General features: G+C 44.4%; 10 long non-coding RNA genes and 6 pseudogenes across 18 annotated transcripts; 9 read left to right on the top strand and 7 right to left on the bottom strand.

Moving 5' to 3' along the window:
- Positions 1-23,327: 23,327 nt before the first annotated feature.
- On the bottom strand, positions 23,328-24,016 carry LOC309865905. Its single transcript, XR_014312313.1, has 3 exons — positions 23,948-24,016; positions 23,655-23,746; positions 23,328-23,413 (listed from the first exon to the last, which is right to left on the bottom strand). It is a non-coding gene; the product is annotated as an uncharacterized lncRNA (long non-coding RNA).
- A 2,264-nt stretch (positions 24,017-26,280) lies between these two features.
- On the top strand, positions 26,281-102,288 carry LOC309865906. Its single transcript, XR_014312314.1, has 2 exons — positions 26,281-26,695; positions 101,981-102,288. It is a non-coding gene; the product is annotated as an uncharacterized lncRNA (long non-coding RNA).
- Positions 26,840-27,485, bottom strand: LOC309865883 (BCL2/adenovirus E1B 19 kDa protein-interacting protein 3-like pseudogene; annotated as a pseudogene). Its single transcript has one exon. The product of its transcript is annotated as a BCL2/adenovirus E1B 19 kDa protein-interacting protein 3-like pseudogene (transcript).
- Positions 28,221-29,251, bottom strand: LOC309865164 (twinfilin-1 pseudogene; annotated as a pseudogene). The gene has a single exon. The product of its transcript is annotated as a twinfilin-1 pseudogene (transcript).
- Positions 32,571-37,048, bottom strand: LOC309865898. Its single transcript, XR_014312305.1, has 3 exons — positions 36,841-37,048; positions 33,460-34,638; positions 32,571-33,228 (listed from the first exon to the last, which is right to left on the bottom strand). It is a non-coding gene; the product is annotated as an uncharacterized lncRNA (long non-coding RNA).
- Positions 37,883-41,394, bottom strand: LOC309865889 (DLA class I histocompatibility antigen, A9/A9 alpha chain-like; annotated as a pseudogene). Its single transcript, XR_014316691.1, has 8 exons — positions 41,220-41,394; positions 40,683-40,952; positions 40,207-40,483; positions 39,330-39,604; positions 39,103-39,210; positions 38,608-38,640; positions 38,427-38,474; positions 37,883-38,299 (listed from the first exon to the last, which is right to left on the bottom strand). The product of XR_014316691.1 is annotated as a DLA class I histocompatibility antigen, A9/A9 alpha chain-like (transcript).
- LOC309865895 lies at positions 41,301-49,139 on the top strand. 2 transcript variants are annotated; one of them, XR_014312300.1, is made up of 3 exons: positions 41,301-41,433; positions 47,836-48,050; positions 49,018-49,139. It is a non-coding gene; the product is annotated as an uncharacterized lncRNA (long non-coding RNA). The 2 variants fall into 2 exon arrangements; XR_014312301.1 differs by lacking the exon at positions 41,301-41,433 and adding an exon at positions 46,905-47,418.
- Positions 49,147-50,783, top strand: LOC309865901. Its single transcript, XR_014312308.1, has 2 exons — positions 49,147-49,814; positions 50,519-50,783. It is a non-coding gene; the product is annotated as an uncharacterized lncRNA (long non-coding RNA).
- LOC309865904 lies at positions 52,471-60,036 on the top strand. Its single transcript, XR_014312312.1, has 3 exons — positions 52,471-52,889; positions 57,378-57,427; positions 59,851-60,036. It is a non-coding gene; the product is annotated as an uncharacterized lncRNA (long non-coding RNA).
- Positions 70,979-72,615, bottom strand: LOC309865900. Its single transcript, XR_014312307.1, has 2 exons — positions 71,948-72,615; positions 70,979-71,243 (listed from the first exon to the last, which is right to left on the bottom strand). It is a non-coding gene; the product is annotated as an uncharacterized lncRNA (long non-coding RNA).
- Positions 72,623-80,461, bottom strand: LOC309865896. Of its 2 annotated transcripts, none has more exons than XR_014312302.1 (3): positions 80,329-80,461; positions 73,712-73,926; positions 72,623-72,744 (listed from the first exon to the last, which is right to left on the bottom strand). It is a non-coding gene; the product is annotated as an uncharacterized lncRNA (long non-coding RNA). The 2 variants fall into 2 exon arrangements; XR_014312303.1 differs by lacking the exon at positions 80,329-80,461 and adding an exon at positions 74,344-74,857.
- Positions 80,368-83,879, top strand: LOC309865888 (DLA class I histocompatibility antigen, A9/A9 alpha chain-like; annotated as a pseudogene). Its single transcript, XR_014316690.1, has 8 exons — positions 80,368-80,542; positions 80,810-81,079; positions 81,279-81,555; positions 82,158-82,432; positions 82,552-82,659; positions 83,122-83,154; positions 83,288-83,335; positions 83,463-83,879. The product of XR_014316690.1 is annotated as a DLA class I histocompatibility antigen, A9/A9 alpha chain-like (transcript).
- LOC309865903 lies at positions 84,714-87,843 on the top strand. The gene is made up of 2 exons (XR_014312311.1): positions 84,714-84,921; positions 87,122-87,843. It is a non-coding gene; the product is annotated as an uncharacterized lncRNA (long non-coding RNA).
- Positions 101,063-101,807, top strand: LOC309865887 (BCL2/adenovirus E1B 19 kDa protein-interacting protein 3-like pseudogene; annotated as a pseudogene). Its single transcript has one exon. The product of its transcript is annotated as a BCL2/adenovirus E1B 19 kDa protein-interacting protein 3-like pseudogene (transcript).
- Positions 102,289-113,413: 11,125 nt separating the features above from the next.
- Positions 113,414-123,908, top strand: LOC309865897. The gene is made up of 3 exons (XR_014312304.1): positions 113,414-113,624; positions 122,097-122,188; positions 123,460-123,908. It is a non-coding gene; the product is annotated as an uncharacterized lncRNA (long non-coding RNA).
- A 1,121-nt stretch (positions 123,909-125,029) lies between these two features.
- On the top strand, positions 125,030-130,341 carry LOC309865163 (twinfilin-1 pseudogene; annotated as a pseudogene). The gene is made up of 3 exons: positions 125,030-125,033; positions 129,013-129,796; positions 130,218-130,341. The product of its transcript is annotated as a twinfilin-1 pseudogene (transcript).
- Positions 130,342-137,996: the final 7,655 nt, after the last annotated feature.

Below are 137,996 nucleotides of genomic sequence, written 5' to 3'. Positions count from 1 at the left end.
TTGATCCCAGGACCCTGAGATCATAACCTGAGCTGAAGGCAGAGGCCTAACCCACTGAGCCACCCAGGTGCCCCTCTAACTTTTTTTTTTTAAGATTTTATTTATTTATTTGAGAGAGAATGAGTGAGAGAGAGCATGAGAGAGGAGAAGGTCAGAGGGAGAAGCAGACTCCCCAAGGAGCTGGGAGCCCGATTCAGGACTTGATCCCGGAAGTCTGGGATCATGACCTGAGCCGAAGGCAGCCGCTCAACCAACTGAGCTACCCAGGTGCCCTCTATTTTTTTTTTAAAGGAACTTTTTTTTTTCTTCTTTATTTGACAGAGAGAGAGATCACAAGTAGTCAGAGAGGCAGGCAGGGAGGGGTGGGAAGTAGGCTCCCTGCTGAGCAGAGAGCCCAATGCGGGGCTTGATCCCAGGACCCTGAGATCATGATCTGAGCTGAAGGCAGAAGCTTTAACCTAGTATGCCACCAAGGTGCCCCTGGGGTAGCTCTATTTTTTTTAAAGATTTTATTTATTTATTTGACAGACAGAGATCACAAGTAGGCAGAGAGGCAGGCAGAGAGAGAGGAAGGGAAGCAGGTGTCCTCCCAAGCAGAGAGAGAGCCTGATGCAGGGCTCAATCCCAGAACCCTGGGATCATGACCTGAGCCGAAGGCAGAGACTTTACCACTTAGCCACCCAGGTGCCCTGGTAGCTCTATTTTTAATGCAAATTCTTTTAGTTTCTGTTTGTCCTGGAAGCTTTTTATCTTTCATTCTTTTTTCAATGACAGCCTACCTTCATATAGTATTCTTGGCTGCATATTTTTCTCATTTAGTACCCTTAATATATTATGCCTGTCCTTTCTGGCCTTCCAGGTCTCTATGGATTGGTCTGCTGCCAATAATGTTTCTATAGTTGTAGTTTACAGACCTCTTGTCCTGAGGTGCTCTCAGGGTTTTCTCTTTGCTCTGAGATTTATAAGTTTTCCTATTAGATTTTGGGGTGTTACCTATTTTTATTGATTTTGAGGGGTTCTCTGTGCCTTCTGGATTTTGATTTCTGTTTCCTTCCCCAAATTAGGGAAGTTCTCTGGTATAATTTGCTCCAATATACCTTCTACACACCCCTCTCTTTCTTCTTCTGGGGTCCCAATTATTTCTAATATTGTTTCACTCAATGGTATCACTTATCTCTCAAATTCTCCCCTTCATCATCCAATAGTTGTTTATCTCTCTTTTTCTCAGTTTATTTATTTGGTCTTCTATATCACTAATTCTCTCTTTGGCCTCATTCATCCTAGCAGTTAGAGCCTCCATTTTTTATTACACTTCATTAATAGCCTATTTGATTTTGACTTGGTTAGATTTTGTTTCTCCAGAAAGAGATTCTCTAGTGTCTTCTATGCTTTTTTCAAGGCCAGCTGGTATCTTTATAATAATTGTGCTGAACTCTAGTTTTGACGTCTTACTAATGTCCATGTTAATTACATGCCTGGCAGTCACTACTGCCTCTTTTTTTTTTTTCTTTTTTCTTTTTTTCCTGAGGTGAGATTTTTCACCTTGTCATTTTGTCCAGAAAAGAATGGATGAGTGAGAGAACAAAATGCTAAAAGGACAGCAAAAACGCCAGAGAAATATATAGTAAACAAATCAGAAGAGACCTAAAAATGGCAGGGGGAGGAGGGAAAAAAAAAAAAGAATGTGATCAGGCTCGTGAATAGAACACTAGATTTTGTGTATTTTGGTCTGTTAAAAGAAACTGCCTCCCAACATTTTAAAGAAAGAAAAACATGTATGTACAAAAGTAAGTTTAAATACAATTAAGAGATAGAATATGAATATAGAAATAAATATTAAAATTTTTTAAAGGAATTGGTAAAGGAGTTGGTTGAAAAAATAAAGAAGAACATTTAAAAGAGAGAGAGAGAGAGAGAGAATGTGACAGGTTGGGGAATAGAACAGAGTCATATACTAGACTTGGAGTATATTTTGGTCTGTTAGAAGAAACTGTATCCCAAAATTGTAAAGAAAGAAAAACTCTGTTTAGGTTAAATACAATGAAGGGATGTAATATGACTGTAAAAAAGGAAATTAAAAAAGATTTAAAAAAGGAACTGATAAGAAGTTGGTTGAAAAGGGAAAGAAAAAAAACCTGAAAAAATGAAAAAGAAAAAAAAATAAAGAAAAATTTAAAAATTAACTTTGAAAGAATAAAGAACCATGGGAAGAAAGCCATGAGTTCTATGTGCTGTATTGCCCTACTGCTGGAGTTTTGCAGTTCTCATTTATCAGTAAACTTGGTTTTGGTTGATTGTTCTTGCTGATCTTCTGAGGGAGGGACCTGTTGCACTCATTCTCAAATGTCTTTATCTGAGGCTGAATTGCACCACCCTTGCTAGGGGGCATGGCTAAGTAATTGGTTCCAGTTTGCTCGATGTGGCTTTTGTTCCCAGAAGACATTATGTGCAGCTTTGGAGGATGAAAATCAAAAGGGCAGCCTTCTAATCTCTGGCCCCAGATGAGCCAGCATCTTGGGGCCCCACTCCTTAGTGGACGCTCAGAGAAAAGTAGTCAATCACTCCTCCCTCCCTTGTCTCTGTCTACGAACTGTCTGTACAAACTAGGGACAGTTTGTATCTGAAGGCACCAAACAGAGACATAACTGACTTTGATTTTGGGAGCCACCAGCTTCATTTGATTTGTGACCACCAGCTTCACATCCCAAATATAAATCTAATGTTGTCTGTAAGAGAAATCATATTGGTCATTTCATTTTACATGTGTCTAATGCATCTGACTCAAGGACCACAAAGCATGAAGCACAGTACCATCCAAAGCAACACACTGTGTGGAAGGAAGTGTCCTATATACACTCTGTCCAGTATGGTGGCCACAAGATGCATGTGGCTCCTGAGATACAGGTGGCACTTGAAATGGGGCTGGTGTGCTGAGCAGTTTCATTTCTTATTGTTTTAAATGAATAGGGATTTAAGTAGTATAAGTGGCTCAAAACTACTATTCAGACAGTATATATCTAGAATGTTTTCAGTGTTCAGAATTCTCCTTAAAGAAGATGCTGTGTGACTCATATTAAATTTATCTTCAAATGGAAGACATGGATTATCTATGTAGGTCTGAGAAATATCCTTAAAATGAAACATGAAAGTTTAATTACCATGCATTATAACAACTCAAGTATACAGACATGAACCAAAACATATTTATCACATCTAGGTCATAAGCATTCAGAAATGCCCATCCCTGGACTCATTGTTGTCTCTATTACTTTGGATGTTTTGATATTGGTTATGTTTACCTGGTAAACATAAGGAGGCTCATAAGTCTTCACTGAGCCCAGGTTAGAGGGTATATTGACTAAAACATGTACCTTGTAGGCTTTGTACGTACTTGAAAATGTCATAAAGAAGAAGATGGACATCTTGGAGCCCAATTATTTATTATCTTTTACCTCTTGCTCCTCCCTATACTTTTTCCCAAGTTCAGACAATTCTCTGTATTTCCCTTCACCTTTGAAACCCTCTGCTCCTCATTTCTACTAAGTTGAAAATATACATGAAATGTTTACAACTGTGGGATGAAGAAATTCTCTAAGCATGGCCTGGTGATGAAAACCCATAAAGAACAAGAAATTTCAGCATGTGATCCACATACTCACAAAGATACAAACACATGTCTATGATCAAAGTAAAAACAATTTTCACAGACAAAAGGGTAGCATGGTTCAATGTTCTTTAGTCCAAAACAACCAGGAGCACCTGTGAGCTTTCAATTTGGATCTATTACCAGTTGCAGTGAGAGAGAACGCATCCCTTTGGGGGCCACGGGGCATCTTAATATGAAGGTGTTGGAACCTATAGGGATCTGCAATTTGGATGGGAGTTTTGGAGAGGAACCATGGGACCTGGGGCCTACTCCCAACTGCGTGTTGTCAGGATGTGTGGGTGATTCTATGGTTGAGCATCTCAGTGAGTCCCCTCTCCAGGCAGGCCAGACCAGAGTGAGGAGAGAGCAGTCATGGTGAAGAAGCAGTTGATTGCTCACGTTGGCTGACACAGGGAGATGCGTGTTATTCTGTGGGTTGTTCAGTGCCTTGTTTTGTCTGTAATGACACAGAGTGATGTCGTGGTTTCAGAGTGTTCTTGTCTGATGTTGATGTTCTGTGAGGTGACTAACTCACATCCCACAGGAGAAGAATATGGTCAAGGGGTAAATATTTGCCAGCTTCTGACCATACTGAGTCCAGCTGTCAGTGTCAGACCACCTCCTGATGTTGGGGGAAACTGTCTTTTTCCCTATTAAATTTTGTATTTTAAAATAACTGCACCCCATTCAAAATATAATCATAGAATTGGTGTTCCATATTTTTAGGGCAAATACCCAGGAGTGGAATTGTTGGATTACATGGGGATTCACTATGTTGTATACCTTAAGGGAGGGTGACATTGTGTATCAAAAGCACTCAAATAATAAAAACAGAAAAAGAAAGAAAAAAAGAATTTAAAATGCTAGAAAACAATTTGGAAAGGAGGAAATTAAATGTCAAATTTGTATAAACAAATTTGTAAACAAATTTATAAAAACAAGTTGTATTTGTAATAAGTAAACATAAACAAATATAGGAGAATGTAGAAAAAGTAATGTGAATAAAGCCTAGGATCTATGAACTTTGCAAAGATGAAAGTAAGGGATGAGAGTGTCCATCAGAGGGTCGGAAAAACACACCATCAGAAAAGTTGATGGGAGTGAACACTGGGAAGCAATTTTTTAAGGGGCTTTGAAAACTGTCTCTACAAATGAAATGTACTTATGTTGTGACACAGACATTTTCTTTGAGGAGTTTATCCTGAGGAGATAATCACATATATTATCAAAAGTATATTTTCAAAGATGTTTCTTGACTTGTGGTTTATAGAATAAAGAAGGGAAATTATGTAAGCTCTATAAACAGTATGATGTTTGTAAGTATAAAAAGTAGAACACTAACATGTCTCAAGGATTATTACCATGAGATTTACACAGAGGGTCACAGTTCATCATGAAGGCAAACCCAGGAGGCATCCCATAGGGGATCCCTTTGTACATAGAGGGAAAGGGAGAAGGTTTGTTCTCAGAGGACTTGTTGTCTTGTCTGTCATTGTTCCCTGACTTGTCTGTCATTGTTCCCTGACTATCAGGAGGTGGTTGTGACTGTGCACTACAAGCAAGTGAGCTGTTATAATGTTCCAGAATGTTCTGAGATGGGAGGTTGCTGGGCTCAGAGCCTAGGAGGACATTAAGGAGCAACGTGACTCAGCTGCTCAAATCACACTAAAGTCTATCATCAGTGGGCATCTTGAGGCCTCCAGGGACTCAGGATCAGCTGGCCTCTGGAGCTACAACAGAGAGCAAGGGTGACACCCTGGTGACAGGACACTAGCACTCTCATGTGAGAGATGGGCATGGGACAGAAATGACAGAGGGAAACATAAATCACTCTTGAGATGAGTGCTGTGTGGAGAAAGGTCATGATATCACAGAAGCAGAAACCAGAAGACCTAGAAGGTCCCCTGATATGTCCCCCAATAATGGGTCTGTGATCCAAGGAGAGAGACTGATACAAAGCGAAGGTCAAGCAAAGCTTTATTTCATGCCAAGCATCGAGAATCAAACCAACCAGTTGGGGCCGTCTCTTACAAAGAGAAGAACCCTCCCAGCCTCACAGACTAACTTTTATAGAGCAAAGACCATGTGGTTGAGAGAAAACTGCACAGTCATGCTAGGTCACACATTGGTGGCCAATTGAATTTCAATTTACCCTAGTAGATATTTGAACTAGCCTATCACCTTGGTCAGAATTGGCACCCAAAAGGAGGGGCCCACTCTCCTTGGTAGCTAGGGAGACAGTATGTGTGCCTCACTGATTGGATGTCTCCACCTGACCTGACTCACCCTTGTATCTGGGCTTTGGTACCTGGGACTGGTTTCCCAGACTTGCTTTTAAATAAGTTCCTCTGGGAGGGGCAGGGTCAATCTAAGTTTACTGCATAAACAACAAAATGGCTCCCTCTGGCTAAGTAGGCCCTTACATCTCCTACCACTAGGATCAGTCACATTTACAGGATACAACAGGCCTATGGATGTGAAGCAAAAACACAACTGCACACAGTGCTGTACAATCATAGAACAGGAAAGATCTCTGGGGAAATTAACAATATGATGATAGAGATGAGTAATTGAGTGAATACAGTAGATAATTACAGTTGTCCATCCCAGAAGTCATGCAATCAGGATGGTGATGACAGCAGGAGAATTTGTTTCTTCCACTTGTTTGTTTCACCCACATGGTGGGAGTTCTGCAGAGGCCATAGAGATGGGGCAGGAGTTGGAGGAATCATGAGATCAAGTATTGGATTTATGGGATGATTTTGTTTTTGTTTTTAAATTTATTTATTTTCAGCATAACAGTATCATTATTTTTTTCACCACACCCAGTGCTCCATGCAATCCGTGCCCTCTATAATACCCACCACCTGGTACCCCAAGCTCCCACCCCCCCCACCACTTCAAATCCCTCAGATTGTTTTTCAGAGTCCATAGTCTCTCATGATTCACCTCCCCTTCCAATTTACCCCAACCCCCTTCTCTCTAACTCCCCATGTCCTCCATGCTTTTTGTTATGCTCCACAAACAAGTGGGATGATTTTGTTTTGGTTTATTTAGTTTTGCTTCTCGTTGTTGAATGGCAGTCATTCCTGTATGCTTGTAGAAGGAATGGCTGAACCAGGAGAGAAAGGGAATTGTATGATACAGGTGAGTGAGGGGCCATGTGTGCCCACATGGAGGGGCAGCCTGAGACAGGAGGGCCCCTCCCCCATCATTGCTTAGAAGCTGCGGACACAGGTGTAGAGGTGAGGGGAGCAAATGGGGGAATTGTGCAGTTCTCACCTGAGTCCTTTCCTGGGTGAAGAAAAAACGAGCCTATCACCTCAGAGAGGGGAGCAAGGAATGAGTGAAGGAGCCTGAGAAAGGAGAAGGAAGTGAGAGGAAGCCTCTCAGGAGGATGACAGGGAGCTGAGTGGGGAAATGGCATCTGGAGAGAGCAAGGCTGAGGCTCCTGAGCTCTGTGTTCATCATCTTAGAGAGAGAGAGAGACTTCTAGCAGCAGGAGGATAGATAAGAGACTAGAAGCAAATGCAACAAAACAGCTCAGGGATGAGGATTACATCTTTTTACTTTGTCTTTTATTTTATGTTATTATTTTTAACATCTTTTACTTTGTCTTTTATTGTTTTTCTCATTTTATAATTTTTATGCAGTGAACAGACATGACATCATATATATTATACATTATATATAAACATCACAATCAGAATGTAAACACTTTATTTATGCTTGAAAAGGGCAGGAGATGCTGGGAGAGTCAGCAGCTCAGGGCACAGAGCTGGAAGGACTGGGCCCACCTGTCTGCGCTCAGGGCAGGGAACACACAGAGCCTTTGCTCCATGTCTCAGGACCCTGCTCCCTGGGGGGCCAAGCAGAGTCTTTCCCTTCTTTTAAGCTGTGCTCATTGTTTCATTTATTACTAACTTGTCAATTTTAATGATTTTAAGACATGGATTTTCTATGTTACATGACATTTAAAGGTATTTTACTGTGAGAATTCCTCCATATAATCTATGCCACCTGCTTCAGAAATTGAAATAAAAAGGCAAAATAATTCAGTGAAAAGATGATTGGTCGTAAAGTAGATGATCAGAACCTGAGTTGTCATTCATGGTCTGAGGATGATCTTATCAGGTATAGGGATATTAAAGCAATTTATTTTTGAAAACTTTGTACAGGCACTTATAAAATAATTCAATAGATACTCAAAAATGTTTAAAAATACTTGAATGGTTATAACCCCTCATCCCCTAGTCACCCAAGTTCTCTACCCAAAATCCATCATAGTCAGTCATTTCTCATGTCTTGAAAAATACACATGTCCCCTAATGTCTACTGTTATATCAGGAAACAAGTCTGACCACAGACTGGTCGAAAATATTTGCAAATCACATAAGTGATAAAAGCCTTCTTTTAGAATAGTCATAAAATCCTTAAAAAGGAACAATAAGAAATTTTAAAAATGAGCAAAACTCTGAGCAGACACATCACCAAGAAGATATACTCATGGGTAATAAGCACATGAAAAGATATTCAGCAGCAGGTGTCATCAGAGAAATGCAAGTACAACGGCAGTGATCTGCCATCACACACCTGTTAGATGGTGGGAATCCAAACACTGATAATGTCACCTGATGACCAGGACAGGGAGCCACAGAAAGCCTCAGTCACTAATGGCAGGAAGACAAAATAGCACAGCCTCTGTGGGAGACGGTCAGTGGGTTCTTATAAAGTCAGACGCAGACTAAGCACACAAGCAGCTGATCCCTCTGTAAGGTATTTACCCAAATCATTTAAGAACTCATGTTTGCACAACAGCCTGCATGCAAGTTGTCCCAGTAGAATAGCCCTCACCTGTGGGCTGCACATCCTGACTTCCTTCCAAAGACTACTTTATGGAAAGGGACAAAGCCAAAGAAGGAACTTCACAGGGAGCATCTGGGTTAGACGACCTTAGCCAGTGGGTGAAGGTGAACTTCATCTGTGATGAGTGAGCGATCACGGTATATTCTGGCTATGTTGTGTGGTGAACGGCCCGCCTAGGTGTGGTGTTCCCGAACCCCACAGCCTCAGCCAGCCTGGCTCACGATGAAAGACAGTCTACAAAGTACCCATACCATCTCCTCCAGCATGTCAAGGTCATGAAAAACAGGGACAGTCTGAGACATGGTCACAGCCAGAGGATCCTGAAGGAGCTATGATGGGACTCAATGAGGCAACTTGGATGGGATCTTGGGAGAGAAAACAAAACCGTGAAAGCAAATCCTGTGTGGAGATCAGTAGTAATGTGTGAATATTATGTCATTAGCTGGGAAAAATGCATGACAGTGAGATTGGGGTTAATGACAGGACAAGTGAGTGTGAGGTGCACAGGGACTGCACTAACTTTGTCACTTCTCTGTAAATCCCCAACTATTCTAAGATGAAAGAGTGTCTTTTGTAAAATAGTCCTCAGAGAGGGAATAGATCCAGGAGGAAAACAAGGATCTACTTTTCATTTTTCCTAAGCTTGTCATCTAGGGACTGGAGAGAGGTTGTGGGGAGGACAGATGGAAATTCAGACATGGGGCAGAGCTTCAGGGTGTTCCTCTCCTCGGATCCCAGCACTGCCCACGCACCTGGCTCCAGGACTGCTCAGAAGGCCCCTTCCTCCCCCCCATTATGCTCAACCTGCAGGTCCTCCATTTGAGCCTGACTCAGCTCAGTCCTGTGCTCCCTGGTGGTTCAGGACCTGGGTGCAGCAGGGTTGAAGGCAGGAAACTGGAGTACCCTTTGGGCATCTCCCCAGGGACCTCCCCAGGGTCTCCTTTGGCTCCCAGCAGGGCACAGGGCTGTACACACAGGAGAAGCCTCCATCCAGTGTCAGGTCCCCCGTCTGAATTGTCTCCCCAAATACACACTGACACAGGTGCTTTCTCCCCATTGAATGACCATGGACTCTGGCCTGAGGGAGGAACCAATCTTCAGGCTGTAACAACAGCTTCCCAGGTCTGCAGTGGACCCCACACACATACTGAGTGCTCTCAGTCTCATCCTGGGACCTTGACCCCAGAGTCCCTGCCGCTTCTTCCTACTGCTGCTTCAGGGCTAACAGGTCCTCCTCCAGGGAACCAGTTCTGGAGTCTTAGTCGCTAAGAGCAGGAGAAGGAGGGGAGGAGGCAGGGGATGAGCTCCCTGGGTGATGGCCTAGAACCTGGGATGCTCCTGGAGGAGTGAGCACAGGGAGGAAGTAGTGACATTAGGGGTGGAGACCAACAAGAGTACAGGAGGGGGAACCAGAGATGAGAAGGTCAGGGGAAGGGGTCATCATAGGGGACTTTTGTGCGGGGAGGATGGGTTCTGTCTGGAAGAGCACAGGGGCTTCTGGATGGGGGCTCTGGGGGCATCAAGGAACTGAGAGGAGGTTGAGCCAGGCCTGTGTACCATGAAGGGCCAGCCCTGGTTTCTGATTCTGTAGTTTCCAGATTCCCACTCCCTATACTACTGTTTCTTTTCTTTCTTTTTTTTTTTTTTTAAAGAATTTATTTATTTATTTGACACAGAGAGATCACAAGCAGGCAGAGAGGCAGGCAGAGAGAGAGAGAGAGAGAGAGGGGGAAGCTGGCTCTCCGCTGAGCAGAGAGCCCGATGTGGGGCTCGATCCCAGGACCTTGAGACCATGACCTGAGCTGAGGGCAGGTACTACTGTTTCAAAGTCGCCTTCTGTCCACTCGTGTTTCCCGGTCTCTGCCACCTGGAAACATTCTCTACTTGTGAAGGCAGTGGAAGCCCTGCTCCAGGAAGAGCAGCTCCAGGGCCTTGGACAGGGAGGGGCCCAGCAGCTGAAACCAAGGCAATGTAATCCTGGAGCTTGGTGGCAGCAGGTGGGATGGAGGCTCGACATGGCCATTATACAAGGAGATTAGCCAGGACTCAGGGCCCAGGCTTCTATCTCACATTTCACCCAGGAGCCAGATGTATCTTCTGTCTTCTACCCAGGGCTGTAGGACCCAGGTATCTGAACACCATGCCCAAGATGGCCAAGTGGGGAGGCTCTGGTACAGGGTCAGACCCCCACCTTTTGCAGCCTGGAGGGTGGCCCCCTCTCCCCTGCCTGGAGCACCCAGGACCCTGGCATGCTGCCTCTTCTATCCCTTGCTGCCCCTTAGACATAGGAACCTGCTGTCTGCCTTCCTTAGGCCTGGCTTCCTGCGCCTGCAAACTGGGAAATGACAATTTCTGCTCTTGTTGCATCTACAGATACCACATTCTCATTTCTGTACATGGTCATTCAGGTGAAGAGAATTCTGATGTCCCTCGTGATTACTTCTCTAAGTCATGATGACCCATGTATTTGAGATGTGTTACTAATTTCCAAATATTTGAGGATATTCCAGAGATCTTCATGTTACAGATTTTTAATTGTGGTCACAGAGTATAGTCTATAATCTCACTGCCTTTAAATTTATGAGACTGATTTTAGGGCTAGTCTGTGGTCTGTTTTGGCTCATGGTATTGTTAAAGTCCTCTAATTCTTATTTGTTTTATTAATGTGAAAGGAGGGTTGACCTCTAAGTATAATAGTTAATTTGTTATTTAGTTAATTTGTTATTTAATAGTTTATTGTTAATTTGTCTATTTCTTTACAGTTCTGCCCCTTTATGTGTCACCTATGCTAGAACTCTGTAATTAGGTTCTTCTCATTCAGTAATTTTGTCTTTTGTGATCAGCATCAAGATCATATCTGTTACCCTCACAGAAAGTCCTTTGTCTCTAGTGATGCTCCTAGTGTGAAAGCTTATTTTGCTTCAGAAAAATGCAACATTCCAGATTTCTTATGCTTCTTATTCCTATGGGGTACTATTTAACCCTACAGCTTTGGTCTATTTTTATTTTTATATTTCAAATTTTTATACTCTACATAGCATACGGCCTATCTTGATATTTATGCAGTCTGGTAGTCTCCACCTTTTGATTGGAAATTTAGTTGGTTTATAGTTTATATGATTCCTGACATGCTGGGATTTTGTTCTATCATTTCCCATTTTGCTATTTGTTTCTGAATTGTCCTTTTCCCCCACTCTTTTCCTCCTTTCATATGTTCTTGGTTAGAAGCAAATATTTTTTGTTTCTGATTTGATTCTTCTAGTGGCTTTTTAGCTGTATTTATTTCCATTAATTCTTATTGATGTTGTAGGAATTGAACCTGCATCTCTGGGCGCACCTGGATAGCTCAATTGGTTAAGTGTCCAAATCTTTTTTTGTTTGTTTGTTTTTAAAGACTTTATATTTATTTATTTGACAGGGAGAAACTCAGCAAGAGATGGAACACAAGCAGGGGGAATGGGAGAGGGAGAAGCAGGCTTCCTACTGAGCAGGGAGCCCAAAGTGGGGCTCAATCCCAGGACACTGGGATCATGACTTGAGGTGAAGGCAGACGCTTAACACCTGAACCACCCAGGTGCTCCAAGTGTCCAAATCTTGATCTTTGGCTCAAGTCATGATCTCTGAGTCCTGGGATGGAGCCCGTCTTTGGGCTCCATGCTGAGCGAGGAGCCTGCCAAAGATTCTCTGTCTCCCTCTGCATTTCCCCCCAACTCATGTTCACATGCTCCCTCTCTCTCTCTAAAAAAGAAGAAGGAGGAGGAGGAGGAGGAGGAGGAGGAAAGAAGAAGAAGGGGGAGAATGAGGGGGAGGAGGAGGAGAAGAAGAAGAAAAAGAAACCTGCATCTTTAACTTTTCACAGTCTGCTTAAGGTAACATTGAACTCCATCCAGTGAAGAGAGGAAACTTTTAACAACGGAGTTCCATTTAGGCCCCCTGTGCTGCTATCGGCACATGTGTTAACAATACACATAAGCCAGAGAATATCATGAACTATTTAGTGTTTCCAACAGTCATATGTTGTTGTTGTTTTAAAGATTTTATTTATTTATTTGAGAGAGAATGAGTGAGAGCATGAGAGAGGAGAAGGTCAGAGGGAGAAGCAGTCTCCCCAAGGAGCTGGGAGCCCAATGCAGGACACGATCCTGGAAGTCCGGGATCATGATCTGAGCCCAAGGCAGTCGCTCAACCAACTGAGCCACCCAGGTGCCCCCAGCCATATTTTTTAAAAAGAAAATGTACATAAACAGCATGATACCATGTTAATTACTTCATTTGGTTCATGATACCATCCAGTGATACCATCCAGTGTCACTTACATTTGGCTGCAGGACTTCCTCTAATATTAATTCTGGGCAGGGGTGCCTGGGTGGCACAGTAAGTTAAGCATCTACCTTCCGCTCAGGTCATGATCCCAGGCTCCTGCATTCAAGCCCTGCATCAGACTCCCTGCTCCACAGGAAGCCTGTTTTTCCCTCTCCCACTCTCCCTGCTTGTATTCCCTCTCTCGCTGTCTCCCTCTCTGTCAAATAAATAAACTCTTAAAAAAAAAAATTAGTTCAGGGCAGGAGAGGTGTCAGTGAATTCTTTTAGTTTATATTTATCTATATTATATTTATTTTAAAATTTATCTTCTCATTTATATTTACCTGGTTTATATTTATCGTTACTTTGATATTTTCCCTAATTTTGTCTTGTTTCTATGGTGTTCATATGAAAAATATTCCCAACTGTAGTTGTAGAGTTAGATGAATGTCAACCACTGATTAGACAGACTCATGGAACTAGTCCCATGAGGAGTATAATGAGCGACTTTCTGGTCCTAGAGTTTCCTGTTGACCTCATTGATTCTTTATTCTGCTTTCCTAGCCCTTCAGTGGAGTTTGCGCACTGAAATTTTATTACACTTAATTTTTTTTCAGTTCTAGAATTTCTATTCAGTTTTCTTTGTACATTCTACTTCTTCATTATGATTTCCTCTCTGTTCACCATTTAATGACAAGATTTTCTCACATTCATTCAGTCCATATTTATTCAGTCCTTTGAGCATATTTCCTAAAGCTTCGTGCTGATTCCCCCAACATCTGGGCACACTGGGAATAAGTTTCTCTTGACTTCCTCATTTGAGTCACACTTTTTTTTTTTTTGTATGTTTGAGAGTATGTTCCTTAAAAGTGGACTTGAGCTTTGTATTTTAGCAAATCTGGAATCTATTTTATTTTTTTGAATTTTGCTTGTATCCTAGAAGTGTGTCATCTGCGTGGACTCCACTATGACCTGACCCCATGAAGAGCTGACAGCTATTGTCTGTGCCCGTCTCAGCTGCTTCAGTGACCTGCCCTCCATCCGGGTGACTTGTGTGGTTTGTACTCAGACTTTGGCGCTCATCTTCTCTGTGCTCGCCTTGTTCCTGAGATTTCCCCTAAACTTCCAAATACCCTGTCTGCGACAGTTCTGACCTTTGATATGTTAATCCAGTATGATTTAATTTTTTTTAGTAAGCTCTACACGATCATGAGGCTTGAACTGATGACCCCAGAACAAGAGTAGCGTGTTCTGCCAACGGAGCGAGGTACCTTTCGGCCAGGATGATTGTGTCTTTAAAGCTAGACCTCACTCTGGTTCTTTTGTTTTTTGTTTTTTGTTTTTTTCAGCAGTGTCTCCTGATTGTCTCCCAGCCCTGCAGAGTGTAGTGATCATGCAGGGATTTTGACTCAGCTTGTGTTCAGATTTCACATTTCAACCCTCTGTTGCTGCCTCATTTTCCAATTTAAGCCTTTAAATATCTAGCTTTTTGGCACTGTGACTGCTGTCATCTGCTCCCTTCAGCCATGGGGGCTGCAATTACGCTGGGGGAGGGGGGAAACACGCACAGGGAGGAAGGCTACAAACTTGCAGTTCATGCCCATCCTAGTGGTAGTTATTCAAGATTAAAGTTCTCTCATGTTTCTCATTTACTTCATTTACTTTTCAGTGACTTCAAATATTTTTTTATTTATTTACTTAGTTTTTAAGTAGGTATCATGCCCAGGGAGGACCCCAATGTGGGCTTTGAACTCATGACTCTAGATCAAGACATGGACTGAGGTCAAGAGTCTGACATTTAGCTGATGGAGCTGCCCAGGCATTCTTCAAATATTTATTTTTAAATTTTTTTTTCCTAGTTTTCATAATTGTTTTCTGGGGAAGAACTGAGTCAAGCCCTTCCTCCTGCCATTACCAGAAGTCTTACTTGAGAGAGGATTTGGGTAAAGAGGTCACAGCCCATGATGTGATCTTGTGAGACCAATGAGGGTTCAGGCACTTGGGATTCTGTATTCAAGTTTCTCCATGATGGCCTGGGATCTGGGCTCACAACTGACCTGACAGGACCCACAATGACAAAGAAGGACTCACCCACCCCACTCCCATCTGACTGCTTTTTACTGTGGAAACAACACGTACCACACGTGAGAATTTTCTTACATTATCTGCACCAAGTCCTCAGAGAAGTTAAATGTCATTATTACACATTTTATTTATCAGTTTTCATACACAAGATTAGAATTTGCTATGTATATTCACTTAATGTAAAATGTGAAAAGAAACCAGCTCAAATTGTAATAGGATAATTTTTAAAAGTATTTAAATTTTGGGTATACTTGACACATAATGTTCCATTAGTCTTAGGCTTACAAAGTAATGATGTAACAAGTTGGCACGTCACACTCTATTCCTCACAACTGTAGCTCCCATCTGCCCGACGCAGCCCTATGATAGTATCATCCACTGTCTTCCTCGTGCTGTGCCTTTTATTCTCATCACATATTCATTCTGGAAATGGAAGCCTGTGTCTCCACTGCTGCTTCCCCATGTCCCCAGCCCTCACCCCTTCCCTTCTGGCAATGGTCTCAGATGATCATTTACTGGATGAGTAATACCTGTGAACAAGAGAATCCTGTGAATAGAAAATGCACTGTGTAGATATTCAAAGTGACTTATTTGAGTTAACACTTTACTATATCATCCTGAAATCACGAACTATAGAGACTTCTGCAGGACCAAGTGAGAACATCCAGAAATCTCTCTAGAACTTTGTCTGAGGCCGGGAACTTCTGTCCCACCATGTAACGGTTTCCCAGCTTCTCAGAGCCCCAGTGACGACACCTGATGTAGTGAACTCCTCACATCAACAAAACCCTCATTTTTTAAAAAAGATTTTATTTATTTATTTAACAGAAATCACAAGTAGGCAGAGAGGCAGGCAGAGAGAGAGGAGGAAGCAGGCTTTCCACTGAGCAGAGAGCCCAATGCGGGGCTCGATCCCAGGACCCTGAGATCATGACCTGAGCCGAAGGCAGAGGCTTTAACCCACTGAGCCACCCAGGCACCCCCAAATCCTTCATTTTTACACATCTTAAATTGAGCCTCCAAGCAAGTGATTAGAACACATTTTTGTGACATACTTGAAACAACACGGGTAAGGATTTATTGCCAGACTGATAACTTTTCCCCACACGAGTCTCATTCTGGTAGACACAGGGTGGCAACCAGCAGAAGCAGTGACAGAGCCTGTAGGGACACGTGTGGCTCCTGGTCTGGTCACAGCCTCGGTCACCACATGTGATGCTCGGCTTCACGGCTCAGGACAGAACGAGCTTCTGATGACATTGTTTCCATGTTTGCCACTGTTATCACCCATCGGTACTATTATAGAAAGTTCTACTGTTCCCAGGACGTTCCTGTGTGCAGCTCATTTATAATGTTCTTCAAACATTCATTAAAAAAAAAAAAAGATTTTATTTATTTGACAGAGAGAGAACCCAAGCAGGAGGAGCAGCAGGCAGAGGCAGAGGGAGAAGCATACTCCCTGCTGAGCACAGAGCCTGATGCGATGCGATGTGGGGATCTATCCCTGGACCCTGGGATCATGACCTGAGCCAAAAGCAGACGCTTAAGGAACTGGGCCACCCAGGTGTCCCTCAACTGTTCTTTTTGATGATGGACGATGATTTCCATTGCATCCTGAGCACAGACAGCATGTGCTCACACGTTCAGCTCTCACAAAGCTTTGGGGCGTGATCTGCATGTCCTCTGTACACAGCTGGCAAGAGCAAGACACCAGTGAGTTTTGACAATGTAGCAGGGGCTTTATTTTTAAATTTATTTTGACAGAGAGAGATCACAAGTAGGCAGAGAGGTGGGCAGAGAGAGACGGGGATGCAGGCTTCCTGCCGAGCAGAGAACCTGATGTGGGGCTCGATCCCAGAACCCTGAGACCATGACCTGAGCTGAAGGCAGAGGCTTTAACCCACTGAGCCACCCAGGTGCTCCAAGATTTTTTTTTTTTAAATTGTAAAAATCCCAAATAGTGTCTCCTTTGCAGGCAATCATACACAATCTCTGTATTCTATGGGAGCACCATGAGTGTGGGATTGGAATATGACTGTCACAGCGGGTGGGGGACAGGGAATGATGTTGTGTCGTTGTCTCCCACTGTGTTATGTTGTGTGCCTTGTCTCTCCTGTCATACAACACACGTTTGTACACACACACACACACACACACACAGATACATACGCATTCCCCACATGTGCACTAGGTTCTCAGTCAGTGAAAGCTGGAACCTCCTCCAAACCACACCACCCTCCCTTCCTCCCTCAGGACAGGGCTCTCTGCAGTATTCCCCCTCAGTGGAGTCGGAGCTGTTCCAGGAGGCCCTGCATTTCCTGCCTTGGGCTCCACAGACAGGCCAACTTCCTCTGCCATGACCTGAGGAGAGGAAGACAGAGTCTGGAGTCCTGTGGTGTATGCAAGAGCCAAGTTCTTCAGACGACGAGACCAAGATCTTCACGAGGCAGATGAAGAGTAACCCCCAAACCTGAGAAATGTGCAGTGATACTACTGCTAAACCCCAGGGCTCAGTCTGGACAAAAAGCAGAGATAACAGGGGCGCATGGGTGGCTCAGTGGGTTAAGCCTCTGCCTCTCTGTCAAATAAATAAAATCTTTTTTTTTTTTTTAAATGAAGCCTCTGCCAGAGTCCAGCTCTCTGCTCAGCGGGGAGCCTACTTCCCCCCATCACCCCCCACCGCATGCCTTTCTGCCTATTTGTGATCTCTGTCAAATAAATACAATCTTAAAAAAAAAAAAAAGCAATCTTAAACAAACAAAAAAACAGCAGCTCTGGGCCTGGGAGAAAGCAGAGGGAGCTATGCACGCCCCTCAACCCAGGGACATGAGACCCTCTTGTCAGGTGTTCCCCCCTCCCCCATATCAGGCTGGAGCAGGCAGGTGCACACAAGCTGTCAAATGAGAGTGAAGGACAATCTGCTAACGGGGGCCCGTTATTTGTGTTATTAAGTGGCTAACTAACCAGAATCAGTAGGTCATGGATTAGGTTTAGGTTTCTGTAGGGGAGGAACCAGAAGGTATAAGCTAGTGTTTGTCCTCACAGAGCTTACAGTGAGGATGCGGGAGGCACCCACACTTTTGAGAGCAGGTGACTGAGCATGTGAGGCAGACTGAGAGCTACTGAAGACAGACGCCTCCTTAGATGTCACACGAGAAGCAGAGACACAGTTTCCTGGGTTCATAGGCCAGACCTCCAGTGATAGGGGGAAGGTTCATGAATGAGCTGGAACTCTGTGTAGACCCTGATGTGTGTGTACAATCTGCATTGATGGGGGGTGAGGTTCCAAGCAGTCAGTAGTCGGGCTGGGCAAGGTGTGGGTGACATTGGACACAGGGAGGTCAGGACATAGGTGTAGTTAATCATTTCTAGTTAAGGTCTTGAGGGTTTAACACATGAAACAGTTGGTGGAGGACCTTGTCTGTGGGATCCAGGCATAAACCTGTGAGAGGCACAATTAGGGCTTAGACTTTCCAGTACAAAAGAGTGAATTCCACAGTTTGCCAGATGGTTCTGTTTCAGGCCCCAACAGAGTCTTGCCTTCTCAGGGCTCACAGCATCAGAGGAGAGAGACGATATGCAGTGAGGTTTGATTCAGTGTGTAAGGATGGGACCAGGATCTTTCCAGAACTTTTTAGGATCTGGGAACAAAACCTAAGAAGAGGTGCTTCTATGACTCCCATTACTCAGGCCATTACAATGGTATTAAGAGCTGTGCAGGAGAAGGAAGACCAAGTACATCCTTCTTACTGTGTCACAATAGCACAGCTTAGACAGGTCATGTTCCCTATGGAGAACCTGGTGGGGCTGGGGCACAGGGACAAATGATGAGGGGCTCCAGAGGCATGCTCTGCCCTGACTGACACTGCCTGGTCCTGGAGTGGAGGTGGGCAAGCCCCCCACTCTGCAGGTCACCATGGCTGGGAGCTCCAGGAGGACAACAGGACCCTAGGGCAGTGACAGGATGACTAGGACAATGACAGACTGAGATTCAACATGGAGCCTCTACCATCCATGGTAGTCTCATTGTTGCCACTACTCCAGCAGAGATAGGAGGCCAGTGGGCCCTTCATGGAGGGACGAGATGGACTTCAGAAACTGCCTTTCCTGTCACTGCAGAGACACTTGGAATTTGGGACAAGAACATCAGCCGCACTGGTAAGGACTCCCCACAGCCCAGTCCTGCAGCTTTCCCCAACGCAGCCTGGGGCCGCCCTCTCTCCAGAGCTACTCACACACAGAGGTGGAGGACACCTAGTATGGGATGGGGGGCCATGCGCTGAGGACAGCGGCCCATCCTGAGTCCCCTGGGCAGTGCCATGGCATACACTCTTCTTAGGCCCACGCTGGGGAACATTCTCTCGGGAAAGCACAGGATTAGCTCTGAGGCTCATGGAGGTTTCTCTCTCTTCAGTCTCTTTCCCACCAGAGACATAGTAGCTGTGAGGACCTATCAATACTGAGCTAGAGATACAGAGTTAGAGGCTTCATAAGCAAGTAGAGAGTCTCTGAAAAGGCTCTTCTCTTGGAGGAAAATGTCAGAAGAGGTTCCCACCCCCTTCTCTTGGGCCCAGGCCTGGCTAGTGCTGGTTCCTTCTGCCCCCGATAGGGAACACTCCCTGCCTCGCCCTGGCAGGCAGCCAGACCCTCAGCACATCTTGGTCTGTGGAGTCGATGCTTTTCTAGAAGGCCTTGCCTTAGTGCTCCCTGTTTGCTCTTCCACAGAGCCTCCCAGAACACACATGACCCACCCCCACTCCCCTGACTGTGGGGTCACCCTGAGGGGCTGTGCACCCTGGGCTCCTACCCTGCAGAGATGACCCTGATCTGGCTGTGGGCTGGGGACCACCAGACCTGGGACAAAGAGGTTGTGGAGAAAAGGCAGAAGGGGATGAAACCATCCAGAAGTGAGTGGCCATTGTGCTGCCTTCTGGAGATGAAGAGAGATACATGTGCTGTGTGCAGCATAAGGGGCTGCCTGAGTCCATCACCATGAGTCATGACTGAGGTGAAATGAGCAGTGGAGCCCAATATCAGGGACTCAGGAGCCTTCTAGAGACTCTTAGCAGAGTCAGGGCACAGGGTCACACCTCACTTTTCCTTTTCTCCTCGGATCCATTTGCCCAGCCCACCATGCTCCTCAAGGGTGCATTTGCTTGTTACATTTCTTTGACACTCTGGTCTTTGGGGTTGTTTAAGCAGGAATTTATTTTATTATTATTATTATTTTAAATTTTATTTATTTATATGAAAGAGACAGAAAGAGCAGGAGTAAGGGAGAGGGGCAGATGGAGAGGGAGAAGCAGTCTCCCCCCCAACCCCTCCCCCATTCAGGGCTTGATCTCAGGAGCCTGGGACCATGACCTAAGCCAAAGGCAGATGCTTGACTGACTGAGGCACCCAGACATCCCTTAGCAGAAGTTTAGATTGTTGGAACTATAGTTGCTAGAGTTGTGCTCTAGAACAATAAGAACTCAGGTGGGGAGGAGGTGATCTAGTTTCCTCATTTTGATCTATACCTGTCTCACCCCAAGAGTTCACCTGAAGCTCCTGATCCTGTTAATTCTGAAGGAGATATGGAGACTTCCTGCTGTGCACCAAAGCCTGAGGAGGCACAGGGAGACTGCTGGCTGGTGGGAGACTAGGCTAAGAAAGGTGAGAGGCTGGAGACCAGCTGGACCCCCAGAGCCTCAGTGCCACCTGGGGCAATGCATGCAGTTGCCTCTGGAATCCAGGATCTCGATCTAAGGTCACATCTCCTGCTCCTGTAGGTAGGTTCCAGAAGCAGGCATGCAGGAGATCCAGAGAGTGCCAGAGTTCCTAGGGAGGGGGGGTCTCTTTCCGGCGGAACAGAAATTCTCAGGGCCTCCTCCTTCATAATCCTCCATTTTTTTAATGATGAAGTGGGATGAACTCAGACCCCAATTGAATTGGCAAATATGAAGGGAGTGTGTTATGTGGTTGTATGTCTGTCTGGAGGAGTTCACAGTCCTTTAGAAATGTGTATAGGTATTTGTGTGTGGAAATTTGTACATATGTGTGTGAGTGCATACAATCGTGTATAGGTGTTTATTGTATATGTGTGTCTCTGGGTGTGATGAGGGAGTAGGAGGTTGGCTGAGGGCAAAGCAAAAGCTGGCAGCTTGCACCTCCTCTCCACCTGCTCCCCTCAGTAATATGTGTCACATTCCTCAGGCACCCTTTGACTGCTTAAAAGACAAACAAATAGTTAACTTGCAGAGATCACAATCCTGCAAGGTAGGAGTCTCCCTTGGTTTACAAATGTCCTTGAGATTTACAACAAAGAAGTTACCTTATCAATAGCCCAATTTCCAGAGGCACATAACTCAGTTCCTCAAGCCCTAATGTCACCCTCCCCTCTATAAACAAAACTGAAGGAGGCTGAGGTAGAAGGAAAAGTAAATAAAGTTAAATTTCTTTTAAACCTAAATCTCCCTGCTGAGCAAAAAGCCCAATGTGAGGCTCGATCCCAAGACCCTGGGATCATGACCTGAGCTGAAGGCAGAGGCTTTAAACCCACCGAAGCACCCAGGATCCCCTAGTGCAATGATTTTGACGGATCGTTTCAGAAATGTGAACCAGTGTTCTTCTCTAAGCACCTTCTCCACCATCACTTCAACAAACCTGAACATTTGAGAAGGTTGACGTGGGGAATACCATGAGATGCCTAAATTATAACCATTACCGCTATTTCTGCTTCTGTACCTTCGCTTGCTAACCCATGAGGAGATGGAAAAATACCAGCAGACTTTCTATGGACACTCTGTAGCCACACATCCCACACCCAGAATTGAACCTGACAGAATGGCTGCTCCCGGACCCCTCCCCCCCCTCTGGGCCAAGAGGAAACCCCCACCCGGATATGGACGTGACAGAATGACTGCTCCTGGACACCCCCCCCCCCAATCCAGCTCTGGGCCGAGAGATAACAACCATCTGGCACCCCGCAGCTTGACAGGAAGAGCCCGGTCAATCCTGAGGTGACACATACCCTGGCGGCGCCAACTCAGCAGTTTGAAGAATGACAGCCCTTTGACCTAACCAATAATCTGTTCCCAGCCTTTTCCCGCTCTGTAGCACGCCAGTCATATTATAGAGTTCTTTTTTGATTTTCCCGTGGTATGTGGCAATTTGTTACAAGATACTATGATGTATGCTAAGTCCCTGCCTCCCCAAAAATAGTGTATAAAAGGTGTTGTGATCCCGAGCTTGGGACCTCTTAGCGTCACCGGCAACCAGTGCGCGGAGGTCCGGGTTCAAACTCGTAATAAACGACCCTTACTGTTTGGCTTTGAAAAAACAAAACAAAACAAAAAAAACCTAAATCTCACTAACAAGGACACCTGATAGCAGGAATGTAACATTCCACCAGGAGAGTCCCAATAGTCTTTATGTTAGTGCCTCATTAGAGGGAAAGCGGCCTTGGCTTGATAGTAACCAGGCCTTCAATATCCTATTCTTTACCCAATAGCCCTTCTAAACACCCCTTTGTCCTCACCTACCCAACTCCTGTGTATATAATCAGCGACTCTTCACATCCCCGGGGCAGCATCTCTGTCTGCCCACGGGTCCTGTCCCTGTGCTCTAATAAACCACCTTTTTGCACCAAAGACGTCTTAAGCATTCTTTCTTAGCTGTCGACTCTGAACCTCACCCCACCGAACCTCACCTAGGTTCAAGAACTTCATCAGGTGTGTATGTATGTGTGTGCGCTGACATGTGCTGCTCTGAGAATTTGTCACCCTTGCATACAGCCTGGCCAGTTCATGGTTGCCCCACCCCCACCCCATGGGTTATAGCACAGAACAGCTCTCCAGTCTGTGGCAGGTACGAAAGTGAGAGGGGCTGGGGGGGGGGGGGAGGTGATGAGTGAGGGGGTGAACTGGTACTTGTAAGGACCTATTTAGAAACTGTCCCTGCTCCCTTTCCCCCAGGGCATTTACTTGGAGACAAGTCCTGGGAACCAGCTTCAGGTAACAAAGCCCAGATACAAAGGTGGGCCAGGTCAGGTGGAGACATTGATCGGTGGTGGGGGGGGGGCGGGGGATGCATACTGTCTCCCTGGTTACCAAGGAGTATGGGCCCTGCCCTTTGGGCACCAATCCCAATCAAGGTGTAATAGGCTGATTCAAATGTCTACTAGGGTAAATTGTAACTCAGTTGGTCACCTAGCATCACTGTGGAGTTTCCTGTGTGTGTTACAATCTCATTGGCCACCTGTGCGTGGCCAGGCCCAATCGCATGGCCTTTGCCCTTAAAAGCTAGTCTGTGAAACAGAGAAGGGTCGCCCTCTCTTGTAAGAGGTGCGGCTCCAAATGTTTGGTTAGATTCTTGATGCTTTCTTGGGGTGAAATAAAGCTTTGCTTGACCTTCGCTTTGTATCAGTCTCACTCCTTTAATCACGGACCCATTATTGGAGCATAACAGTACATGTCATGGTAGGAAGAAGAGAACAGGAGCTACGTTGGTGGGACTCTCTTCCTCCCCAGGGTTCTGCTTGATAAAAGCATCAGACACTGTGTTAAGGATGTACATGAATTGAATTGTTTAAAGTTTCATAATAATGTTGTGAGAAGGGGAAAGCTATCATCTCCATTTTAGGCAAGGAAATCAAGGTCACTCAGAGGTGACAGACTTAATTGGCTGAGCCATGATTCTAACAGAACAGTCAGGAGCTGAGCCCAAGTGCCCACTATTTTGTTTCATTTTGTGTTTGGCCTCTGACACTGTTTACCCGCTCATTAACGGTCACCACCTTCTGTGTCTCTGACAGCTTCTCCTTCTCCAGAACTGAGTCTTGTCAGTCATATGCATTTTTCACCATCCCTGAAGGGGAGACCATGGGGTTTGAGGGGACAGGAGAGCTGGTTGTACGTTGGCTGATGGAGTGTGTTTGCTGGAGGTGGAGGGGAGGCAGGTCACATCTGGGCTGTAGGGAATCAATGGGGTCTGCATCTGGGGTGTGAGGTGGGCTGTCCAGCATGCAGAAGTGGGGAGACCAGCAGTAGGTGGGCAGAGTTCACTTACTGCTTTGTTCACAGTCTGAAAGCACAGCCTGAGTGAGCCTGAGAGACAATGGGGTGAGCACTCATGACCTTGCAATTCTGCTGCCCCTGAGTCCTCTTCTTCCAACTGACTTCCTGGTGAGGCCTGCTCTCCAATGTGAGAGGTGAGGGCAAGTCTAGCCTTACCCCTGCTCATGGCACTTCCTCCCACCCTGCCTACAGCTCCCTCCTGGGGTTTGACATGAACTCGACATTCATCTTGTGAAGAGAAAGCAGGATGTGCTTCACAATTTCATGGGAGCACATGGTCCCTCAGATTAAAAACAGCCTCATTCACCAGCCTCCCAGGAGGCTACTTTTGTCTGTGTTGCTACATTCCAGCCATTATGATGACACAGAATGAGGTAGTAGGTGTTACTGTAAAAGGAAGGAAACTTTCTCCTTTTCTGCTTTCCCTGCCCTGCTCATGGGCCACAGACATGGTGTTAAGTGCCCTGATCATACTAATAAGGAAATCTTCCAAGGTCATTGTCACCCATGTGTCTGGACAGCCCTGTGGTGCAGAGTGATGCTACAGCCCTGGACGGCTCACCTCACATGCGACATATGCACATTGTTCCGTCGACACCACTGTTAGCTGGTTTTCTGTTGCACACAACTGAACTAATGCATGTGGAGAGAGGATGGCGTCCTGGAGGGGGTGGCTGTGGTGGTCTGATCTGGAGATGAGCAGAGACAGATACACAGGGGGCAGCACTGGGGGCTCCCTGGGACACTGATTGTGTTGGAGGAAGGGAGAGCTGGGCCCCAGGGGCAGCACAGGGAGACTGGAGACTGTTCTCCTCTCACCTTTGTAGCCACGGGGCTGCCCTGGAAGCATGCGTGGATTCATCAGCTGTTACATTTGGGGGCCTGTGTTTCTTCTCTTCCCTTCCTGTACTATCTACAGAATTCTCTTATTGACTGCAGCCAGGATGAGAATCCCTGCTGGTTACCTTTCCTCCTCCCCCACCTGTCTGAGCGCAGTAGTTTTGGGGGTTGAGATCTAGAGAAGAAACCCCTCAGAGGGAAAAGGAATTCAGGGTCTTTTGTCATGAGGTTCCACCAGAAATCTGCACTTACCCAGGCTGGCTTGGACGGCCCACCTTGAGACTGTGGACCCCAGGCCCCTCATATCTTGTGTCCTGGTGATTCCAGATACTCGCTGCATGACTTCACTCTATTCTGTGTGTCACCAGCAAGTCACTATGTCCAACTTCTGTTCCCAAACAGGGCATGATACCAGAGGATGGGAACACTGGGGCCATCTTGGGATCTGCCTACAGCAGGGGTGACTTTGGGAACCACTTGAATGTGTGGCCTCTCACAGGCCTGTGGCTAGGAATGCAGAGACCAGACCAAATGAAGAGTTCAAGTCCGAGGATGTTGGTGATCACTCCCCAGGAATCCAGATCAGAGTTGGGATGTCACGCACAGTTGCAGGGGAACAGGGCCTGAGGCTCCACCAATCAGGTGACCACATGCCAGACTCTGACTCAGATGTGTGTGTGACACAGATGCTAGGACAGTGCTGCGTGCATTTGGCACAGGTGGTATGAGTGGCCGTCGTGTCATCCAGCTTCCAGGAGCAGCAGTGACAGCAGTCCTGGCCTCAGGGTGCAGTGGTGTAAACAGCTGGACCTGTGCCCTGCACCAGGGGCAATGGTTCCTCTTTGGGCCTTGAACTGGGGTGTGATGGTGGGTTCTTTTCCTGCCTGTGCAGCCTTGGGCCTGTGGTCTGTGGCTTTCCCTGAAATGAAATGAGGCCAAATATTCTCCCTAACTAACTAACTGTATATATATACATAATACATTTATTTTCCCACAGATATATTTATTTATAATATATAAATATAATTTATATTTCATATTCCTTTAATCCTAAAATATATTTTATTTTATTATATATTATATAACATTTATTTCATTACATGTAATTTACATTTTATTTTTATATTAAATTATATATATGTAATTTTCCTTGACTATGCATCTACACATATATGTTTCCATATAAGTATTTATAGTTTCAATTAAAACAACTTCTACTCTGTTGTTGAAAACGAGGAGTGAGAAATCCATGAAGGAATACTTTCAGAGAGCAGGGATTCAGAATTGTTTTCCAGTTTTATTGAGAAATAACTGACATAACGTTTTGTAAATTTAAGGGTACAACCTTTTGATTTGATATATTTATATGCTGTAAACTGATTACCACTATAGCATTAGCTAAGACCTACAGCCTGTCACAGTTGCCGGGGTGAGTGTTGGGGGGTGGGTAGGACCATTTGAGACCTATTTATTTATTTATTTATTGTTTAAAATAATTTTTTATTGCCCAGGATATTTTTTTTCTTGTGTCTTGTTTTTTTTTTGTTTGTTTTCTTTTTTAATAACTATAAATTCAAGCTTAGTGAAGCTTGCTTTGTCTTGAAAAGACAAAACAAAACAAAACAACAAAGCTGTTCTATCATTTGCTAATCTGATCTCATTTGAAGAGAGAGATGGTAGTTATCTTGCAAGTGTAAAATTTATACCATGAATGATGCAGGTCTAAGTCTGGTGGCACTAAAAGGAGACGATAGCATTGTTGACAAAATTATAATCTACTTGTGGCATTTGCGGAAAAGAAGCCCTTGCAAATTTCTAAATAACTGTAAACTCTGTTAGGAAATTCTAAAGTGTCTTACAGGCCAAAAAGGGAATGAGGTTAGTAAAATGCCTCAACAGAGTTTGAATAAAATACTGGATTTGAGAGTTTTTGGGACTTGGATATGTAAAAATAGGGCGGCAGTTTGGGTCATGCTTACAATGGTCTCAAGTTCAAATAAACTACTGTGACAATACACCACTTCACAGATCACACGCTTTTCTGGGGCTGTTCTTTCCTTCAGTAGGTGCTGGGAGAAGGTGTGCTGAGTCGCTTTCCAATATAGATGCCTAGGCCCAAAGCCAAAACATGAGAGAAAAAGAGAGACGGAATGAACACCTTAAGGAATTCTGCAGAGAAAATAGCCCCTTTCTTCATGGCCCCCATTTTTCCTCATGCTTAAAGAGACAGAGCACTTGGGGTGTCTGAAGTGGAACTCCTTAGGTGGAATGTTTTCAGGTCTACTGGACCAGTCAGACACCCAGTCAACGCTTTTCTTCAACGCATCAACTTCTTTCTCTCCTTCTGCAACTTCTTCTTCTGACTGAGAGCTATGGTCCCTGCTGGTGTACATCTCCACATCAAACATAATCTGCCCATCTTCTTGTGGGGAAGGGCTGTCACAGTGAGAACTGGCTCTTGAACTACTCTGTCCTGATTCGTGTTGTGCATCCAAAAGAATCTTCTCCATGTCTCCATTGTGGATAGAGGATGAGGACGGTACATGTTCTAGCCCCCCATTTTTCCCATTGCCATTATCATTGCCATTGCTGCTGTTCATGGGTAGCTCCACCCAGGAACTGTTGAGGCCAGCTGGCGGGGGCAAAGGCTGTTCACCTTCCTCGCAGTTGTTGTTGTTGTGCGGGGGCAGCGGCTGCTCTACTAAATGAGATGTTGTCAGGGGGCTGGAAGGGCTTGTGGCCGCAGCAGGACCGTCTCTGGTTCTCCGGCAGCAACACAACAAGCCGAGTCTCCTATTTTTTATTTTTTATTTTTTTTTAAGATTTTATTTATTTATTTGACAGATAGCACAAGTAGGCAGAGAGGCAGGCAGAGAGAGAGAGGAGGAGGAGGAAGCAGGCTCCCAGCAGAGCAGAGAGCTAGATGTGGGACTCAATCCCAGGACCCTGGGATCATGACCCGAGCTGAAGGCAGACCCTGAGCCACCCACGTGCTCCTAAGACCTATTCTTTTAGAAATCAGATGTTTTCTTTATATTAAGCTTCCTCCATCTGCTGCCTGGCTGTGCCCCACAGAGGAGAAAATATGTATCTCCCAGCATGCCTTGCATTTTTCTTCATACAAAAAAACCAATAGGGGCACCTGGGTGGCTCAGTGTAACTCACCTCTGCCTTTGGCTCAGGTGATGATCCAGGTTCTTGGGATTGAGCCCCGCATCGGGCTCTCTGCTCAGCAGGGAGCCTGCTTCCCCTCCTCCCCCGCCCCCGCCACCTGTGTCTCTGTCTACTTGTGATCTCTGTCTGTCAAATAAATAAATAAAACATTTTTAAAAATTTTATTTATTTGAGAGAGAGAAAGAGAGACCATGCACAAGCAGAGGGGAGGGCAGAGGGAAGGGAGAAACAAGCTCCCTACCAAACTGGGCTCAAGACGTGGGGCTTGATCCCATGACCCTGGATCTGAAGGCAGACACTTGTCTGACTGAGCCACCCAAGCACCCTATCTCAATCTTCCTAATGACGTCCATTTGTAGTTGTCTTTCAACAGTTTCTGGCAGAGGGCTCTCACAGCTAGAATACAGTATCCGTTCTCTTTACTGCATGTGTATCCCGGCATTGAATCAATAAAAACTATGGACTTCAAACCGTCTCCTTCATGGGAATGTTTCCACAAGAAGAAATGGTAGCACACTGAATCCTTAGGAATCCTTGGCAAGTGTTTCTGTTCTGTCTTTGTTGTGTTGGCCAAAATTATAATTTCGTCTTTCATATCTATTTCCAATTGCACATAGTTGAGCTGTTACTTAATGTGTCCAAAGTTTGAAAAGCTTCTCGAGAAATAGGAAATGTTACTCCTTGTAGTGTTTGACGCTGCGTGTCTCCACCCATGTCAGTTTGTGCCTCATTAATTTTAATCTGTTGTGATTCTTCCTCAGCTGCAGTCAATGGGGCAGGAGGAGATTGTGACAGAAGATTGTGTTTTTTATATCTGTGTAATGATGCATCTTCCTTTACTGTTCCAAACACTTCCTCTGTAATGTGGCCCCCTCCAAACCCCATTTTCAGAGTTGCACTTGTTCCTGCATACAACAAATTTTTATGATTACTAGAATGTTCTGGAGACCAGGCAGTGGATATCCAGTCACATCCCTGGGCATTCTGAGAATCTAACCAGAACACTATATAGCACGGCTGTCTGTCCTCCAGGAGGGGTAAATAAAGGAATCATAATCCTTACCCCAGGAACGGAAGACTGTCTACAGGATCCAATCACAAGTATCTCATTTTCAGTAGATACTATTAGAAGTCTGTACTTTCCATTTCTCCTCTGGCAAAGGTATCTTTAATATCTTCCACTTGCTTGGAGGCAGGTCTCATGGACGTGACAGCCGCGGGCTCCCAGGTCTGGTGCCAAGTCTGTGCAGAGACATTCCAGCCTAAGTGGCAGGGGTGTCATCCAGGTGCCAGAAGCAGTAGAGACAGCAGTTCCTACCGAGGCTCAGGTGTCCTGTGTCAGAGGAGTCATGACATCTGTACCTTTAGCTTGAAACTTACCCAGTGTGTTGTACAGGGAGACGCTGCTTTGGGAAGTATCCCTGGTGTTCTCCTTTACGTGTGAGTAAAACCCTTTCTTTCCCTATTCTTTGGCTTCATTGAATCTTTTGCCTTGAATCCATCAAGAGATGTGCCCAGTTTTCAGAAACACAGCTGCCAACCTGACAACCTCACTTGGCATTTCCCTTTTTAAATTTAATTTAACTTTATTTATTTATTTGAGATCGAGAGAGCACAAGCAGGGGGAGTGCAGGCAGAAGAAGGAGAGGGAGAAGCAGGTCCCCGCGGAGCAGGGAGCCTGTGCAGGCTCAATCCAGGACCCTGGGACCATGATCCTGGGGTCATGACCTGAGCCAAAAGCTGACTATTAACTGACTGAACCGCCCAGGCACCCCTCCTGCACAATGTGTAATAGAAGCCGTGAGTGAACATTATTTTCATGTTGCTGATCTTGGGAAAAAACAACCAGTCTTTCACCATTAGGTAAGATGTTAGCCTAAGGGTTTTCATAAATGCCTTTCATCAGATTGAAGAAATTCCCTATATTAGTAGTTGAGTTTTTAATCTTGAGAAGGTGTCTGATTTTGTCAAATGCTTCTTGTCTATCTGTTAAGATAAGCATGTTTTTCTCCTAGTATATTTCCAGATATTAATATATAATATATACCACATATATGTTTTACTTTGATTGGTAAGGATTTTTAACCAATCTTGCATTCCCAAAATAAATTTCATTAGGTTTGTTTAACTCTATATGTTGCTAGATTTGATTTGCTACATTTTGTTGAGATCTTTGTGTGTATGTGTGTGTACATTCATAAGAGATATTGGTCTGTAGTTTTCTTGTCTTGTGATAATCTTTGTATGTTTTGGTGTCTGAATAATCTTAGCCTCATAGAATGACTTGGGTTCCCTCCTCTTTTTGGGGGCGGCAGGGTTCGTAAAGAATTGTTATTAATTCTTTCAGCATATGGTATAATTTGCAAGTGAAGCCATTTGGAACTGGGCTTTTATGTGGAATAGTTTTTGACAATTGACTCTATGTTCTACCTCATAGGTACATTCAGATGGTCTATTTCTTCTTCAGTCAGCTTTAGTCATTTGTGTCTTTCTGTGTTTTTGTCTATTTTATAGAGGCAAGTTAATATTTTAGCATATAATTGTGCATCATAATCTCCTAATTCTCTTGATTTCTGTGTGGTCAGTACTAATATCACCTCTTTCATTGCTGATCCCAGCAATGTGGGTCATTTCTCTTTCCCTCTCTCTTTTTTAGTGAGTCTAGTTAAAGATTTGTCAGTTTGGTTGATCTTTCAGAGGATCACATTTGATTCAGTTAGTTTCCTATACTGTTATTTTATTCTCTTTTCTCTATTTCATTAACTTCTGCTCTCATCTTTAATTTTTTTCTTTCCCTTTGCCTCCTTTTGCTTTCGTTTGCTCCTCTTCCTCTTTTGACTTAATGTGGAAGTTCAGGTAATTGAGTGGAGATGTTTCTTTTTCATACAGGCAGTTCCAACTATATATTTCTTCAGCACTCTTTAGTCGGACCCCCTCGGGGTTGGTATGCTCTGTCTTCATTTCTATTAATCTCTAAGTATTTTCTGATTTCCATTTTGACATCTTTGACCCTTGATTATGTAAAAGTGTGTTAATTCTGCATATTGTGAGTTTCCCAAATTCATTCCAGTTATTTATTTCTGGTGTCATGCCACTGTGTCATTTGCATTATTTTTACCCCTTTAAATTCAATGAGTTTTTTATGGCCTAGCATAGGGCTTATCTTCTAGAAAGCTCCATGTGCATTTGAAATGAATGTATATTCTGTTCATGGCTGGAATGTTCTATACATGTCAGACTTACACTGTTGTTTTATAGTATGGCTCAAGTCTTCTTTATCTTCATTGATCTCTACATAGTTGTCCTATCCATTATTGAAAGTGATATATTGAGTTTAACTATTATTGTCATACTGTCTGTTTCTCAGTTTCTGTCAGTTTTGCTACAAGAAGTTAGGTGTTGAATTATTAGGTGAATATATGTTTAGAGTTTTTTCATCTTTCTGATTAATTGACCATTTTATCATTACAAAATGGTCCTGTTTATCTTACTAGCATTTTTATTTTTAATTTTATTTTTAAAGATTTTATTTATTTGTTAGAGACACAGTGAGAGAGGGAACACAAGCAGGGGGAGGGAGAGGGGGAGAAGCAGGCTTCCCACTGAGCAGGAAGCCCAATGTGAGGGCTCAGTGGACCATGACCTGAGCCAAAGGCAGACTCTTAACAACTGAGTCACCCAGGTGCCCCCTTACTATAATGAGTGTATTCACACCAGCTTTCCTATGGTTGTTTGCCTGAGGTAACTTTTTCCATCCCTTTGAGTTTAATCTGTTTGTAACTGAGATCAAGTGCATCTACTGTAGACTGCATAGGGGGACCCTGTTTTGTGTTCAGTCTAATAATCTGCACTTTGACTGACTTATTTAAGCCATTCACTTGCAATGTTAATATTGACACTGTTGATTTATGTCACCGTCTTACTTTTTTGCTTTTAGTTTTCCATGACTCACTCATTTTTCTCTCTCTCTTTTTAAAAAGATTTTATTTCTTTAAGGGAGAGGAGAGAGAGAGAGCACAGAAGCAGGGGAGCGGCAGAGGGATGGGGGAATAGAAACAAGGCTTTCCACTGAACAGGGAGCCAGCAGCTGGGCTTGACCCAGGACCCTGGGGTCATGACCTGAGCAGAAGGCTGACATTTATCAGCTGAGCCACCCAGGTGTCCCTCCACTCATTCTTCTTTTACTGACAACTTCTTATTCAGTGAATAAACTGTAATATTTTCATTTTTTAATCATTAATCATTTTATTTTGTAGTTATTTTCTTAAGACATGCTTTTGCTTTTGCCATGTTTTCTATATATTAAATTTTGTGATTTTTTTCTTTATATCATACCCATAATATATATTCAAATAATGTATGTTTATATATTTGTATCATATCCTGGTCCTCTTATATTACATCTTATAGTTCCAATATTTCATGAACTTTTTGCTACTCAATTATTCTAAAGTTACTTAGTCACAGTTTTTTTTTTTTTCATTTTAACTTTAATTTCTTTCTATGAGTTGCTTTTTTTTTTTCTCTGTGCAATTTTCTGTGTAAGTTTTTTGACACGTAAGTTAAATAGAGATTTTTCTAGAGAAATTTGTTTCTTAAAATTTTGGGGTATCACCAATTCAGGACAATTATGAATTAAGCTGATGACATGAAGTTATTTTGTCCCAACGGCCAATTGGAAAGCAAATTTGGACTACAAATCACAGACGGGTTCGTCTGTGTCTGCAAATTTTTGAAATAGATGTTTGCTCACTTTTTCCTGACTCAAAGGCAAATTTCCTCAGAATGCTCTTGGACTTGAAAATAGAACAGATTTGATTGTATCACCCTGTTCTGAGGATGTGAATCTTAGGTTGCCAGATTTTTCAGGGAGAGGATTTTTTTCTGCTGCTCACATGGAGCAGCTCTGGGCGTTGTCTCCTCTCTATGAAGCTCCTGAGCTTGAGAAGCCAAGCTAAGATTTTCTAGATTTGAAAAATACTCCACAGATCAGAACAACTATTCTCTGGGGCTTATAGCCCATATTTAAATTTTGGGCTAATTGATATTTCTCTTGATTGTTCTACACTTGTGGATGATTTTATGTTTTTTCTATCATTTCCATTTTTGGGAAAACGGGCAGCTTTATTTCTTAAAAAATTTTTTTATTTAAATTCAATTAGCCAACAGAGTACATCATTAGTTTCATATGTAGAGTTCAATAGTTAATCAGTTGCATATAACACCAGTTCTCGTCACCTCACATGGAGAGGGGGCAGCCTTAAACCTTGGTCTACTGCATAGGTGGAAATGGAATCCTCAGTAAGTATTTTTCATTTCTGCTCTTTTTTAGGCACCCGAGTCGGTGCTAAAGTGTAAGTCACCTAAACCAATGGTGATCTGTGTCTCCTGTGAGCCAGCCCTGGTCAGGGAAGTGTTACTCAGCCCACAGAAAGTACACACAGAAGTTGAAAGTGAGGGACGCCTGGGTGGCTCAGTTGGTTAAGCAGCTGCCTTTGGCTCAGGTCATGATCCCAGCATCCTGGGATCAAGTCCCACATCGGGCTCCTTGCTCGGCAGGGAACCTGCTTCTCCCTCTGCCTCTGCCTGCCATTCTGTCTGCCATTCTGTCTGCCTGTGCTCACTCTCTCTTCCTCTCTCCCTCTGACAAATAAATAAAATCTTTAAAAAAAAAAAAAAAAGGAAGTTGAAAGCGAGTATAAGTCAGAAATTTCTAACTTCTCCTGTCTGAGACTGGTTATTTCTAAACAAAAATGAGGATGAATATCACGTCATTGGATCTGCTGAGACACTGTGATCATTAGCTGTTCGTGGACCAGAGATGAAATAGTCAGTGTCTACACGGGAATGGTTTTCAGACTTTTGTGGAGGTCACATAAACCTGATGAAATTATGGATACTCTCCCCAGAAATATGTATATATAGAAAGAAACATCAAATGCCAGTGTGTATATGAGGATCATCTGAAGTGACATAGATCTGAGTTTTTAATCCCAGGAAGAGACAAAGGATGAAGATGACATGTTGAGCAATCACTTCATGACCCAACAATGCTACTCCACTCATCTGTGAGTAGGGACTGGAATGGACAAACTTGGGCCCATAACAACCATCAATAAGTTGAAAGATGAATTTATTTATGGGTCACTCCTCATCCAAGCAGTCTTGAGTGCCTGCAGTGTCCAGATCAAGTCCTAGTCTCAGATCATGGCTCCAAATGTGGAAATTTGTCATTCTTTTCCATTCCTGGCTCCCAATGTCTATTCCCAAAACTGGTACCTCTCTTGCCATGTGCAGGAATGCCAGACATCAATAATCTTATTGGGGGCACAGACACCTCCATCCACAGAGAGGAGAACCTATATTGCCAAACAGTCCAGCACTTGGACATGACATGAAACTTCAACAGTCACATGCCAGACTCTGACTCCAGACATGTGACAGGCACACTGGGCCAGTATCCATGCATTAGGCACAGGGGGTTTGAGGAGTGTCACAGTCATATCATGCAGCATAGCAGTCCCAGCCGCAGGGTCCTGTGGCCTCTGTCAGGAGAGTCAGTGGTGTCCATACCCAGTAGCAGGAGCTGGTTGTCTATGGGTCTCCATCCAGGGTCCAATGTGGATTCAGCTTCTGGCTGTGTAGTCTTAAGCCTGTATTGTGGCTTCCCTGGAAATAAAAAAGGTCCCATATATTCTCTCTCTTCCCTAAGTCTCTCTGTAACTGTATGTTTGTATCACAAGGAGTCAGAAACCCACATGGGGAAGAGTTTCCAAGAGCAAGATTTCAGACATCTTTAACAACCTTATAAAGATATGATTGACATACACCATTGTGTGAGTTTAGGGTACAACCTGCTGATCGATACATTTCTGTACTGCACAGTGATTACAACCATAACATTAGCTAACACGTGCATCATGTCACGTAGTTACCATTTCCTTTTGTGTGATGCAGACATTTAAGATCTACGCTCTCGGTAACTCAGACCTTTTATGTTGAGATGAAAATTTCCTCAGTCTGCAACCTGGCTGTGCCCCACAGGAAAGAAAAAAATGCAGCTCCCAGCATGTCTTGCACTTTTCTTCCTACAAAAAGACATCTGAAGATTTTATTTATTTATTTGAGACAGAAAGAGAGAGAGAGCATGCATAAGAGAGGCAGGGAGGGGTAGAGGGAGAGAGAAGACATTTCAAGCAGACTCTGTTCTGGGTGCAGCGCCAAATGTGGGCCAGTTCTCATGACCCCGAGGTCATGAACTGAGCTGAAACCAAGAGTGGGACACCCAGACGTCCACAAAGAAACAAAATCCCTTCCCACAACGAGGGCTCTCATCAATGACTTCAGTGCTTCTCTATGTGGTGGAGTCACAAGATTGCCTGTGGCTTTGTTACCAAATACTCGGGACTCACGCCAGCCCCCCTCAGCTTAGAATGTTGGATGTGGGTCCAGGTATCACTGGCATGATAAGCCCTACTGGAGAGGCTGATGCAGGGCCATGTGGGGATTCTGCTTCCTGTGCTCACTACTCCATGTGGGATCTGAAAACCAGCAGCAGCAGCACTGACCTTGCTATCAACCCAGCATCTTGTGCTCTACCCCAAACTGTCTAGATTTTCGCAGTCCAGGAAATTCCTGTGCCCACTGAAGGCTGGGTCTCCCTGGTCTCTGTGCCTTCTAGACACAGAACCAGACTGTGCAGTGCACTCTGGGTGTGCACTCTGATCAGCCTGCTTAGCCCGGAGGAGTCCAGGGTTTGGTCCTGTTTCTTTCTCTTCTATGGCCCTCAACCCTTTGGTGACCTCATCTCTGCTGAAGACTCTAAACATCATGTATATGCTGTCACCTCCCAAGTCCATTTCTCCAATCGGGATATTTCTCCTGCCCTGCACTCTGTATCCAACTGCCAACCTCACTGCATTTCTACTGGACATCTCAGATTCCACATGCCCAAACTAGTTTCTGTGATGCTGCTTCCCCCAATGTCCTGCTTCAAGATTCTTCCCCATATCCAAGGAAGGCACTCCACATTTCTACTTGCAGTCTGAAATACTGGATGCCCTCCTTGATTCCTCCTACTCACCACCCAGATTTGGTGGTTGGGAAATGCTGCAAAGTCCATCTGTGAATATCCAGCACCCAACCACTTCCTCTATCTTCCCTTCTCAAACCCCAGATGTACATCCCACATCACCCTCCTGGCTCACAGCACTGGTTTCCTACATTGTCCCCACTGGTCACTCACGCTGCACCTCTTGATTCTCACAGCAGCAATCAGGTGCTGCTTAGAAAGTCAATCCCATTGATATGTTCATTCTGGTAACTCCACTCCTCACTCAGAGAAAACTCAAAAGCCTTCTAATATCCTCAGACTTCCATGATGAGGTCACCTTCTGGGTGACCTGGCTCCCCTGATCCCTGGAGTAAAAAAAGCCATCGTCCCCATCCCTGCACAGGTGCTAATTGGGTCTTCTTCCTCACAGCACCTGCCAACTTCCAACCTAAACAGTTCCCTTATTACTGCACTTACATAATACACAGTTCACCTCCGAATGACACTGGTTGCACGGTGCATGTGCACCTATGTGCGGACTTTTTTACAGTAGGTACTATCCATGCATTTTCTCTTCTTTGTGATTTCTAATTTTTGCAGCATTCATTGTTAGAAGACTGTTTCCTACATGTAACATAAACATGTGTTAAGTGACTCTTCATATTATCAATGAGGCTTCCAGCAACAGTAGGCTATTAGTTATGCTGAGGGAGTCAAAAGCTATATTTGCATTCCTGACTTCTTGGGGAGGGGTCACTGCCCCAGTCCCCACGTTGTTCGACGGTCATGTGCAATCTGCCCTTTACACTAGAAGATACTCTCCATAAGACCAGCACATTTTCTTTCTTCTTAGTCTCACTCAGGTGCGCAGATGTAAACATAGCATGTCCTGTATGTGGCACACAATTATCAGTTGAATGAATGAGCAGCTAGAGGAGTCCTTCTTCTAGATAAGTCTCAGGCATAGCTGTTCTGAGGCAGCTCCTGCCCCACGTGCACCCACCTCCCCATCAGTGCTGTCACTCTCCCCTCCCTCTCTCTGCTCAGCCCCTCCCCCCACACCATCTCTCCTGCACAGCACAGCACACAGAGTTCTCTCTCCAGAAACACTGTACTCAGGCTTTATGGATCTTTTTCTCCAACCACAAAGAGATCTACATTAGACTCTGCTTTATAAATTCATGAATTTGGCTCCAAGCCAGCACTAGGATCATTGAACTAAAGGTAGGGAAGAGAGGGCAGAGCAGCTGAAGAGAGAAACTAACTGATGTTTATTAAGGCTGAGAAACTTTCAGATTCCTCCTCTATCTCCAGAATCCTGAGAATAATCTAGAAAACACATACAGATTGTGGGGAAGAGATGGATGAATCTGAAAGTTCATCTCTCCATACTACAGAAACTCCTGTGCGCCAGGGACAACCTAGGCCTGTGGGAACACAGCCCAAAGGACACCTGCTGCTATAACTGACAGGGTCACTCAGGGAAAATGGGAAAAGGACTGGTACACAACAGCAAGAACTGGCCTGATGCTCAAGAGAAACAATGAAAAAAGCCCACCCCGGAATGGAAGCTATGACCCAACCCAGGACCGAGGTGAGGCTGACCCAGTCACAGGAAGCTCTTGCTGCACAAGGTCCCAGTGACAGGTGATATCCAAGTCCCTGTGATCACAGCTCCTAGTGATACAAGTTTCCACACAAGGGCAAAAAACACAGAACAGAGAGATGACCAAGCTGAGGAGTGAGCACGTCCCCCCCATGATGCATTGAGCTCACACTGGGCATAGGACCCATGCCCACTGGTCTCCTCACAGCCTTCTGACCCCACCTGCAACAGACTTAGCACAGTAAATGCATGGATTCTAGAAGGTTCTCAGTGCTTCCATTTATTTGCTGTCTCAATTTTACAAATCTCCTCTTTTATTACCTAATCAACCCCATATGGAAGAATTAGGAAACACAACTCATGTCTGGATTCTTATTTTCAATACAGAAATAAGTCATTTGTACTCAGCCCAACATGAAATAAAGACAGGGATGGAGATGGTCCAGCCCTGCCTCTGCTCGAACCGGAAAGCACATCAGAAAGGAGAATAAAATCAGAATAGGGAGGGGTCTGGTGGGCAAATCTCCTCATGTCCTCACATATGCTCAAAGGAACACAGACACATTCTGACATCTTCTGCACAAAGAGAAGTCAGGGGTTGCTGATGTCACCAAGTGGGGGTGTGAAGAAATCTTCCATCTCTTAGCCCCCATAAGGCAACTGGTCTCACACTGTGAAAAAAATCATGTACAAATTGAGGTCAGTCCCATAAGTGGGGACATCTCAGCAGCCCCCCTCATGCGCAAAGTGTCCCTAGTGCCCCAACCCTTTCCCATGTCAGGGTCTCCAGGGTCTCACCTTCAGCAGCTGTGAGAGACACATCAGAGCCCTGGGCACTGTCATCACCTAGGGGAGAACAAACAGGACATGGTCAGAGCCCACAGGAGAGATTAAAGGAGGAGCTATGGGGTGTGTGAGCTCCCCATGGGGTCCTGTCTACACTATCTCAGGGTCTCAGGGATCACCCCTCCATACTTACGTACAGCATGAGAGTAGCCCGGTCCTTTTTCTCCTGTGGGGAAAAAATATCATGTCAGAGGCCTGGGACATGGCTGGGACATGAGATCCTAGAGGAAGCTCCCAGTCCTGGTTCTAAATGAACTTCCAGAATCATAACTGAACACCCAGGACATAATAGAAAACATGAAAAATGAGGTGAGAAGTCACTGGGTCACCTGACTTGCTGGAGCTCTGTCCTCAGCAGGGACTTCTCTCTCTGTCCTGTGAATGCTGGGCATGAGGTCCCCATCACCAGAATTAACAACATGAAAATGTGTCCTTCATTTTCACAAGTGTTTGCTACAGAGTGAGTGTTCGTGATCAGCTCCAGAATAGGCAAGTCCATTTGTGAGGATGGTACTTCCTAGTAGGAAGGCAGGACAGTCTGCTACGGAGGAAATCCCCCAACAGGACAAGAAACCTGAGATCCCTGCGCCCCCCCTGCCGCTCCCCCTGCCCCCCCTCCATTCTTTACCTGAGCACTTCTTTCTCTGGATCACTGCAGCTCCAATGACTGCAGTGACCACCAGGAGACCCAGAATAGCAATGATCCACGTGCTGGGGATGGTGTGAGGAGGTGGCTCTGGAAATGGAGAGAAGGTGAGGGGTCCAGAGCTCTGGTAAGTATCCTGGCCCTGCTGAAATTCTCCAGAAGGCCTTCTGCTTTCCCTGAGAAGAGGCTCTACCCAAAACCCTCCTTACCCCATCTCAAGGTGACAGGCTTGGGCAATCCCTCATGCTGCACATGGCATGTGTATGTCTGCTCCTCTCCAGAAGGCACCACCACAGCCACCCACTTCTGGAAGGTTCCATCTCCTGCAGGCCTGGTCTCCACAAGCTCTGTGTCCTGGGTCAGGTCCTCTCCATCTCGCTGCCAGGTCAGGGTGATCTCCGCAGGGTAGAAGTCCAGGGCCCAGCACCTCAGGATGACATCACGGTCAGAGATGGGGTGTGGGTCACCTGTGTGTTGGGGGGTTCTGAGGAAGAGAATCAGAAAATCCACACTTGGGTTTACCTTTATAGGCCACTGAAACAGCATTCACGTGACCATCTGGAGATGGACTGGGTACTGGTTCGGATAGAAGAAGCACAAAACCCAGTCCCCAGCCCAGCCCTTGGGATCATCTAATCCTGGAAAGTTCTAGACTCAGGGAGAGCGTCCAGGATAGGAGGGTGTAGGTTTAAGGGGGAGAGCACACTAATGGTCCTGAATGGGGGGGGGGGGTGAATGACTCAAAACACCCAGTCGGACCTCCAAAGATATTCTCCCTGGAGAAAAAGGCCTTAAAATGTTATGCCATGGTTCCCAGGGTGGCTGCCAGGATCAAAGGAACCGCTGATGGGTTATTGCAGGGATGGTCCCCACCTGCCTCCTGGGAGAGACTGGATTCCTCCACTGTCCTTTAGAGAAAAGCGGCCCTCTGGCTGAGTCAGTCTTGAGTAGGAACCTGAACACCCAGGTGGACCTCCCTCTCCCCACCCGTGGGAGGGCGGTGTTCTGCCACTGAGTCCATTTTCCCTTCCTGAGAAGCCAGCCCCAGGGGAGGGGAGATCAGGGAGGCCCCGCGGCCCCTGGTATCTGCGCGCAGCAGCGTCTCCTTCCCGTTCTCCAGGTACCTGCGGAGCCACTCCACGCACGTGCCCTCCAGGTAGTTCCTCCAGCGGCTCTGCCGCACCGGCCGCCTCCCACTTGCGGCGGGTGATCTGCGCCGCCGTGTCCGCCGCGGTCCAGGAGCGCAGGTCCTCGTTCAGGGCGATGTAATCCGCGCCGTCGTAGGCGAACTGACTGTACCCGCGGAGGCGGCGCCCGTCGGGCCCCACGTCACAGCCGTACATGCTCTGGAAGGTGTGAGACCCTGGCCCCGCCCCGACAGGCAGGGGGTTAAAGTCGAAAGAGAAAATAAAACCGCCTAAAAGTTCCCGCGGTTGTTCCCTGTTAGGGGTACTCGTGGGTCCCGCAGCCTCAGGGTGGCGCTCGGACCCCGACACCCGGATAGGCCCTGGGAGGAACGTGGGGATGGGGGTCGTGACCTGGACCCGGGCCCTGTCGCTCACCGGCCTCGCTCTGGTTGTAGTAGCCCCGCAGGGTGTTCAGGCTCACTCGGAAAGTCAGTGCGGTGTCCTTGAGGTTCCGGGTCTGCCGGTCCCAATACTCCGGCCCCTCCTGCTCCACCCACGGCGCCCGCGGCTCCATCCTCCGACTGGCAGAGTCGCTGTCGAACCGCACGAACTGCGTGTCGTCCACGTAGCCCACGGAGATGAAGCGGGGCTCCCCGCGGCCGGGCCGGGACACCGCGGTGTGGAAATACCTCAGGGAGTGGGAGCCTGCGGGCGCGGAGGGCTGAGACCCCGCCCGACCCTCCTCCCCGCGCAGGGCCCAGGTGGAGGCGGCCGGGAGGGTAAGGGAAGGGGCACCCAGTGGGGGAGAGCAGGACGGAGGCGGGGAGGGATGGGGGAGCACAGGCAGGGGTGGGGCCGGGGGGCTGGGGTCTGGGGCGGCGGAGAGGCGCCTTCCTCAAGGGTCCCGCGTCCCCGCCCGGGCGTCCCCTTGCTCCTGTCCCGCAGAGCCCTTTTCTCTCGCCCCGCACTCACCCGCCCAGGTCTCGGTCACGGCCAGCGCCCCCGACAGGAGCAGGAGGAGGACTGGGGACCCCATGGTCCAGACCCTCAGGGTCTGAGGAGCAACTGGGTCTCCGCGGGTCTGGGAAGGACTTCAGAACCCGGAACCGGTGTTCCGCTGACTGACTTCGACGAAAACTTGACGCCCAATGGTTGTGCGAATTGGGACCGCATCACGAGTATCCAGGCAAGAGGAGGTGACACAGGTTGTGAGAGGGAGAAGTGAAACCCGCGGTGAAGGGAACTCCCCAGCATTGGGCTTCCAGGCCCCACACAGGGTGCTAGGGCCTGAGACCTTGAGAGGCAGGTACAGGGACCTCGGCCTTTACATTGACCCCTCACCTACTGCTCGGGGTGCTCTCTGTCACATTGTCTCCTTGAGTCATGGCCCAGGAGCTGTGTCAGTGATTCTGAAACATTTGTTAGAAGGTTATCTTTACAGTCTCACAGATTACTGAGGACCCCAAGGATAATTTTGTGAATGTAGGTTATAGCTATCAATATTGATCATAGTAGGGAAAAGGCTGTTTAAAAAAATTTACCAGGGCGCATGGGTGGTTCAGTCAGCTAAGGGAGCAACTCCTTATTTCAGGTGATGAGATCAAGCCACACCTCGGTCTCAGGGCTGACCTTGGAGCCCGCTTAAGATTCTCTCTCTCCTCCCTCAGCCCCTCTCTGCTCACTCTGTATCTCTAAGAAAGTGCAAATAATAATAATAATAATAATAATAATTCACTTAGAATCATATTAATAACCCATGGCATGAAAACAGCAATGCTGTTTTTATGAAAAATTAGTTCCCCCAAATCAACAGGGTAGTGAGAAGAGTTGGATTTGTTATACTTTGCATTTTTGTAAATCTTTTTCTTAACTACCTGAACCACTAGATGTTCAGATTTGCTTCTGCATTTATTGCATTGTTTTGAGTGAAGTATATGAAAAACATTTACAGCCTTGCACAGATATAGGAGAACAGTAGGTTTCATAACCTTTTCAGATATTCAGCTTTGATACTATATTCACACTACACAAGTTGTACTTTCTCTAAGGTTATTGGTGAAGTGGCACCTAAACAGTAACATTGGCTATTTCCTTTTCTTTTACATTAAAATCCACAGGTCCATCTTGTGCACTGAATGGATCTTGTACTAACGCATGAACTTTTTTTTAAAGTAATGTGTTGTTTCAGTAAAATCTTAAAGGTGTTTCAGTGTTGAAACTGAAAAGAATTATTGGAAAGTCACATTTGTTTTAATATTACCACAAATCCCAACAGAAAAATTTGTCAGTAGTGAGAACCTGTCAGGTTTGTTGGTGGATCACAGGTTTTCCAAAATTGAGAGCTTATATTTGATCAAGGAAACAAGTATTCTCAGCTGTCCTGTGTGAGTTGATTCATGAATGGATACATTCCTGTTCATTTTCCAGAAACTGCCTGTCAAATTGCCCAGTCTAAATAATACAAGTTTCTATGTCATTCATTCATTCAGGTAAAAATGACATTGTGTAGAGAAAAAAAAAAAATGAAACCACTTAATCAGTTAAGTTCATACAAATTTCATACAAATTATTTACCTTGGAGCTTAGGGATGTGGCAGACTGCATGTAAGACATGTTTAAAAATGGATTTGAGAATAATTTAGTAAATATAATAATTTTTGATGATTCAACTGGGATGTTTAATGTGATGTTAGCTTCTTTTTGTTTTCCACTGAGTCATTTTATTTACATGTATGTATTACATCCCTAGAAAAAGAGTCTCAGGGTTTTCCCTTGTGTGTGTTTTTGTCTTGCTTATTCAGGGTCCATGATGCCAGCTGAGGTTGTCAGTTCAATGAAACCAAACTGGAGGGAAGGGAAGATTTTTCTGCCATTTTGGTAGATCTTTGACCTGTACATCAAATCTGGGGCTGACTGCTCCACACGTGTTTAACTTGTCCTTGAGGTTCCCAAAAAGGTTTCCATCTCGGTGATCAGTAGTGATTTCAAATTCCCAATGTAACCGTGCTTCATATTTTGGGTTGGTGAGCACCGGGTGCCTCCCCCAGGCTTTAAGCTCCGGCCCAGCAACCACCTCCGGACACCCTCCATGGGCTGTGGATCTGTCCTCTCAGTTACCTGCTGCCCCACGTCTTCACCCTTAATGGAGACTTTGAACCCTTGGTGTTTCTAGTTCCTCATCACTTAATTGTCTTTTAACCTGGAAAAGTGAAATATGTTACATAGAAAACGAAGTTGAGATTTATGGTCCCATCAGCCCAATTACAGTGTCCCTCTAAACTGTTCTGGAAAGGCACAGTCAGGTTGAAGATTTTCTGGGAAGAGCTCTGTGGGGTTTCATGCCTTTCTTTGGGGCTTGGGGATCTCCCTTCAGTGTGTCTTGTGCTTTCCATGGCTTTGCAGGGGAATCCTAGGAGGCCCCACATAGGTCAGTGCACTGTACATATTGGGTACAGAAATGAGTAAATGGTTGGAAGCACCAGAAAACAAAACAAAACAAAACAAAACCATGCTTCGTCATCACAGTTAGAAACTGGGCAATGACTTTGGAGCATGGACTAATAAGACTTGACTTTTGCCTCTGTTCTAGGCATAGTGACTGCTCTTGAGAGCATCTGCCAAGATATTCATGTGACTGTTAAGGTGGATCAGAAAGTTGGCCGAAAGAGTGTTTTTGTTTTTTTATGAAAGCAAGTAATGGTGAAGAATAACAATTGCCTTGTGGACCCATCACCTCCATTCTTGTTAAGTTTTACCTCAGTGCGAGTGTCAACATGGTGAAAATGTCTAAGTGATGTTATAACAGGTTTAACTTTGTGGATTCTGTGAAAGGGCCTCAGTGACTTCAGGTGTTCCCCAGAACACACTTTGAGAACGGCTGCTCTGAATAACCCTGGGAGAGTCTCCCACTGGCCCTGCCCTGGCCTCCTCCTCACTCAGCAGAATCCTTTTCCCTGAGATGCATTTCCTGCCTCTGAAAACTCAGCTCTGACTTTAGCCCCTGAGTGCATCTAGAAGAGACCTCACCTCCTGGAAATGTGATGGCAAAGAGGGTCCCCAGTCTGGGAAGGGAAGTAGAGGACAGGGATTTCCCTTTTGTAACTGGGGACAGTTTGCCCCTGAAGGCACCAGACCCAGGCATAATCGACTTTGATTTTGTGACATATCAGCTTCATATGTGTTCAAATCCCAGACAGAAATCTGGTGTCATCTGTAAGAGAAATCATGTTGGTCTTTTCACTTTACATGTGTCTCATGCATCTGACTTGAGACTCACCAAGTATGGAGAGCAGTACCACCCAATACTACAGTCTGTGCGGAAGCAATTGTTCTGTATCCACGCTGTCCAATATGGTGGCCACAAGATACATGTGGTTCCTGAGATGCAGGTGGCACTTGAAATGGGGCTGGTGTGCTGAGCAGTTGCATTTTTAATTGTTTTAAATTAGTAGGAATTTAAGTAGCCATAAATGGCTCATAGCTACTATTCAGACAGTATGTACGTAGAACACTCTTAGCTGTCAGGATCCTCCTCAAAGAAGATACTGTGTGACTCATAGGTGTGTGTGTATTAAACTTGCCTTTAAATGGAAGTTATGAAGTTGTCTATGTTGGTCTGAGACATATCCTTAAGAGACAGCATGAAAGTTTAGTTAACTTGCATTATAACAGCTAAAGTGTGCAGACATTAACCAAAACATAATGTATCACATCAAGGTCATATAAGTGTTGAAAAAAGCCCATTACTGGAGCTAACTGATGTCTCTATTACTTTGGCTGTCGTCTTGGTGTTGTTTGCATTCAGCTGGTAAACATAAGCAGGCATATAAGTCTTCACTGAGCCCAAATGAGAGGATTTATTGAACACACATATATCAGATACCTCGTAGGTGCTGTACATACTTGTAAAAATCATAAAGCAGAAGATGGACATCTTAGATTCCACCACCTTAGAAACTTTATGTGTTCTCCTCCCCATACTTTTACCCAAATTCAGACAATTCTCTACATTTCCCTTCTCCTTCAAAACCCTCTGCTCTTCATTTCCACTGAGGGGAAAATACACATGAAATGTTTACAAGGGTGGGATGAAGAATTCTCTAAGCATGGCCTAATGATGAAAACCCATAAAGAAGAACATGAAATTTCGGCATGTGATCCACACACTCACAAAGATACAAACACATGTCCATGATCAAAGTAAAAAACAGAAAAACAATATTCACAGAAAAAGGGTAACATGGTTCAATATTGTTGAGCCCAAGACCACTAGGAGGACCTGTGAGCATTCAAGTTGGATCTATTACCTATTGCAGTGAGAGAGAACACACCCCTTTGGGGGCCATGGGACATCTTAATTAATGAAGGTGTTAGAACCTGTGGGACATGGGCTTTGGATGGGAGTTTTGGAGAGGATCCATGGATGTGGGGTCCACTCCCAACTGCATGTTGTCAGGGTGTGTACACAAATCCTGTGGGTGAGCATCTCGGTGAGTCCGCTCTCCAGGCAGGCCAGACCAGAGTGAGGAGAGAGCAGTCATGGTAAAGAAGCAGCAGTTTCTCACACTGGCTGACACAGGGAGGTGTGTGTTATTCTGTGGGTTGTTTAGTGCCTTGTTTTGTCTCTAATGACACAAAGTGAAGTTGTGGTTTCAGAGTGTCCTTGTCTGATGCTGATGTTTTGTGAGGTGACTGACTTATGTCCCACAGGAGAGGAATATGGCCAAATGGACATTCACCAGCTTCTGAACACTGAGTCCAACTGTCAGTGTCAGATCAGCTTCTGCTATTGGGGGCTGCTGGCTCTTCTCTCTTCAATTCCATATTTTAAAATAGGCACAACCTATTCAAAACATAATTATAGAATTGGTGTTTCAATAACTTTGGGTAAATACCCAAGAATGGAATTGTTAGATTATATGGCAGATCACTATGTTGTACGCCTAAAAGGCATGGAATATTGTGGGTCAACTGTACTCACATAATAAAAGAGAAAATTAAAGAAAAAGGAATTAAATAATTACAAGACAATTTGGAAAGGACGAAATGAAATATCAAACAAGTATATTGTAATAAGTAAACAAAAACAAAAATGAGAATGTGCACTAAGAAATGGGAATAGAACTTAGAATATATGAACTTGACACAGATGAAAGTAACTGATGAGAGTGCCCCATAGAAGGGTCAGTAAAACACACCATCCTAAAGTTGATGGGAGGGTCGCCTAGATGGCTCAGTCAGTTAACAGACTCATGTGTGATTCTGACTTAGGTCATGATCATTTGGGTCATGAGATCCAGCCCTAAGTAGGGCTCTGCACTCAGCAGGGAATCTGTTTGAGATTCTCTCTGTCTGCCCCTCCACCCACTCATACTCTCTCTCAAATAAATAAATAAATCTTAATAAAAAATAAATAAATGTTGATGGGAGTGAACACTGGTATATAGTTTTTAATGGGTGTTTTTGAAAAATATCTTCATAATTTAAATGCACTTATATTGTGACACATACATATTCTTTTAGGAGATTATCCTAAGGAGTTAATCACACATGTTTTTGAAAGCATATTTTCAAGAACGTTTCTTGAATGGTGGTTTAAGAAAACAAAGAATAAGACTTATGTAAGTATTATAATCAATATGATAATTGTGAGTATAAATAGTGGAACACTTAACATGTCTTGGGGATTATCATCATGTGTTTTACACAGAGTGTCAAACTTCATCATGAAATAAAACTCATGAGGCACCCCATAGGGGATCCCTTTGTACAGACAGGCAAGGGAAGACTTGGAGAAAAGGAGGTGGTAGAGGCAGGGTTCAGCCCAGAAAGTTTGCTCTCAGAGGCCTTGCTGACTTGTCTTTTACTGTTAGCTATCCTTCAGAAGGGGTTTGATGTGCACTCCATGCTAGCAAGCTGTTCCAATGTTCCAGAATGTTCTGTGATGGGAGGATGCTGGACTCAGAGCCTAGGAGGACATTAACAAGCAATATGACTCAGCTGTTCAAATCACACTAAAGTCCATCATCCAGTGGATATCTCGAGGCCTCCAGGAGCTTAGGATCAGCTGGCCTCTGGAGTTACAGCGCAGAGCAAGAGTGACACCCTGGTCACAGGACACTGGCAGAGTCATGTGGGAGATGGGCATGGAGCAAAAATGACAGAAGGCAATGTAAGTCGCTCCTGAGATGAGTGCTATGTGGAGAAAGGTCATGATATCATGAAAGCAGAATCCAGGAGACCTAGCAGGTCCCCTACCACTAGCATCAGTCTCATCTACAGGATGCACCAGACATATGGGTATGAAGCAAAAACACAACTCCACACAGTGCTGTACAATCATAGAGCAGGAGAGAGCTGTGGGGAAATAATAATATGACCATAGAAATGAATAATTGAGTGGATACACTGGATGATTACAGTTGTCCTTCCCCAAAGCCATACAATCAGGAGGGTGATGGCAACAGGAGAGAAGACCTCTTTGTTTCTTAATCAACTGATTCCAACAAGTTAATAATAATTGTTTTATAAAGAATGGAGATAGGAAATGATGAAAAACAATTTCAGGAATATTTCTTCAATTTCACAGGGAAAGACCTACCCAAATTCTTACCTAGAGGAGAGGAGACCCACACCAGGATACATCACAGTGAAATGTCACAAGGAGGATGGAAGGGCAAACACCCTGAAGACTCCAAGAGGCAACACAGGCCTATGGGCTGGAAGACACGAGACAAGGCCCCCAAATCCTGAGGACAACTCTGTCCAGCACAAAGTCTCTGTCACGTCACCATGTGACTCAGAGTGAGGGCAGCCTAAAGTCTCTTCAGATGTGAGGGTTTCTGTTCTACTTTCCATGTTTCCTTCTACGGGACACCAGTAGGGAACAAGGGACAAAAGATGGAGAAAACTAAACAAGGGGAGCATGTGGGATCCCAGCAACAGGGAGCCAGCAGGAGAGAGGTCAAGTGCCCCTGGTAGGTGCTTCAGGGGGTCTGGGTGTCAGCCCTACACCAGGGGTGTAGGCATCCCCTCCCCATGGGGCAGGGCTGAAGACTGCAGGCCAGGCGGCTGCACAGACATGAAGATGGGAGAAGATTGGATTGGCTCAAATATGTCCATGAAGATTTACCCAATAGGATGGGGTGGGGGAAGGGTTTAAAGGAGCACAGTAGAAACTGAGCAAATGATGGTATAAGATAGTTATTTACTCCAGGGAAAATAAAAAGTTGATTCAGGAAAGAAATCATAATCATAGTCTATGAAAAGCTCAGTTGTGACTAGCATTTCATGATCATAATCATGCAAACACTGCACATTGAGCTCATCAAAATTATCAAATAATTAATATGGGGCAGATGAGAGAGTGTGAAAGAGGCGCCAATTCAGTCAAGATGACACATAAACCTGAAGACCAGAGAAAGAGTCTGAGAAGCAGGCTACTTAGAGGCACAGAAACAGTAATCAGAGAATCAGCTAGAAGAACTAATGCAGGTGGTCTCTGAGATTCAGGAAATAGGGACATGGAAGCTTTGGGACATCTGTCTTAAAATCAAGGACTGTAAAACTGTTCCTCTATCCATCTGCTATAAAGACAACATGGTGGATGAGGTGATGGGTCAGGATGAGTTCTACACAGAAGTCATAGAGATGGGGCAGGAGTTGGAGGACTCATGGGCGAAAATGCTGGTTTTTTTATGGGATGATTTTGTTTTGATTTATTTAATTTTGTTTCCTGTTGCTGAATGGGAGTCATCCCCACATGTTCTAGGAGGAATGGCTGAACCAGAAAAGAGGGGGAAGTGCATGATACAGGTGAGTGAGGGGCCATGTGTGCCCACATGGAAGGGGAGCCTGAGACAGGAAGACCCTTCCCCCATCACTGCTTAGAAGGTGAGGACACAGGTGCAGAGGTAGGGTGAGGGGTGGGGAGAGTGTGCAGTTCTCACCTGAGTCTTTCTTTTCTGAGTGAGAAAGAAATGACTAGGGAAATGGCATCCAGATAGAGCAGGGCTGGAGCCCCTTGAGCTCTGTGCTCTTCACTTTATGGAGACAGACTTCTAGCATCAGGAGGACATATAAGAGACTAGAAGCAAATGCAACAAATAGCTCAGGTATAAAGACTACCATCCTTTTTATCTTGTCATTTATCATCTTATCAATTTATAATTTTTCTGCAGTGAATATATGTGACACTCTGTATCGTTCATCATCATACACATCAGAATCAGAATGTAAATGTTTTATTTATACTTTAAAAGGGAAAGAGATGGTAAGAAAGAGCAGCTCAGGGCACAGAGCTGAAAGGTCTGGGCCTGCCTGTCTGCACTCTGTGCAGGGGACTCACAGAGCCTTTGCTCCATGTTTCAGGACCCTGCTCTCTGGGGGGCCAAGTAGGGTCTTTCCCTTCTTTCTGGGGTGTGCTCATTAACTCATTTATTACTGTCTTGTGAACCTTACTGCTTTCTAGATGATGGTTTTTCCAAGTTACATGACGTTTCAAGCTATTTCAGTGGGAGAATTCGTCCATACAATTCAGCCCACATGCTTTGGAAATGGAAATTTGAGGTAAAATAGTTCAGTGAAAAGATGATTGGTCCTAAAGGGGAAGATCAGAACCTGATCATTCATGGTCTGAGGATGATATGTCAGTTATTTGCTATTTTACAGTACTTTATTTTTAGAAACATTTTCATACACATACAAGATAATTCAATAGATATTCAAAAATATACAAAAATAAGGAAGTTACATAGTAACCCCTCATTCCTCAGTCCATTAACTTCTTTACATAAACTCAGCAACATGGCCCCAGGGATGCTGGGTCAAAGCCTCAATTTAGGATTCCTGAGGTGGTGCACAGAGTGACAAGACTGCATATATGATGGTGGATCAAAACCCCCATCAGGACTCAGCAAGAGGGGTGTAGAACAGTAGTCGCGTGGCCCTAGTATCATTTGCTCAAATTTCCAAATGTGGAACAAGGGGCGGAGCACAGTGCAGCTGCATCTCCAGCCCTTGTAGATGGTGAGGTTCTGTGGGATCCTAATCCTGGAGAATGGAGCACAGCAGGGACTTGGGCCACTGGGGGCAGGTCTCACCACTGTGAGAGCTCCAGCGCTAGGAAGGAGATGAAGTGGCAGGACTCTGGACAGCTCCATCAGGGGGTTCAGCATTACTAGAGACTCTCTGTGGGGTCCTTGATGGCAAAGGATGCAGATTCCACAGGTAAGCAAGATGACAAGAGTCCTCCTGTTCTCTTTTTCCTGCAGGTGAAATCATCCCTCTGAGGGCATCTTCCTTGTGCTGATCTGCTCCAGACTGACGGATGGGGTGACATGAGTAAAATGTTTCCTGCACTTTTCTATGTAGCCATCCTTGGGTTTTGTGCTCTAAAGCATTCTGCTATTTCCTCAGGGTAGTCCAGAGCTTTCCCAGAGCCACTGTCATCAATTATGTAGTTTATTGTTTTTATTGATGTTTTTACAGAAACAAGGGTTGTACCTGATTGGTTGATAAATTGATATTTTTATCGTGTGTGTGTGTGTTGTTTTTCTAGAGAGAACAGTATTGGGAGGCTCCTAGTCAACCATCATCTGACTTCAGCTGGAACATCAGTAAGACTGTTGCCTTAACGTCCTTGTCTAGCAGGTTTGCCATCTGCTTGTGTACTGAACACATTAGAGGACAATTGTACAGATTTCTTCTACCATCTATTCAGGTCCTAGCATCTGTCCCCATGTGATGGGCCTTGCAATCCTTTAGCACAGGTGCCATCCATGCTGTTGCCAGCCAGAGTCACTCCCTTTGGTGCTGCCCTAGATCGCGTCCCTTCTTGTCTGATTACAAGTACTTATCCAGCAATTCTTCCCTTGTTCTCTTTTTCTTCACCAATGTTTGTTCTCAAGTGGATTATAGTGGTGGCTTTGAGAAGACACAACCCTGGCCCTTGGCTTGAGGGTATGTAACTGATCCCTGGCCCTGGCTGTGTGCTCTCAAATCTGATGCCATGTGTGCTCTTAGAATGCACTTCCTCTAGAATTCCTCCAGCCTGTCCTTGAGAACAGCACAGAAACTGAGGCAGAACTCTTTCTCCTCTGCAGGCTGACTGAGGCTCCAGGGCTTCCTGATACCCTGATGAACTTGTCTGGGTCTAGGACACTTCTAGCCAAACTTCCTTCTCTCTCCTTCCCTCGGATTCAGACTTGCATCAAGATTTGCTGTTCTTCCAGCCTTTCTGGCTCCTTCGCCAGGTCTTCTCACAATGCTTTCTCCTAACACATTCCTTACAGTCACTTCCCCTGTGGGAAAAACCCAAGATCCTGCAGACATGATCAATTTCCTCCCAGTGGATGCCCTTCAGCACCCTCTGGACACATGAAGGAGGCTCGCCCTTCTCTACTAATGGTTAACACTTCCTGTGCTGGACAATGGTGCAGATGCAAGTGGTATCTACTCAGTAGGTTTGCGAGAATGACCTAGCATGCGTGTGTAGGAGCATGAACAGCAGCTCTGGTATTGGATTCTGAGGATGCTTGATCGAGGGGCCAGAATATCAGGATGGAGAAGGGAAAATGCATTGACTAGGAGCACTTTTCAGGATGTGGTTTTATCCAGAAGCCCAAGACATGGGGCAATATCACCATTGGGGTGGCTCTATGTAGATGGGGAAAGTGGTGTCCAACTCTCCACAAAGTACACATGACTTAGTTGCCCTGGGGATAAAAATATATGTTTATAAAAAATAAAAAGTTAAAAAAAAAAAAAAAAGAGACAGTAAAACTTGGGATAAAGAAGCTGAAGGAAGTAGACATGCAGAATGCAGGTATTATGTGTAGAAAAAAGACCCACCAGATGATTACATTCCACAAGAGGATCCCGAAGACTCACCTTTCCTGAAAGTCATCAGCAAAGTGTTGGGAAGAGGGAACAGGACATCACTAGAAATTTGAGGGTATTTTCCTCTACAGGGCAGAGATCAGGCAGGACAGATGTCCTAGAGTTCGCTCATTAATATCAGTGGGGATGAACGGGCCCTGAAGAGACAGGTGGGAACTCCATGAAAGGTAGATTGGGTGAAGGACCTCTTCCACCAGGTATTCAATCAAACACTGATGTAGGTGCTGTTGGCCAGGGACCTTGCAGATATGTTAGGTCTCAAATCAGCTGACTTTAAGACAGGGAGATTCCCCTGTCTTAGATTCTCCTGGTGAGGTGAGGATTTAATTAATTAATTAGTTAATTAATTAATTTTGCCTTTAGTTTTTTTTTTTTAATTATGTTCGGTTAGCCAGCATGTGGTACATCATAAGTTTTTGTTGTAGTGTCCAATGATTCAATAGTTGTGTATAAAACTCCATGCTCATCCCAACATGCGCCCTCCTTAAAACCCATCATCTAGTCACCCCAGACTCCCACCCCCCTCCCTTCTGTAAACCTCTGTTTCCTGGAGTCCACAATCCCTCATGGTTTGTCTCCTTCTCTGATTTCTTCCCACTCAGTTTCCCCTCCTTTCTCCTGTGGTTCTGCATGCTATTCCTTATGTTCTATATATGAGAGAAACCATATGATAATCATCTTTTTCTGCTTAACTTATTTCACTTAGAATAATCTCCTCCAATTCCATCCATGTTGAAGCAAATGGTGAGTATTCATCCTTTCTGATGACTAATATTCCATTCTATTTATGTTCCACATCTTTTTTATCCATTCCTCTGTTGAAGGGCATCTTGGTTCCTTCCATTGTTTGGCTGTTGTGGACATTGCTGCTATGAACATTGGAGTACATGTGCCCCTTCTTTTTACTACATCTGTATTTTGGGGGTAAATGCCTAGTAGTATAATTCCTGAATCATAGGGTAGCTCTATTTTTAAAGTCTTGAGGAAGCTCCATACTGTTTTTCAGAATGGTTGTACCAGGTTGTAATCCCATCAACAATGAAAGTTGGTCCCCTTTCTCCACAACCTTGCCAACAATTTCTTTTAACTATCTTGTTAATTTTGGCCATTCTAGCTGGTATAAGGTGGTATCTCATTTATCTCATTGTGGTTTTGATTTGTATCTCCCTGATGGTTAGAGATGTTGAACATTTTTTCATGTGTCTGTTAGCTATTTGAATGTTTTCTTTGGAGAACTGTCTGCTTATGTTTTCTGCCCATTTCATGACTGGATTATTTGCTTTTTGGGTCATTGAGTCTGATAAGTTCTTTAAATCTTGATATAAATATATTGGCTATATTGATATCTAAGATCTTTATAGATCTTTATAGATCTTAGATATCAGCCCTTTATCTGAAATGTCATTTGCAAATATCTTCTCCCATTCTGGGGATTGCCTTTGTTTTTGTTGACTGTTTCCTTTGCTGTGCAAAAGCTTTTTATCTTGATAAAGTCCCAAAAGTTCATTTTTGCTTTTGTCAAAGAGGTTCCTGACTATGTTCTCCTCTGAGATTTTGATGGATTCCTATCTTTCATTTAGGTCTTTCATCCATTTTGAGTTTATTTTTGTGTATGGTGTAAGAGATTATTTCATTCTTCTGAATGTGGCTGTCCAGTTTCTCCAGGATTATTTATTGAAGAGACTGTCTTTTTTCCATTGGACATTCTTTCCTGATTTGTTGAAGATTATTAGTTGGCCATAGAGTTGAGGGTCCATTTCTGGACTCTCTATTCTGTTCCATTGATTTGTGTGTCTGCTTTTGTGCCAATACCATGCTGTCTTGATGCTCACTGCTTTGTAATATAGCTTGGAGTCAAGCATTGTGATGCCCCCACCTTCAGTTTTTGTTATCGGCATTCCCCTGGCGATTTGTGGTCTTTTCTGGTTCCATACAAATTTTAGGATTATTTGTTCCAGCTCTGTGAAGAATGTCAGTGGCAATTTGAAAGGGATTGCATTGAAAGTGTGGATTGCTCTGGGCAGCATAGACATATTCATAATGTTTATTCTTCCAATCCATGAGCATGGAATGGTTTTCCATCTCTTTGTGTCCTTTTTCCATCTCTTTGTGTCCTTCTCAGTTTCTTTATAGGTGTTCTGTAGTTTCTAGAGTATAAATCCTTTACCTCTTTGGTTAGGTTTATTCCAAGGTATTCGATCGTTTTTGGTATTATTGCAAATGGAATCCATTCCTTAATTTCTCTTTGTTCAGTCACATTGTTAGTGTATAGAAATGCAACTGATTTCTGTGCATTGATTTTGTATCCTGCCACATTGCTGAATTGCTGTATGAGTTCTAATAATTTGGGGGTAGAGTCTTTTGGGTTTTCCACATAAAGAATGTCATCGGCAAAGAGAGAGTTTGACTTCTTTGCCAATTTGAATACCTTTTATTTCTTTTTGTTGTCTGATTGCTGATGCTAGGACTTCTAGTATTATTTTGAACAATAATGGTGAGAGTGGGAATCCCTGTCATGTTCCTGACCTTAAGGGAAAAGTTTTCAGTTTTTCCCCATTGAGAATGATATTCATGATGGGTGTTTCACAGATGGCTTTTATGATATTAGGTATGGTCCCTCTAATCCTGTACTTTGAAGAGTTTTAATCAGGAAGGGATGCTATATTTTGTCAAATGCTTTCTCTGTATTGATTGAGAGGATCATCTGATTCTTGTCTTTTATTAATGTGGTCTGTCACACTGGTGGATTTCCAGATGTTAAACCCAAGAATAAATCCCTCCTGGTCATGGTGACCAATTCTTCTAATGTGCTGTTGGATCTTATTGGCTAGGGTCTTATTGAGTATTTTGGCACTGGTATTCATCAGGGATATTGGTCTGTAATTCTCCTTTGAGAATTGATGAGGTCTTTGTCTGGCTTGGGGGTCAAGGTAATGCTGGCCTCATAGAATGAGTTTGGAAGTTTTCCTCCCATTTCTATTTTTTGGAACAGTTTCAGTAGAATAGGTATTATTTCTTCTTTAAATGTTAGATAGAATTCCCCTGGGAAGCCAGGGGAATTCTGGACTCTTATTTATTATTTCAATTTCCTTTCTGGTTATGGGTCTATTCAGATTATCTATTTCTGCCTGTTTCAATCTTGGTAGTTTATAAGTTTCCAGGAATGCATCCATTTCTTCTAGATTGCTTAATTTGTTGGCATATAGTAATAATTTCTAATACTTGTTTCTATTTCCTTGGTGTTAGTCATGACCTCTGGCCTTTCATTCATGATTTTATTAATTTGAGTCCTTTCCATTTTCTTTTCAACAACTCTGGCCAGCAGTTTATTGATCTTATTAATTCTTTCAAAGAATGAACTTCTAGTTTTGCTGATCTGTTCTACTGTTTTCTGGTTTCTATTTCATTGATTCCTGTCTAATTTTTTTATTTCTCTTCTCCTACTTGGTTTAGGCTTTATTTGCCGTTCTTTCTCCAGATCTTTTAGGTGTAAGGTTAGCTTGTTCTTTTGGGATTTTTCTAGTTTTTTGAGAAAGGCTTGGATGGCTATGTATTTCTCTGTTAGGACTGCCTTTGCAGTATCCCATAGGTTTTGGACTAATGTGTTTTCATTCTCATTAGTTTCCATGAATTGTTTTTTTTTTTTTTAATTTTAAAAAATATTTTATTTATTGATGTGACAGAACATGCACAAGCAGAGGGAGTATCAGAGGGAGAGGGAGAAGTAGTCTCCCCACCAAGCAGGGAGCCCAATGTGGGGCTTGATCCCAGGACCCTGGGATCATGACCTGAGCCAAAGGCAGACATTAACCAACTGAGCTACCCAGGTGTCCCAGTTTCTATGAATTATTTAAATTCTCCTTTAATTTCCTGGTTAACCTAATCATTCTTTAGCAAGATGCTCTTTAACTTCCAAGTATTTGAGTTCCTTCCAAATTTCTTCTTGTGGTTGAGTTCCAGTTTCACAGCATTGTGCTCTGAAAATATGCAGGGGATAATCTCAATCTTTTGGTATCCATTGAGACCTCATTTGTAACCCAGTATGTGGTCTATTCTGAAGAAAGTTCCATGTGCATTCAAGAAGAATGAATATTCTGTTGTTTTAGGATGGAATGTTATGTGTATATCTACAAAGTCCATCTGGTCCAAAGCTCTTGTTTCTTTCTTGACCTTCTGATTAGATAATCTGTCCACTGCTGTGGTGGAGTTTGAGGTATCCTACTACTAATGTATTTCTGTCTATATGTTTATTTTGCTTATTAACTGGATTATATAATTGGCTGCTCCCATGTTGGGGGGGTCGATATTTACAATTGTTATCTCTTCTTGTTTGATAGACCCTTTAGGTATGATACAATGGCCCTCTACACCCCTTACTACAGTCTTTGGTTTAAACTCTAATTTGTCTGATACAAGAATTGCTACCCCAGCTTTCTTTTGAGGTTCATTGGCATGGTACATGGTTTTCCATCCCCTTACCTTCAATCTGGATGTGTCTTTAGGTTCAAAATGAGACTCTTATAGACAGCATATGGATAGGTCCTGTTTTTTTATCCAACCAGACACTCTGTGTCCCTTGATGTGAGCATTCAGTCCACTCACATTGAGAGTAACTATTGAAAGATATTAATTTAGTGTCATTTTATTGTCTATAGAGTCCCAGTTTCTGTAGGTTTTCTGTTTTTTGTTTTTCTGGGCTTTGTGACTTTTGGGGTTTCTCTTGGTTTACAAAATCCCCTTCAATATTTCTTGTGGGGCTGGCTTGGTAGTCACTATTCTTTCTGTTTCTGCCTGTTGTGAAAGCTCTTTATCTCTCCATCTGCTCTGAATGGCAGTCTTGCTGGGTAAAGTATTCTTGGCTGCATGTTCTTTTCATTTAATACTTTGAGTATGTCCTGATAACCCTTTCTGGTTTGCCAGGTCTCTGTGGACAGGTCTGATCTTATTCTGATGTACCTCTTTCTGTACATAAGGAGTCTCTTTCCCCTAGCTGCTCTAAGGATAGCTTTCTGGGCTCTAAGATTTGCAAGCTTCACTAGTATATTTTGTGTATATATATACTAGTAGATACTTCACTAGTATATGTGTCGATCTACTTTTATTAATTTTGGGAAGGGTCCTCTCTGCTTCTTGGACTTGAATGTTTGTTTCTTTCCCCAAATTAGGGAAGTTCTCAGCTATAGAGTTGCTCAAATATACCTTCTAATCCTCTCTCTCCCTCCACCCCCTCAGGGATCCAAATAATTCTGACATTGGAGTATTTCATGGCATTGTTGATCTCTGTAAGTCTAATCTCATGTGCCACTAGCTGCCTATACCTCTCTTCTTCACTTTCCTCCTTTCTATCAGCTTATTTTCTAGCTCACTAATTCATTCTTCTGTCTCATTTACCCTGGCTATTAGAATATTCCATTTAGTTGCATTTCATTCAAAGCATTTTTTATTTCAGCCTGATTAGATCTCATTTCTGCCCTTAGAGATTATTGATAATGCCTTTTTCAAGCCTAGCTATTGATTTCATGATTGCTATCCTGAAGTCTGCCTTTGATATCTTGCTTATATCTATATCTATTAGTTCTGTGGCAGAGGACATTGTGTCTGGTTCTTTTCTTTATTGAGAGTTCTTCCTAGTCATTCTGTTAATGGATGATTGAACAAATGGACAGAGTCCAAAATACCAACCACAACCCAAAGCAGCTGCATCCTAGCAAAATCCTGGGTGGTCAGATGTTACCATTGAAAATCAAACCAAAATGAAACAAAAGAATAAAATTAAGAAATTGAAAAAAAATTCTAAACATGTATAAATATATATTATCAAAAATATGTAAATATTTGAAAATAAAGAAAAAAGGGGGTGAAGAGGGATTATTATCTCTCAGTGTGGACAAAACAGGGAGTTTCAGTTGTTCCTGGGTGTACTTTGGTCTCTGTGTTAGAGGACACTACATCCCCAAATAACTAGGAAAATAAAACTTGTATATATAAAAAAGTGAAACTGAATAGAATGAAAAACAGGCTAGAAACATATATCTATAAAAAATATAGGTGTGTAGAAATACAAGTTAAAAAGCATCTATGAAAAGATGAGTTGGTGTAATAGATATCTAGTTGAAATGAGAAGTTTCAAGGAAAAAAAAAACAGCAGGGGAAAACAGCATGAGATAGAGAGGGAAAAAAAGAAAGAAAAGAAAAGAAAAGGAAAATTATATCTGAAAAGTAAACATTTGAGAGGCCACATGTGGAGCTCAATATATAATTTTCCCTTTTTGTGGGGATTTTATAGTCATCCACCTGTTCTTCCAGTCTGTCTTCTGGGGGACAGGTCTGCCCTGCAATTTCTTGGGTAACCCAGCCTTGGCAGAGTTGCCCCACCCCCTGTCTGGGGGATGGGCTCAGTGGAAACGGGTTTTCTGAGTCTCTTTTTTTCCCTGGGGGTTTTCTGCACTTCTTCAGGGGATCAGAGCAAAAATGGCTGCAGCCAAGCCTCTGGTGCAGAGCAGAAAAATCTCAGTCTGCCCTCTCTAATAAACTCCCAAGGGCAAATAGTCTCCACTTCTGCTTGTGCCACTGAAAACTGTACCCCCCCCCCCCCACAGAGCACGCCCACAGCTACTCTCTCAGAAGTGTTTTCAGGTTCCCATTGTATCTCAGTCCTTTGTGCTTTCAAACCACCAGCAACCGTGGGCTAGCACTGGCACAGGGTTTGGCCGGAGGTGGGGGGGGAGGTGTTGTTGTTTGTAGGCTACTGAGTCTGTTCTGGTTCTGCCCTGGAGCCCCTTCCCAGCCACTATTGTTCTGCAAGTTTTTGCCCTTTCACAGGCACTGTTTCCAGATTTTTTTCAGAATGTTTAAGGAAAGAGCAGCTATCAACCCACCCAGTTAGGTTCTAGGTTCATGGGTTTCTGGGGATCCTATTTGTGAATGCCTTCTGGCTCTTGCTGGCCACTTCCTGGCCCCAGTGCTCAGGCTCTCCACCATTTCAGAAATCCCCTTTTGCTCTGTGGCCCCTGTATCCTAAGACCACAGTGTTCTACCTAGATATCTGCCTTTTCATTTCCAAAACCTCCCAGGGTGGGGGGAGGTATCTTACTAGAACAGATTTCCAAGGACTCCAATTTTGCCCTCAGGTGTTATATCACTTTCCAGGCACCAGCTTATGGTGGCTCCCTCCCCCTTCTGTTTATCTTCCATTATCATGCACAGATTCATGACTCTTGCCAAAAGCAAGTGCTTTTCTGCTTATAGAAATCCAGATATATATTCTAACGTCTCAGGTTAATTTCATGGATGTTCAAAATGGCTTGTAGATAGCCAGCTAAATTCAGGGACCAGTTTAAATAAGGTCCCCTTCTCCTCTGCCATCTTGCCTTCCTCCCTCAAATGAGTCTTTAAAAGGAATGGATTCTTCCTAAGGAAAAAATTTAAAGTGTGATAGGGTTCAATGTGAAGGGTTTCTCTATTGTTGGCTTTGGAAATGGAGGTCAGAATGGCTAAAATGCTTGTGGGCATGAGGACCATTCCAGCTGGCAAGGAAATGGGGACCTCAGTCTTATAACTGTAGGAAACAGAATTCTGCCAACACCTCTGTATGAACTTGAAGGAGCAGCCCACCTCAAGTTGAGAACACAACTTTGTGAAATCCTGAACAGAGAATCCATCTACACCATGCCTGAATTTCTTTTTCCTTTTTTTTTTTTTAAAGTAATATCTATATGAACTTCTGACTCAAACTTATGACCCTGGGATCAAGAGTCACACACTCGACCAGCTAAGACAGTCTGAAGCCCACTATGCCTGGGTTTATGTCTAAAAAACAGCAAACAAATAAATTGATGTTCTTTTGAGCCATGAAGTTTGTAGTAATTAGCTATGCAGTAATAGAAAATGAATACCCAGGCTCACTGTGCAACAAATAGACACATAGCACTTCTTCCCCTGACATAAATTTATGAACTACTGTGCACACTAGTTGCATGAATGAAAACCTTTTCTGATTTTTGGTATATTCCCCGTTGTGATTTTTATGGAATGAATTAAGTTCTGATAGAATAGTATTTCATTCTTTCACTCAACAACAACTAATTTAGTTTCTACTATGTATCAGGAATGGTTTTCTATCCTGTGGATACAGATTTCACTGAAATAGCCCAAAGCCTGTGCTCATGTGCCTTATATTCTAAAAGTTTCCCAGGAGTGAGACAGAGCCACTGAAGCATTTTCAGGGAAGACCTGACCTGAGCTGACTCACATCAGCAGGATCGCTGACCTCTGTTGGGAGAAGGGCCCTGGGCAGCAGACAATGGGGAGGCGGTGACATAGACCTGGGCCAGTGAGTGTGGGGCCGGGAAGAAAGGGCTCTGCAGTGTCTTAGCAAGGGGACCCCGGGCACGGACGTGGGATCCCCGGGAAAGGCGCCTCTCCACCGCCCCCGCCCCAGACCCCCAGCCGCCCCCACCCGGCTCCAAGCCTGTGCTCCCCGGTCCCTCCCCACCTCCGCCCTGCTCTCCCCAACCATCCTGCCCGCCTCCACCTGGGCCCCGAACCGTGCAGGGAGGACAGTTGGGCAGTGTCTCAGCCCCTCCGCGCCCGCAGGCTCCCACTCCCTGAGATATTTCTACACCGCGGTGTCCCGGCCCCACTCCGTCGCCCCGCTTCCCCTCCCTCCCTTCCCCCTCACCCCCACCACTGCTCTGCTCTCACCTGCCCTCTCTCCCGCATCTGCTCTCTGGTTCTAGCAGGGGGTACCTGGGCCCTCTCCATTCCTGTCTGTGCTTCGTGTCCCATGGAGCTGCAGCTGAATTTGTTTTCTTCCGTGGCTGCCAGGAGGGGTTGATGGGTTACTGAAAAAAAGGATTCCTAAAGTGTGAGAGAGGAAATCAACAGAAGCACTGAGAACCTTCCAGGATTTTCATGTTTGCTGGGCTTCCTCTGGGGAAGAGGAAGAGGAGAGGCTGTGAGGAACCTGCATGGAGGGGACTGTGCCCAGCCTGTGCTCACTGCATCCTGGGCTTTGACATGGTCACGCCTCTGCTGGGTCATCATCGCTGCTCCCTGATCCCTGTCCTTTTGGTGGAACCTTGTCCCACTGGGCCCTGGGGTCACGGGGACTCAGATCTCTCCTGTTTCCAGTACCTTATGCAACAAGAGCTTCCTGTGAGGGGGACAGCCTAGACATGAACTGGGTCAGGACTCAGCCTCCAAGCTTTGCTTGTCTTTTTCTCCTCCTCCTCCTCCCCCCTTCCCCCTTCTCTTCCCCTTCCCTCCCCTCTCCCTTCTCCTCCCTCTTCCTCCTCCTCCTCCTCCTCCTCCTCTTCTTCTTCTTCCTCCTCTTCTTCTTCTCCTCCTCCTCCTTCTTTTCTTTTTTCTTTGGAGACTTAGGCCAGTTCTTCTTCTCCTGTACGAGTTCTGGTCTCATGTTCCTCTGGTGTCCCCAGTCTGGGACAGCTGCAAATGTCATTTGGCTTCTCATTGTCCCCACAAGACCCAGTGAGCCCCTGCACACAGAAGTCTCTTTAGAAAGCAGATCCTGGAGTTAGGGACAGGATCTGAGAGTTTCTCATCCTTACTAAATTTTGCTTAGTTCCTTTCTTCTCTGCTCACCTGTCTCCTCCCCCCCAACTCCTGCTCTTGGCTTTAGTGATACTTGTTCTGGTTCTACTCTTAATTGATAGAATGATAAAGCAGTGTCTAATTTGAATCCACATTTGTCTGGAATACATGACCCATAAGCCTAGGAAGGATGGTGTGGGAAGGAGTATGTGGGGACATGGAGGAGACCACCACTGGTGAGAAAAGTGGCAGCTGCCACTAGATAGTCTGAGGCTCATCTAGAAGAGAGAGGTGCTCTTTGTGGATCATTTCTCCAAGTGATAATTGAGTGTCAGACACAGGAACACTATTGTAGCATCTAGGACACCTCACTGAAGTGAAAACAGACAAAATGGGCCTGCCTGGTGGGGCATATGTGCTGGTAGTGAGGGGCACTGTGTGGGGACAGGGAAGATGGCTACTTTACTGGGGTGGTGTGAGCTTCACTGAGAAGGTGACCTTTGAGAGACTTGAAGGACATGAAGGAATTGTGCAAGAGGAGGTCTGGGGTAAGTTCTTTCCAGGCAGAGAACACCCAGTGCACATGTGCTAGGGCAGGAGCCTGTCCTGTGTTGAAGGCAGGCTGAGGAAGTCACTGCAGCTGGAGCAGAGAGCAGGTGACATGAGATCAGAGGTCAGTCTCATCATGGGGGTCTGAGGTTATGAGAAGGGTTTTGAGTTTTCTCTGAGTGAGGTGTGGAGTTACGAGATGGTTTTGAACAGATGATCCACCTGTAGGACTTGCTTTAGAAGCACCTGTTTGCTGCTGTGCAGAATTGAGAGATGCAGGGAGAGCGACCAGTAGAGAAACTGTAGGAAACCAGTGCAGTGTCAGGAGCCTGGGTGGTTCAGTTTGCTAAGCATTTCCTTCAGCTCAGGTCATGATCTCGAGGTCCTGGGATCTAGCCCTAGATCTGGCTCCCTGCTCAGAAGGGAGCCTGCTTCTCCTTCTCTCTCTGCCCCTTCCCCACCCCTGCTCATTCTTTCTTGCTCTGTGCTCTCTCTTTAAAATAAATAAATAAATTCTTTAAAAAAGAAGAACAAGAACAAGAATAAGAAGAACAAGAACAAGAAGGAAAGCAACCAGTGCAGTGTCCCAGGAGGGGGGTGTGGGAAATGGGTATGAGGAGGAAAGACAATAGGAAGTGATTGGGTGCTAGAGATATTTAAAGTAAATTTAGTAAATTCTTTGCAGGATTTACTAATGGATTCATTGTGGGTGGTGAGAAGGAGGAATCAGGGAGGGCATCCAGTATTTCAGACTGCAGGTAGAAATGTGCAGTGCCTTCCGTGGATATGGGGAAGGTTCTGGAAGCAGGACATTTGGGGAAACAGCAAGACAAGCATCCAATTTAGGAATATTAAATCTAAGATGTCTACCAAAAATGCAAGTGAGGGGGCTCATGGGTGGCTCAGTACACAGAGCATGTGAGTCTTGGTTTCAGCTCAGGTCATGATCTCACGGTCCTGATATCAAGCCTTGTGACAGACTACTCACTCAGCGTAGAGTGTGCTGGAGATTCTTTCCCTCTCCCTCTGTCCTTTCCCTGCTCATGCTCTCTCCTTAAATAAATAAACAAATAAATAAACTTTTTTTTTTTTTTAAAGAAAAGGGGGACACCTAGGTGGCTCAGTCAGTTAAGCCCCTGCTTTTTGCTCAAGTCATGATTCCAGAGTCCTGGGATTGAGTCCCACATCAGGCTCTTTGGTCAGCGGCAAGACTCCTTCTCCCTCTGCCTGCCTCTTCCCTACTTGTGCACTCTCTCTCTCCAACAAAGAAATAACATCTTTAGAAAAAAGGAAAGAAATGCAAACATGGATACAGAGTGCAGGGTTAGAGACATATCAAAGTTGGAGAAATAGATTTGGGAGGTGATAACATGTGAATGATGATTAGAGCCTTCAGCAGAGATGAGGTCACCAGGGGTCGAGGGCCATAGAAGAAAAAGGAGCAGGACCAAACCCTGGACTCCTCAGGGCTAAGCAGGCTGATCAGAGCTCACACCCAGAGCGCACTGCACAGTCTGGTTCTGCGTCTAGAAGGCACACAGAACAAGGAGGCCCAGCCTTCAGTATGCACAGGAATTTCCTGGACTATGAAGATCTAGACAGTCTGGGGTAGAGCATGAGATGCTGGGTTGATAACAAGGTTGGTGCTGCTGCTGCTGGTCTTCAGATCCCACACTGAGTAGCGAGCACAGGAAGCAGGATCCCCATATAGCCGTGCATCAGCCTCTCCTGTAGGGCTTATCATGTCAGTGATGCCTGGGCCCACGCCCAACATTCTAAGATGGTGGGTTTGAGGAGGGTCCTGAGTATTTGGTACCAAAGCCACAAGCAATCCTGTGACTCTACCAGATAGGGAAGCACTGAAGTCATTGATGAGAGCCCTCACTGTGGGGAGGGGTCTTACACATTTATTGGGTTTTTTGTACGAAGAAAAATGCAAGGCATGTCGGGAGATACATATTTTCTGTGGGGCACAGCCAGGCAGCAGGTGGAGGAAGTGGTCATTAGCTCAACATAAATAAAACGTCTGCTTTCTAAAAGAATAGGTCTCAAATGGTCCTAATAACACACACACACACTCACCCCAACAACTGTGACAGGATGCAGGTCTTAGCTAATGCTTATAGTGGTAACCAGTTTACAGCATATAAATATATCAAATCAAAAGGTTGTAACCTTAAATTTATAAAATGTTATGTCAGTTATTTCTCAATAAAACTGGTAAACAATTCTGAATCCCTGCTCTCTGAAAGTATTCTTTCATGGATTTCTCACTCCTTATTTTCAACAACAGAGTATAAGTTGTTTTAATTGAAACTATAAATACTTATATGGAAATATATATGTGTATGTGCATAGTCAAGGAGAATTATATATATATATAAAATATAATACATAAATAAAATGTAAATTACATGTAATAAAATAAATGTTATATATAATAAAATAAAATATATTTTAGGATTAAAGGAATATGAAATATAAGTTATATTTATATATTATAAATAAATATATTTATGGGAGAATAAATGTATTATGTACATATATATAGTTAGTTAGGGAGAATATTTGGCCTCATTTCATTTCAGGGAAAGCCACAGGCCACAGGCCCAAGGCTGCACAGGTAGGAATAGAATCCACCATCGCACCCCAGTTCAAGGCCCAAAAACGAACCACTGCCCATGGTGCTGGGCACAGGTCCCACTGCTCACACCACTGCACCCTGAGGCCAAGACTGCTGTCACTGCTGCTCCTGGCAACGGGATGACACGACGGCCACTCACGCCACCTGTGTCAAATGCATATAGCCCTGTCCCAGCATCTGTGTCACACACACATCCTGAGTCAGAGTCTGGCATCTGGTCACCTGAATGGTGGAGCCTCAGGCCTTGGCCCCCTGCAACAGTGTGTGATGTCCTAACTCTGATCTGGATTCCTGGGGAATGATCACCAACATCCTCGGACTTGAACTCTTCTTTTGGTCTGGTCTCTGCATTCCTAGCCAAGGCCTGTGAGAGGCCACACATTCAAGTGGTTCCCAAAGTCACCAATGCTGTAGGCAGATACCACGATGGCTCTAGTGTTCCCATCCGCCGGTATTCATGCCCTTGTGTAATAAATACCCACTTTGGGAACAGAAGCAGGACATAATGACTTGCTGGTGACACAGAATAGAGTAAAGTCATGCAGTGAGTACCTGGAATCACCAGGACACAAGATATGAGGCATTTGGGGTCTACAGTCTCAAGGTGGGCCGTCGAAGCCAGCCTGGATAAGTGCAGATTTCTGGTGGAACCTCATGAAAAATCATTCTTCAGAATAGACCACATACTGGGTTACAAATGAGGTCTCAATGGATACCAAAAGATTGAGATTATCCTCTGCATATTTTCAGAGCACAATGCTGTGAAACTGGAACTCAACCACAAGAAGAAATTTGGAAGGAACTCAAATACTTGGAAGTTAAAGAGCATCTTGCTAAAGAATGATTAGGTTAACCAGGAAATTAAAGGAGAATTTAAATAATTCATAGAAACTGGGACACCTGGGTAGCTCAGTTGGTTAATGTCTGCCTTTGGCTCAGGTCATGATCCCAGGGTCCTGGGATCAAGCCCCACATTGGGCTCCCTGCTTGGTGGGGAGACTACTTCTCCCTCTCCCTCTGATACTCCCTCTGCTTGTGCATGTTCTGTCACATCAATAAATAAAATATTTTTTAAAATTAAAAAAAAAAAAACAATTCATGGAAACTAATGAGAATGAAAACACATTAGTCCAAAACCTATGGGATACTGCAAAGGCAGTCCTAACAGAGAAATACATAGCCATCCAAGCCTTTCTCAAAAAACTAGAAAAATCCCAAAAGAACAAGCTAACCTTACACCTAAAAGATCTGGAGAAAGAACGGCAAATAAAGCCTAAACCAAGTAGGAGAAGAGAAATAAAAAAATTAGACAGGAATCAATGAAATAGAAACCAGAAAACAGTAGAACAGATCAGCAAAACTAGAAGTTCATTCTTTGAAAGAATTAATAAGATCAATAAACTGCTGGCCAGAGTTGTTGAAAAGAAAATGGAAAGGACTCAAATTAATAAAATCATGAATGAAAGGCCAGAGGTCATGACTAACACCAAGGAAATAGAAACAAGTATTAGAAATTATTACTATATGCCAACAAATTAAGCAATCTAGAAGAAATGGATGCATTCCTGGAAACTTATAAACTACCAAGATTGAAACAGGCAGAAATAGATAATCTGAATAGACCCATAACCAGAAAGGAAATTGAAATAATAAATAAGAGTCCAGAATTCCCCTGGCTTCCCAGGGGAATTCTATCTAACATTTAAAGAAGAAATAATACCTATTCTACTGAAACTGTTCCAAAAAATAGAAATGGGAGGAAAACTTCCAAACTCATTCTATGAGGCCAGCATTACCTTGACCCCCAAGCCAGACAAAGACCTCATCAATTCTCAAAGGAGAATTACAGACCAATATCCCTGATGAATACCAGTGCCAAAATACTCAATAAGACCCTAGCCAATAAGATCCAACAGCACATTAGAAGAATTGGTCACCATGACCAGGAGGGATTTATTCTTGGGTTTAACATCTGGAAATCCACCAGTGTGACAGACCACATTAATAAAAGACAAGAATCAGATGATCCTCTCAATCAATACAGAGAAAGCATTTGACAAAATATAGCATCCCTTCCTGATTAAAACTCTTCAAAGTACAGGATTAGAGGGACCATACCTAATATCATAAAAGCCATCTGTGAAACACCCATCATGAATATCATTCTCAATGGGGAAAAACTGAAAACTTTTCCCTTAAGGTCAGGAACATGACAGGGATTCCCACTCTCACCATTATTGTTCAAAATAATACTAGAAGTCCTAGCATCAGCAATCAGACAACAAAAAGAAATAAAAGGTATTCAAATTGGCAAAGAAGTCAAACTCTCTCTTTGCCGATGACATTCTTTATGTGGAAAACCCAAAAGACTCTACCCCCAAATTATTAGAACTCATACAGCAATTCAGCAATGTGGCAGGATACAAAATCAATGCACAGAAATCAGTTGCATTTCTATACACTAACAATGTGACTGAACAAAGAGAAATTAAGGAATGGATTCCATTTGCAATAATACCAAAAACGATCGAATACCTTGGAATAAACCTAACCAAAGAGGTAAAGGATTTATACTCTAGAAACTACAGAACACCTATAAAGAAACTGAGAAGGACACAAAGAGATGGAAAAAGGACACAAAGAGATGGAAAACCATTCCATGCTCATGGATTGGAAGAATAAACATTATGAATATGTCTATGCTGCCCAGAGCAATCCACACTTTCAATGCAATCCCTTTCAAATTGCCACTGACATTCTTCACAGAGCTGGAACAAATAATCCTAAAATTTGTATGGAACCAGAAAAGACCACAAATCGCCAGGGGAATGCCGATAACAAAAACTGAAGGTGGGGGCATCACAATGCTTGACTCCAAGCTATATTACAAAGCAGTGAGCATCAAGACAGCATGGTATTGGCACAAAAGCAGACACACAAATCAATGGAACAGAATAGAGAGTCCAGAAATGGACCCTCAACTCTATGGCCAACTAATAATCTTCAACAAATCAGGAAAGAATGTCCAATGGAAAAAAGACAGTCTCTTCAATAAATAATCCTGGAGAAACTGGACAGCCACATTCAGAAGAATGAAATAATCTCTTACACCATACACAAAAATAAACTCAAAATGGATGAAAGACCTAAATGAAAGATAGGAATCCATCAAAATCTCAGAGGAGAACATAGTCAGGAACCTCTTTGACAAAAGCAAAAATGAACTTTTGGGACTTTATCAAGATAAAAAGCTTTTGCACAGCAAAGGAAACAGTCAACAAAAACAAAGGCAATCCCCAGAATGGGAGAAGATATTTGCAAATGACATTTCAGATAAAGGGCTGATATCTAAGATCTATAAAGATCTATAAAGATCTTAGATATCAATATAGCCAATATATTTATATCAAGATTTAAAGAACTTATCAGACTCAATGACCCAAAAAGCAAATAATCCAGTCATGAAATGGGCAGAAAACATAAGCAGACAGTTCTCCAAAGAAAACATTCAAATAGCTAACAGACACATGAAAAAATGTTCAACATCTCTAACCATCAGGGAGATACAAATCAAAACCACAATGAGATAAATGAGATACCACCTTATACCAGCTAGAATGGCCAAAATTAACAAGATAGTTAAAAGAAATTGTTGGCAAGGTTGTGGAGAAAGGGGACCAACTTTCATTGTTGATGGGATTACAACCTGGTACAACCATTCTGAAAAACAGTATGGAGCTTCCTCAAAACTTTAAAAATAGAGCTACCCTATGATTCAGGAATTATACTACTAGGCATTTACCCCCAAAATACAGATGTAGTAAAAAGAAGGGGCACATGTACTCCAATGTTCATAGCAGCAATGTCCACAACAGCCAAACAATGGAAGGAACCAAGATGCCCTTCAACAGAGGAATGGATAAAAAAGATGTGGTACATAAATAGAATGGAATATTAGTCATCAGAAAGGATGAATACTCACCATTTGCTTCAACATGGATGGAATTGGAGGAGATTATTCTAAGTGAAATAAGTTAAGCAGAAAAAGATGATTATCATATGGTTTCTCTCATATATAGAACATAAGGAATAGCATGCAGAACCACAGGAGAAAGGAGGGGAAACTGAGTGGGAAGAAATCAGAGAAGGAGACAAACCATGAGGGATTGTGGACTCCAGGAAACAGAGGTTTACAGAAGGGAGGGGGGTGGGAGTCTGGGGTGACTAGATGATGGGTTTTAAGGAGGGCGCATGTTGGGATGAGCATGGAGTTTTATACACAACTATTGAATCATTGGACACTACAACAAAAACTTATGATGTACCACATGCTGGCTAACCGAACATAATTAAAAAAAAAAAACTAAAGGCAAAATTAATTAATTAACTAATTAATTAATTAAATCCTCACCTCACCAGGAGAATCTAAGACAGGGGAATCTCCCTGTCTTAAAGTCAGCTGATTTGAGACCTAACATATCTGCAAGGTCCCTGGCCAACAGCACCTACATCAGTGTTTGATTGAATACCTGGTGGAAGAGGTCCTTCACCCAATCTACCTTTCATGGAGTTCCCACCTGTCTCTTCAGGGCCCGTTCATCCCCACTGATATTAATGAGCGAACTCTAGGACATCTGTCCTGCCTGATCTCTGCCCTGTAGAGGAAAATACCCTCAAATTTCTAGTGATGTCCTGTTCCCTCTTCCCAACACTTTGCTGATGACTTTCAGGAAAGGTGAGTCTTCGGGATCCTCTTGTGGAATGTAATCATCTGGTGGGTCTTTTTTCTACACATAATACCTGCATTCTGCATGTCTACTTCCTTCAGCTTCTTTATCCCAAGTTTTACTGTCTCTTTTTTTTTTTTTTTTAACTTTTTATTTTTTATAAACATATATTTTTATCCCCAGGGCAACTAAGTCATGTGTACTTTGTGGAGAGTTGGACACCACTTTCCCCATCTACATAGAGCCACCCCAATGGTGATATTGCCCCATGTCTTGGGCTTCTGGATAAAACCACATCCTGAAAAGTGCTCCTAGTCAATGCATTTTCCCTTCTCCATCCTGATATTCTGGCCCCTCGATCAAGCATCCTCAGAATCCAATACCAGAGCTGCTGTTCATGCTCCTACACACGCATGCTAGGTCATTCTCGCAAACCTACTGAGTAGATACCACTTGCATCTGCACCATTGTCCAGCACAGGAAGTGTTAACCATTAGTAGAGAAGGGCGAGCCTCCTTCATGTGTCCAGAGGGTGCTGAAGGGCATCCACTGGGAGGAAATTGATCATGTCTGCAGGATCTTGGGTTTTTCCCACAGGGGAAGTGACTGTAAGGAATGTGTTAGGAGAAAGCATTGTGAGAAGACCTGGCGAAGGAGCCAGAAAGGCTGGAAGAACAGCAAATCTTGATGCAAGTCTGAATCCGAGGGAAGGAGAGAGAAGGAAGTTTGGCTAGAAGTGTCCTAGACCCAGACAAGTTCATCAGGGTATCAGGAAGCCCTGGAGCCTCAGTCAGCCTGCAGAGGAGAAAGAGTTCTGCCTCAGTTTCTGTGCTGTTCTCAAGGACAGGCTGGAGGAATTCTAGAGGAAGTGCATTCTAAGAGCACACATGGCATCAGATTTGAGAGCACACAGCCAGGGCCAGGGATCAGTTACATACCCTCAAGCCAAGGGCCAGGGTTGTGTCTTCTCAAAGCCACCACTATAATCCACTTGAGAACAAACATTGGTGAAGAAAAAGAGAACAAGGGAAGAATTGCTGGATAAGTACTTGTAATCAGACAAGAAGGGACGCGATCTAGGGCAGCACCAAAGGGAGTGACTCTGGCTGGCAACAGCATGGATGGCACCTGTGCTAAAGGATTGCAAGGCCCATCACATGGGGACAGATGCTAGGACCTGAATAGATGGTAGAAGAAATCTGTACAATTGTCCTCTAATGTGTTCAGTACACAAGCAGATGGCAAACCTGCTAGACAAGGACGTTAAGGCAACAGTCTTACTGATGTTCCAGCTGAAGTCAGATGATGGTTGACTAGGAGCCTCCCAATACTGTTCTCTCTAGAAAAACAACACACACACACACGATAAAAATATCAATTTATCAACCAATCAGGTACAACCCTTGTTTCTGTAAAAACATCAATAAAAACAATAAACTACATAATTGATGACAGTGGCTCTGGGAAAGCTCTGGACTACCCTGAGGAAATAGCAGAATGCTTTAGAGCACAAAACCCAAGGATGGCTACATAGAAAAGTGCAGGAAACATTTTACTCATGTCACCCCATCCGTCAGTCTGGAGCAGATCAGCACAAGGAAGATGCCCTCAGAGGGATGATTTCACCTGCAGGAAAAAGAGAACAGGAGGACTCTTGTCATCTTGCTTACCTGTGGAATCTGCATCCTTTGCCATCAAGGACCCCACAGAGAGTCTCTAGTAATGCTGAACCCCCTGATGGAGCTGTCCAGAGTCCTGCCACTTCATCTCCTTCCTAGCGCTGGAGCTCTCACAGTGGTGAGACCTGCCCCCAGTGGCCCAAGTCCCTGCTGTGCTCCATTCTCCAGGATTAGGATCCCACAGAACCTCACCATCTACAAGGGCTGGAGATGCAGCTGCACTGTGCTCCGCCCCTTGTTCCACATTTGGAAATTTGAGCAAATGATACTAGGGCCACGCGACTACTGTTCTACACCCCTCTTGCTGAGTCCTGATGGGGGTTTTGATCCACCATCATATATGCAGTCTTGTCACTCTGTGCACCACCTCAGGAATCCTAAATTGAGGCTTTGACCCAGCATCCCTGGGGCCATGTTGCTGAGTTTATGTAAAGAAGTTAATGGACTGAGGAATGAGGGGTTACTATGTAACTTCCTTATTTTTGTATATTTTTGAATATCTATTGAATTATCTTGTATGTGTATGAAAATGTTTCTAAAAATAAAGTACTGTAAAATAGCAAATAACTGACATATCATCCTCAGACCATGAATGATCAGGTTCTGATCTTCCCCTTTAGGACCAATCATCTTTTCACTGAACTATTTTACCTCAAATTTCCATTTCCAAAGCATGTGGGCTGAATTGTATGGACGAATTCTCCCACTGAAATAGCTTGAAACGTCATGTAACTTGGAAAAACCATCATCTAGAAAGCAGTAAGGTTCACAAGACAGTAATAAATGAGTTAATGAGCACACCCCAGAAAGAAGGGAAAGACCCTACTTGGCCCCCCAGAGAGCAGGGTCCTGAAACATGGAGCAAAGGCTCTGTGAGTCCCCTGCACAGAGTGCAGACAGGCAGGCCCAGACCTTTCAGCTCTGTGCCCTGAGCTGCTCTTTCTTACCATCTCTTTCCCTTTTAAAGTATAAATAAAACATTTACATTCTGATTCTGATGTGTATGATGATGAACGATACAGAGTGTCACATATATTCACTGCAGAAAAATTATAAATTGATAAGATGATAAATGACAAGATAAAAAGGATGGTAGTCTTTATACCTGAGCTATTTGTTGCATTTGCTTCTAGTCTCTTATATGTCCTCCTGATGCTAGAAGTCTGTCTCCATAAAGTGAAGAGCACAGAGCTCAAGGGGCTCCAGCCCTGCTCTATCTGGATGCCATTTCCCTAGTCATTTCTTTCTCACTCAGAAAAGAAAGACTCAGGTGAGAACTGCACACTCTCCCCACCCCTCACCCTACCTCTGCACCTGTGTCCTCACCTTCTAAGCAGTGATGGGGGAAGGGTCTTCCTGTCTCAGGCTCCCCTTCCATGTGGGCACACATGGCCCCTCACTCACCTGTATCATGCACTTCCCCCTCTTTTCTGGTTCAGCCATTCCTCCTAGAACATGTGGGGATGACTCCCATTCAGCAACAGGAAACAAAATTAAATAAATCAAAACAAAATCATCCCATAAAAAAACCAGCATTTTCGCCCATGAGTCCTCCAACTCCTGCCCCATCTCTATGACTTCTGTGTAGAACTCATCCTGACCCATCACCTCATCCACCATGTTGTCTTTATAGCAGATGGATAGAGGAACAGTTTTACAGTCCTTGATTTTAAGACAGATGTCCCAAAGCTTCCATGTCCCTATTTCCTGAATCTCAGAGACCACCTGCATTAGTTCTTCTAGCTGATTCTCTGATTACTGTTTCTGTGCCTCTAAGTAGCCTGCTTCTCAGACTCTTTCTCTGGTCTTCAGGTTTATGTGTCATCTTGACTGAATTGGCGCCTCTTTCACACTCTCTCATCTGCCCCATATTAATTATTTGATAATTTTGATGAGCTCAATGTGCAGTGTTTGCATGATTATGATCATGAAATGCTAGTCACAACTGAGCTTTTCATAGACTATGATTATGATTTCTTTCCTGAATCAACTTTTTATTTTCCCTGGAGTAAATAACTATCTTATACCATCATTTGCTCAGTTTCTACTGTGCTCCTTTAAACCCTTCCCCCACCCCATCCTATTGGGTAAATCTTCATGGACATATTTGAGCCAATCCAATCTTCTCCCATCTTCATGTCTGTGCAGCCGCCTGGCCTGCAGTCTTCAGCCCTGCCCCATGGGGAGGGGATGCCTACACCCCTGGTGTAGGGCTGACACCCAGACCCCCTGAAGCACCTACCAGGGGCACTTGACCTCTCTCCTGCTGGCTCCCTGTTGCTGGGATCCCACATGCTCCCCTTGTTTAGTTTTCTCCATCTTTTGTCCCTTGTTCCCTACTGGTGTCCCGTAGAAGGAAACATGGAAAGTAGAACAGAAACCCTCACATCTGAAGAGACTTTAGGCTGCCCTCACTCTGAGTCACATGGTGACGTGACAGAGACTTTGTGCTGGACAGAGTTGTCCTCAGGATTTGGGGGCCTTGTCTCGTGTCTTCCAGCCCATAGGCCTGTGTTGCCTCTTGGAGTCTTCAGGGTGTTTGCCCTTCCATCCTCCTTGTGACATTTCACTGTGATGTATCCTGGTGTGGGTCTCCTCTCCTCTAGGTAAGAATTTGGGTAGGTCTTTCCCTGTGAAATTGAAGAAATATTCCTGAAATTGTTTTTCATCATTTCCTATCTCCATTCTTTATAAAACAATTATTATTAACTTGTTGGAATCAGTTGATTAAGAAACAAAGAGGTCTTCTCTCCTGTTGCCATCACCCTCCTGATTGTATGGCTTTGGGGAAGGACAACTGTAATCATCCAGTGTATCCACTCAATTATTCATTTCTATGGTCATATTATTATTTCCCCACAGCTCTCTCCTGCTCTATGATTGTACAGCACTGTGTGGAGTTGTGTTTTTGCTTCATACCCATATGTCTGGTGCATCCTGTAGATGAGACTGATGCTAGTGGTAGGGGACCTGCTAGGTCTCCTGGATTCTGCTTTCATGATATCATGACCTTTCTCCACATAGCACTCATCTCAGGAGCGACTTACATTGCCTTCTGTCATTTTTGCTCCATGCCCATCTCCCACATGACTCTGCCAGTGTCCTGTGACCAGGGTGTCACTCTTGCTCTGCGCTGTAACTCCAGAGGCCAGCTGATCCTAAGCTCCTGGAGGCCTCGAGATATCCACTGGATGATGGACTTTAGTGTGATTTGAACAGCTGAGTCATATTGCTTGTTAATGTCCTCCTAGGCTCTGAGTCCAGCATCCTCCCATCACAGAACATTCTGGAACATTGGAACAGCTTGCTAGCATGGAGTGCACATCAAACCCCTTCTGAAGGATAGCTAACAGTAAAAGACAAGTCAGCAAGGCCTCTGAGAGCAAACTTTCTGGGCTGAACCCTGCCTCTACCACCTCCTTTTCTCCAAGTCTTCCCTTGCCTGTCTGTACAAAGGGATCCCCTATGGGGTGCCTCATGAGTTTTATTTCATGATGAAGTTTGACACTCTGTGTAAAACACATGATGATAATCCCCAAGACATGTTAAGTGTTCCACTATTTATACTCACAATTATCATATTGATTATAATACTTACATAAGTCTTATTCTTTGTTTTCTTAAACCACCATTCAAGAAACGTTCTTGAAAATATGCTTTCAAAAACATGTGTGATTAACTCCTTAGGATAATCTCCTAAAAGAATATGTATGTGTCACAATATAAGTGCATTTAAATTATGAAGATATTTTTCAAAAACACCCATTAAAAACTATATACCAGTGTTCACTCCCATCAACATTTATTTATTTTTTATTAAGATTTATTTATTTATTTGAGAGAGAGTATGAGTGGGTGGAGGGGCAGACAGAGAGAATCTCAAACAGATTCCCTGCTGAGTGCAGAGCCCTACTTAGGGCTGGATCTCATGACCCAAATGATCATGACCTAAGTCAGAATCACACATGAGTCTGTTAACTGACTGAGCCATCTAGGCGACCCTCCCATCAACTTTAGGATGGTGTGTTTTACTGACCCTTCTATGGGGCACTCTCATCAGTTACTTTCATCTGTGTCAAGTTCATATATTCTAAGTTCTATTCCCATTTCTTAGTGCACATTCTCATTTTTGTTTTTGTTTACTTATTACAATATACTTGTTTGATATTTCATTTCGTCCTTTCCAAATTGTCTTGTAATTATTTAATTCCTTTTTCTTTAATTTTCTCTTTTATTATGTGAGTACAGTTGACCCACAATATTCCATGCCTTTTAGGCGTACAACATAGTGATCTGCCATATAATCTAACAATTCCATTCTTGGGTATTTACCCAAAGTTATTGAAACACCAATTCTATAATTATGTTTTGAATAGGTTGTGCCTATTTTAAAATATGGAATTGAAGAGAGAAGAGCCAGCAGCCCCCAATAGCAGAAGCTGATCTGACACTGACAGTTGGACTCAGTGTTCAGAAGCTGGTGAATGTCCATTTGGCCATATTCCTCTCCTGTGGGACATAAGTCAGTCACCTCACAAAACATCAGCATCAGACAAGGACACTCTGAAACCACAACTTCACTTTGTGTCATTAGAGACAAAACAAGGCACTAAACAACCCACAGAATAACACACACCTCCCTGTGTCAGCCAGTGTGAGAAACTGCTGCTTCTTTACCATGACTGCTCTCTCCTCACTCTGGTCTGGCCTGCCTGGAGAGCGGACTCACCGAGATGCTCACCCACAGGATTTGTGTACACACCCTGACAACATGCAGTTGGGAGTGGACCCCACATCCATGGATCCTCTCCAAAACTCCCATCCAAAGCCCATGTCCCACAGGTTCTAACACCTTCATTAATTAAGATGTCCCATGGCCCCCAAAGGGGTGTGTTCTCTCTCACTGCAATAGGTAATAGATCCAACTTGAATGCTCACAGGTCCTCCTAGTGGTCTTGGGCTCAACAATATTGAACCATGTTACCCTTTTTCTGTGAATATTGTTTTTCTGTTTTTTACTTTGATCATGGACATGTGTTTGTATCTTTGTGAGTGTGTGGATCACATGCCGAAATTTCATGTTCTTCTTTATGGGTTTTCATCATTAGGCCATGCTTAGAGAATTCTTCATCCCACCCTTGTAAACATTTCATGTGTATTTTCCCCTCAGTGGAAATGAAGAGCAGAGGGTTTTGAAGGAGAAGGGAAATGTAGAGAATTGTCTGAATTTGGGTAAAAGTATGGGGAGGAGAACACATAAAGTTTCTAAGGTGGTGGAATCTAAGATGTCCATCTTCTGCTTTATGATTTTTACAAGTATGTACAGCACCTACGAGGTATCTGATATATGTGTGTTCAATAAATCCTCTCATTTGGGCTCAGTGAAGACTTATATGCCTGCTTATGTTTACCAGCTGAATGCAAACAACACCAAGACGACAGCCAAAGTAATAGAGACATCAGTTAGCTCCAGTAATGGGCTTTTTTCAACACTTATATGACCTTGATGTGATACATTATGTTTTGGTTAATGTCTGCACACTTTAGCTGTTATAATGCAAGTTAACTAAACTTTCATGCTGTCTCTTAAGGATATGTCTCAGACCAACATAGACAACTTCATAACTTCCATTTAAAGGCAAGTTTAATACACACACACCTATGAGTCACACAGTATCTTCTTTGAGGAGGATCCTGACAGCTAAGAGTGTTCTACGTACATACTGTCTGAATAGTAGCTATGAGCCATTTATGGCTACTTAAATTCCTACTAATTTAAAACAATTAAAAATGCAACTGCTCAGCACACCAGCCCCATTTCAAGTGCCACCTGCATCTCAGGAACCACATGTATCTTGTGGCCACCATATTGGACAGCGTGGATACAGAACAATTGCTTCCGCACAGACTGTAGTATTGGGTGGTACTGCTCTCCATACTTGGTGAGTCTCAAGTCAGATGCATGAGACACATGTAAAGTGAAAAGACCAACATGATTTCTCTTACAGATGACACCAGATTTCTGTCTGGGATTTGAACACATATGAAGCTGATATGTCACAAAATCAAAGTCGATTATGCCTGGGTCTGGTGCCTTCAGGGGCAAACTGTCCCCAGTTACAAAAGGGAAATCCCTGTCCTCTACTTCCCTTCCCAGACTGGGGACCCTCTTTGCCATCACATTTCCAGGAGGTGAGGTCTCTTCTAGATGCACTCAGGGGCTAAAGTCAGAGCTGAGTTTTCAGAGGCAGGAAATGCATCTCAGGGAAAAGGATTCTGCTGAGTGAGGAGGAGGCCAGGGCAGGGCCAGTGGGAGACTCTCCCAGGGTTATTCAGAGCAGCCGTTCTCAAAGTGTGTTCTGGGGAACACCTGAAGTCACTGAGGCCCTTTCACAGAATCCACAAAGTTAAACCTGTTATAACATCACTTAGACATTTTCACCATGTTGACACTCGCACTGAGGTAAAACTTAACAAGAATGGAGGTGATGGGTCCACAAGGCAATTGTTATTCTTCACCATTACTTGCTTTCATAAAAAAACAAAAACACTCTTTCGGCCAACTTTCTGATCCACCTTAACAGTCACATGAATATCTTGGCAGATGCTCTCAAGAGCAGTCACTATGCCTAGAACAGAGGCAAAAGTCAAGTCTTATTAGTCCATGCTCCAAAGTCATTGCCCAGTTTCTAACTGTGATGACGAAGCATGGTTTTGTTTTGTTTTGTTTTGTTTTCTGGTGCTTCCAACCATTTACTCATTTCTGTACCCAATATGTACAGTGCACTGACCTATGTGGGGCCTCCTAGGATTCCCCTGCAAAGCCATGGAAAGCACAAGACACACTGAAGGGAGATCCCCAAGCCCCAAAGAAAGGCATGAAACCCCACAGAGCTCTTCCCAGAAAATCTTCAACCTGACTGTGCCTTTCCAGAACAGTTTAGAGGGACACTGTAATTGGGCTGATGGGACCATAAATCTCAACTTCGTTTTCTATGTAACATATTTCACTTTTCCAGGTTAAAAGACAATTAAGTGATGAGGAACTAGAAACACCAAGGGTTCAAAGTCTCCATTAAGGGTGAAGACGTGGGGCAGCAGGTAACTGAGAGGACAGATCCACAGCCCATGGAGGGTGTCCGGAGGTGGTTGCTGGGCCGGAGCTTAAAGCCTGGGGGAGGCACCCGGTGCTCACCAACCCAAAATATGAAGCACGGTTACATTGGGAATTTGAAATCACTACTGATCACCGAGATGGAAACCTTTTTGGGAACCTCAAGGACAAGTTAAACACGTGTGGAGCAGTCAGCCCCAGATTTGATGTACAGGTCAAAGATCTACCAAAATGGCAGAAAAATCTTCCCTTCCCTCCAGTTTGGTTTCATTGAACTGACAACCTCAGCTGGCATCATGGACCCTGAATAAGCAAGACAAAAACACACACAAGGGAAAACCCTGAGACTCTTTTTCTAGGGATGTAATACATACATGTAAATAAAATGACTCAGTGGAAAACAAAAAGAAGCTAACATCACATTAAACATCCCAGTTGAATCATCAAAAATTATTATATTTACTAAATTATTCTCAAATCCATTTTTAAACATGTCTTACATGCAGTCTGCCACATCCCTAAGCTCCAAGGTAAATAATTTGTATGAAATTTGTATGAACTTAACTGATTAAGTGGTTTCATTTTTTTTTTTTCTCTACACAATGTCATTTTTACCTGAATGAATGAATGACATAGAAACTTGTATTATTTAGACTGGGCAATTTGACAGGCAGTTTCTGGAAAATGAACAGGAATGTATCCATTCATGAATCAACTCACACAGGACAGCTGAGAATACTTGTTTCCTTGATCAAATATAAGCTCTCAATTTTGGAAAACCTGTGATCCACCAACAAACCTGACAGGTTCTCACTACTGACAAATTTTTCTGTTGGGATTTGTGGTAATATTAAAACAAATGTGACTTTCCAATAATTCTTTTCAGTTTCAACACTGAAACACCTTTAAGATTTTACTGAAACAACACATTACTTTAAAAAAAAGTTCATGCGTTAGTACAAGATCCATTCAGTGCACAAGATGGACCTGTGGATTTTAATGTAAAAGAAAAGGAAATAGCCAATGTTACTGTTTAGGTGCCACTTCACCAATAACCTTAGAGAAAGTACAACTTGTGTAGTGTGAATATAGTATCAAAGCTGAATATCTGAAAAGGTTATGAAACCTACTGTTCTCCTATATCTGTGCAAGGCTGTAAATGTTTTTCATATACTTCACTCAAAACAATGCAATAAATGCAGAAGCAAATCTGAACATCTAGTGGTTCAGGTAGTTAAGAAAAAGATTTACAAAAATGCAAAGTATAACAAATCCAACTCTTCTCACTACCCTGTTGATTTGGGGGAACTAATTTTTCATAAAAACAGCATTGCTGTTTTCATGCCATGGGTTATTAATATGATTCTAAGTGAATTATTATTATTATTATTATTATTATTTGCACTTTCTTAGAGATACAGAGTGAGCAGAGAGGGGCTGAGGGAGGAGAGAGAGAATCTTAAGCGGGCTCCAAGGTCAGCCCTGAGACCGAGGTGTGGCTTGATCTCATCACCTGAAATAAGGAGTTGCTCCCTTAGCTGACTGAACCACCCATGCGCCCTGGTAAATTTTTTTAAACAGCCTTTTCCCTACTATGATCAATATTGATAGCTATAACCTACATTCACAAAATTATCCTTGGGGTCCTCAGTAATCTGTGAGACTGTAAAGATAACCTTCTAACAAATGTTTCAGAATCACTGACACAGCTCCTGGGCCATGACTCAAGGAGACAATGTGACAGAGAGCACCCCGAGCAGTAGGTGAGGGGTCAATGTAAAGGCCGAGGTCCCTGTACCTGCCTCTCAAGGTCTCAGGCCCTAGCACCCTGTGTGGGGCCTGGAAGCCCAATGCTGGGGAGTTCCCTTCACCGCGGGTTTCACTTCTCCCTCTCACAACCTGTGTCACCTCCTCTTGCCTGGATACTCGTGATGCGGTCCCAATTCGCACAACCATTGGGCGTCAAGTTTTCGTCGAAGTCAGTCAGCGGAACACCGGTTCCGGGTTCTGAAGTCCTTCCCAGACCCGCGGAGACCCAGTTGCTCCTCAGACCCTGAGGGTCTGGACCATGGGGTCCCCAGTCCTCCTCCTGCTCCTGTCGGGGGCGCTGGCCGTGACCGAGACCTGGGCGGGTGAGTGCGGGGCGAGAGAAAAGGGCTCTGCGGGACAGGAGCAAGGGGACGCCCGGGCGGGGACGCGGGACCCTTGAGGAAGGCGCCTCTCCGCCGCCCCAGACCCCAGCCCCCCGGCCCCACCCCTGCCTGTGCTCCCCCATCCCTCCCCGCCTCCGTCCTGCTCTCCCCCACTGGGTGCCCCTTCCCTTACCCTCCCGGCCGCCTCCACCTGGGCCCTGCGCGGGGAGGAGGGTCGGGCGGGGTCTCAGCCCTCCGCGCCCGCAGGCTCCCACTCCCTGAGGTATTTCCACACCGCGGTGTCCCGGCCCGGCCGCGGGGAGCCCCGCTTCATCTCCGTGGGCTACGTGGACGACACGCAGTTCGTGCGGTTCGACAGCGACTCTGCCAGTCGGAGGATGGAGCCGCGGGCGCCGTGGGTGGAGCAGGAGGGGCCGGAGTATTGGGACCGGCAGACCCGGAACCTCAAGGACACCGCACTGACTTTCCGAGTGAGCCTGAACACCCTGCGGGGCTACTACAACCAGAGCGAGGCCGGTGAGCGACAGGGCCCGGGTCCAGGTCACGACCCCCATCCCCACGTTCCTCCCAGGGCCTATCCGGGTGTCGGGGTCCGAGCGCCACCCTGAGGCTGCGGGACCCACGAGTACCCCTAACAGGGAACAACCGCGGGAACTTTTAGGCGGTTTTATTTTCTCTTTCGACTTTAACCCCCTGCCTGTCGGGGCGGGGCCAGGGTCTCACACCTTCCAGAGCATGTACGGCTGTGACGTGGGGCCCGACGGGCGCCGCCTCCGCGGGTACAGTCAGTTCGCCTACGACGGCGCGGATTACATCGCCCTGAACGAGGACCTGCGCTCCTGGACCGCGGCGGACACGGCGGCGCAGATCACCCGCCGCAAGTGGGAGGCGGCCGGTGCGGCAGAGCCGCTGGAGGAACTACCTGGAGGGCACGTGCGTGGAGTGGCTCCGCAGGTACCTGGAGAACGGGAAGGAGACGCTGCTGCGCGCAGATACCAGGGGCCGCGGGGCCTCCCTGATCTCCCCTCCCCTGGGGCTGGCTTCTCAGGAAGGGAAAATGGACTCAGTGGCAGAACACCGCCCTCCCACGGGTGGGGAGAGGGAGGTCCACCTGGGTGTTCAGGTTCCTACTCAAGACTGACTCAGCCAGAGGGCCGCTTTTCTCTAAAGGACAGTGGAGGAATCCAGTCTCTCCCAGGAGGCAGGTGGGGACCATCCCTGCAATAACCCATCAGCGGTTCCTTTGATCCTGGCAGCCACCCTGGGAACCATGGCATAACATTTTAAGGCCTTTTTCTCCAGGGAGAATATCTTTGGAGGTCCGACTGGGTGTTTTGAGTCATTCACCCCCCCCCCCCATTCAGGACCATTAGTGTGCTCTCCCCCTTAAACCTACACCCTCCTATCCTGGACGCTCTCCCTGAGTCTAGAACTTTCCAGGATTAGATGATCCCAAGGGCTGGGCTGGGGACTGGGTTTTGTGCTTCTTCTATCCGAACCAGTACCCAGTCCATCTCCAGATGGTCACGTGAATGCTGTTTCAGTGGCCTATAAAGGTAAACCCAAGTGTGGATTTTCTGATTCTCTTCCTCAGAACCCCCCAACACACAGGTGACCCACACCCCATCTCTGACCGTGATGTCATCCTGAGGTGCTGGGCCCTGGACTTCTACCCTGCGGAGATCACCCTGACCTGGCAGCGAGATGGAGAGGACCTGACCCAGGACACAGAGCTTGTGGAGACCAGGCCTGCAGGAGATGGAACCTTCCAGAAGTGGGTGGCTGTGGTGGTGCCTTCTGGAGAGGAGCAGACATACACATGCCATGTGCAGCATGAGGGATTGCCCAAGCCTGTCACCTTGAGATGGGGTAAGGAGGGTTTTGGGTAGAGCCTCTTCTCAGGGAAAGCAGAAGGCCTTCTGGAGAATTTCAGCAGGGCCAGGATACTTACCAGAGCTCTGGACCCCTCACCTTCTCTCCATTTCCAGAGCCACCTCCTCACACCATCCCCAGCACGTGGATCATTGCTATTCTGGGTCTCCTGGTGGTCACTGCAGTCATTGGAGCTGCAGTGATCCAGAGAAAGAAGTGCTCAGGTAAAGAATGGAGGGGGGGCAGGGGGAGCGGCAGGGGGGGCGCAGGGATCTCAGGTTTCTTGTCCTGTTGGGGGATTTCCTCCGTAGCAGACTGTCCTGCCTTCCTACTAGGAAGTACCATCCTCACAAATGGACTTGCCTATTCTGGAGCTGATCACGAACACTCACTCTGTAGCAAACACTTGTGAAAATGAAGGACACATTTTCATGTTGTTAATTCTGGTGATGGGGACCTCATGCCCAGCATTCACAGGACAGAGAGAGAAGTCCCTGCTGAGGACAGAGCTCCAGCAAGTCAGGTGACCCAGTGACTTCTCACCTCATTTTTCATGTTTTCTATTATGTCCTGGGTGTTCAGTTATGATTCTGGAAGTTCATTTAGAACCAGGACTGGGAGCTTCCTCTAGGATCTCATGTCCCAGCCATGTCCCAGGCCTCTGACATGATATTTTTTCCCCACAGGAGAAAAAGGACCGGGCTACTCTCATGCTGTACGTAAGTATGGAGGGGTGATCCCTGAGACCCTGAGATAGTGTAGACAGGACCCCATGGGGAGCTCACACACCCCATAGCTCCTCCTTTAATCTCTCCTGTGGGCTCTGACCATGTCCTGTTTGTTCTCCCCTAGGTGATGACAGTGCCCAGGGCTCTGATGTGTCTCTCACAGCTGCTGAAGGTGAGACCCTGGAGACCCTGACATGGGAAAGGGTTGGGGCACTAGGGACACTTTGCGCATGAGGGGGGCTGCTGAGATGTCCCCACTTATGGGACTGACCTCAATTTGTACATGATTTTTTTCACAGTGTGAGACCAGTTGCCTTATGGGGGCTAAGAGATGGAAGATTTCTTCACACCCCCACTTGGTGACATCAGCAACCCCTGACTTCTCTTTGTGCAGAAGATGTCAGAATGTGTCTGTGTTCCTTTGAGCATATGTGAGGACATGAGGAGATTTGCCCACCAGACCCCTCCCTATTCTGATTTTATTCTCCTTTCTGATGTGCTTTCCGGTTCGAGCAGAGGCAGGGCTGGACCATCTCCATCCCTGTCTTTATTTCATGTTGGGCTGAGTACAAATGACTTATTTCTGTATTGAAAATAAGAATCCAGACATGAGTTGTGTTTCCTAATTCTTCCATATGGGGTTGATTAGGTAATAAAAGAGGAGATTTGTAAAATTGAGACAGCAAATAAATGGAAGCACTGAGAACCTTCTAGAATCCATGCATTTACTGTGCTAAGTCTGTTGCAGGTGGGGTCAGAAGGCTGTGAGGAGACCAGTGGGCATGGGTCCTATGCCCAGTGTGAGCTCAATGCATCATGGGGGGGACGTGCTCACTCCTCAGCTTGGTCATCTCTCTGTTCTGTGTTTTTTGCCCTTGTGTGGAAACTTGTATCACTAGGAGCTGTGATCACAGGGACTTGGATATCACCTGTCACTGGGACCTTGTGCAGCAAGAGCTTCCTGTGACTGGGTCAGCCTCACCTCGGTCCTGGGTTGGGTCATAGCTTCCATTCCGGGGTGGGCTTTTTTCATTGTTTCTCTTGAGCATCAGGCCAGTTCTTGCTGTTGTGTACCAGTCCTTTTCCCATTTTCCCTGAGTGACCCTGTCAGTTATAGCAGCAGGTGTCCTTTGGGCTGTGTTCCCACAGGCCTAGGTTGTCCCTGGCGCACAGGAGTTTCTGTAGTATGGAGAGATGAACTTTCAGATTCATCCATCTCTTCCCCACAATCTGTATGTGTTTTCTAGATTATTCTCAGGATTCTGGAGATAGAGGAGGAATCTGAAAGTTTCTCAGCCTTAATAAACATCAGTTAGTTTCTCTCTTCAGCTGCTCTGCCCTCTCTTCCCTACCTTTAGTTCAATGATCCTAGTGCTGGCTTGGAGCCAAATTCATGAATTTATAAAGCAGAGTCTAATGTAGATCTCTTTGTGGTTGGAGAAAAAGATCCATAAAGCCTGAGTACAGTGTTTCTGGAGAGAGAACTCTGTGTGCTGTGCTGTGCAGGAGAGATGGTGTGGGGGGAGGGGCTGAGCAGAGAGAGGGAGGGGAGAGTGACAGCACTGATGGGGAGGTGGGTGCACGTGGGGCAGGAGCTGCCTCAGAACAGCTATGCCTGAGACTTATCTAGAAGAAGGACTCCTCTAGCTGCTCATTCATTCAACTGATAATTGTGTGCCACATACAGGACATGCTATGTTTACATCTGCGCACCTGAGTGAGACTAAGAAGAAAGAAAATGTGCTGGTCTTATGGAGAGTATCTTCTAGTGTAAAGGGCAGATTGCACATGACCGTCGAACAACGTGGGGACTGGGGCAGTGACCCCTCCCCAAGAAGTCAGGAATGCAAATATAGCTTTTGACTCCCTCAGCATAACTAATAGCCTACTGTTGCTGGAAGCCTCATTGATAATATGAAGAGTCACTTAACACATGTTTATGTTACATGTAGGAAACAGTCTTCTAACAATGAATGCTGCAAAAATTAGAAATCACAAAGAAGAGAAAATGCATGGATAGTACCTACTGTAAAAAAGTCCGCACATAGGTGCACATGCACCGTGCAACCAGTGTCATTCGGAGGTGAACTGTGTATTATGTAAGTGCAGTAATAAGGGAACTGTTTAGGTTGGAAGTTGGCAGGTGCTGTGAGGAAGAAGACCCAATTAGCACCTGTGCAGGGATGGGGACGATGGCTTTTTTTACTCCAGGGATCAGGGGAGCCAGGTCACCCAGAAGGTGACCTCATCATGGAAGTCTGAGGATATTAGAAGGCTTTTGAGTTTTCTCTGAGTGAGGAGTGGAGTTACCAGAATGAACATATCAATGGGATTGACTTTCTAAGCAGCACCTGATTGCTGCTGTGAGAATCAAGAGGTGCAGCGTGAGTGACCAGTGGGGACAATGTAGGAAACCAGTGCTGTGAGCCAGGAGGGTGATGTGGGATGTACATCTGGGGTTTGAGAAGGGAAGATAGAGGAAGTGGTTGGGTGCTGGATATTCACAGATGGACTTTGCAGCATTTCCCAACCACCAAATCTGGGTGGTGAGTAGGAGGAATCAAGGAGGGCATCCAGTATTTCAGACTGCAAGTAGAAATGTGGAGTGCCTTCCTTGGATATGGGGAAGAATCTTGAAGCAGGACATTGGGGGAAGCAGCATCACAGAAACCAGTTTGGGCATGTGGAATCTGAGATGTCCAGTAGAAATGCAGTGAGGTTGGCAGTTGGATACAGAGTGCAGGGCAGGAGAAATATCCCGATTGGAGAAATGGACTTGGGAGGTGACAGCATATACATGATGTTTAGAGTCTTCAGCAGAGATGAGGTCACCAAAGGGTTGAGGGCCATAGAAGAGAAAGAAACAGGACCAAACCCTGGACTCCTCCGGGCTAAGCAGGCTGATCAGAGTGCACACCCAGAGTGCACTGCACAGTGGTTCTGTGTCTAGAAGGCACAGAGACCAGGGAGACCCAGCCTTCAGTGGGCACAGGAATTTCCTGGACTGCGAAAATCTAGACAGTTTGGGGTAGAGCACAAGATGCTGGGTTGATAGCAAGGTCAGTGCTGCTGCTGCTGGTTTTCAGATCCCACATGGAGTAGTGAGCACAGGAAGCAGAATCCCCACATGGCCCTGCATCAGCCTCTCCAGTAGGGCTTATCATGCCAGTGATACCTGGACCCACATCCAACATTCTAAGCTGAGGGGGGCTGGCGTGAGTCCTGAGTATTTGGTAACAAAGCCACAGGCAATCTTGTGACTCCACCACATAGAGAAGCACTGAAGTCATTGATGAGAGCCCTCGTTGTGGGAAGGGATTTTGTTTCTTTGTGGACGTCTGGGTGTCCCACTCTTGGTTTCAGCTCAGGTCATGACCTCGGGGTCATGAGAACTGGCCCACATTTGGCGCTGCACCCAGAACAGAGTCTGCTTGAAATGTCTTCTCTCTCCCTCTACCCCTCCCTGCCTCTCTTATGCATGCTCTCTCTCTCTTTCTGTCTCAAATAAATAAATAAAATCTTCAGATGTCTTTTTGTAGGAAGAAAAGTGCAAGACATGCTGGGAGCTGCATTTTTTTCTTTCCTGTGGGGCACAGCCAGGTTGCAGACTGAGGAAATTTTCATCTCAACATAAAAGGTCTGAGTTACCGAGAGCGTAGATCTTAAATGTCTGCATCACACAAAAGGAAATGGTAACTACGTGACATGATGCACGTGTTAGCTAATGTTATGGTTGTAATCACTGTGCAGTACAGAAATGTATCGATCAGCAGGTTGTACCCTAAACTCACACAATGGTGTATGTCAATCATATCTTTATAAGGTTGTTAAAGATGTCTGAAATCTTGCTCTTGGAAACTCTTCCCCATGTGGGTTTCTGACTCCTTGTGATACAAACATACAGTTACAGAGAGACTTAGGGAAGAGAGAGAATATATGGGACCTTTTTTATTTCCAGGGAAGCCACAATACAGGCTTAAGACTACACAGCCAGAAGCTGAATCCACATTGGACCCTGGATGGAGACCCATAGACAACCAGCTCCTGCTACTGGGTATGGACACCACTGACTCTCCTGACAGAGGCCACAGGACCCTGCGGCTGGGACTGCTATGCTGCATGATATGACTGTGACACTCCTCAAACCCCCTGTGCCTAATGCATGGATACTGGCCCAGTGTGCCTGTCACATGTCTGGAGTCAGAGTCTGGCATGTGACTGTTGAAGTTTCATGTCATGTCCAAGTGCTGGACTGTTTGGCAATATAGTTTCTCCTCTCTGTGGATGGAGGTGTCTGTGCCCCCAATAAGATTATTGATGTCTGGCATTCCTGCACATGGCAAGAGAGGTACCAGTTTTGGGAATAGACATTGGGAGCCAGGAATGGAAAAGAATGACAAATTTCCACATTTGGAGCCATGATCTGAGACTAGGACTTGATCTGGACACTGCAGGCACTCAAGACTGCTTGGATGAGGAGTGACCCATAAATAAATTCATCTTTCAACTTATTGATGGTTGTTATGGGCCCAAGTTTGTCCATTCCAGTCCCTACTCACAGATGAGTGGAGTAGCATTGTTGGGTCATGAAGTGATTGCTCAACATGTCATCTTCATCCTTTGTCTCTTCCTGGGATTAAAAACTCAGATCTATGTCACTTCAGATGATCCTCATATACACACTGGCATTTGATGTTTCTTTCTATATATACATATTTCTGGGGAGAGTATCCATAATTTCATCAGGTTTATGTGACCTCCACAAAAGTCTGAAAACCATTCCCGTGTAGACACTGACTATTTCATCTCTGGTCCACGAACAGCTAATGATCACAGTGTCTCAGCAGATCCAATGACGTGATATTCATCCTCATTTTTGTTTAGAAATAACCAGTCTCAGACAGGAGAAGTTAGAAATTTCTGACTTATACTCGCTTTCAACTTCCTTTTTTTTTTTTTTAAAGATTTTATTTATTTGTCAGAGGGAGAGAGGAAGAGAGAGTGAGCACAGGCAGACAGAATGGCAGACAGAATGGCAGGCAGAGGCAGAGGGAGAAGCAGGTTCCCTGCCGAGCAAGGAGCCCGATGTGGGACTTGATCCCAGGATGCTGGGATCATGACCTGAGCCAAAGGCAGCTGCTTAACCAACTGAGCCACCCAGGCGTCCCTCACTTTCAACTTCTGTGTGTACTTTCTGTGGGCTGAGTAACACTTCCCTGACCAGGGCTGGCTCACAGGAGACACAGATCACCATTGGTTTAGGTGACTTACACTTTAGCACCGACTCGGGTGCCTAAAAAAGAGCAGAAATGAAAAATACTTACTGAGGATTCCATTTCCACCTATGCAGTAGACCAAGGTTTAAGGCTGCCCCCTCTCCATGTGAGGTGACGAGAACTGGTGTTATATGCAACTGATTAACTATTGAACTCTACATATGAAACTAATGATGTACTCTGTTGGCTAATTGAATTTAAATAAAAAAATTTTTTAAGAAATAAAGCTGCCCGTTTTCCCAAAAATGGAAATGATAGAAAAAACATAAAATCATCCACAAGTGTAGAACAATCAAGAGAAATATCAATTAGCCCAAAATTTAAATATGGGCTATAAGCCCCAGAGAATAGTTGTTCTGATCTGTGGAGTATTTTTCAAATCTAGAAAATCTTAGCTTGGCTTCTCAAGCTCAGGAGCTTCATAGAGAGGAGACAACGCCCAGAGCTGCTCCATGTGAGCAGCAGAAAAAAATCCTCTCCCTGAAAAATCTGGCAACCTAAGATTCACATCCTCAGAACAGGGTGATACAATCAAATCTGTTCTATTTTCAAGTCCAAGAGCATTCTGAGGAAATTTGCCTTTGAGTCAGGAAAAAGTGAGCAAACATCTATTTCAAAAATTTGCAGACACAGACGAACCCGTCTGTGATTTGTAGTCCAAATTTGCTTTCCAATTGGCCGTTGGGACAAAATAACTTCATGTCATCAGCTTAATTCATAATTGTCCTGAATTGGTGATACCCCAAAATTTTAAGAAACAAATTTCTCTAGAAAAATCTCTATTTAACTTACGTGTCAAAAAACTTACACAGAAAATTGCACAGAGAAAAAAAAAAAGCAACTCATAGAAAGAAATTAAAGTTAAAATGAAAAAAAAAAAAAAACTGTGACTAAGTAACTTTAGAATAATTGAGTAGCAGGGGAGGAGTCAAGATGGCGGAGAAGTAGCAAGCTGAGACTGCTTCAGCTAGCCGGAGATCAGCTAGATAGCTTATCTAAAGATTGCAAACACCTGAAAATCCATCGGCAGACCGAAGAGAAGAAGAACAGCAATTCTGGAAACAGAAAAACAACCACTTTCTGAAAGGTAGGACCGGCGGAGAAGTGAATCCAAAGCGACGGGAAGATAGACCCCGGGGGGAGGGGCCGGCTCCCGGCAAGCGGCGGAGCAACCGCGCACAAAATCAGGACTTTTAAAAGTCTGTTCCGCTGAGGGACATCAGTCCAGAGGCTAAACCGGGGCGAAGCCCACGCGGGGTCAGCGTGGCCTCAGGTCCCGCAGGGTCACAGAAGGATCGGGGGTGTCTGAGTGTCGCAGAGCTTGCGGGTATTGGAACGGGAAAGCCGGCTACAGAGACAGAGCCGACAGTAAGCTCACAGCTCGGGGTTACCTTGAACCGGTCGCAGGCTCGGTGAGCTCGGAGCGCGGCCGGAGGTCAGGCAGACGGGAATAACTGGGCGCTGTTCTCTGAGGGCGCACTGAGGAGTGGGTCCCTGGGCTCTCGGCTCCTCCGGGCCGGAGACCAGGAGGCCGCCATTTGTGTTTCCGTCCTCCGGAACTCTACGGAAAGCGCTCAGGGAACAAAAGCTCCTGAAAGCAAACCCGAGCGGATTACTCACCCCGGCCCCGGGTAAGGGCGGTGTAATTCCGCCTGGGGCAAAGACACTTGAGAATCACTACAACAGGCCCCTCCCCCAGAAGATCAACAAGAAATCCAGCCGAGACCAAGTTCACCTACCAAGGAGTGCGGTTTCAATACCAAGGAGAGCAGCAGAATTCCAGAGGAGGAGAAAGCAAAGCACGGAACTCATGGCTTTTTTCCTGTGATTTTTTTTTTTTTTTTGTCTTGCAGTTAATTTAATTTTTTCTTTTTCATTTTTTTTTTCTTTTTTTCTTTTTCTTCTCGCCTTCGGGTAAAATTTTTTTTTTTTAACTGTTACCTTTTTCTTTTTTAACGATTTTTTACTAGTTAATCTAATATATATATTTTTTCTTTTTTACATTTTTCTCAGGTGTTTTCTTTTTTTAAAAAAAATTTTTTTCTTTTCTTTTTTTTTTCTTTCTTCCTTTTTGAACCTCTTTTTATCCCCTTTCTCCCCACTCACGATTTTGGATCTCTTCTAATTTAGCTAAAGCATATTTTTCTGGGGTTGTTGCCACCCTTTTAGTATTTTACTTGCCCCTTCATTTACTCTTATCTGGCCAAAATGACAAGACGTAAAAATTCAACGCAAAAAAAAGAACAAGAGGCAGTACCAAAGGCTAGGGACCTAATCAATACAGACATCGGTAATATGTCAGATCTAGAGTTCAGAATGACAATTCTCAAGGTTCTAGCCGGGCTCGAAAAAGGCATGGAAGATATTAGAGAAACCCTCTCGAGAGATATAAAAGCCCTTTCTGGAGAAATAAAAGAACTAAAATCTAACCAAGTTGAAATCAAAAAAGCTATTAATGAGGTGCAATCAAAAATGGAGGCTCTAACTGCTAGGATAAATGAGGCAGAAGAAAGAATTAGTGATATAGAAGACCAAATGACAGAGAATAAAGAAGCTGAGCAAAAGAGGGACAAACAGCTACTGGACCACGAGGGGAGAATTCGAGAATTAAGTGACACCATAAGACGAAACAACATTAGAATAATTGGGATTCCAGAAGAAGAAGAAAGAGAGAGGGGAGCAGAAGGTATACTGGAGAGAATTATTGGGGAGAATTTCCCCAATATGGCAAAGGGAACGAGCATCAAAATTCAGGAGGTTCAGAGAACGCCCCTCAAAATCAATAAGAATAGGCCCACACCCCGTCACCTAATAGTAAAATTTACAAGTCTCAGTGACAAAGAGAAAATCCTGAAAGCAGCCCGGGAAAAGAAGTCTGTAACATACAATGGTAAAAATATTAGATTGGCAGCTGACTTATCCACAGAGACCTGGCAGGCCAGAAAGAGCTGGCATGATATTTTTAGAGTACTAAACGAGAAAAACATGCAGCCCAGAATACTATATCCAGCTAGGCTATCATTGAAAATAGAAGGAGAGATTAAAAGCTTCCAGGACAAACAACAACTGAAAGAATTTGCAAATACCAAACCAGCTCTACAGGAAATATTGAAAGGGGTCCTCTAAGCAAAGAGAGAGCCTACAAGTGGTAGATCAGAAAGGAAGAGAGACCATATACAATAACAGTCACCTTACAGGCAATACAATGGCACTAAATTCATATCTCTCAATAGTTACCCTAAATGTGAATGGGCTAAATGCCCCTGTCAAAAGACACAGGGTATCAGAATGGATAAAAAACCAAAACCCATCTATATGTTGCCTCCAAGAAACTCATTTTAAACCCGAAGACACCTCCAGATTTAAAGTGAGGGGGTGGAAAAGAATTTACCATGCTAATGGACATCAGAAGAAAGCAGGAGTGGCAATCCTTATATCAGATCAATTAGATTTTAAGCCAAAGACTATAATAAGAGATGAGGAAGGACACTATATCATACTCAAAGGGTCTGTCCAACAAGAAGATTTAACAATTTTAAATATCTATGCCCCCAACGTGGGAGCAGCCAACTATATAAACCAATTAATAACAAAATCAAAGAAACACATCAACAACAATACAATAATAGTAGGGGACTTTAACACTCCCCTCACTGAAATGGACAGGTCATCCAAGCAAAAGATCAGCAAGGAAATAAAGGCCTTAAACGACACACTGGACCAGATGGACATCACAGATATATTCAGAACATTTCATCCCAAAGCAACAGAATACACATTCTTCTCTAGTGCACATGGAACATTCTCTAGAATAGATCACATCCTCGGTCCTAAATCAGGACTCAACCGGTATCAAAAGATTGGGATCATTCCCTGCATATTTTCAGACCACAATGCTCTAAAGCTAGAACTCAACCACAAAAGGAAGTTTGGAAAGAACCCAAATACATGGAGACTAAACAGTATCCTTCTAAAGAATGAATGGGTCAACCGGGAAATTAAAGAAGAATTGAAAAAAATCATGGAAACAAATGATAATGAAAATACAACGGTTCAAAATCTGTGGGACACAATAAAGGCAGTCCTGAGAGGAAAATATATAGCGGTACAAGCCTTTCTCAAGAAACAAGAAAGGTCTCAGGTACACAACCTAACCCTACACCTAAAGGAGCTGGAGAAAGAACAAGAAAGAAACCCTAAGCCCAGCAGGAGAAGAGAAATCATAAAGATCAGAGCAGAAATCAATGAAATAGAAACCAAAAAAACAATAGAAAAAATCAACGAAAGTAGGAGCTGGTTCTTTGAAAGAATTAATAAAATTGATAAACCCCTGGCCCGACTTATCAAAAAGAAAAGAGAAAGGACCCAAATAAATAAAATCATGAATGAAAGAGGAGAGATCACAACTAACACCAAAGAAATACAAACTATTATAAGAACATACTATGAGCAACTCTACGGCAATAAATTTGACAATCTGGAAGAAATGGATGCATTCCTAGAAACATATAAACTACCACAACTGAACCAGGAAGAAATAGAAAGCCTGAACAGACCCATAACCAGTAAGGAGATTGAAACAGTCATTAAAAATCTCCAAACAAACAAAAGCCCAGGGCCAGATGGCTTCCCGGGGGAATTCTACCAAACATTTAAAGAAGAACTAATTCCTATTCTCCTGAAACTGTTCCAAAAAATAGAAATGGAAGGAAAACTTCCAAACTCATTTTATGAGGCCAGCATCACCTTGATCCCAAAACCAGACAAGGATCCCACCAAAAAAGAGAGCTATAGACCGATATCCTTGATGAACACAGATGCGAAAATACTCAACAAAATACTAGCCAATAGGATTCAACAGTACATTAAAAAGATTATTCACCACGACCAAGTGGGATTTATTCCAGGGCTGCAAGGTTGGTTCAACATCCGCAAATCAGTCAATGTGATACAACACATCAATAAAAGAAAGAACAAGAACCATATGATACTTTCAATAGATGCTGAAAAAGCATTTGACAAAGTACAGCATCCCTTCCTGATCAAAACTCTTCAAAGTGTAGGGATAGAGGGCACATACCTCAATATCATCAAAGCCATCTATGAAAAACCCACCGCAAATATCATTCTCAATGGAGAAAAACTGAAAGCTTTTCCACTAAGGTCAGGAACACGGCAGGGATGTCCATTATCACCACTGCTATTCAACATAGTACTAGAGGTCCTAGCCTCAGCAATCAGACAACAAAAGGAAATTAAAGGCATCCAAATTGGCAAAGAAGAAGTCAAATTATCACTCTTCGCAGATGATATGATAGTATATATAGAAAACCCAAAAGACTCCACTCCAAAACTGCTAGAACTTATACAGGAATTCAGTAAAGTGTCAGGTTATAAAATCAATGCACAGAAATCAGTTGCATTTCTCTACACCAACAGCAAGACAGAAGAAAGAGATATTAAGGAGTCAATCCCATTTACAATTGCATCCAAAACCATAAGATACCTAGGAATAAACCTAACCAAAGAGACACAGAATCTATACTCAGAAAACTATAAAGTACTCATGAAAGAAATTGAGGAAGACACAAAGAAATGGAAAAATGTTCCATGCTCCTGGATTGGAAGAATAAATATTGTGAAAATGTCTATGCTACCTAAAGCAATCTACACATTTAATGCAATTCCTACCAAAGTACCATCCATCTTTTTCAAAGAAATGGAACAAATAATGCTAAAATTTATATGGAACCAGAAAAGACCTCGAATAGCCAAAGGGATATTGAAAAAAAAAGCCAACGTTGGTGGCATCACAATTCCGGACTTCAAGCTCTATTACAAAGCTGTCATCATCAAGACAGCATGGTACTGGCACAAAAACAGACACATAGATCAATGGAATAGAATAGAGAGCCCAGAAATAGACCCTCAAATCTATGGTCAACTCATCTTCGACAAAGCAGGAAAGAATGTCCAATGGAAAAAAGACAGCCTCTTCAATAAATGGTGCTGGGAAAATTGGACAGCCACATGCAGAAAAATGAAATTGGACCATTTCCTTACACCACACACAAAAATAGACTCAAAATGGATGAAGGACCTCAATGTGCGAAAGGAATCCATCAAAATCCTTGAGGAGAACACAGGCAGCAACCTCTTCGACCTCTGCCGCAGCAACATCTTCCTAGGAACAACGCAAAAGGCAAGGGAAGCAAGGGAAAAAATGAACTATTGGGATTTCATTAAGATCAAAAGCTTTTGCACAGCAAAGGAAACAGTTAACAAAATCAAAAGACAACTGACAGAATGGGAGAAGATATTTGCAAACGACATATCAGATAAAGGACTAGTGTCCAGAATCTATAAAGAACTTAGCAAACTCAACACCCAAAGAACAAATAATCCAATCAAGAAATGGGCAGAGGACATGAACAGACATTTCTGCAAAGAAGACATCCAGATGGCCAACAGACACATGAAAAAGTGCTCCATATCACTCGGCATCAGGGAAATACAAATCAAAACCACAATGAGATATCACCTCACACCAGTCAGAATGGCTAAAATCAACAAGTCAGGAAATGACAGATGCTGGCGAGGATGTGGAGAAAGGGGAACCCTCCTACACTGTTGGTGGGAATGCAAGCTGGTGCAGCCACTCTGGAAAACAGCATGGAGGTTCCTCAGAATGTTGAAAATAGAACTGCCCTATGACCCAGCAATTGCACTATTGGGTATTTACCCTAAAGATACAAATGTAGTGATCCAAAGGGGCACATGCACCCGAATGTTTATAGCAGCAATGTCCACAATAGCCAAACTATGGAAAGAACCTAGATGTCCATCCACAGATGAATGGATCAAGAAGATGTGGTATATATACACAATGGAATACTATGCAGCCATCAAAAGAAATGAAATCTTGCCATTTGCGACAACATGGATGGAACTAGAGCGTATCATGCTTAGCGAAATAAGTCAAGCAGAGAAAGACAACTATCATATGATCTCCCTGATATGAGGAAGTGGTGATGCAACATGGAGGCTTAAGTGGGTAGGAGAAGAATCAATGAAACAAGATGGGATTGGGAGGGAGACAAACCATAAGTGACTCTTAATCTCACAGAACAAACTGAGGGCTGCTGGGGGGAGGGGGTTTGGGAGAAGGGGGTGGGATTATGGACATTGGGGAGGGTATGTGCTTTGGTGAGTGCTGTGAAGTGTGTAAACCTGGTGATTCACAGACCTGTACCCCGGGGATAAAAATATATGTTTATAAAAAAAAAAAAAAAAAAAAAAAAAAAAGAAAGGACAAGTACCCAACTTTTGTAGCAGCATGGACGGGACTGGAAGAGATTATTATGCTGAGTGAAATAAGTCAAGCAGAGAGAGTCAATTATCATATGGTTTCACTTATTTGTGGAGCATAACAAATAGCATGGAGGACATGGGGAGTTAGAGAGGAGAAGGGAGTTGGGGGAAATTGGAAGGGGAGGTGAACCATGAGAGACTATGGACTCTGAAAAACAATCTGAGGATTTTGAAGGGGTGGGGGGTGGGAGTTTGGGGTACTAGGTGGTGGGTATTATAAAGGGCACGAATTGCATGGAGCACTGGGTGTGGTGAAAAATAATGAATACTGTTATGCTGAAAATAAAAAATAAATTAAAAAAAAAAAAAAAAAAATACAAGCTAGAATAATTGAGTAGCAAAAAGTTCATGAAATATTGGAACTATAAGATGTAATATAAGAGGACCAGGATATGATACAAATATATAAACATACATTATTTGAATATATATTATGGGTATGATATAAAGAAAAAAATCACAAAATTTAATATATAGAAAACATGGCAAAAGCAAAAGCATGTCTTAAGAAAATAACTACAAAATAAAATGATTAATGATTAAAAAATGAAAATATTACAGTTTATTCACTGAATAAGAAGTTGTCAGTAAAAGAAGAATGAGTGGAGGGACACCTGGGTGGCTCAGCTGATAAATGTCAGCCTTCTGCTCAGGTCATGACCCCAGGGTCCTGGGTCAAGCCCAGCTGCTGGCTCCCTGTTCAGTGGAAAGCCTTGTTTCTATTCCCCCATCCCTCTGCCGCTCCCCTGCTTCTGTGCTCTCTCTCTCTCCTCTCCCTTAAAGAAATAAAATCTTTTTAAAAAGAGAGAGAGAAAAATGAGTGAGTCATGGAAAACTAAAAGCAAAAAAGTAAGACGGTGACATAAATCAACAGTGTCAATATTAACATTGCAAGTGAATGGCTTAAATAAGTCAGTCAAAGTGCAGATTATTAGACTGAACACAAAACAGGGTCCCCCTATGCAGTCTACAGTAGATGCACTTGATCTCAGTTACAAACAGATTAAACTCAAAGGGATGGAAAAAGTTACCTCAGGCAAACAACCATAGGAAAGCTGGTGTGAATACACTCATTATAGTAAGGGGGCACCTGGGTGACTCAGTTGTTAAGAGTCTGCCTTTGGCTCAGGTCATGGTCCACTGAGCCCTCACATTGGGCTTCCTGCTCAGTGGGAAGCCTGCTTCTCCCCCTCTCCCTCCCCCTGCTTGTGTTCCCTCTCTCACTGTGTCTCTAACAAATAAATAAAATCTTTAAAAATAAAATTAAAAATAAAAATGCTAGTAAGATAAACAGGACCATTTTGTAATGATAAAATGGTCAATTAATCAGAAAGATGAAAAAACTCTAAACATATATTCACCTAATAATTCAACACCTAACTTCTTGTAGCAAAACTGACAGAAACTGAGAAACAGACAGTATGACAATAATAGTTAAACTCAATATATCACTTTCAATAATGGATAGGACAACTATGTAGAGATCAATGAAGATAAAGAAGACTTGAGCCATACTATAAAACAACAGTGTAAGTCTGACATGTATAGAACATTCCAGCCATGAACAGAATATACATTCATTTCAAATGCACATGGAGCTTTCTAGAAGATAAGCCCTATGCTAGGCCATAAAAAACTCATTGAATTTAAAGGGGTAAAAATAATGCAAATGACACAGTGGCATGACACCAGAAATAAATAACTGGAATGAATTTGGGAAACTCACAATATGCAGAATTAACACACTTTTACATAATCAAGGGTCAAAGATGTCAAAATGGAAATCAGAAAATACTTAGAGATTAATAGAAATGAAGACAGAGCATACCAACCCCGAGGGGGTCCGACTAAAGAGTGCTGAAGAAATATATAGTTGGAACTGCCTGTATGAAAAAGAAACATCTCCACTCAATTACCTGAACTTCCACATTAAGTCAAAAGAGGAAGAGGAGCAAACGAAAGCAAAAGGAGGCAAAGGGAAAGAAAAAAATTAAAGATGAGAGCAGAAGTTAATGAAATAGAGAAAAGAGAATAAAATAACAGTATAGGAAACTAACTGAATCAAATGTGATCCTCTGAAAGATCAACCAAACTGACAAATCTTTAACTAGACTCACTAAAAAAGAGAGAGGGAAAGAGAAATGACCCACATTGCTGGGATCAGCAATGAAAGAGGTGATATTAGTACTGACCACACAGAAATCAAGAGAATTAGGAGATTATGATGCACAATTATATGCTAAAATATTAACTTGCCTCTATAAAATAGACAAAAACACAGAAAGACACAAATGACTAAAGCTGACTGAAGAAGAAATAGACCATCTGAATGTACCTATGAGGTAGAACATAGAGTCAATTGTCAAAAACTATTCCACATAAAAGCCCAGTTCCAAATGGCTTCACTTGCAAATTATACCATATGCTGAAAGAATTAATAACAATTCTTTACGAACCCTGCCGCCCCCCAAAAGAGGAGGGAACCCAAGTCATTCTATGAGGCTAAGATTATTCAGACACCAAAACATACAAAGATTATCACAAGACAAGAAAACTACAGACCAATATCTCTTATGAATGTACACACACATACACACAAAGATCTCAACAAAATGTAGCAAATCAAATCTAGCAACATATAGAGTTAAACAAACCTAATGAAATTTATTTTGGGAATGCAAGATTGGTTAAAAATCCTTACCAATCAAAGTAAAACATATATGTGGTATATATTATATATTAATATCTGGAAATATACTAGGAGAAAAACATGCTTATCTTAACAGATAGACAAGAAGCATTTGACAAAATCAGACACCTTCTCAAGATTAAAAACTCAACTACTAATATAGGGAATTTCTTCAATCTGATGAAAGGCATTTATGAAAACCCTTAGGCTAACATCTTACCTAATGGTGAAAGACTGGTTGTTTTTTCCCAAGATCAGCAACATGAAAATAATGTTCACTCACGGCTTCTATTACACATTGTGCAGGAGGGGTGCCTGGGCGGTTCAGTCAGTTAATAGTCAGCTTTTGGCTCAGGTCATGACCCCAGGATCATGGTCCCAGGGTCCTGGATTGAGCCTGCACAGGCTCCCTGCTCCGCGGGGACCTGCTTCTCCCTCTCCTTCTTCTGCCTGCACTCCCCCTGCTTGTGCTCTCTCGATCTCAAATAAATAAATAAAGTTAAATTAAATTTAAAAAGGGAAATGCCAAGTGAGGTTGTCAGGTTGGCAGCTGTGTTTCTGAAAACTGGGCACATCTCTTGATGGATTCAAGGCAAAAGATTCAATGAAGCCAAAGAATAGGGAAAGAAAGGGTTTTTTTACTCACACGTAAAGGAGAACACCAGGGATACTTCCCAAAGCAGCGTCTCCCTGTACAACACACTGGGTAAGTTTCAAGCTAAAGGTACAGATGTCATGACTCCTCTGACACAGGACACCTGAGCCTCGGTAGGAACTGCTGTCTCTACTGCTTCTGGCACCTGGATGACACCCCTGCCACTTAGGCTGGAATGTCTCTGCACAGACTTGGCACCAGACCTGGGAGCCCGCGGCTGTCACGTCCATGAGACCTGCCTCCAAGCAAGTGGAAGATATTAAAGATACCTTTGCCAGAGGAGAAATGGAAAGTACAGACTTCTAATAGTATCTACTGAAAATGAGATACTTGTGATTGGATCCTGTAGACAGTCTTCCGTTCCTGGGGTAAGGATTATGATTCCTTTATTTACCCCTCCTGGAGGACAGACAGCCGTGCTATATAGTGTTCTGGTTAGATTCTCAGAATGCCCAGGGATGTGACTGGATATCCACTGCCTGGTCTCCAGAACATTCTAGTAATCATAAAAATTTGTTGTATGCAGGAACAAGTGCAACTCTGAAAATGGGGTTTGGAGGGGGCCACATTACAGAGGAAGTGTTTGGAACAGTAAAGGAAGATGCATCATTACACAGATATAAAAAACACAATCTTCTGTCACAATCTCCTCCTGCCCCATTGACTGCAGCTGAGGAAGAATCACAACAGATTAAAATTAATGAGGCACAAACTGACATGGGTGGAGACACGCAGCGTCAAACACTACAAGGAGTAACATTTCCTATTTCTCGAGAAGCTTTTCAAACTTTGGACACATTAAGTAACAGCTCAACTATGTGCAATTGGAAATAGATATGAAAGACGAAATTATAATTTTGGCCAACACAACAAAGACAGAACAGAAACACTTGCCAAGGATTCCTAAGGATTCAGTGTGCTACCATTTCTTCTTGTGGAAACATTCCCATGAAGGAGACGGTTTGAAGTCCATAGTTTTTATTGATTCAATGCCGGGATACACATGCAGTAAAGAGAACGGATACTGTATTCTAGCTGTGAGAGCCCTCTGCCAGAAACTGTTGAAAGACAACTACAAATGGACGTCATTAGGAAGATTGAGATAGGGTGCTTGGGTGGCTCAGTCAGACAAGTGTCTGCCTTCAGATCCAGGGTCATGGGATCAAGCCCCACGTCTTGAGCCCAGTTTGGTAGGGAGCTTGTTTCTCCCTTCCCTCTGCCCTCCCCTCTGCTTGTGCATGGTCTCTCTTTCTCTCTCTCAAATAAATAAAATTTTTAAAAATGTTTTATTTATTTATTTGACAGACAGAGATCACAAGTAGACAGAGACACAGGTGGCGGGGGCGGGGGAGGAGGGGAAGCAGGCTCCCTGCTGAGCAGAGAGCCCGATGCGGGGCTCAATCCCAAGAACCTGGATCATCACCTGAGCCAAAGGCAGAGGTGAGTTACACTGAGCCACCCAGGTGCCCCTATTGGTTTTTTTGTATGAAGAAAAATGCAAGGCATGCTGGGAGATACATATTTTCTCCTCTGTGGGGCACAGCCAGGCAGCAGATGGAGGAAGCTTAATATAAAGAAAACATCTGATTTCTAAAAGAATAGGTCTTAGGAGCACGTGGGTGGCTCAGGGTCTGCCTTCAGCTCGGGTCATGATCCCAGGGTCCTGGGATTGAGTCCCACATCTAGCTCTCTGCTCTGCTGGGAGCCTGCTTCCTCCTCCTCCTCTCTCTCTCTGCCTGCCTCTCTGCCTACTTGTGCTATCTGTCAAATAAATAAATAAAATCTTAAAAAAAAATAAAAAATAAAAAATAGGAGACTCGGCTTGTTGTGTTGCTGCCGGAGAACCAGAGACGGTCCTGCTGCGGCCACAAGCCCTTCCAGCCCCCTGACAACATCTCATTTAGTAGAGCAGCCGCTGCCCCCGCACAACAACAACTGCGAGGAAGGTGAACAGCCTTTGCCCCCGCCAGCTGGCCTCAACAGTTCCTGGGTGGAGCTACCCATGAACAGCAGCAATGGCAATGATAATGGCAATGGGAAAAATGGGGGGCTAGAACATGTACCGTCCTCATCCTCTATCCACAATGGAGACATGGAGAAGATTCTTTTGGATGCACAACACGAATCAGGACAGAGTAGTTCAAGAGCCAGTTCTCACTGTGACAGCCCTTCCCCACAAGAAGATGGGCAGATTATGTTTGATGTGGAGATGCACACCAGCAGGGACCATAGCTCTCAGTCAGAAGAAGAAGTTGCAGAAGGAGAGAAAGAAGTTGATGCGTTGAAGAAAAGCGTTGACTGGGTGTCTGACTGGTCCAGTAGACCTGAAAACATTCCACCTAAGGAGTTCCACTTCAGACACCCCAAGTGCTCTGTCTCTTTAAGCATGAGGAAAAATAGGGCCATGAAGAAAGGGGCTATTTTCTCTGCAGAATTCCTTAAGGTGTTCATTCCGTCTCTCTTCCTCTCTCATGTTTTGGCTTTGGGCCTAGGCATCTATATTGGAAAGCGACTCAGCACACCTTCTCCCAGCACCTACTGAAGGAAAGAACAGCCCCAGAAAAGCGTGTGATCTGTGAAGTGGTGTATTGTCACAGTAGTTTATTTGAACTTGAGACCATTGTAAGCATGACCCAAACTGCCGCCCTATTTTTACATATCCAAGTCCCAAACACTCTCAAATCCAGTATTTTATTCAAACTCTGTTGAGGCATTTTACTAACCTCATTCCCTTTTTGGCCTGTAAGACACTTTAGAATTTCCTAACAGAGTTTACTGTTATTTAGAAATTTGCAAGGGCTTCTTTTCCGCAAATGCCACAAGTAGATTATAATTTTGTCAACAATGCTATCGTCTCCTTTTAGTGCCACCAGACTTAGACCTGCATCATTCATGGTATAAATTTTACACTTGCAAGATAACTACCATCTCTCTCTTCAAATGAGATCAGATTAGCAAATGATAGAACAGCTTTGTTGTTTTGTTTTGTTTTGTTTTTTCAAGACAAAGCAAGCTTCACTAAGCTTGAATTTATAGTTATTAAAAAAGAAAACAAACAAAAAAAAAACAAGACACAAGAAAAAAAATATCCTGGGCAATAAAAAATTATTTTAAACAATAAATAAATAAATAAATAGGTCTCAAATGGTCCTACCCACCCCCCAATACTCACCCCGGCAACTGTGACAGGCTGTAGGTCTTAGCTAATGCTATAGTGGTAATCAGTTTGCAGCATATAAATATATCAAATCAAAAGGTTGTACCCTTAAATTTGTAAAACGTTATGTCAGTTATTTCTCAATAAAACTGGAAAACAATTCTGAATCCCTGCTCTCTGAAAGTATTCCTTCATTGATTTCTCACTCCTCGTTTTCAACAACAGAGTAGAAGTTGTTTTAATTGAAACTATAAATACTTATATGGAAACATATATGTGTAGATGCATAGTCAAGGAAAATTACATATATATAATTTAATATAAAAATAAAATGTAAATTACATGTAATGAAATAAATGTTATACAATATATAATAAAATAAAATATATTTTAGGATTAAAGAAATATGAAATATAAATTATATTTATATATTATAAATAAATATATCTGTGGGAAAATAAATGTATTATGTATATACATACAGTTAGTTAGTTAGGGAGAATATTTGGCCTCATTTCATTTCAGGGAAAGCCACAGACCACAGGCCCAAGGCTGCACAGGCAGGAAAAGAACCCACCATCACACCCCAGTTCAAGGCCCAAAGAGGAACCATTGCCCCTGGTGCAGGGCACAGGTCCAGCTGTTTACACCACTGCACCCTGAGGCCAGGACTGCTGTCACTGCTGCTCCTGGAAGCTGGATGACATGACGGCCACTCATACCACCTGTGCCAAATGCACGCAGCACTGTCCTAGCATCTGTGTCACACACACATCTGAGTCAGAGTCTGGCATGTGGTCACCTGATTGGTGGAGCCTCAGACCCTGTTCCCCTGCAACTGTGCGTGACATCCCAACTCTGATCTGGATTCCTGGGGAGTGATCACCAACATCCTCGGACTTGAACTCTTCATTTGGTCTGGTCTCTGCATTCCTAGCCACAGGCCTGTGAGAGGCCACACATTCAAGTGGTTCCCAAAGTCACCCCTGCTGTAGGCAGATCCCAAGATGGCCCCAGTGTTCCCATCCTCTGGTATCATGCCCTTGTATAATAATACCCACTTTGGGAACAGAAGTTGGACATAGTGACTTGCTGGTGACACACAGAATAGAGTGAAGTCATGCAGCGAGTATCTGGAATCACCAGGACACAAGATATGAGGGGCCTGGGGTCCACAGTCTCAAGGTGGGCCGTCCAAGCCAGCCTGGGTAAGTGCAGATTTCTGGTGGAACCTCATGACAAAAGACCCTGAATTCCTTTTCCCTCTGAGGGGTTTCTTCTCTAGATCTCAACCCCCAAAACTACTGCGCTCAGACAGGTGGGGGAGGAGGAAAGGTAACCAGCAGGGATTCTCATCCTGGCTGCAGTCAACAGGGGAATTCTGTAAAAAGTACAGGAAGGGAAGAGAAGAAACACAGGCCCCCAAATGTAACAGCTGGTGAGTCCATGCACGCCCCAGGACAGCCCCAGGCTACAAAGGTGAGAGGAGAACAGTCTCCAGTCTGTGCTGCCCCTAGGGCCCAGCTCTCCCTTCCTCCAACACAGACAGGGTCCCAGGGAGCCCCCAGTCTGCCCCCTGTGTATCTGTCTCTGCTCATCTCCAGAACAGACCACCATGGCCACCCCCTCCAGGAACCTGTCCCCTCTCCATATGCATTAGTTCAGTTGTGTGCCACAGAAAACCACCTAACAGTGATTGTCCATGAGACAGCAGCTTGTGTGTGTCCCACGAGTGAGGTGAGCCATCCGGGACCATAGGGTTAGTCTGCACCATGGGGCTATCCAGACGCACTGGTGATGATGACCCTGGGAAGTTTCCTTATTAGCATGACCAGGGCACCTAAGACCATGCCTGTGGTCTGTGAGTAGGGAAGGGAAAGCAGAAAAAGTGGATGTTCCCCTCTTTTTATTTTTTTAATTTTTTATTTTTTATAAACATATATTTTTATCCCCAGGGGTACAGGTCTGTGAATCACCAGGTTTACACACTTCATAGCACTCACCAAAGCACATACCCTCCCCAATGTCCATAACCCCACCCCTTTTCTCCCAACCCCCCTCCCCCCAGCAACCCTCAGTTTGTTTTGTGAGATTAAGAGTCACTTATGGTTTGTCTCCCTCCCAATCCCATTTTGGTTCATTGATTCTTCTCCTACCCACTTAAGCCCCCATGTTGCATCACCACTTCCTCATATCAGGGAGATCATATGATAGTTGTCTTTTTCTGCTTGACTTATTTCGCTAAGCATGATATGCTCTAGTTCCGGATGTTCCCCTCTTTTTGGGACAAAACGTGCTACCACATTCTGCGTCCCCATAACGGTCAGAATATAGTCACACAGACAAAAGTAGCCTCCTGGGAGGCTGGTGAATGAGGCTGTCTTTAATCTGAGGGAACATGTACTCCATGAAATTGTGTCACTGTGGAATAAGGATGATTTTTGCGTTGCTTAAATTTTAAAAAATCACCTGTGGCAAAATTGTCATTACCAATATCTAATATCAATATCTAATCCTGAATGAGTTTTTTATGTAAAAACTGGTCTCTTCTCAGAATATTTTGTTAATTGAGAACAAAGTTAGGGGTAGATTATTTGGTAAAATGCCACCTCCTAAAATGGAAATCTCTCCTATAATAATACTGTGGAATCTGTTAACAGCTCTTATGTGCCAGGAGAGAGTTTGGAAGAATTATAGAGGTGATAGAGGAGGAAATTTACTTTTCACTGTATACTCTTTTGTGTTATATAAATTTTTTCAACCTTGTGCATGTATCAGTCTGTTGAAATAAATTCTGAATTGCCCAAGAAACCTCACCTCTATTTAGCAGACACATAATATGCAGTAGCAGATGTCAGGCTCTCTGTTAGGCTCAGTGAGAGAAACATGAAGGAATTCAGAGTGGAGCGAAGAACCTGGTAAATGTAACTATCCTGATGAAGTTTACGGAAACAGCCTCCACACAGAAACTAACTGAGTGCCTACTGTGAGCCAGGTGTTGTATTACATGCTTGGGACAGGAAGAAAATACAGGTACACACCTTTGTGACCTACCTGTCTCATGCTTATGAGGTTCTATACCAACTCCTGACTCTCCGGGAACCGTACTACTGTCTTGTCCCTGTGTGGGAAGGACCTGAGACTTGGAAAGAGAACCTTTGTCCATCTGGCCCAAAAGTTATTGGGAAGATTTAATTAGAGAATAGTGACTTTCTAATGTAACTGACTCATCAATACAAGAGAAAGCCACTAACAAATCATCTGGATGAAGGGAAAGAAACTGACAGAGTGGAATCACAAGAAATGTCTTGGTGGAATCCCGTCTGAGGCAGACTGGCAGAAATAGTGGGAGACCAGGATTAGCCAGGCAGCACGATGCAGGAAAGAAACACAATGGTTGAGTGTAGTGATGGTGCTTTCCTAGAGAAGTAGAAGGTCTGACAAATGAGGGGGGAACTATTCAGAGAGGATGACCTCTCAGGTTCCACAAAGTTGAGACACACATTGCCAAATACAGCGTGTATCTTGTAAGCCAAGACCCTGCTTGGATAACACAACTCAGCCTGCAGGTCCTCTATAGCATGGGACCCAGAGTGATAACTATGTTGCTCAGTGACTGTGCAGGGCAACAGCCTGGTAAGTACAGATCTATGAACACATCCAGTGTGTGAACACATCCAGTGCAGAGACCTTGCTACCCTCCATTCCTTCCACCTGTCACCTGGAACATCCCTGTTCAGATTCTATAAAAAGGCCCAGTGTCCCCACCTCCTGGTCCAAATGGCCTTGTGAAATCTCCTCCTACTGAGTATGGGCAGGACCTAGAATATCTTTTTAACCAATAAAATGTGTCAGTGGTGACCTTGGAATATATATGATCATAACTTCCATTTCTCCTGCTGAGTTTCTACAGTCTTCCCCCCCTTGCAAGCTTTGCTGAAGCAAGCAGCTGTGTTGGAAAGACCAGAAACTGAGGTCAGCCTGCTGCCTACATCCAGCAAGATGCTGAGGCCCCCAGTCCACCAGCCCATAAGGAACTACTCAGTCCTCCCCAGAGGGCAGCTCTCCCCTTTTTTGAAGACACACATTCCATTTTCTCTTTCCAACATGAATGTCAAGTTCTTACCAACCTACATGCCTTCCTCTCACTCTCTCTGGAAAGGCCCATGAGGGAGCTACTGTCAGGGTATCAGGAAGTGCCACCTTCATGTCACTTCTCACCTTGGAAAGCAGGCCTCACCAGGAAGTCAACTGGAAGAAGACAAGTTAGAGGCAGCAGGATTGGAAGGTCATGAGTGCTCACCCCAATGTCTCTCAGGCTCACTCAGGCTGTGTTTTCAGACTGTCAACAAAACAGTAAGTGGACTCTGCCCACCCACAGCTGGTGTCCCCACTTCTGCATGCTGGACAGCCCACCTCACACCCCAGATGCAGACTCCACTGATTCCCTACAGCCCAGATGTGCCCTCCCTCCCCTCCACCTCCAGAAAACACACTCATCTGCCAACATACAACCAGCTCTCCTGTCCCCTCAAACCCCATGGATTCCCTTACAGGGACAGTGAGAAATGCATACACCTGACAAGACTCAGTGCTGGAGAAGGAGAAGCTGTCAGAGACATAGAAGGTGGTGACCCTTACTGAGGCCAGTGAACAGTGTCCAGGGGTCAAAAAAAATGGTGGGCACTTGGACTCAGCACCTGACCATTAACATTAGAGTCATGGCTCAGCCAGTTGACTCAGTTAACCTCATAGTGACCTTGGTTTCCTTGCCTATAAATGGAGTTGATACCTTTCCCTATTTCACAGGGTTATTAGGACATTTTAAATGATTCAATTCATACAAAACCCTTAAAACTGTGTCTGATGCTTTTCTCAAGCAGAACCCTGGGGAGGAAGCAAGTCCCACCAATATAGCTCCTGTTCTCTTCTTCCTACCATGACATGTACCAGTTCACCCCCTCACTCATCACCCTGAGCCCCTCTCACTTTCTCACCTGCTGCAGATGGAATTTGTAACCCATGGGTGGGGGTGGGGGTGGGGTGGGGCAACCATGAACTGGCCAGGGTAGACGCAAGGATGAGGAATTCTCAGAGCAGAGAGTGCACGCGCACACATAAACACAGGCATGCGTATACACACGAACACTCATACATGCTTGCACGTGCTCACTCACACACATATATACAAACCTCCACACAAATTTCTGTACACATTTCTACAGGATTGTGGACCTGCCCCCCCAGACAGACATATGTACATGACACACTTGCATCACATTTCCTACTTTATTTGGAGTCTGGCTTACTCTTCTTTCCTCTTTCTAAGAAATCTAGGTTCTGATGGCAGTTGTGCATTGACTGATGAATTAATAAAGAAGAGGTGGTGGACAGATAAATAGACAGACACAATGGAATATTACTCATCCATCAGAAAGAAAGAAAGCCTTTTGCAATGACCTAGATGGAACCAGAAGCTATTATACAAATTGAATTAAGTCATTCAGAGAAAGATAAATACCATTTGATTTCATTCATATGTGGAATTTAAGAAACAAAACAGATGAATGTAGGGGAAGGGAAGAAAAAAAGAAAATAAAATAAAAACAGAGATGGAGGTAAACTATAAGAGAATCTTAATGAGGCTTGCTGAAAGGGAGGTGAGTCAGGGGAAGGGATAATTGGGTGATGAGCAGGAGGGTACATGATGTTAGGAGCACTGGGTGTTATATGCAACTGATTAATTGCTAAATTCTACCTCCAAACCTAATAATAAAGTATATATTAACTAAATTGAATTTAAATACAAAACAGGGGCTCCTGGGTGGCTCAGTTAGTTAAGCAACTGCCTTCTGCTCAGGTCATGATCCTGGAGTTTGGGATCAAGTCCCACATGAGGCTCTCTGATCGCCAGAGAGTCTGTTTCTCCCACTGTCCTCTCTCCTCTCATGCTCTTGCTCTCTCTCTCTCTCTTTCTCTCTCTCAAATAAATAAATAAAATCTTAAAAAAATACAAAACATTTTTTAAAATTTAGGATCTTGAGGGAAAAGGACCTGAGAATTTTTTTTTACCACCACCAAGTGACCCCCTCCCCAGAACTCTGGTGCACTCTGGATCTCCTGCATGCCTGTTCCTGGAACCCTCCTACAGGAGCGGGAGATGTGACCTTAGATCGAGATCCTGGAATCCAGAGGCAGCCTGTATATTGCCCCAGGTGGTGTTGGGGCTCTGGGGTACAGCAGGTCTTGAGCCTCGGACTTTCTCCTAGCCTGCCCTCCCACCAGCCAGGGAAACCCCCATGCCCTAGCCTGCCCTCCTACCAGACAGGGAAACCCCCTTGCCCCCACCACACCCCCAGCCTTGCTGCACAGCAACATGCCTCCATATCTCTTCCAGAATAAACAGGAACAAGGGTTTCAGTTGAACCCTGGGGGTGAGACAGGCAGATCAGAATGAGGAAACTAGATCTCCTCACCCCCGAGTTCTTGTTGTTCTAGAACACAACTCTAGCAACTATAGTTCCAACAGTCTAAATCTCTGCTAAAACAACCCCAATGATGAGAATATGAAGGAGAACCTAGCCAGCAGATGCCCCCTTGAGGACCATGGTGGGCTGGGCAAATGGATCAGAGGTGAAAAGGAAAACTGAGGGGTGCCCCTGTGCCCTGACTCTGCTGGAAGTCTCTAGAAGGTTCCTGAATCCCTGATATCGGGCTCCACTCCTCATACCCCACCCCTCTGTCTCATGGTGATGGGCTCAGGCAGCCCCTCATGCTGCACACAGCCTGTGTATCTCTCTTGTTCTCCAGAAGGTAGCACAATGGCTGTCCATATCTGGATGTTTCCATCCCCTTCTGCCTTGTACTAGATCTGGTGCTCCCTGGCCCATTGCCAGGTCACAGTCATCTCTACAGGGCAGGAGTCCAGGGCACACAGCCCCTCAGGGTGACCCCACAGTCAGGGGTTTGGGTTGGGTCACATGTGCTCTGGGAGGCTTTGTGGAAGAGCAAACAGGGAGCGCTAAGGCAAGGCTTTCTAGAAAAGCATTGACTCCACAGACCAAGATGGAATACCTGCTGAGGGTCTGGCTGCCTGCCAAGGTGAGGCAGGGAGTGTTCCCTTTTAGGGGGCAGAAGGAACCAGCAGTAGCCAGGCCTGCACCCAAGACAAGAGGGAGGGAACCACCTCTGACATTTTCCTCCAAGGGAAGAACCTTTTCAGAGACTCTCCATCTGCTTATGAAGCTTATAACTCAGTATCTCTAGCTCAGTATTGATAGGTCCTCACAGCTACTGTGTCTCTAGTGGGAAAGAGCCTGAAGAGTGAGAAACCTCCATGAGCCTCAGAGGTACTGCCGTGCTCTCCCACGAGAACATTCCCCATTGTGGGCCTAAGAAGAGTGTGTGCCATGCCACTTCCCAGGGGACTCAGCGCATCTGCTGTCAGCGCATGGCCCCCCATCCCACACTAGATGTCCCCCACCCCTGTGTGTGAGTAGCTCTGGAGAGAGGGCAGCCCCAGGCTGGGCTGGGCAGAGCTGCAGGGCTGGGCTGTGGGGAGTCCTTACCAGTGTGGCTCATGTTCTTTTCCCAAACCCCAAGTGTCTCTGCAGTGACAGGAAACACAGCTTCTCGAGTCCATCTCGTCCCTCCATGAAGTGCCCACTGGCCTCCTATCTCTGATAAGACTACCATGGATGACAGTTATCCTAGTCATCCTGTCACCGATCCAGGGTCCCGTTATCCTCCTGGAGCTCCCAGCCATGGTGACCTACAGGGTGGGAGGCCTGCCCACCTTCTCTCCAGTGCCAGGCAGTGTCAGCCAGGACAGAGCACATCTCCAGAGCCCCCCAGCATTTGTCCTTGCGCCCCACCCCCACCAGCTTCTCTGTAGGGAACATTCACTGTCTAGACTGTGCTAGTGTGACATAGTAAGAAGGACATACTTGGTCTTCCTCCTCCTGTGCAGCTCTTAACACCTCTGTAACGGCCTGAGTGATGGGAGTCATAGGAGCACCTCTTCCTAGATTTTGTTCCCAGATCCTAAAAAAGTTCTGGACAGATCCTGGTCCCATCCTTACACACTGTACCAAACCTCACTGCATATCGTCTCTCTCCTCTGAAGCTGTGAGCCCTGAGAAGGCAGGAGTGAAACAGAACCTGGGGCCTGAAACAGAACCCTATCTGGTAAACTGTGGAATTCACGCTCCTGTATGGGAAAGTCTGAGCCCTAATCGTGCCTCTCACTGGTTTATGCCTGGATCCCACATGCAAGGCCCTCCACTAACTATTTCATATTCTAAAACCTCCAGACATTAACTAGAAATGATTAACTACACCTATGTCCTGTCCTCCATGTGTCCAATGTCACCCACACCTTGCCCAGCCTAACTGCTGACTGCTTGGCGCCTCAACCACCCCACCCATCGACCCAGATCGTACACACACATCAGGGTCTACACAGAGTTCCAGCTTATTCATGAACCTTCCCCGACTACTGGGGGTCTGGCCTATGATCCCTGCTTAAACCATGTGTCTGCTTCTCGTGTGACATCTAAGGAGGCGTCTGTCTTCAGTAGCTCTCAGTCTGCCTCACACCCTCAGTCACGTGCTCTTAGAAGTGTGGGCGCATCCCCATCTTTACTGTAGGCTCTGTGAGGACAAACATTAGCTTATGCCTTCTGGTTTCCCAACTGCAGGGACCTAAACTGTGTCCATGACCCACGGAGTTCGGTTAGTTAACTACTTAATGACACAAGGACCCACCCCCTGAGCAGAATGTCCCCCCCCTTCACTCTCATGTGACAGCTTGTGCATACCTTCTTGCCCCAGCCTGACACAGGGCAGGGGGCACCAGACAAGAGGGTCTCATGCCCTTGGGGTGAGGGGTGTGCTCTACTCTCTCTGCTTTCTCCCAGGTCCCAAGCTGCTGGCTGTCATGGGGTTTGGCGGTAGGATCGCTGCACATTCCTCAGGTTTTGGGCTTCCTCTTCATCTGGCTCATGCAGATCTTGGTCTCATCATCTGAAGAACTTGGCTCCTGTGTGCACCACTGGACTCCAGACTCTGTCTCCCTCTCCTCAGGGTCATGGCAGAGGAAGGTGGCCAGTCCATGGAGCCCAAGGCAGGAAATGCTGCTCCTGGAGCAGCTCTGACCCCGCTGAGGGGGATACTGCAGAGAGCGCTGTCCTGAAGGAGGAAACAGGGGGCTTTGGAGGAGGATCCAGGATTCCCTGAGTGAGGACCTAGTGATGCAGGCGTGGGGAATGTGTGTGTATCTGTGTATGGGTGTGTGTATGTCTCTGTGTGTGTTTGTGTACACACATGTGTTGTGTGACAGGGGAGACAAGGCACACAACATAACACAATGGGAGACAACGACATAACATCCCTCCCTGTCTCCCACCCCCTGTGACAGTCATATTTCAATCCCACACCCATGGTGCCCCCGTAGAATGCAGATTGTGTGTGATTTCCGGCAAAGCAAACACTATTTGGCATATCCAGATTTATTTTTATTTATTTATTTATTTATTGGCATATCCAGATTTTTAACAAAAAATCTGTGCTCCTTTTGTCGAAACTCACTGGTGTCTTGCTCTTGCCAGCCATGTAAGGATGACATGCAGATCACGCCCCAAAGCTGTGTGAGAGCTGAACGTGTGAGCACATGCTGTCCGTGCTCAGGATGCAATGGAAATCATTGGCCATCATCAAAAAGAACCTTCTGAAGAACGTTATAAATGAGCTGCATGCAGGAACATCCTGGGAACAGTAGAACTTTCTATAATAGTACTGATGGGTGATAAGAGTGGCAAACATGGAAACGGTGTCATCAGAAGCTTGCGCTGCCCTCTGAGCCATGAAGCAGACCATCCAATGTTTACACAGTGCACTTTCTAGTCACAGGATTCTCTTGTTCACAGTCATTACTCTTCCAGTAAATGATCATCTGAGATGATTGCCAGAAGGGAGGAGTAGAGGCTGGGGACATGCGGGAGAGGCAGGGGGTACACAGGCTTCCAGTTCCAGAATGAATAAGTGACAGGAATAAAAGGCACAGCACAAGGAAGACAGTAGATGACACTGTCATAGGGCTGCATCGGGCAGATGGGAGCTACACCTGTGAGGAATAGAGCGTGACATGCGAACTTGTCACATCATTCCTTTTACACTCCTGACTACTGGAACATTATGTGTTAACTATACCCCCAATTTAAATACTTTTTATTTTTATTTTTTAATTTTTTTTTAAGATTTTATTTATTTATTTGACAGAGAGAAATCACAAGTAGATGGAGAGGCAGGCAGAGAGAGAGAGAGAGAGGGAAGCAGGCTCCCTGGTGAGCAGAGAGCCCGATGCGGGACTCGATCCCAGGACCCTGAGCTCATGACCTGAGCCGAAGGCAGCGGCTTAACCCACTGAGCCACCCAGCGCCCAATTTAAATACTTTTTAAAATTATTTTCTTATGATTTCAGCTGTTTTAACATTTTACATTACTGAATATGCATGGCAAATTCTAATATTAGATATGAGAATTGATAAAATGTATAAATGTATATTTAATTTACACAAAGCAAGCTGAAAACAAATTAAAAATATAAATACCTGGGGCGCCTGGGTGGCTCAGTGGGTTAAGCCTCTGCCTTGGGCTCAGGTCATGATCTCAGGGTCCTGGGATCAAGCCCCACATCGGGCTCTCTGCTCAGCAGGGAGCATGCTTCCCCCTCTCTCTCTGCCTGCCTCACTGCCTAGTTGTAATCTCTCTCTCTGTGTCCAATAAATAAAATATTTTTTTCAAAAGGGGGGTGAAGGGAAGCAAAAGTTTATAATGAAGGTGAGAACAGAAAGGAAAGAGAAAGCTCTCTAGAGTGACAGGGGTCCTGAATGGGCTGCCACTGATGGCTTTTAGTGGCAGTCTCTTCTTGAGAACTAACTGGGAAGCTTGTGGCCTTGAGATTCTTGTAACATATTGGCTTGAGCAAGGACCATTGAGAAACTGTTAATGAATTACTTCTTTGGAGTTTGGTCATTTTCTGTGATACACTGTAGCTGCCAAAGAAAAATACTCCTGACCATTCGACCCCTTCGGAGGCTAGGGGTCTGTTTCCTTATCTCTTGTTGACTCTGGATTAGAGCTTCTGCCTGCCAGGAATGGTGTCTCAGCCAGGGGGCCCCTGCCTCTTCCTGCCTACACCTTAAACCTTTCCCTATTCAATACCGGATGAATGCATCAAACGTCAGACTTCATGGTTGGCAGGGCACTTGGAAGTCTCCGGGAAATCTCAGGAACAATGTAACCACAGAGAAGGTCAGTATCATAATCTGAGTAGAAACTGCACATCCTTGATTCGCCACTAATCGCACAGGCGGAGGGCAGCTCACTCAGGACCTAGGGCAAAAATGCAGCCACTGGATGCAGAAAAACAGGGCACGGACAACAGCTGTCAGCACTGCAGGGGCTCAGGCCATAGTGGGGTCTGCTCAGGTTCAACAATTCTGGGAAAAGAACAGTCTTCAAAAAAATAAAATAGATTCCAGATTTGTTTAAACATAAAATCCATAATCCACTTTTAAAGAACATATTACCAGACATACAAAGAAATGTATGACTTATTCAAACAGAAATGTGTGACTCTAATAAGAAAGTCAACAGAAACGTATTTCCAGTGCGCCCAGATGTGGGAATCAGCACCAAAGGCTCCCACGTAGCTTCAGGAAATATGTTCAAAGAACTGAATAAATAATATGTGTTGAATGAATTTAATAACAAGAAAATCTTGTTATTAAATGGTGAACAGAAAGGAAACTGGAACAAAGAAGCAGAATGAACTAGAAGACCATATAGGAATTCTAGAACAAAAAGAAAGATACATAGTAAAATTCCATAGGTAAACTGCATTGAAAGCCTGGAAAGGCAGAATGAAGAATCAATTTGTTTGAATATAAATAGATAATTCATCACCACTTCCTCATATCAGGGAGATCATATGATAGTTGTCTTTCTCTGCTTGACTTATTTCGCTGAGCATGCAACATGGGGGCTTAAGTGGGTAGGAGAAGAATAAATGAAACAAGATGGGATTGGGAGGGAGACAAACCATAAGTGACTCTTAATCTCACAAAACAAACTGAGGGTTGGTGGGGGGAGGGGATTTGGGAGAAGGGGGTGGGATTATGGACATTGGGGAGGGTATGTGCTTTGGTGAGTGCTGTGAAGTGTGTAAACCTGGTGATTCACACACCTGTACCCCTGGGGATAAAAATATATGTTTATATAAAAAATAAAAAATTAATTAAAAAAATAGATAATTCAGACTGGAGACTGACCCTGGATGGGACCTTCTCCTGGGTGCACAGCCCTGTGTCCCTGCTGGGGGGCCCAAGGAGACCCCGGGGAGGTCCCTGGGGAGAGACTCAAAGGCCCCTCAGGTCTTCTACTCTCAGCCCTGTTGCCACACCGGGAGGGTGGGGGGCGGGGTGGGAGGATGGTGCTGCTGCGCTCCCGTCCTTAACCGCCAGGGGGTGCACGAGGCTCCGCTGAGTAGGGTCCAGATGAAGGAACTGCAAACTCCGTGTTCTGGGGGAGAGTAAGGGGCCTTCTGAGCAGCCCTGAGGGCAGGTGCAGCGGTGGGTCAGGGATCCGGAGAGAGGAGCGTTCTGGAGCCCTGCCCGCTGTCTGAGTTGCCATCTGTCCTCCCCACAACACATCTTTCCAGGCCCTGGACCGCAAGTCCAGGAAAACGGAAAAGTAGATCCTCAATCCTTCTGGACCGATTCCCTCTTTGAGGGCTATTTTACAAAAGACACTCTTTTATCTTAGAATAGTTGGAGATTTACAGAGAAGTGACAAGGTTAGTGCAGAGTCCCTGAGCACCCCACACTCTCTTGTCCTGTCGTTAACCCCAATCTCACCGTCGTGCATTTGTCACAGCTAATGACACCATATTCACACATTACTATCTCCACACCAGATTTGCTGTCATGGTTTTGTTTTCTTTCCCAAGATCCCAACCAAATTGCCTCATTGAGTCCCATTATGGCTCCTTCCAGCTCCTCTGGCTGTGACTGTGTCTCAGAGTGTCCCTGTTTTTCATGACCCTGACATGTTTGAGGAGATGGTTTGCGTACTTTGTAGACTGTCTCTCATTGTGAATCAGGCTGACTGAGGCTGTGGAGTTTGGGAAAACCACACCTGGGCGGGCCGTTCTCCACACAACATAGCAAGAACATACAGTGATCACTCGCTCGTCATGGATGAAGTTGACCTTCACCCCTTGGCTGAGGTCATCTAATCCAGATGCTCCCTGTGAAGTTCCTTCTTTGGCTTTGTTCTGTCCGTAGTCTTTGCAGGAGGTCACGAAGTACAGCCCACAGGTGACGGCTGTTCCGCTGGGACGATTTGCATGCAGGTTGTTGTGCAAACATGAGTTCTCAAATGACTTGGGTAAGTACCTTACAGGGGGATCAGCAGCTTGTGTGCTTAGTCTATGTTTGACTTTATAAGAAGCTGCTGACCGTCTCCTACAGCAGCTGTGCTGTTCTGTCTTCCCTGCCGTTAGTGACTGAAGCTTTCTGTGGCTCCCTGTCCTGGTCAGCAGGTGAGACTATCATTGTCTGGATTCCCATCATCTAACAGTGTGTGATGGCAGATCACTGTTGTCACCTGCATTTCCCTGATGACACCTGCTGCTGAACATCTTTTCATGTGCTTATTACCCATGAGTACATCTTCAGCTCTCCATACTTTTGCTCATTTTTTAATGAGTTGTTTTCTTATTGGTCCTTTTTAAGGGTTTTATGAGTATTCTAAAACAAGTCCTTTATCACACTGTGATTTGTGATTTGTAAATATTTTCTCCCAGTCTGTGGCCTGAGCTTGTTTCCTGATATAACAGTGGACATTAGGGCACAGGTGTATTTTTCAAATAGGAGACATGACAAATGGCTGACTGTGCTGGATTTTGGGTAGAGAACGTGGGTTACTGGAGGATGAGGGATTACCATATGACTTCTTTATTTTTGAACATTTGTATCTATTGAATCCTCTTGCAGGTGAATGAATAATGTTTAAAAAAAAGAAACTACCCTAAAATCCCTAACACCTGACAGATCATCCTCAGACCATAATTGAAGACTCAGGTTCTCATCTGAACCTGAGTCGTCTTCATCATCACCAACTAATCATCTTTTCACCGAATTATTTCACTTTTGAATTTCTTTGTCTGAACCAGGTGGGCTAGATTGTATGGATAAATTCTCCCAGTAAAATAGCTTAAAATGCATGCAAGGTAGAAAAACCATTGTCTTGAAAACATGAAAAGACAGGATAATAATAAGTAAAACAATGAGCACACCCCAAAAAGAAGGGAAAGACCCTGCTTCAAGCGAAGTCTCTGTGAGTTCCCTGCTCAGAGCACAGACCAGCCCTTCCAGCTCTGTGCCCTGAGATGCTGATTTTCTTACCATCTCCTTCTCTTTTAAAGCATTTACATTCTCATTATGATGAGTATGTATGATGTACAATATATATGATGTAATCTATATTCACCATAGAAAAATTATAAAATGGGAAAAGTGATAAATGACAAAGTAAAAACAATGTAATTCTCACATTTGAGCTGTTTTGTTGCATTTACTTCTAGTCTCTTATCTATCCTCCTGCTGTTGAAAATCTCTCTCTCTCTCTCTCTCTCTCTAAGGTGAAGAGCACAGAGTTCAGGGCCCCATCTGTGCTCTCTCCAGATGCCATTTCCCCAGTCAGCTCCCTGTCACCCTCCTGAGAGGGCTGCCTCTCACTTCTTCCTCCCTCCTCAGCTTCCTTGACTCCCTCTCTGCTCCCCTCTGAGGGGATGAGCTCATTTGTTCCTCACTCAGAAAAGAAGGACTCAGGTGAGAACTGCACAGGCCCCCCACCTCACTCCCCACCTCTGCACCTGTGTCCTCATCTTCTAAGCAGTGATGGGGGAGGGGCCCTCCTGTCTCAGGCTGCCCATTCACGTCACACCCGGCCCCTCACTCACCTGCATCATGCCCTTCCCCCTCCCTCCTGGCTCAGCCATTCCTGCTACAAACATGCTGGGATGACTTCCATGCAGCCACTTAAGGCAAAACTAAATCAACCAAAATAAAATCATCCCATAAAAACAACACTTGATCCCATGACTCCTCCAACTCCTGCCCCATCTCTATGGCCTCCATACAGAACTCGTCCTGACCCATCATCTCACCCCCGGTGTTGTCTTTGTAGCCAATGGTTAGAGGCACAGAGTTTTACAAGTCAAATCCTTCTACGGTCCTTGATATCAAGACAGCTGACCCCAAGCTTCGATGCCCCCATTTCCTGAATCTCAGAGAACAGCTGCATTAGTTCTTCTGGCTGATTCTCTGATTATTGCTTCTGTGCCTCTCAGCAGCCTGCTTCTCAGACTCCTTCTCTGGTCTTCAGGTTTATGTGTCATCTTTCCTGAATTGGCTCCTCTTTCACACTCTCCCATCTGCTCCATATAATTATTTGATAATTTCGATGAGCTCAATGTTCAGTGTTTCCTTTATTATGATCGTGAAATGCTAGTCACAACTGAGTCTTCTGTAGACTTATGATTGCGATCCCTTTCCTGAATCAACTTTTTATTTTTCCCCAGAGTAAATAAATATCTTATTTCTTCATTTACTTTTTTTCTCTTTTTCTCTTTTTAAATCCTTCCTCTGCTCCCCCTGAGTAAACCTTCATGAACATACTGGAGCCCATCCACTCCTCTCCCATCTTCATGTCTGTATAGCCGCCTGGTCGGCAGCTCTCAATCCTGCCCCATGGGGAGGGGATGCCAGCACACCTGGGGCAGGGCTGACACCCAGACCCCCTGCAGCTCTTCCTGGGGGAACTAGGCCTCTCTCCTGCTGGCTCCCTGTGGTCAGGATCCCATGTGCTCCCCTGTTTGGTTTTCTCCATCATTTGTCCCACTCTGCCTACTGCTGTCCTGTGGAAGGAAACATGGAAAGGAGAACAGAAAATCTCACACCAGAGGAGACTGTCACACAGTAGCGTGACAGAGATTGCGCTGGACAGAGATGTCCTCGGGATTTGGGGGCCTTGTCTCATGCCTTCCAGCTCCCAGCTCTCTTGTTGTTGTCTCTTGGAGTTTTCAAGGCATCTACCCTTCCACCCTCTTTCTGAAATTTTACTACGAAGTGTCCTGGTGTGGGTCTCCTCTCATCTGCTCTAGGTAAGAATTGGAGTCGGTCTCTCAACAAGTGTGTTTATCCCTATAAGCTTGGAGGAATACTCTTGAAATTTTTTCCTCATTTCCTATTCACGTAATTTTCTTTAAAGATTTATTTGACAGAGAGAAACACAGTGACAGAGGGAAAACAACAGGGGAAGTGAGAGAGGGAGAAGCAGGCTTCCCGCTGAGCAGGTACCAGGGCAGGACCCTGGGATAATGACTGAGCCACCCAGGCACTCCTCACCATTGTTTTTAAAAATGTTGTTATTAACTTGTTGGGAACATTTGATCGAGAAACAAACAGGTCTTCTCTCCTGCTACCATCACATTCCTGATTTTATGACTTCGGGGAAGGAAAACAGTTATCATCCAGTGTATCCACTCAATTATTCATTCCTATGGTCATATTGTTAGTTTCCCAGAGCTCTTTCCTGTTCCATGATTGTACAGCACTGTGTGGAGTTCTGTTTTTTTCACATCCATATGTCTGTTGCATCCTGTAGATGTGACTGATCCTAGTGGTAAGGGCCCTGCTAGGTCTCCTGGTTTCTGCTTTCATGATATCATGACCTTTCTCCACACAACACTCCTCTCAGGAGCGACTTACATTTTCCTCTGTCATTTCTGCTCCATGCCCATCTCCCACATGACAGTGCCAGTGTCCTGTCCAGGGTATCACCCTTGCTCTGCGCTGTAGCTCTAGAGGCCAGCTGATCCTGAGTCCCTGGCTGCCTCGAGATGTCCACTGGATGATGGACTTTAGTGTGATTTGAGCAGCTGAGTCACATTGCTCCTTAATGTTCTCCTGGGCTCTGAGCCCAGCAGCCTCCCATCACCAAACATTCTGGAATATTGCCACAGCTCACTTTCCTAGAGTGCACAGACATACCGCCTCCCACCCCCACCCCAGACAAGAAGCAATGAACAAATCAGCAAGGTCTCTGGGAGCAAACATTTTGGGCTGAACACTAGCTCCACCACATCCTTGTCTCCGAGTCTCCCTTTCCCTGTCTGAACAAACGGATGCCCTACAGGATGCCTCCTGGGCTGGCTTTCATGATTAAGTTCAACCCTCTGTGTAAATCACATGGTAAATCCCTGACGCATGCTAATGTTCCACTATCTGTACTTACCTTCATCATATTGATTATAGCGATTACATAACTTCCGTTCTTTGTTTTTATAAACCACAAGTGAACGCACATCCTTGTGAATGTTTGTAATTATCTCCTTAGGATAAAGTCCTCAAAGAAAATGTCTGTGTCACAATATAAGCACACAGCATTTGTGGAGATATTTTTCTAAAGCACCCATTGAAAATTGTGTCCCAGTGATCACTTGCATCAACCTTTATGACAGTGTTTCCCTGACCCTCTGATGAACACTCTCATCCCTTACTTTCGTCTTTGCCAAGTACATAGATTTATTTTATATATAGAAATATTTTATTTATTTTATAGCTTTATTCCTTTTATAGCTTTATTCCACATTCTCATATTTGTTTATGTTTTCTTATTACAATTACATTGGTTTGATGTTTCATTTCCACCTTCCCAAACTGTTTTCTAATATTTTTAATTCTCTTTTCTTTCTTTTTCTTTTTTTATTATTTGACTGCATTTGACACACAATGTTATGCTCATTTCAGCTGTACAACATAGTGATTTGCCATGTAATCCAACAATTCCACTCTTGGGTATTTACCCAAGGAAAAGAGAAATACCAATTCTATAATTGTGTTTTGAATCAGTTGTAGCTCTTTTAAAATACGGAATTTTAAAAATATTTTTTATTTATTTGACAGACAGAGATCACAAGTAGGCAGAGAGGTAGGCAGAGAGAGAGAGTGGGAAGCAGGCTTCCCACTGAGCAGAGAGCCCAATGAGGGACTCAATCCCAGGACCTTGAGATCATGACCTGAGCTGAAGGCAGAGGCTTTAACCCACTGAGCCACCCAGGCGCCCCTAAAGTTTGGAATTAAACAGAGAAGAGCCAGCAGCCCCCAACATCGGGAGCTGCTCTGACACTGACAGTTGGTCTCAGTGTGGTCAGAATCTGGCTAATGTCTACCACTTGGCCATATTCTTCTCCTGTGGGACTTCAGCCAGTCACCTCACAAAACATCACCATTCTGAAACCACGACATCACTCTGTGTCATTACAGAAAAACAAGGCACTGTACAACCCACAGAATAACACAATCTGCGTGTCAGCTGATGTGAGCAATTGCTGCTTCTCCACCATAACTGCTCTCTCCTCGCTCTGGTCTGGCTGCTGGAGAGCGGACTCACTGAGATGCTCAACCATGGGATTGCCCACACGTCCTGACAACATGAAATCTAGAGTGGGCCCCAACTTTCGTGGGTCCTCTCCAAAATTCCCATTCAAAGTCCATGTCCCTTAGGTTCCAACACCTTCATATTAAGATGCCCCGTGACCCCCAAAGGTGTGCGTTCTCTCTCACTGCAACAGATAATAGAGCCAATTTGAATGCCCCACAGGTGCTCCTGGTGGTCTTGGGCTGAAGAGCATTGAACCATGTTACCCTTTTGTCTTTCACAATTGTTTTTGTGTCTTTTAATTTGCTCATGGACATGAGTTTGTATCTTTGTGAGAGTGTGATTAACATGCAGATATTTCGTACTTTTCCTATAGGTTTTCAACACTAGACTGTGCTTAGAGAATTTCTTCATCCTACAGTTGTAAACATTTCATGTATATTTTCACCTTGGTAGAAATGAGGAGCAGAGGGTTTCACAAGGGTGAAGGGAAACATGGAGAATTGTCTGAACTTGGGCAAAAGTGTGGGGAGGAGCAAGAGGTAAAGGATGCTAAGGTGGTGAAATCTAAGATGTCCGTCTTCTGCTTTATGACGTTTACAAGTACGTACAGAGCCTACAAGGTACATGTTGTAGCCAATATACCCTCTCACCTGGGCTCAGTGAAGACTTAGTAAGCCTCCTTATGTTTACCAGGTGAACACAACCAACACCAAGACATCCAAAGTAATAGAGATAACAGTGAGCTCCAGGGATGGGCATCTTGAACACTTATGACCTAGATGTGATAATCACGTTTTTGCTCATGTCTGTACACTTCAGCTGTCTCAATGCATGGTAATTACACTTTCATGCTATATTTTAGGCATATGTTTCAGATCCACATAGACAAATCTACAACTTTCATTTAAATGTAAATTTAATACACATACACCCATGAGTTACACAGTCTCTTCTTTGAGGAGGATCCTGACAACTAAGAGCATTCTAGATAGGTATTATCTGAATAGTAGCTATGAGCCACCTGTGGCTAACTCCTATTCATTTAAAACAATTAAAAATGCAACTTCTCAGCACACCAGCCCCATTTCAAGTGCCACCTGCATCTCAAGAGGCACCTGCATCTTGTGGCCACCATACTGGACAGCGCAGATACAGAACAATTCCTTCCACACAGACTGTTGTATTGGAAGGTGCTGTGCTTCATGCTTTGTGGGTCTCAAGTCAAACATATTAGACACATGTAGAGTGAAAAGACCAACATGATTTCTCTTACAGATGACATCAGATTTCTGTCTGGGATGTGAATACATATGAAGCCGATGTGTCACAAAATCAAAGTCGGTTATGTATGGATCTTGTGCCTACAGGTACAAACTGTCCCCAGTTACAAAAGGGAAATCCCTGTCCCTCCACCTCCCTTCCCAGACTGGGGACCCTCTCTTCCATCTCATTTCCAGGAGATGAGTTCTCTTCCAAATGCACTCAGGGGCTAGAGTCAGAGCTGAGTTTTCAGAGCAGGAAGTGTAGCTCAGGGAGAGGGATTCTGCTGAGTGAGGAGGAGGCCAGAGCAGGACAAGTGGGAGACTCTCCCAGGGTTTTCAGAGCAGCCATTCTCAAAGTGTGGTCTGGGGAACACCTGAAGTCACTGAGTCCCTTGCACAGAATCCATGAAATTAACACTATTTTCATAACATCACTTAGACATTGTTTGCCTTTTCACCACTTTTACATTCACACTCAGGTAAAACTTAGCAAGAATGGAGGTGATGGGTGCACAGGGCAATTGTTATTCTTCACCACTACTCACTTCCATAAAAAGACAAAACACTCTTTCCACCATTTTCCCAACCCACCATAATGGTCCCATGAATGTCCCAGCAGATGCTCTCAAGAGTATTAATGCCTAGAAGAGAAGCAAAGGCAGATCTTGTTAGGCCATGCTCCAAAGTCATCATACCATTTCTAACTGTGATGACGAAGCAGGTTACATTGGGAATTTGAAATCACTGATGATCACTGAGCTGGGAACATTGCTGGGAACCTCATGGGCAGCTTAAACTCCAGTGAAGTGAGAAGCCACAGATTTAATGTACAACTTAAAGATCTAGAAAAATGGCAGAGGAATCCAGACCCATCCCTCCATTTTGGTTTCCTTGTCCTGAGAACCTCAGCTGGCACCATGAAGAAGCAAGACAAAAACACACATGAGGGGAAATCCTTGGATTCCTTCTCTAGGGAGGTAATGCCTATGTGCAAGTAAAATACCTCAAAACAAAAGTAGGACAAAACAATACTAGAATCACATTAAAACATTCTGATTGCAGCATTAAAAATTATCTTTATTAATCATTTTCAACAATTCATCTTTATTAAACATTCTCAACAATCCACATTCAAACATGTCTGTATGATGATGTGGGGTGTATAGCCCTTCTACATACAGAAACCGCTTGGAAAATAATTTGTGTAAAATTAACTGCCCCCCCTTTTCTTTTTTAACAGAATTCCTTTTTTTAATTTTAATTTTTATTTTATTTATTTATTTATTTATTAATTTTTTATTTTTTATAAACATATATTTTTATCCCCAGGGGTACAGGTCTGTGAATCACCAGGTTTACACACTTCACAGCAACAGAATTCCTTTTTAACTGAAGGAATGAATGACACAGAAACTTGGATTATTAAGACTAGGACATTTGGCAAGACAGTTTCTGGAAGTTGCCATAGGTGGCTCATAGTTACTATTCAGACAGTACATATCCAGTTTCTGGAAAATGAACATGAACTTAACCTTTCATGAAAATCAACTCACATATGCCAGCTGAGTACTTGTTGCCTTGATCAAATGTAAGCTCTCAAGAGAAAATCAGAAGCTTGTGATGTACCAATAAACTTCACAGCCTCCCATTACTGACAAACTTTTCTATTGGGATCTGGGGTAATATTAAAACAAATATGGGGGTTCCTGCGTGGCTCAGTCAGTTAAGCATCTGCCTTTGGCTCAGGTCATGATCCAAGTGTCCAGGGATAGAGCCCCACATCAGATTCTCTGCTCACTGGAGAGCTTCTCCCTCTTCCTCTGCCTGCTACTATGCCTACTTGTGCTCTCTATCTCTTTGTCAAATAAATAAATAAAATATTTTAAAAAGGCATATTGTTTTTTAAGATTTTATTTATTTATTTGACAGAGAGAGAAGGATCACAAGTAGGCAGAGAAGCAGGCAGAGAGAGAGGGGGAAGCAGGCTCCCTGCTGAGCAGAGAGCCTGATGCAGGGCTCTATCCCAAGACCCTGAGATCATGACCCAAGCTTAAGGCAGAAGTTTAACCCACTGAATCACCAGGAGCCCCCCAAATATGACTTTTTGATAAATCAATTTCAATCTCATCTACACTGGTACATGTACGTAACTTAAACAACACATCACGTTTTTAAAACTTTTATTTATTTTATTTCTTTACAGTGTTCCAGAATTCATTGTTTATGCACCACACCCAGTGCTCCATGCAATATGTGCCCTCCATAGTACACACCACCAGGCTCACCCAACCTCCCACTCCTCTCTCCTCCAAAACCCTCAGTTTATTTCTCAGAGTCCACAGATTCTCCCTCCAGTTTCCCCCAACTCACTTCTCCTCTCCATCTCCCTATGTCCTCAGTATTATTCCTTATGCTCTACAAATAAGCGAAACCATATGATAATTGACTCTCTCTGCCTGACTAATTTCCCTCAGTATAATCTTCTAGTCCCATCCATGTTGCTACAAAAGTTGGGTATTCATCCTTTCTGATGGAGGTATAATACTCCATTGTATATATATATATATATATCACATATTCTTTATCCATTTGTCTGTTGAAGGGCATCTTGGTTCTTTCCACAGCTTGGTGACTGTGACCATTGCTGCTATGAACATTAGGGTACAGATGGCCCTTCTTTTCATGACATCTGTATCATTGGGGTAAATACCCAGTAGTGCAGTGGCAGGGTCATAGGGAAACTCTATTTTTAGTTTCTTAAGGAATGTCCACACTGTTTTCCAAAGTGGCTGCACCAAGTTGCATTCCCACCAACAGTGTCAGAGGGTTCCCCTTTCCCCACATCCTCTCCAACAAATGTTGTTTACTGTCTTGTTAATTTTGGCCATTCAGCACATTACTTTTTTAAAAATCATGCATTAGTACAAGATCTGTTTCCTGTGCCAGATGGGCCTGTGGATTTTAATGTAACAGAGATTGCAAAAATGTAAAATGCTAGAGCATCTGTCTACAAGAGACCCATTTTGAACCTAAAGATACACCCAGACTGAAAGTGAAAGGATGGAGAAGCATCTTTCATGCCAATGGGCCTCAAAAAAAGGCTGGGGTAGCGATTCTCATATAAGACAAATTAGATTTTAAGCTAAAGACTGTAGTCAGAGATCCAGAAGAACACTACATCATTCTTAAAGGGACTATCCACCAAGATGATCTAACAATTGTAAATATCTATGCCCCCAATATGGGAGCAGCCAATTACATAAAAAAACTGTTAATCAAGATAAAGAGTCATATTGATATGAATACAATAATCGTAGGAGATCTTAACATGCCTCTCTCAGAAACAGACAGATCATTGAAGCAGAAAATCAATAAAGAAACAAGAGCATTGAATGACACATTGGACCAGATGGACCTCATATACAGAACATTCCACCCTAAAACAACAGAATATTCATTCTTCTCAAGTGCACATGGAACCTTCTCCAGAATAGACCACATACTGGGTCACAAATCAGGACTCAACTGATACCAAAAGACTGAGATTATTCCTTGCACATTCTCAGATCACAATGCTTTGAAACTGGAGCTCAATCACACGGAAAAGTTCAGGAGGAACTCAAACACCTGGAAGCTAAAGACCACCTTGCTTAAGAATGCTTGGATCAACTAGGAGATCAAAGAAGAATTGAAACAATTCATGGAAACCAATGAGAATGAAGACACTTCAGTCCAAAACCTATGGGATACAGCAAAGGCAGTCCTAAGGGGGAAATACATAGCCATCCAAGCATCCCTCAAAAAAATTGAAAAATCCAGAACACACCAGCTGTCTCTACACCTTAAAGAACTGGAGAATCAACAACAAATCAAACCAACTCCACACATAAGAAGGGAAATCATCAAGATTAGAGCTGAGATCAATGAGGTAGAAACCAGAGATACAGTAGAATGTATCAATGAAACTAGAAGCTGGTTTTTTGAAAGAATCAATAAGATCAATAAACCATTGGCGACACTAATCCAAAAGAAAAGAGAGAAAGCTCAAATACATAAAATTAGGAATGAAAAGGGAGAGATCACAACGAACACCAAGGAAGTAGAAAAAATAATCAGAAGTTATTATCAACAGTTATATGCCAATAAGCTAAGCAACCTAGATGAAATGGATGCATTCCTGGAAAGCTATAAACTCCCAAAATTGAACCGGGAAGAAATTGACAACCTGAATAGACCAATATCTAGTAGCGAGATTGAAGTAGTGATCAAAAACCTCCCAAAAAAACAAGAGCCCAGGACCTGATGGATTCCCTGGTGAATTCTACCAAACTTTCAAAGAAGAAATAACACCTATTCTCCTGAAGCTGTTTCAAAAATTGAAGCAGAAGGAAAACTTCCAGACTCTTTCTATGAAGCCAGCATTACCGTGATACCCAAATCAGGCAAAGACCCTGCCAAAAAAGAGAATTTCAGACCAATATCACTGATGAATATGGATGCTAAGATTCTCAACAAGATCCTAGCAAACAGGATCCAACAGCACATTAAAAAGATTATCCACCATGACCAGGTGGGATTTATTCCTGGGCTACAAGGATGGTTCAACACTCGCAAATCAGTCAATGAGATAGAAAAAATTAATAAAAGAAGAGAGAAGAACCACATGGTCCTCTCAATTGATGCAGAAAAAACATTTGACAAAATCCAGCATCTGTTCCTGATTAAAACGCTTCAAAGTATAGGGATAGACAGAACATTCCTGAACTTCATAAAATCTATCTATGAAAGACCCACAGCAAATATCATCCTTAATGGGAAAAAGCTTGCAGCCTTCCCATTGAGATCAGGAACACAACAAGGATGCCCACTCTCACCACTCTTGTTTAACATAGTATTAGAAGTCCTTGCATCAGCAATCAGACAGCAAAGAGAAATAAAAGGTATCCAAATTGGTAATGAAGAAGTCAAACTCTCTCTCTTTGAAGATGACATGTTTCTTTATATGGAAGACCCAAAAGACTCTACCCCCAAACTACTAGAACTCATACAACAATTCAGCAACATGGCAGGATACAAAGTCAATGTACAGAAATCAGTGGCCTTCTTATACACTAATAATGAAAATGCAGAAAGGGAAATTAGAGAATCGATTCCATTTACTATAGCACCAAGAACCATAAAATACCTGGGAATAAACCTAACCAAAGAGGTAAAGGATCTGTACTGGAGGAACTACAGAACACTCATGAAAGAAATTGAAGAAGGCACAAAAAGATGGAAGACCATTCCATGCTCTTGGATTGGAAGAATAAACATTGTTAAAATGTCTATACTGCCTAGAGCAATCTATACTTTTAATGCCATTCCGATAAAAATCCCACTGGTATTCTTCAAAGAGCTGGAGCAAATAATCCAAAAATTTGTATGGAATCAGAAGAGACCCCAAATCACTAAGGAAATGTTGAAAAACAAAAATAAAATGGGGAGCATCACTTTACCTGATTTCAAGCTTTACTACAAAGCTGTGATCACCAAGACAGCATGGTACTGGCATAAAAACAGACACATAGACCAGTGGAACAGAGTAGAGAGCCCAGATATGGACCCTCAACTCTATGGTCAAATAATCTTCGACAAAATGGGAACAAATATACAGTGGAAAAAAGACAGTCTCTTCTATAAATGGTGTTGGGAAAACTGGACAGCTATAAGTAGAAGAATAAAACTCGACCATTCTCTTATACCGTACACAAAGATAAACTCAAAATGGATAAAAGACCTCAACGTGAGACAGGAATCCATTAGAATCCTAGAGGAGAACATAGGCAGTAATCTCTTCGATATCAGCCACAGCAACTTCTTTCAAGATATGTCTCCAAAGGCAAAGGAAACAAAAGCGAAAATAAACTTTTGGGACTTCATCAAAATCAAAAGCTTCTGCACAGCAAAGGAAACAGTCAAGAAAACAAAGAGGCAACCCACGGAATGGGAGAAGATATTTGCAAATGACAGTACAGACAAAAGGTTGATATCCAGGCTCTATAATGAACTCCTCAAACTCAACACACACAAAACAGACAATCATATCAAAAAATGGGCAGAAGATATGAACAGACACTTCTTCAATGAAGACATACAAATGGCTATCAGACCCATGAAAAAATGTTCATCATCACTAGGTATCAGGGAGATTCAAATTAAAACCACATTGAGATATCACCTTACACCAGTTCGAATGGCCAAAATTAGCAAGACACGAAACATGTGTTGGAGGGGATGTGGAGAATTCCCACTGTTGGTGGGAATGTAAGTTGGCGCAGCCTCTTTGGAGAACAGTGTGGAGATTCCTCAAGAAATTATAAATAGAACTTCCCTATGACCCTTCCATTGCACTCCTGGGTATTTACCTCAAAGATACAGATGTAGTGAAAAGAAGGGCCATCTGTACCTCAATGTTTATAGCAGCAATGGCTCAGTCGCCAAACTGTGGAAAGAACCAAGATGCCCTTCAACAGACGAATGGATAAGGAAGATGTGGTCCATATACACTATGGAGTATTATGCCTCCATCAGAAAGGACGAATACCCAACTTTTGTGGCAACATGGATGGGACTGGTAGAGATTATGCTGAGTGAAATAAGTCAAGCAGAGAGAGTCAATTATCATATGGTTTCACTTATTTGTGGAGCATAACAAATAGCATGGAGGACAAGGGGTGTTAGAGAGAAGGGAGTTGGGGTAAATTGGAAGGGGAGGTGAACCATGAGAGACTATGGACTCTGAAAAACAATCTGAGGGTTTTGAAGGGGCGGGGGGTGGGAGGTCACGGTACAAGGTGGTGGGTATTATAGAGCACTGGGTGTGGTGCAAAAATAATGAATACTGTTATGCTGAAAATAAATAAATAATTAATTAAAAAAAAAAAAAGAAAATGAGAAACTCATGATTGGATCCTGTAATCAGTGTTCTGATTCCTGGGTCAAGCATTATGATTCCTTACATCTCCTGGAGGACAAATAGCCGTGCTACATAGTGTTTAGGTTAGACTCTCAGGATGCCCAGGGATATGACTGGATATTCACTGCCTGGTCTCCAGAACATTTTCATGATCATCAAAATTTGTTGAATGCAGGAACAAGTGTGATTCTGAAAAGGGAGTTTGAAAGGAGCCACATTACAGATGAAGTGTTCGGAACAGTAAAGGAAGATGCATCATTACACAGATATAAAAAACACTTGCCATCACAATCTTCTCCTGCCCCATTGACCACAGCTGAGGAAGAATCACAACAGATTAAAATTAATGAGGTACAAACTGACATGGGTGAGGACACGCAGCATTAAACACTACATGAGTAGCATTTCCTATATTTCGAGAAGCTTTTCAAGCTTAGGACACATGAAGTAACAGCTCAACTATGTGTAATTGGAAATAGGTATGAAAGATGAAATTATAATTTTGGCCAACACAACAAAGACAGAACTGAAAGACTTGCCAGGGAGGATTCCCAAGGATTCAGCACGCTACGATTTCTTCCTGTATAAACATTCCCATCAAGGAGACGGTTTGAAGTCCATAGTTTTTATTTATTCAATGCCTGGATAGACATGCAGTAAAGAGAACGGGTACTGTATTCTAGCTGTGAGAGCCCTCTGCCAGAAACTGTTGAAAGACAACTACAAATGGACTTCATTAGAAAGATCGAGATAGGGTGCTTGGGCCTCAGTCAGTTAAGTGTCTGCCTTCAGCTCAGGTCATGATCTCAGGGACATGGATCAAGCCCCATGTCTTGCTCTCTGCTTGGCAGGGAGCCTGCTTATCTCTCTCCCTCTGCCCTCCCCTCTGCTTGTGCATGGTCTCTCTCTCTCTATCTATCTCAAATAAATAAAATATATTTTTAAATTTTATTTATTTGACAAACAGAGATCACAAGTAGACAGAGAGGCAGGCAGAGAGAGAGAGGGAAACAGGTTTCCCGCAGAGCATAGAGCCCCATGTGGGGCTCGATTCCAAGACCCTGAGATCATCACCTGAGCTGAAGGCAGAGGCTTAACCCACTGAGCAACCCAGGCGCCCTTCAAATAAATAAAATCTTAAAAAAAAAAAAAAAGAAAATAAAGAAAGATCAAGAGAGAAAATGGGGATGAGTTGACAGTGGACTTCCTTTATGAAGAAGAACACCCAAAGCAGCAGGCACATAGCAAAGTTTTGCAAAACCAAAATCATTGTATTGAGGATTCCAATCCTAGCTTTTAAAAAATCCAGCTTTACTACAGGAGAACTGTTAGATCACTCCCCACAGGTCAGCTCACTGAGCTGTTCATTTCTGTGTTCTTAATGTCAAGGTTACAGAAGACTATGTAGGATGTGCCATTAATTTTGTCATACTGTTTTCTAAATTGTGTGTAAAAGAATTTTTTAACTGTTACCACCTTTTAATGGAATTATTCTTGGCACTGTCCTCTCCATTAGTGTTTTTCTAACATTACCCAAGACCCCACGGCTGTATCAGGCTCAGGATTATTTTGTCTCTTTGTCATAGGGCAGTTCTAATGTTTATGTTGATGCATAACAGTGAAGAAATGGAACAATGGGAAAAGCCCCCGTGTTTTGGACTTACCAATTCATGGCCAGTGGCCAACAGCCAGCCACATGATGAGGCAGAAGGGTAATGGAAACATGGTCTATTAAAGGAATAGCCACAGGGGGTCTGGGCCCTTGCTCATTATGGGAATTTGGGGCGTGCTTTGAAGGAGGACATGTTGATGCCCATCACAAGAACCACCTTCTGAGTTTGGAAGTGGATTGGAATGGATGAGTGGGTGTCCTGGTGTCCTCTCTTGGGGTAGCCACCTAGGTCAGGGAAATAAGGGGACAGAGGGGGTTCTGGGAATGCAGGGAAAGGCTGAAATTCTGCAGTCCACTTGCATCTTCTGTGGCACAAAATACCAAACAGAACTGTTCTGGCTGCCAACCAAACACCACAGAGAGCTAGGAGACTGACCCCTCAGTAGGAAAGCCTTGAACATAACTGGCAAGTCAGAGCCATAACTGTAACCCCAAGGGGCGACAAAAGGGTCTTGACAGGAATGCATATTCTGGATTGTGCTTTGTTCACCCAGTGGTAGATGCAAATGGTCAGAGTGCTATTAAAACAAATTGTAGCTATGCTTCAATTAAAAGTCTAAAAAAATAAAATGCACAGAGAGGACTGGTCCTGGGAGGACAGCTCAGGAAATGTTACATGTGCACACCTCCACGCACTACCCCCAGAGCAAGATGCAGAACATGCTGAGCTTCACAGAGATTCCCAGTCAATACGTCACCAGAAAAGGTAACCACTCTCCGACTTCTGACATAATAAATTAGTCCTGATCTTCAACTTCACATACAAAGGGTCATACTCCTGTGTGTGGCTTCTTTCTCTCAGTGCTGTGTCCTTGAGATTCCCCCACGCTGTAGGGTGTGGCCACCGTCCAGTCTTCCTCGGAGCTGCATGATATCCCACTGTATGGATAAGCTACAACTTATGTATGTATTTTCCCGTCATACGCGTCTAAGTTGTTTTCCATTGGGGCGATCATACACAGTACTGCTGAGACATTTTCGTACATGGCTCTTGGTGCGTGTGTGGAAAAAAAGTACTGAACCACTTCACAGCACTCACCAAAGCACATACCCTCCCCAATGTCCATAATCCCCACAGACCTGTACCCCTGGGGATAAAAATATATGTTTATAAAAAATAAAAAATTATATTAAAAAAAAACTGCAACCTCAAAAAAAAAAAAAAAAAAAAAGTACTGAACCAGTGAAGAATGCTCAGTCACAGTTCCTCACACCACAAACACATGACAAGCCAAAACATCCCACAAGGGGCATACACACATGCTGACAGAATAACAGCTTCATAGAGAATGGGAACAGGCAACAGAAACATTGTGGAAAAGGGGTATCGGGGTCGTGGAGGTGTGAAGTGCTGGTTTGCACAAGTGTGCGCTTCCACCTGGCATGAGTGGGGCTACAGGATGGTCCCCACTACACACTTTTCCCTTGGGGATCTGAGGAAGAGGGGAGGGGACAGGTGCCAGTGTGACTCTACACTTTTTCCCAAGGGAAAGGACCTCGGTATGACTTTATATATATGTTTACATATATGTTCACCTCAACATTCTCTCATCCTACACAATGCAGGCTCTCAAGACAGGGATGTGAGTGTGAGTGCCAGAAATGAGAAGGATCCTAAGACACTGTAAGTACTGTGTTAAACCCTGATGTGGAATCCAGAGGGCCTGAAGGGGAGGGCTGTGCCTTCACCCCATCCGACAAAGCTGGGGCTGACAGCAAGCACAGCTACATCTGCTGGTGGTCCTTTAACGGCCAGTTCTGTCCGTGTGTTTCCCTCCCTGCTATGACTGAGAGTAGGCTGGGGGGCGAAGGGAGTTTGTCCAACTCATGTTGCTGCCCGCAGTCTATACCAGCACAGCAGCCACACATAATGTCCCTTCCAATGGCCGAAAGTGAGGTATAAATGCAGAGAAGTAGAAATAGTAACTGAGGGTAAAAGAGGGTATAAATTCACTATATAATGAGGGAAATCCATGGCATATCAGCGCCTTGTTAGAAGTGTGAGCAAGAGATGACACTGTCTCTTAGATCCATCATCCCAGACGCTGAGAGAGAAAGCCGTGTGCTCTGAGAACATTCCTGATTCTGGAACCTGGCAATACTGAATGGACCCAGCAGGCCTGAGTGGAGACACTGTCCTCCAGCAGGAAGATGGGCTGACTGTTAATGACCTGATGGGACATGAGTACTGGGCCAGCATCTCCACAGTTCTGGTCCCACTGCTACAGGGGATCTGTGCTCAAAGACCACAGCGTGGCTGCAGGATAAGAAAAATATGTGGTCTTTGTCCCCAGTTCCTGGCACCCAGCTCCCCAGCCCTTGGGATCTCCTGAGTGATAAGACTGTCACTGGTACTCTAATGATATGACTTGGCCGAGGGTCTTAGACAGTTGAGGTTGTGGCTAGCGACCAGGAGGACCAAGCCATGACTAGAGAGTTGGTGCCATCAGCCTCACTCCCCAACCTCTGTGGAGAGGCTCTGGAGGCTGACCTCCGTCCCCAACAAACAGTGACTGATATCAAGCGTGCCTATGTCATGAAGCTTCCACAAAGACTGCTCTACAGTGGGGTTCACAGAGCTTCTGAAATGGCGAACACATCCACTTTCTCTAAGGGGGGCACATTCCAAGTCCACAGGGACAGAAACTCCTGCATTGGGACCTGCACGCTCCCACACTCCCAAGCCTCTTCATCTGGCTGCTTGTGCCTGTCCTTATAATAAACCATCAGAGTCAGCATAGAGTTCTCCTGAGACCTAGGAGTCCTTCTAGCAAATTACTGAACGTCCATGGTACCCCCAACTTAAACAACCATGCCAGGGACATGGGAACCTGAGAGTTGAGATTTGCCCCTGAGCTGAGGTCAACTTGCAAGATGAGTCCTCACACCTGTGCTCGCCCCAGATCGACAGGGTCAGGTGTGAAATGAACAAATCAGAGGGTATCCAGGTGGTGACAGGGAATCAGAGAGCTGGTCAGTTGGGGGAAGAAACCCTCTCCACTCCACAAAGAGAATTTGGGAGTTAGAGCAAGCAAGTAACCTGAGTCTCGTCCTGTCAGGAGCAAAGGATAAGCAGAACGGAAGCCTGTCTATCATGTCCATCCGCCTGCATGCGACCAGCTGTTCCAGGTCCTGTTGAGAAAGGAGACAGCGGGCCCAGCATGGAGTCACAGATGCCATACACCACCGAGAACATCAAACTTAATCTACCATGACTTTAGTTCTCAGATTCTCCTGTCCCTGCCACTGTTGTTCAAGTTGGGCAGCGGTCCCGTGAATGCTGAGAGATGCTAGAGAGTCTCTCCCCAGAACATCGCCACACACGGGGAAATAGACACAGTCACACAACACTTGGGTGCACACAGACCACTCACGTCTTGCAGACCTGGGGCTCCTCATCCTTGCAAGAACAAAGGAGGGCAAATCTACCGCGAGCCATTAGGCCACCAGCCCACCTCACCACTGCCCATGTTTGTGAGTGAGAACTGCAGTGGACAACAGCCGGGACTAATCACGTAGTGTCAGGAAAACAAGAGGACAGCTGTCACTTATTACCCACTTGTTCCCTCGGCCAAACCTGAGCACCTACAAAGCATCAGGTCGAGCTGCAGCCTCAGATCTGTGCTCTGAGAATGACAGTTAGTTGTTCTCTCTCCATCCCCCACCCCCAGCACCCCAGTGGCCTTTGGACATGAGGAGAATTCCGCGGTCAGGGATTCGGAAGAGACTGCCTTCCTCCACAGACAGAAAGACCAGTTTCTCCCACATCCTTCCACGGGACCTGGCCTGAGGCTCCACCAACAGGGGAGCACACACGGAACCCAACTCATGACCCGGGGATAGAGAGAGGATGCCGCTGTGCATGATGCATGTGACGGGGGTGTGAGTGACATGTGTCCCCCATGTCCCGACCCAATCAAGTCAGCGGTGAGAGAGTGATTTCTGTGGCCGCAGATGCGGCCACTGCAGGTGTGCTCCTGGCTACACAGCCCAGCCTGTTCCATGACCGTCCCCCAGGAACACATTACATCCACACAAGACGCACATGCATACGTGTGTTTGTGCACTACCTCCTGTCCAAGTTTGCGCAGGGCTGGGTCCAGGGTTTGCTCAGAGGAACAGCTGCAGAGAACAAGCGTTCCAAGATGCTCGTCATCGCACTGTGAAATGCTCCCTAATCCTCTCCCTGATGACACCCTGTGATGAAACGATGCCATAAATCTCACACATCACACACCTTATGAAAACAAACGTACTCCCTCTCTTTACGAGGGAAAAAAACATAGTAAATGTGATTTTAATTGCCCTCCCCACCTGGCCTGCTCTCCTTTCTGACCTCAGTGGTTCCAGATCCGGCTGAGCACCAGGCTTGCTTGTGTGGCTTCTCAGAACACACGGGCCTCTCCCCAGACCCACAGACTCCCTATCTCCCCAGACTCACAGAATCTGACTATTTGGCACATGGCCAATGGGTAACCCCCACCATACATACTTTCAGCCTGAGCATTACTCCTTCCTTTTTCACCTGGTGATAGAAAACATCCCATAAGATGACATGCAGGAGACAGGGCCCGGGATCCTAGATGAAATAGGTAGCCTGGACCACAGGGAAGTTTCCAGAACAGTCATTACAGACTGAGGGCAGGATCAGGGACATGAAGGAAAGAGATGGCAGGGTGAGACTAACCGTCTTCCTGTTGCCTGTCCTCAGCAAGGACCTTGCTCTGTGACTTCTGGGAATTGGGTTCCCACCACATTCATCAGGGTGATTAATATGTCCCTTACTCTCACCTGTGCTTTATTACAGTGAATGTAGCAATGAGCACACAGTGGACAGGCACATGTGTGCAGAAGACACTGCCCATACACAAGGCAGGACAGACTTCCACCTGAGCTTGAGACACTGCAGAAGGACAAGAAAACTCAGAGTACTTCCCTTCCCTACCTGAGCTCTCCCTCCTCCACATGACAGCTCCAACCACCACAGTACCAGTGACCACAACAACAGTCAGGCCAGCCACGATGCCCACGATGGGAAGGAGGGGTTATAGAGGGGACTCTGTGAAGAGAGGATAAGGTGAGAGTCTTGACCCCTAGGACTCAGCCCAGACCCTACTGAAGATCTCCACAACAGCTCCTGAAGTCCCTGACAGGAGGCTCTGTGCCCAGGTGCCCCTCCTTAATGCATCTGAAGGTAATGTGCTTGGGTAGCCCCTCATGCTGCACTTGGCATGTGTATCTCTGCTCCTGTCCAGAAGGCACCACCACAGCTGCCCTCTTCTGGAAGTTTCCATCTCCTGCAGGCCTGATCTCCACAAGCTCTGTGTCCTGGGTCAGGTCCTACTCATCATGCTGCTAGGTCAGGGTGATCTCTGTAGGGTAGAAGCCCAGGGTCCAGCACCTCAACATGACCTCATGGTCAGAGAAGGGATAGTAGGTGATATGTGTCTTTGGGGCATCTGAAGAGAAGGGTCAGAAAATTCAGGAATTTAGGGAGGATTTAAGATGATGGAGGAGTAGGAAACCCAAAGTTCATCTCGTACCTGGAATCAGCAAGATAGTCATCAAACCATTCTGAACACATAGAAATCAAGGGGAGATGTGAAGAAAGAAATGCCACAAGGCTACAAGTAGGAAAGGGACCACTGTTTGGGAGGTAGGAGGTGTGGAGACATGAATCCCGGGTGAAATATCGGAGGATATGGCAGAGCGGAGACAGCTTGCTTCAGGAGGCAGCTGCCAAGTATTATAAACAGCAGAGCACAAAATCGGGACTTTAGGAAATCTGCTCCAGTGCGGGAGGTCCCTGGCTTAAAGGTACTGAGGTGTTGGAGTGGGAATCTGACGTGGGACAGCATGGTCTCAGGATCCCCAGGGTCACAGAAAGAACAGGGGTGCCTGAGTGTGCAAAAAATTCCCAGGCATCGGAGCCAGGAAACCAGCTGCATGCTGCGAGTCTAGGTGCTGGCGTTCTGCTCTATGTTGCCATAAATCAGAAACCGCTGCACAATTTAGTGAACGACTCTCTGAGCAGGGGCTGAATAAGCAGCAGAAGCACAGGCAGACCCCCACCTCCCCTGGGTGGAACTGCACCAGTCCCTGCTGCAGGAGTCCATCAAGTTTGGAGTTTTGAGACTCAGTCATGTTCCTGACATAAAAATGCTTGGGTGAACGCAGAGTTCATAGGGAGACCGGGGAGACCAGACTGATTGATTGCTTTTCTGTGCAGGCTCACTAAAGAGTGGGAAGTGCGAAGTTTCAGATCAGGTCTAGAGAGCAAGGTGCAGCCATATTCACCCCACTGACCAGAGCTGAAAGCCTCAGGGGCCAAAACAGTGGAATCCAGAAATTGAAGTAGTGATCAAAGCCTCCCCAAAAATAAGAGTCTGGGGCCTGATGGATTCTCTGGGGAGTTCTACCAAACATTCAAAGAAGAAATAATACCTATTCTTCTGAAACTGTTTCAAAAATAGAAAGAGAAGGAAAGCTTTCTGACTTATTCTAAGAGGCCAGCATTTCCTTGAGCCCCAAGCCAGGCAATGACCCCATCAAAAAGGAGAATTTCAGGCCAATATCCCTGATGAATTGGATGTCAAAATTCTCAACAAGATCCCGGCTAATACAATCCAACAGTACATTGAAAGGATTAGCCATCACCACCAGGTGGGATTTAACCCTGGGATTCAACGGTGGTCCAGCATTCCTAATCAATCAATGTGATAAAACATAAATAAGAGAAGAGGCAAGAACCACATGGTCCTCTCAATTGATGCACAAAAAGCATTTGACAAAATACAACATCCTTTCTGGATTAAAACTCTTCAGAGTATAGGGATAGAGGGAATATTCCTCAAGTTCATAAAATCCATCTATGAAGAACCCACAGTGAATATCATTCCCAATAGGGAAAAGCTTCCCATGGAGATCAGGAAAATGACAAGGATGCCCACTCTTGCCACTATTGTTCAACATAGTACCAGAAGGCCCAGCAACAACAATCAGACCACAAAATGAACTAATGGGTATTCAAATTAGCAAAGAAGAAGTCGAACTCTCTCTCTTTGCAGATGGCATGTACACTATGTGGAAAACCCAAAAGTCTCTACCCTCAAATTACTAGAACTCATACAGCAATTTAGTAATGTGGCCAGGTACAAAATCAATCTACAGATACCAGTTGCTTTCTTATACACTAACAATGAAACTGTAGAAAGAGAAATTAGAGAATCGGTTCCATTTACAATAGTACCAAAACCCATAAGATATCTTGGAATAAACCTAAC

Source organism: Mustela nivalis (assembly GCF_964662115.1).
Source record: "Mustela nivalis genome assembly, chromosome: 5".
NCBI classification, from domain to species: domain Eukaryota; kingdom Metazoa; phylum Chordata; class Mammalia; order Carnivora; family Mustelidae; genus Mustela; species Mustela nivalis.
The sequence above is the reverse complement of the archived record's forward strand: the minus strand, read 5'-3'. Positions and strand labels throughout refer to the sequence as shown.